Source organism: Bidens hawaiensis, unplaced genomic scaffold (assembly GCF_021521415.1).
Source record: "Bidens hawaiensis isolate Kalapana, Puna unplaced genomic scaffold, B.hawaiensis_p1.1 tig00015932_1, whole genome shotgun sequence".
Lineage (NCBI taxonomy): Eukaryota > Viridiplantae > Streptophyta > Magnoliopsida > Asterales > Asteraceae > Bidens > Bidens hawaiensis.
Genome location: NW_027492435.1, coordinates 279973 through 424151, shown reverse-complemented (window position 1 = coordinate 424151; position 144179 = coordinate 279973). Strand labels below are relative to the sequence as shown.

Below are 144179 nucleotides of genomic sequence, written 5' to 3'. Positions count from 1 at the left end.
GATGCATTAATCAACACATTCTCAAAAAAATCTATAGCTTGGTTATCATCTACCATCTGATCAAGATCAATGGTTTTTTTGTCAGGAGTTTTTATGTTGAATAATTTTGCAACTTTGTCGGACTTTTGAGTGGTGATGGGGCGGACTTTGTGTTGGAAGAATTGAAAGATACTAGGTAGGTGGTCTCGAATGGATGCTTTTGGAGCTAGCATTATACGAGGAACAATGTCATGCTGCATGACAAAATGGGTAAAATGACCCGCCCATTTTTCTCGCCGGACCGCGTGGGTGAGGGTCCTGTCACCTATTAGGGGAGACCCGAAAGTTACACAGCCAATTGGAAGTCTGGTTTTTTGTTTTCTTGTGTATTCATCAAGCATCCACAGCGTGGCAAGACTTGCTATTGCACCACCGGATGAATGTCCAGAGAATAAAATCTGTTTACCTTCGTTTACAGCTTTCTCCACCTGGTAATTAATCCACATTTAAAGTTTTAGGTCTTCATGAACCAATGAAATATAAACCAAAAATTTATATCTCAGAAACTGAAAGTCAACTGTACCTTGGCCTTGAACCTGGGATTGTTCCAAAGATCCTGAAATATTCGAAGAACTGATCTGTTGACTTTAGCAAGTTGACCCTCTCCGATACGCCGGAGAGACGGAAACATATTACAATCAACATTAGTTTCTCCAAAATGATCATCTTGGTAGAAATCGTCAACCTCCATTGATCCTTTAAATGCAATGATTAAAACCTCAACTGATGACGCAGATGAAGCAGCACCTGCACCCTGATGGTTGCTTGTCAGATAATATTGATTGCTATGAGCTTTCATGGAAAGAGTGCAAGCTGCTTTGATAAGCTCATTAGTCAGGCTTAGTTTCACTGATTCTCTCTCTGCCTCCGTTCTTTTCTCTCTGAAAATTAACACAGTTCTGTAAGTAGTAAGTTGATCAAATATGTCCCTGTTTTTGATTTACGACTACTTCATAATTTAGGAAAATATGTAATAAATGATCTTAAGGGGAAATATATAAATGCTAATACCTATAGCTTATGTTCAACACCATAGTATGAGTTCGTTTTGTCAAGTTCATAAAGAAAAATATATGAAATTAGCTTTTTGTCAGTTCATTTTCAATATACTTTTTCTATATCTTTGTATTTCGTTTCATACGTTTTGTTCTACATTTGCTATGAGCTTTCATTGAAAGAATGCAGGCTGCTTTGATAAGCTCATTAGTCAGGCTTAGTTTCACTGATTCTCTCTCTACCTCCATTGTTCTCTCTCTGAAGACCACAGTTTTGTAAGTTGAATTAGTCCATCTCTTATATTACGCTTGCTTGTTTAGTTTATATAGAAATAATATATAGAGTTAATTACACAATAGGTTGTTGTAGTTTTGATCAAGTAATGAATTTGAAGTCTTACCGCCTTCTTGCAAACATGTCTTAGTGAAAGCAGATAGACTATCTTTAACAAAACTAGTAAGGTTTAAAAGTAAAAATTTGTGGTTTCAATATTATACTAGTAAGCCTAACTTATGTTAAGTTTTCAGTTAATTTGTATGAAATGATAATTTTACCCTTAGATAACTACAGAGGCTGTTGTGTTACACTATATTTTTAATAAAAGAGTCGATAATGTAAATTACTAAAATATTAAAACCACATCACAAATCAAATTTAAACTATGTTGGTATTAATCTTATAATCTAATGGCACGAGAATAATGATTAAAACTTGGGATCTTATAGTCTCATTTAAAACCAAACTTAGAGGTTTTTCTACGGTGATCTGTTTCCTCCTTAACGGTGCTCAAATCAGTATGAACGATTGACATCACGTCTCAAGAAGGCTCACTCAAGTATTATGGGTGGTTTCAAATGTCGTTAAAAAGGAACACCCAAAAACTGGGGAACACCATTCCCAACCCTTAATCACTGCCCCACATCCTAATGGTACACACTCAATCACCTACATCACATCATTTTTGTAAGGAAAAAAACACCAAAAAAATCAAAAATATAATTTGAAAAAATTATAAAACTCAAAAAAGCAAAAAAATAAAAAAAGTAAAATATACTATAATGTTCATCTAGCATCCCCCATTCCAAAAAAGAAAAAAACACTCGGTTTCAAGTTTAGTTTAGTTTTTAGGGGGTTTAGGTTTTTTAGCTTAGGGGATAACACTGTTCATTAACATTTTACACGTAAAATAACAAATCTTATTTAACAGTTCTTTAAGATTTTATATGTAAAAATGAATATTTAATATGTAAAATAACACTTTTCATTAACAGTTATCACGTAAAACAACAAATCTTATTAACATTTTACATGTAAAAAAACATGTTTCGTTATAATTTTAATGTAAATTCAATAATTATATATATATAAGGGAAAGTGAATATGGGGTTGTTAAACATCTAAACTCAGATATGAAGCATTCAAAACTACGTCGTTTTCATTAATCTTACATTAAAACTTTCTTTTTTTTTCTTCAATCCAATGTCGCTACGAAACCAACGAAAATGAGATTAAAAATTTTGTTGAAACCTTTGTTTAATATTTTTTTTGGTTGAATCCAAAACTAAAATTGAGTATTCGTCAAAGGAATTCAACTTTTTCAAGTATGTTTTCTAGCTAATTATTGAATTGATTTCATAATATAATGTTTTAAAGAATTTACAAATTAAATATCACATCTAAAAAACAATGAGTGGGGATTTACAAAGTTCTCTAAATTATATATACAAAAATAAAATAGGACAATATTACGAGAGAAGATATACAAGGAAGATGATGTGTGAATCAAGAGAAAGAGAAGGGAAGTTAAACAAAATTATTATAATATTTTGTTTATATTCTATGCATGTTTTAAATGAATTTATTTAAAGAAATATGACATAAAAATGGATAGCTTTGGTGTAATAATTGATCAAAACGATGTAGTTTGGAACGTTTTATATTTAAGATTAGACGCTTAACAGCATCATATTCAGTATATATATATATATATATATTCAAAACCAACATATGGTTATCTCTTGGAATTTAGTGTTTATGAACATCAACAAATAATACTTTTATGTGTATACAGGACAATGCGAGTTTCAATGTGGCGATAATAATTTATTTATGCATTTTTCCTTTTACTGTTGTCTCTCCACCGTTACGTGTACAAGAACCCCCCCCCCCCCCTCTTTCAAAACCACCTAAAAAACCTAACCCTTACCCAAAGACCTAAAAACCCCTAAAAGCTAATCAAAATTCGAAGGCTAAACCGAGTTTTATGTTTATTTTTTTGTAATCTGCGATGCTACATATACATTTTGGTTTTTTTTTTGTTTTTTGGTTTTTTTCTGTTTTATATTTTTTTAATTATTTTTTTGAGGGTTTTTTTTCCTTACAAATATGATGTGATGTACGTGATCGAGAGTGTACAAAAATGATGTGAAGAAATGATCAAGAATTGGGAACCCGTATATATATATTGGATCATTTCAGAAGTTTTTTTACAGCGAGAAGTGAAGGTGTAATTCCATTAATCCCTAATTTCACTCCCTTTCTTATGTGTAGGTGCGTTTGTGTAGGTGCATATGTATGTAGGTATGTATGTTTGTATATGTGTATGTATGTTTGTATGTGTGCAGGTACATAGGTTTGAATGTGGCTCGGTACATTTATATGTTTGTAGATAGGTTTGAATGTGTAATTAAGACATAAATACAACCAACCTATATGTATGCATGGACCATCATGTGAAATTAAGGATTAATGGAGTTATACCTTCACTTCTCGTACTTCTCGCTGTAACATCACTTCTCGCAAGATACGTCCCTTATATATATATCTGGAGGGACAATTTGAGAATTGTTGAGTTTTAAAAACTTTACTCTTAACCATAAATTTAATTAAATAGGTTAGATTATGTGGTTGAGATTAAATCTGATTAAAAATTGGAGTAGAAGAGAGAATAAAGATGTACAACGATTACACTAATTTAAACATCCATTATACCTATGTAAAAAGTCGACTTGGTGGGTAAAAAATGTTTCATATACGTACGTTGAGTTATTTCAAGTTCTTAAAACTCAAATTGGTTTTTAAAAGATAAAAACTATATATATATATATATATATATATATATATTTAGGAGGGTTCATCGGGAAACTCCAAAAAAGTTTCTTAACCCATTGATCAATTCCCCACATCTTTATGGTGCACTCTCAATCACTTACAACACATTACTTTTGTAAAAAAAACCATAAAAATTTTTAATAAAAAAATAACTAAAAAAATCGAAAAAATAATTACTCTATGATGTAATTACATAATTACTCTACTTTTATATATAATTACTCTACTTAATTCTCACGTTTAGCACGTTAATTCTATATATATATATATATATATAGGGTGCAGTTACTGTACGCTAATGCTTAACGTACGGTAGGTACGCGAGACGCTCAAAGGCAAAAACCTAAAACGCTCACAAAACCTTAAACGCTCAAAAACCGTCTTTGTGAAAAAAAGTGAAAAGTTGATCGATTAACCATCCAAAACTGTTTTTTCGGTGAAGCAATGATTGATTGGATATGTATTGACGATTCTGAGATGTTTGAATGTGATTTCATGGATCGATTCGTGAAAAACGGAATTCGCGTACGTATTTGTACGATAAGCATTAGTGTATTGGATCTTTTCACTATATATATATATGGGTGAGTTCAAATGAAAACTTATCTTATAGAGAATACTTAAAAACTTATAAATAATTATTTTTAACTTTTTTATAAAAAATATACTTTATTTTTTTCATTATTCTAATATGTTGATATTGTTCCTAAAAAAACCTCGTCGGTAACATTTACGGTGTAGTGCACATATGTAATAGTATGCATTGCATATATGCAAGAGTGTTGTATTGCATAGAATACAAAACTATTGTATATATATGCAATATAAGACTAGTATAGACATCGAATACACATTAGTACGTATGTGTAATATAACATTAATGCACATCTTACATCGATTTTCATTTTATTTTTTTTTTAATATTTTTTGCATACAATACAACACTACTACACATAAGCAATACAGAAATATGAATATATGCAATTAAACACTATTGAACCTAAAAATACATAGTAATACATATTTGTAATACAACAATATCTCACAATAATAAGGACTTGTATTGTTTAGCTATAAATAAGGACTTGTATTTTTTTATTTGTGTATGTATTGATTTATAAAATCACATATACAGGGAGCTATAAATTGGATTAAAACTTGGACATGTTTGGTATTATTTATTTTAAGCTCCTTTTAACTTTGCAAAAAGTTAAAAAGGAGTTTTGAGAAGTATGTTCCCCTTCTCAATAACTCCTTTCCTCCCATTAACAAGTTTAAAAAGTTAAGAGGGGTAACAAAAGCCACCTTCCCCAAACATTTTTTTAACTTAACTAGGATTTAGGCCCGTGCTTCGCGACGGGACCATTGAACCGGAGAAAAAAACATACGTAGAAACGTTAAACCATGAACGCGTTGCGAGTTGACGCAAATTCATCGTGTATCAGTTACAACATTGAAACTAAACAAAAGAAATAAACCTTTCAGTGCCAAAATACAACAAATTATCATATGTAAAACAAAAAACCGGAACGCTATAGTTGTGAACCGATGCAAATTTTGCTAGTATCGTGGCACAAACATAAATTCGTAAACATGAATTTTTAAGGAAAAAAACATATTTTAAAGGCGCAAATGTCGAAGCGTGGATATAAAAACATACCATGATGGGATATTTTTTAATCATGATAAAACTTTCTATCATTGTAAGACCAACTATAACAAATACGAAAACAAAGTAAAAAAAATAGTTTACCCGAAAAATAAAACATGTAAAACCGACACTTAAGTTTAAAGTTTTTGTTTGTTAAATCTTTTTAATTAGTTGAAAAAAAAAGTAATTGAAGGTAATAAAACCAGGTGATAGTGTATATATCTTCATGTAATTTTTTGTAAGTTAGAATATATATAAATATAGTAGAGTTAATTAATTAAAAATTAAAATATTATTAAATTGAATAGTAAAATGAATAGTGTTTAAATATATAGTAAAGTTAATTAATAAGAAAATAAAATATTATTAAATTGAATAGTAAAATGAATAGTGTTTTTGTGAGAAAATCCCCTTTTTAATATATATACTAATAAGTTAATAAATTTATTAGTAGTTTCAAGAAGCAATCCCAATCACCCCCTAAATCAATTGTTTCCTATAACATTAATTAGCAAAGGTTTAAAGTTAATAATAAATTCAAGAATTGGTTTTATTTAAGATAGATAAACTTGAATTCAAACGTGTTGTACAAATAGAAAGTCATACCGAATCTATACGCTTGATTTGTACAATAAGTAGCAACAACTCAGTCCCGCTAAATATAGGTATAACTGGAGTTTGGAGCCAAATTCTAATACAATCAAGGAAGACACAAAGGTGATAGTTGGGTGTAGGAACAGTACCCTCTTCTGGCTTGACCACTAGATTGGTGATCGGCCCAAGAAAAAGATGTTTCCAATGTGTAATGGGAAAGCTATATGGAATAAGGAAAAGGAAGCAGCTGGCCAGAAGCTGATTGAGAATGTTAACATCAAAATTTATTCGGTAAATGGGGTTAGCAAGGATAGGATTTGGAAGAATATAAGGTACACGAACTAAGGAAGAAAATTGGCAAAGGAGAGTCGGAGCAGACTGAGAGTAGCCTGTAGAGAAGACTTTTGGGGCAATTTTCTAATGCGATTTTTTTTAATGCAGAAACCATTGCAATATTTAAAGGGTAATTGAAAGCAAACATGACCAAAAGATTAGGAGAAGGAAACAAAACATGCAGGTTGGTTACTCCACTAACCTGGCTAATGCATTATGCATGCAACATAGGAAGTAGCCAAATTAACTAAATGCAACCTGTAAAACGACTTAAACTGGCTTGACTCTTTCTTCCTTCTTATTCGGCTGGGGTTGCTACCAGGTCAGTCATAGATCGGGTCTGATGGGTCGTATCACAGGTTGCGTTCAAGGTGCCATAGAGAGGCATTTAAAAAGCGTATCCTAATTCGAGAGCCACTGGCTAAAAACAGAACATCTTTTGGTTAATTGTAAGAGCAATCACAATGGGCTACAAAACCCAAGGTTTGAATTCATGTGCCAAGTGGCAAACTTTTTTTTTTTGTCACAATTCTCCTTGTTGTGGAGGTAGAATATGGCTTTAAAGTTTGCAGGAAGTTTGTATAAGCAAACTAGGAACAACCTAATGATGTGGTCATTTCTCTCATGTACACACACATATATGATAGCTTGAGATTAGAACAAAGAATCTTTAGGGAGAGAAAGGAATATTCGTCAAACAAGCTACCGATCTTATTAGTTAGAGCTGGTAATATGGTCGGTTAACGAACAGATCTCGCTAACTAACAGTTTACAAACTAGTCCCTGTCTTTTAACAACTAATACAAACTAGTCCCTGATCTATTTAACTATTGGTAATTCTAGTATGAAACTAATACAAATGTAACAATACCCCCTTCCCATTGACTTTTTTGACCTCAAAAAACAAAAGAGGGAAAACGAATTCTAAGTTCATCCGCAAATTCCCATGTGGCTTCAGAGATTGGTAAATTCATCCAGTGGACTAAAACTTTTGCAACAGCTTTATTTCCTCGACGCACCACTTTATTACCTAAAATCGCTCGTGGTTGAAAGTGGAACCGAGGTCCTGAAGGTAGAGGATAACTTGGTTGATGACTTCCATGAGCTGACTTAAGAAGTGAGACATGAAATGTGGGGTGTATAAGAGAATCTCTTGGTAGATCCAGACGATAAGCCACTGCACCAATACGTTCCAATACTAAGAAGGGTCCATAGTAACGAGGACTCAACTTCTTATTATGATGCAGTTTAAGTGAAGATTGAACATAAGGTCGCAATTTGAGGTAAACCAAGTCCCCAACATTAAACTCCCGATCAGTTCTTTTCTTATCACATAACTGTTTCATACGATTTCGGGGCCGTTCTAAATACTGCTTTAATTGAGTAATCATGTGTTCTCTGTCTCTGTGGAGTTCTTCCACCGCTGCAATTTGTGTATCCCCTGGTATATAAGGAATATGGATTGAGGGTTTGAACCCATATAAAGCTTGATACGGAGATATGCATATGGCAGAATGCCATGATGTGTTATACCACCATTGAGCTAATGGCAACCACTTCAACCATTGCAATGGAGTGTCCATGCACAGACATCTTAGGTAAGATTCTAGACACCTATTCAACACTTCTGTTTGCCCATCAGATTGGGGATGATAGGCACTTGAGTAAGCTAAAGTAATACCCTGCAATTTCATAAAATCTCTCCAAAACTGACTGATAGAGATAGGATCTCTATAGATACAATCGAATTAGGACACCCATGAAGTTTGAAAATGTTATCCAAAAATACCTAAGCTACCATAGCTGTAGTATAAGGATGAGATAAAGGAATGAAGTGTCCATATTTAGTTAGCCGGTCTACCACTACCAAAATTGTGTCTTTACCCTGCACTTTAGGAAGACCAGAAATGAAGTCCATTGACACATCACTGAAAATGGTCAATGGTAAAGGTAGTAGCTGGAGTAACCCTGGAGATGCCAATGTCTCATATTTAGCCCTTTGACAAATGGTACATTCTTTAACAAATCTATGAACTTCTTTACTGCATCCCTTCCAAAAGAACATTTCTTAACCTTGGATAGGGTAGGAATGAACCCGGAATGGCCTCCAGATGGTGAATCATTACACCACTTGATAATGCCATTTCTGAGTATAGAATTATTGGGTACCAATATCTTGTTTTTTCTTCTTAAAATAGCACCATCCCAAGTCAAATTCTTTATAGGTTTCCCTTGCAGAATTTGATTTATAATATGTTGTAAACTCTTATCAGATTCCCACCCTTGTTTCAGTTTATCTAATAAAAGTGGTTGAATAGTACTCAATGTAAGAGAGAACAATCCCATACCTTGAACTCTAGAAAGGGCATCAGCCACACTGTTATCAGAACCCTTTTTGTACACTATTTCATAATCATACCCCATAAGTTTGGATAGCCAAGTCTGTTGTAGTGGAGTAATAATTTTCTGATCGAGTAGATGTTTGAGACTTTGTTGATCAGTCCTAATAATGAAGTGTTTCGAGATCAGGTAATGATGCCAACTTTTTACTGCCAACAGCATAGCTAAGAGCTCTTTTTCATAAACAGATAGAGCCTGTTGTCTAGTAGAGAGAGCCTTACTAATGAAAGCAATAGGATGTTTATCCTGCATAAGGACTGCTCCCAACCCTTTTGCAGAAGCATCTGTCTCTATGACAAACATTTTAGACATGTCAGGTAAGACAAGCACAGGGGGGTACTTAGAGCCTTTTTCAGTTCATCGAAAGTTCATCGAAAGCACTTTGAGCTGCAGGGTTCCAATGGAAGGCGTCTTTTTTCAGAAGTTCGGTTAAGGGTTTGGCAATAGTCCCAAAGCCCCTAATAAATCTTCTATAATACCCTGTTAAACCCAGGAAACCCCTTAGTTGTTTAAGGGTAGCAGGTGGTGGCCAATCCTGAATTGCTTTAATTTTGGTAGGATCAGTAGCAACACCATCTCCTGTGATTATATGTCCTAAGTATTCCACCTTAGATCCTCCAAAAAAAAACATTTGGATCTTTTGGCTTTTAAGGAATTTTGTCTCATAAGTTGTAGTACCCTTTCCAAGTCTATAACGTGCTGGTCCATTGTTTGGCTATAGACTAAGATGTCATCATCAAAAAAGACTAAAGTACATTTCCTCAAAACAGGTTTAAAAGTTTCATTCATCAACGACTGAAATGTTGCAGGGGCATTTGTCAGCCCAAATGGTAAAACTAGAAATTCATAGTGGCCTTGATGTGTCTTAAAGGCAGTCTTGTAGATATCATCTTCATACATTCTTATTTGGTGATATCCCGATCTTAGATCTAGTTTGGAGAAAACTGTTAAACCTCCTAATTCATCTAAGAGTTCTTCAATTAAAGGAATTGGAAATCCATCCTTAACGGTTGCATCATTTAATCTTCTATAGTCTATGCACATTCTCCAAGACCCGTCCTTTTTTTTAACCAAAACTACCGGGCTGCAAAAGAACTGGTACTGTTGCGGATAACTCCAGTATCCAATAATTCATGTGTCATTTGTTCAATGACAGTCTTTTGAGTGCTAGGATACCTATATGGCTTAAGGTTTAATGTGACATTTTCATCCTTAAGTTTGATTCTATGATCACAGCTTCTAGAATGAGGTAATCCTGTAGGCACTTCAAAGATTTCTTGGTACTGATTTAGAAGGTCATCAATGGTTTTATGAGTTCCAACATCATATATGTGAGGCTGATGTTGGAGTTGTTCAGTGCCTTCTGTTTTTAAACTGAACAATTGGCCACTAACAATTTTGTTCGGATCTTGAAACCAAACATTTAGCCTCTCCATAGAACATAAACTGACCCATTAGAAGTGGATCCTTTTAGTTCAAAGGTATGACCATTAATGGTGAATTTCATAATCAATGATTTGAAATTCCATATAATATCATTCAAGGTTTGTAACCACTGAATAACCAGTACAATGTCATACTTACTGAGTGGAATGACCATCATGTCAGCCTTAAACCAACTCCCTTGCATAACCCATTGAAAATCCTTACAGATTTTCATGCAGGGTAGTTTGGTACCATCTGCTATAGTGACTGGCATGTTCCCGACAGATTCTATGGGACAATGTAGTTTATCTACTAATTGTTCATTAACAAAGTTATGAGTTGAACCACTGTCGATAAGAATTTGCAGATGCCTTGTACCAATAGATCCTATAATTTTCATAGTGGAAAAAGAAGATATACCAGTTAATGCATGAAATGAGATATGTGGATCTTGAGTAACTTCATTAAAAAATTGTGGTTCTGTATTTTCCTGTTGAGGCTCATCTTCTTCCATTATTTCAAACAAAAACAGTTGTTTCTTGCCTCTACAATTGTGGCCAGGGGTATAACGGTCATTACAGAAAAAACATTCCCCCTTTGCCCTTTTGTCTTCCAATTCTTTGCTAGTAAGTCTGCGATTGTGATTTGGTTTATAAGAAGTAACAGGAGCTGCATTAATTGGCATAGGTAATAAAGGCATTTTCGTAGCATTGGAGCCATAGGTAGGTTTGGATTAAAAGGAATTGGTGGTTGTTTTGGCAGAATAGGTATTGAAAGTGTTCTTGGTTTGAGATATTGTGAGATTAGCTTGATTTTGTAATCTAGCTAGTTTATAGGTTTCTTTAAGAGATTTAGGATCAAGAAGTCTAATATGACATTTGATTTCAGGTTTTAGGCCCTCAATGAATAAACTGCGAGTATACTCTTCTGGTAGGGTTACCTTGTTTAGAAGGAAATCAAATTGATCACAATAGTCCTCCAATTCCCTTGTCTGTGTAAAAGCTTTGATAGCTCCCATAGCATCATCAATTATGGTTGTAGCAAATCTAGCAGTGATGGATCCTGCATAATCAGCCCAGGGTATCTGTGATAATAGTCTTCCACCTTGGGAATTAATATGTGACTGATGCTATTGCAATGCACGCCCTTCCACATGAGCCGCCGCATAACGAACTTTGAATCTTTCAGGTGTTTCATCGATTTAGAAAAAATGTTCACATCGATATAGCCACCCTTCAACATCCGATACATCGAATTTGGGGAATTCGACCTTTGAAAATCGGTTATTACTTCGGCTGCATCTAGTTTCATCAAATTCTTCCCGCTGATTGTTGTTAATCGTTTCGTTATGTCTAACTGTGTTGTTAGGGTTACCCAATTGATCCAGTTTCTTCAAGATTGACTCCATTTGAGATTTCATCGTTTCCATTTCAGAAGTTTGTTTTTCCGTCGATGCCTTGATTCCGATCAATTCCGTTAGGTTTTGATCTGTTGATGTCTCTAATCGACTGAGGGAAGCTTCGTGTTCCTTAATTGCTCGCTCTAATTCTTGAGTACGAGTGTTCGCCATTGAATTTTATCTTCAATTACTTGATTTGTTGCTGTCGTGAAATTGATCGACACCGCCGTGGAACTGATCGTCGCAGCCGCTGAACTGATTGTTGCCGCCGTGAACTGACTGTTGCCGCCGTCTTCTTCAAAAGCTCCGATGAGGATCGGAAAAGCTTTGATACCAATTATAGCTTGAGATTAGAACAAAGAATCTTTAGGGAGAGAAAGGAATATTCGTCAAACAAGCTACCGATCTTATTAGTTAGAGCTGGTAATATAGTCGGTTAACGAACAGATCTCGCTAACTAACAGTTTACAACTAACTAACCGTTTACAAACTAGTCCCTGTCTTTTAACAACTAATACAAACTAGTCCCTGATCTATTTGACTATTGGTAATTCTAGTATGAAACTAATACAAATGTAACAATATATAACATATATATATATATATATATATATATATATATATATAGCTTTAATATTTTTAATGGGGTTTGTGGAGTTTTGTTGTTGTGGAAGAAAGTGAGGTTCTTGAGAAAAGTTTGGAATATGATGTGGTAAAGACGTGTGGTTTGTATGGGTTTGTTGTTATAGATGCTCTAAGTATGTCACTTTCTTTCTAGCCGCTAGCTAGTTTCTATTAGTAATAATATCCGCCATCCTTCAACTAGAGTGTAAGCGATAATCACATTAATGATGTTTCTCACAATTGCGGATGTTGGTACATGTGCCTCTATGAGAAAGAAAATACGAAGAGAGAGGTGGTAACAAAAGGATTGTGGTTGTAGGTGCTCTTAACACAGTGTAATAGTGGACGTCATTTGTAAACTTTTACAAAAGGTTATAAAATCATTTAATTTCTATAAAAATTTTAATAATATATAAAAAAAGCTATTATAATTGTAGAAACTCATTTTGTTTTCCAAAATAATAATAATAATAATAATAAAATAAAAATAATTGTTATTATTGTTATTACTCTTATTACTATAATGACATTAGACTGCTTTATACCCCAAGCGAGTCTGTGGGGTCCTAACTGGTATCACAATCCTGAGCAGGAACACCACGCTGGGTCCTGTGGCACCGAAAGAAAATCTCCATATGAGGAGTGAGCGTTGAGCAAGAGAACCCCTCCCCACCCTTTCGGTTTAATTTGTCGTTTTTCAAAACCGTAGTAGACAGTTTGTGCCATGAATTCTTGTTAAAACAAATCGAACATAATCGTGAACCCCCTAGAAGAAGCCCTATCGTTTTTTCTGTAAACACTCTCAATCTTAATTATTTATTCACCGTCCGAGTTTAGTATCGAAGTTTCACAATAACTTTATCACGAAGGAAGTATGTATGCCAGTAATTGAGTGTTTGAAAGGAATTTAGAGTGATCATTACATTGTTCTTGTTCTTGTTCTTGTGTGTAAGTATTTTATTCATTAAGTTTAACAAAATTATCATAGTATTTTTATATTTTTACTGTTATATAGTTATAATTTTAACAAAATCATCATATTGCATGGTAGTGTTGACGTGTAAACACTGATTCATCTGTTTGTTGATAAAAGGGAAAACATGCTGTAACTGGAAATGTACGTAGCAATAATATATCAGGGAAAAGGAAACCGGGTGATACCTTCCATGTGAGTAAGGATCAGATGTCTTATCGCCAGACTTAGACTTGTACTGCTTGACATAAATTACCTGAGTTGAGAGAAAGACTTAATTTCCTTCACAACTAAACATTAAGCTCTTTCATTTACCCACTAAACTTAATATTCACTTACGTCTTTTGTTTCGTCAATTATTTCAGATCTTTTGCCAGATTTTATTTCCCTCTCTAGCAAGCTTGATGTGAATCCCAAAGATTTATTACCAAGAGATGATTTGGACATCTCTTCAATCTTGTAAATATCCTCCTGTTTGTTTATCATAAACACCAAATCCCATATAATCAAAAACTCAAATTGTTACTAACTGAGTAGTCATAACTTTCCACCATTATGCATTATGCGCCATGTAACGCCCAGTCGAGTTATAACTTTACCCATAACACCACACACACACACACACACACACACAAAACACCACCCTTCAAAGTTAAAGTTATGTACATAACTTTGAACCCATACCCTCTACCCATAACATTGGGGGGGGGGGGGTGTAAGGGAGAGTCATGGTCAAAATAATGTTAAAGTTAAGCCAGAATATAATGCTCAAGTTAATATTTTTAGTTAATCATGTATAAGATGGTAAACTGTCTCATTAAGTTGGTAACAGTAGAAAAGCAATGAAAACCCAGTTTGTAGCCTATTCATATTGTACCAACTACATGTAGGGTTTGAAGGCGTTTAGCCGGCTTTTATTTTGGGGCCAGTTTGGTTTCTAAATTGTGTTGCCCTAATTTTGTCATTATATATACCCTAGTCCCAGAATGAAACAAAAAAACCAAAACCGGGATGGGTCGAAACGGTCTGGGTCGTCGGCGGGCCGAGTCGGGTCGAACTGAATGGGAACTGACCCTGACGTCAAACCGAACACGAAGTGAAGCGGGGAGTCCAACCGAATGCGAACCGACCCGGGCCGTTGACCTGAACGTGACTGAACCGGAGCACTGCCCTAAAAGCGCTACGACCCGGAGTGCCTCCTGCATCAGGGAGCACGGGGTATTCTCGGTTTGGTTCCAAAGTGACGTTGGGTTAGGAAGACCGGTTATCCAAATGTGAAAGTCTCTCATGCGAATATTTAGTTGATTTTGGAGAGTGTTTACCCTCTGAATGAGTCGGGCCGATTGAAGTTGAAGATGAGTCAATGGCGGGGTTTTCCGTGGCAGTTTATGTGATGACCGAATTGGAGCTCTCGGGAGCTTCAATTGGCCTTTTAATTAACCACAAAAAAGGGCAACTACAACAAAGAGGATTGATAGAAGTCTAGCTTATTCTTGAGAATTGAGAACCGGAGTGATGTCTTATGCTAGAGATTACTAGAGTTACTGGATGACTAGGTTATTGTTTGCTTGGATGGCGGTCTAGAGTTTATCACAAGGCCTTCAAGTGGAAGATTGTTGGGTGTGAAGGACTTTGGGTCGGTTTTATTTAGGGGACAGTTTGGAGTCTAAATTGTGTTGCCCTGATTTTGTCACTATATATACCCTAGTCTTATAATTGGAATCTTGGTTCTATTTAAGCAAATCAGAAAATATAATTGCAGCCCATGAATGTCCCCTCGTGGGGGCCGAACCATGTTAAATTCTTATGTCGTATTTATATTATCGTTTTGTGTGTGTGCGTGTTGTCGCTTCCGCATCGCCACTTTTTGACTAATACTACATGTGTAGAATAACTTTCATGTAACAAATTGAAAAAGAGAAATATGACATATCAAACTTACCAACTGAGGACCATGGATGATACATCGAATAAATTTCAACTCGGTAAATGAAGGGTTCACCTTGTTCAACCGACCTGTCTTTCTCCATCCACTCACCTCTATAACATAAAAAGAAAGGATATCAAAAGAGTGTGTATATATATTTGCAGCTTAGATTAAAATACAAACACAGAGAAACTAGCTAGAAATAAAAGGACATACCAGCGTAGTCAACGGTATCACCAACTAAAGTCCTAAACCAATCAGGAGTCTGTCTACCAACCTCCATTAAATCAAAGAAATCACGCCGACAAAGATAGTGTGCTCCTGTGCTTAGTTTAAATCCAGACAAATCACATCCCAAAATTTTTCCCTGTTCCATGTTATTTTCCAAGGTTTCCTGATCAGAGTACACAAGGCTCACACCACATTCTTGTACCTTCAATCCATTCACCACAACAATTGATACATGAACTCTGTCTCCAGTTTTCAATGTGTTTCCAATTGGCCAATAGCTTAACCATGTACATACTTCACCGACTTTAGGTTTGCCAAAGACTATAGGGTTGTACATCAAATCAACAATACCATTGTCCGCACTGACTTAACAAAACCATGCCCAGTCATTACCAGACAATGCATACTTGAAAGTTACATCAATTCCTTTGAGTCTCTTATTTTCAGGACACGAAGGCACATCAAAGAACAAATAAGATGATTTTGATATATATTTAGGTACCAAGTTTGGATCCTTTATATCTGGCAGAGATGTGCTCATTATATCGAACTCGTACAACATCTGTACCATACAAACGAAGGGGTCAACCATTCTTTATAATTAATTAGTTATTAGATGGTAAATTAATGATGAATTTACGAGAGAAACAACGCACCTGTGTACGCTCACTTCTGCATACTGTGAGCGCATCATCACCAACAAGGTGCATCTCGTGTTTTTCATATTCTTTTAGCCATTTCATATGTCCCAAATTAGTTTCATTTAGTTCAGCTATTAGGAACAGTTTCATAAAGCCTTCAACTTCATTTAAATTTGTACAGCCATCATAGCCAAACTCTTGCAAAGTGAACCTATGTGACTTGAAAGTTATACTCTTTAGTACCTCACAGTAATATATATACAATTCAGCAAGTGTACTTGGAAGGCATAGAAGGCTTTTGAGTTTAGAGCAAAAACTCAGGTCAAGAACCCGAAGATTTTCAAGATGATCATAGGAAGGCAATGACTCAAATAGATTGTTGCCTAAATTCAAATACTGCAAATCTCGTTGAAAACTGAAACTCAAAGGAAACGAATCAGTACGTTCAAGATGGCATCCATTGAGGTATAAACGATGCAATGAAATTGGGAAAGAAAATGATTGTTGTTTTGTAACTTCCGCAGAAGTAGCAGCTGAACACATATCTATTTGTTCCCTGTTGAATAGGTTTTTACACCCTGTCATGTTCAATAATCCAAGACTTGATAGTTCTTCAATGGTTTTACAAACCTTAACCAAACTTGAACAATTCCAAAGAATTAAAGTGTCAAGATTAGGGATATTGTCAATGTTGCGGATCTCAATAAGGTTGGGTGAGTCTTTAAGATTTAGAATCTTCAAAGTCCAAATATGCTGTTGAAAAAGTAATATTAATTTTATAAAGATTAATAAGATAACAAGAAGCAACAAAAAGAGGATACTGGAGTCACTACCATATGGGGTTCAAATACTTTCAATTTGCTATAGCTCATATCTATAGCCACCAAGTTTCCCATGTATAAGTCGGACGGTATGGTTGTTGAATGGAATCCGTGCCAACATATCCATCTTAATTCATCAGAAACATTCTCATAGGATCCTTTAAGTTCTACAGAATTTAGCTTGAGCAATTTTAGTTTCTCCATGTCTTTAAAAGCAGTTGTTGTAAGTTCTGATGGCTGCAAATTTCGCATAAAAATATCTAGTAAGGTCTGATGCACGTGAACACGTTATGTATCCCTACAGTATGCACGCATAATGAAGAAGCAAATTATGTTGATGTTAAATATCATTTCATGTCCCACTTATTTAACCTTTTTAAATTGTAACAAATCCATAACATAGAGTAATAGTACTTGCAAAATTCCTTTTTAAGATGACAAAGTTCAGCAACTTTTCCATCTTCCTTTTATCTTATATCAAATATATACATAACAAGGTACAATATCAAAAACAAAAATCAATCAAAAAGTCAAAAGCCAAACTTAAGAGTTTTACTTATTCTAGCTCACCTTTAGTGCATGATCCTTTTCTAAGAATAGCGTTTGCATATCAAGTGCTAGACCTTCTATAGTTTCTGAACCCTAAAAAACAAATGAAACTACAGAAAGTTAGATTATATTGGAGGATATGTAACAATGAAAGTAGAAAACATAAAACAATATATGAAGCATCTTACTTTTCCTTTGCTCAATATCCTGTAGGAGTCTCTACTAAGCCAAACTCAACTACGCTTTGCAGGAAGTTTTGTTGATTCTTGACGGACAATGTTTTTCCCCATCTCCTGAAACAATCTGTGCATCGTAAGCTTTTTGTTAGAAGAAACTGAGAGAAGACCTTTGTCAATCAGGGTTTCGATCCCAGCCTTTGCTTCGTAATCAGGATTTAATATCTCTCCCACATAATCCATGTCTATGCCATTAAAGAAACAAGCGATATGCAAAAACAATTCTCTCTCAGTGTCATATGTCAATGACTGGTAGCGTCTTAAGAGTACATCTTGAAGTCGAGAATCAAAATCTGTTTCCCGTAACCTCATTTGACTTTCCAAATATTCGATGGAAATGCTCATGGGTAAAGATGAGCCCAAGTGCTCAAGAGCCATTGGATTTCCTTCACAGTAATTTATTGCACGTTGTACAACCGGCTCAAACCCCGCCATGGGCTTTTTAGATCTAAATGGATGATGACAAAAAAGCTCTAACGAGTCATCATCATTCAATAATTTCATGTCATACTTCTGACACTTCCAAGAAGATGATATAAACCATTTATCTGTGTAACTATAATCTTGCTTTTTGAATTAATTTTACCAGTTCCAAGTAAATTAACTAACTGTTTACTTTCAGTAACATCATCAAGAACAATGAGCGCCTCATTCTTTTCTAAGGCCAACTCAATCCTAGGCATTCCTCGGGAAACATGAGGTATTTTTCTGTTTTTCCCACATGAAATATCTTTTGAGAAGTTTTTCCTGTAGTTCAACTAAACCATTGTGTACTTCATGAAAACTCACAGATTCAAATCTTCTCCAATTTGAATTGTATATATACTTGGCCAGTGTAGATTTGCCACTTCCATCCATACCATAAATTACTAAAAATGGAAGATTGTGTTGGTCTAGCCAGGAATTGATCTCCTTTTCATGACGGGCCATTCCTACAATATTTGGTGGAAGGCGGACTTCATTAAGATCTAACATATTGTAAACTGCATCAACAAATTTGTTCAAAAAGCTTGTTTCGTACCTGCAAGAAAACCGAATGAATAAGCCCGTTGGCATTTAAAGATTATTTAATTAAGTATATTACTGAAAAATTAGATGTTAACATACTAAAAAAATTATGTAAATCAAAGCGCTTATAGTTCTTTCGAGGGTGTGCTTTTTAAAGGGGTTTTCATACAGAAATGTGAGTAGAATTTTAACATTCACTTCAATAATTACTGAAATAGAATAAGAGGCAAAGAACCATACCCGGAAACTTCTTCACCACCCAAATCGGCAACCTCGCGTAGAGCGTTCTTCCACTTGTTTACGTTTTCAGCCGTCCACTTTGACGAAGAAAGGTTGACTTGTATGGAAAAATTTCCTCTTTATCCGTGGACTCCACGCCATAGAAAATAGGTAGAACAAAATGATCACCCTTGCTCTTTCTCTCCAGGATGAGCACAAGCTCATCAAGGCATCATGTTGAAGTTGCATAATTCTTCGACTAGCTTTCCTGATCAATCATTTAGTGTACCTAATCAAAACATCAAAGGAAAGTTTGGTATAGGGTAATAGAATGAGCGATAAAATAGAATGGACGAGGTAATAGAATGGATCATTAGATATTTGGTTACCATGTATGAATGACTTGAATTATTAGTTTTTATTTTTTAGTAAACTAGAAAACGCGAGAATAAAATAAAAATTGTGGTGAGTGACGGTGGGATGGTGGTGATGGGGCGGCGAGCAGTAATGGTGGTGGTGGGTGGTAGGAGCAATTGTTGGTGGTGGCTGGTGGTGGTGTTAGTGGGCGGCGGTTTGCGGCTGGTGATGGTGGTGATGGCTGGGAGCGATGGTCGGTGGTGGTGGCGGCGACGGAGGCGGGTGTTGGTGGTGGCGGGCGGCGGAGGGCAATGGGTAGTAGTGGTGGCGGTGAGAGTGAAATGGTAGTAGTGGTGGATGTGATGTAGTGTGAAAGAGGGATAAAATGGGAAAAAAACAAGATGGGTGGATGAAATGAATTTGTCGTGTTTACAGGGAATAGACATGGTAATGGGTGATTTCATTGCATTGACCAACCATATACATTTTTTTTTCATTCCATCATAATGATCCATTCCATTCCGACTCTCATTCATGCATACCAAACGCTACCCAATAGTTTTATTCTTTGAATTTTTCTTATCAGATTTTATATTTTAATAATTCCTAAAAAAATATTTTTAGTTGAAATAATAGATGTAAATTATAAAAATGGTTCGTAAAGTATATACTAGACGAGCGTCCGCGCGATGCAGCGGGAAATAAGACTTTGGTAATCACGTAAGAGATTTTTGGTGTTCATCGTTCCGTTTGAAACCGTGGATTAAGAATTGTTATTCTAAACTCAGTTTAGTATCGAAATACAAATGAAACTGAAACCTAACCATTTTTAATGGTTAGTTTTTGTTGGGTTTTAATTTTCAACGGTTTAGTTTCAGTTTTTGATGACAAAAACTGGCTTGGCTCACGGCTTAGTTTAAAACCATTAAAACCGGACCGTAAACGTCCATACGTAAAATATTATTTTTTTAACAGAAAACAAACTATGACAATATCATACTCAAATTAAAAAGAATTAAATGCTCGTTTTTATGGTGCAATCTTTTTAAAAATATATTAAAGTATGAAAAAGTTATGACCGTTTAAAAATCGTGAGGGAATATGAGTTAAAAGTGAAATTATAAATAATATATAGTTAAAAAATGGAGAATCAAAGTTGTAACTACTCTTTAAATTTTCAAAAGTTGATTAAAGTTGAGGGGGCAATGTTGTAAATAATTTGAAGAAGAATGAAAGACACGTGAAATTTAGTTGTTAAATGACTACTTTACTCCTATGTAAGGTTGCACTATGTGTTTGAAAATTTGTAAATTACTTAAAATTAAGTGTCTTAATTTGTCAATTAATAATGCATTATATATAGTATATAGATAATGTTGTGGAAATGATACCTTCATAAGAATAAACTGAACACATAAGTTAAAAATTACCATTAGCTTTCCTAATCAATCATTCAATCTACCTAATCATAACACTAATAATTTTATTTGTTGAATTTTTCAAATAAGATTTTATATTTATTAATAATTTAAAAAAATTATTTTTTAGTTGTAATAATAGATGTAAATTATAAAAATGGTCTGTAAAGTATATATAATGTTACGGATATGATCCCTTCATATGAATAAACTAAACACCGAATACATAAATTAAAAATTACCACCAACTTTCCTAATCAATCATCAATGTACTTAATCATAATACCAATTTTTATTTGTTGAATTTTTCGTATCAGATTTTATATTTATTAGTAATTTCTAAAAACTATTCTTCAGTTCTAGAAATAGATGTGAGTTGTAAAAATGGTCCCTAGATTATATATAATGTTACGGAAATGATCCATTCATATTAATAAACTAAACACAATATACATAAATTAGATATTACCACTAGCTTTCCTACTCAATCATTCAGTTTACTTAATCATAACACCAATAGTTTATTTGTTGAATTTTTCATATGAGATTTTTATATTTACTAATAACTAGTTATTAGTACCCGCGTGTTGCGCTAGGTTTTGAGGAGGGCATTTGTCAGTTTTTCAGCTCATGCTATTAATACACATGTTTCTACAAATGAACCGACAACGAAACTAAATCAGGCGAATTGCGGCAGATCAACTACACGAACATTAAAGCAATTGAAATTTATGCAACTTACAAAAGATGAGTTGTCATAGGTTTATGTCATTGGTGTCATAGTTACCAAAGATTGGGCTCCGGGGATCAATTAACTTCACAATTACAAAAAAATAGCATTGCTTTTTCTAATTGCTTTTTCTAATTGCTATTTACCATAAAATATGCATTATCCAATAATAAAAGAGGAATGCATTCTTGCATTCCATTTCTTGTGTAACCTGTATGTCATGATTGACTTGTGATTGACTTTTCTTGTAGGTTTTTTATGCCTGTATTTCGAACAAAACTTTACAATATAAGAGAAAAGAAAATTTTTTGTACCAAAAGTAATAGCAAATTTACAATATAACAAATACAGAGTTTTGGGTCAATATAGGTAATCGATAATGGTTTAAAAGGACGCTGACATAAAATACAAATAGGAAAAAGAAACCTATTAGTTTCCATTTTTTCTTTTTCATTACAACTCGAGTGTCATTTTTAATCAATCTAAACCACCCGACATGAACTCGATTACTGAGTCTGACACAAACTCACACGAAACATGAGTACATAACGCCTGAATTACCCCAACTCCATAAGTGAACCGACCTGAAGCCAATAAAAACTCGATTAAGCAAAACACCACATACCCGAACCCGATTAAACACACAAAACTTATTTGATTCTTCAAATCCAGTCATCACAGTAGTTCTCATGCTTTTTGAGAACGCAAGACAGCTAATTCGTAATCGATTACGTTTAAAAACTACATAATTGCAAAAAGGCGTATCCAAATTTCATAATAGATTATAAACTTATAATATTATACATAATTCCATTATTTATATAGTATTTATTTTCCAGTTAAATAGTTCCAATTTATATAATATTTATTTAATTAAATAATTTCATTATCCGAATCGTTCGGAACACTAAAAAATCGATCGGAACGCTAAAAAATCGATTGAAACGCTAAATAATCGATCCAATTGCCGAATTTTACATCACCAGAAACACGATTTCATTACCGTGTTGATCGATTAAAATTCTGAATTGGATCGACGTACCAATGAATTGGTATGCAATTTCATGAGCGTTCGGTACGCTATCGTATTGCGTTTCGGCACACTCCGTTCCAATAGACCAATACTCAATTCGCACCTCATGGTGCGTATTTGGTAACTGTGGGCAAAACGTAATGGAAGGAACTTGCTGCAGTTTTGGTTCCTTGCGCATTGCGCCGGGGTTGAGCTAACAAAAAATAGACACGTGACTATAAATAAAATGCTCAGTTATGACATACATATATAGCATATATTGGCATGTCATGAGCTGTAGTACTATCATGCCGTCGCCAATTGCAACTGTAAATTCGTTTATGTTGACAGTGGCTCAGGTCCAGCATACGACTGCAAACAGATTGCCACGCCATAAACTGGAATATCATCACAAACAAAGATCGTACACAACTCGCTAATTAAACAATAGTTGGGGCAACCATGAGAAATATAAGCTACAATTAACAAAGCAAACTCTTGTGTCTGATTTTTTATGGAGACCGCTAGCCACATATAACATAAGTTTAACAAAGAGGTAGTGCCACACATTCTTATGTCCGGGGAGGCTCAGATATTACTCGTAAAGGTTGGAGCTACATTAATTATCATAATTAATGCCTCACCAAGATACAACAAAGTGGCAAACATAGGTGTTCGTGTCAAGGCTGTATACAATAGAAATTCAGATTTCCATATGATTACAGTCTATCAAAACGAACATGAAATTAGGCATAAATACAAAAGAGGATTCCAAAAAAGGGCACCGCATAGCATCATAGCCCCTGAAATTTAAAAACCACAACCGACTTTATGTAACATTGATACGATAAGCTCAATGCTCAGTCACAAATCATTGCATCACAGGCACAACTTATCTTTTTCAAATGTAGTTTGCACCTTTCAGTTTGTTTGTTGTACCATCTGAACCGAACATGGCTCTCGTAAACAACCACAATCAACCAATCCAAAGGTCAAACTTGAAAGTCAATGCAAAACAAAGTCCAACCAAAGACCCGATATCGAACAAAAAAAACATTAAACAACACAACTATCATCCATACCTTCAACAATATTAGACGGCCAACAAGAACAACAAATTCGAAGGCAACAATGGCCATTAGGCGTAAGGTAATGACATCAACAACACCTAACGACCACAGGTCCAAAATCACACTTTGACAAACTCTTAACTACACCACAGATCCATAATTAATATAAAAAACAGAAATTCACAGTCTCACCGTCTTACCTCTTTCACCGATGAACCTGGTCGTAATCGGAGGACAACACCACTCTCTTACTCCTGCCATAACCAAGATGATGATGTCGGTGACTCTGTGGTGGATGAACACACAAATGCAAGATCATCTGGGCCTTCTGATCATTTGATAGAAAGAGAGAAAACGTCATCATAACAGGTGTAAAGCAACATCACACGTGTAGAGATAACAAACAAAGGAGTAGTATACAATTGAATAAGCATGTAGTACAACACTTAAAGCCGAGAAAAGTTCAAAATTAATATATATATATATATATATAAATTTCTAAAAAATATATATTTAGTTGTAATAATAGATATAAATTATAAAAAAATGATCTGTAAAGCATATATAATGTTGTGGAAATGATACCTTCATAAGAATAAACTGAACACATAAGTTAAAAATTACCATTAGCTTTCCTAATTAAGCAGTCAATGTACCTAATCATAACACCATTACACCAATAATTTTATTTGTTGAATTTTTCATAATCAGATTTTATATTTATTAATAATTTATAAAAGTAATTTGTTTAGTTGTAATAATAAATGTAAATTATAGAAATGGTCTGTAAAGTATATATAATGTTATGGAAAAATCACTTCATATGAATTAACTGAACACCGAATAGATTTATTAAAAATTACCATTAGCTTTCCTAATTAAGCAGTCAATGTACCTAATCATAACACCATTACACCAATAATTTTATTTGTTGAATTTTTCATAATCAGATTTTATATTTATTAATAATTTATAAAAGTAATTTGTTTAGTTGTAATAATAAATGTAAATTATAGAAATGGTCCGTAAAGTATATATAATGTTATGGAAAAATCACTTCATATGAATTAACTAACACCGAATAGATTTATTAAAAATTACCACCAGCTTTCCTAATCAATCATCAATGTACCTAATCATAATCCAATAGCTTTATTTGTTGAATCTTTCGCATCTTATTTTGTATTTATTTATAGTTTCTAAAAACTGTTTTTTAGGGGTAGTAATAGATGTGATGTGAATTGTAAAAATGATCCCTAGATTATATATAATGTTACGGAAAAGATCCCTTCATATTAATAAACTAAGAACAGTATACATAAATTAAAAATTACCACTAGCTTTCCTAATCAATCATTCAGTGTACCTAATCATAACACCAATAGTTTTATTTGTTGAATTTTTCATATAATATTTTATATTTATTAATAAGTTCTAAAAAATATTTTTTAGTTGTAATAATAGATGTAAATTATAAAAATGGTCCGTAAAGTATATATAATGTTACAAAAATGATCCCTTCAATTAAATAAACTAAACACCGAATAAAAAAATTAAAAATTACCACCAGCTTCCCTAATCAATCATCAATATACCTAATCATAATATCAATAGTTTAATTTGTTGAAATTTTCTTAGGAGACTTTTTATATTTTAATAATTTCTAAAAATTATGCAAGAGAGTTGGCCTGTTAACTTCGGTGATATCCTCACACTACTAGATAAGAATATTGTTTCCAACATAAATTTCAATTTTTTACATACATTATTTCCTACACGTTTTCAACGAAATTCCTACGAGAAATGGAAACCATAAATTTGCAACATGAGCATGATTCTAAAAAGATAGCGACAAAATACAATTATGTTGGAAATGCGTAGCAACTATTCCAACAAAAAATTTGTTACACGGTTTCATTTAGCATTTTCGTTAGAAATGCGTAGAAAAAAACGAATTAAATAAATAATAATTTCGGTTGGGAAGGGCTAGCAATACAGAAATCATGTTGATTTCTGTTTGGGCTTAGTTGGGCTTGGTCATTGGACCTCTTGTAAATGCTAACTATGTAAAGCATGTTTTATTTGATAATTAGGAGAGCGGAACAAGATATCTCTCTCATACTTTCATAGTCATCACCATCAAGAGAGCAATACCGATTTGTATAATCTCATGTACCAGACGATTTAATAATATAATCGTGTACATTTGGAGTACTATTGTGTTTATCATATTTATATTGTTCTTCTATCTCGTTCTTGGATCACCACAGTGTTAGGATTCCGCACTTGTTCTAGTTGATATCATACTGTAGTGATCCATATTAGGGACTTACAATTGGTATCAGAGTCTTTGACTTATTCAGGCTCGTTATTGTGATATCAAAAGATTCAAGATCTAAGTGTTTGGTGATTTGTTTGTATTACCGGTTAAATGTTGATCGGAGAAGAGAAAAGTTCAATTGTGGGGAAATATTGGTTTTTGCTTGGGAAACAAATCAAATCCCATTAATCTCGGGAGTTTATTACAGTTAAAATCCTGCTGATTCTCTAGTTTTCGGCCTATATAATCTGTTCTCGGCTAAGTTTCCCAGTTTTCGGCCAAGATTTAATTTGCTGAACAAGTAATCATAGTTAGAATCAAGGGTTTTCGGCCATATTTGTTCGTTCTTGGTCAAAAACATGGGTTCTCGGTCAACATTTTTGTTCTCGGTCTTCAACCTTAGTTCTCGGTCAGAGTTTCAGTCAAGACTTTGAGTTCTCAGTCAAGGACTTGGGTTCTCGGTCAGTTAGTCAAGACTTTGAGTAATTTGGCGGGAAAATTTTTCTTGAACGAAATTTTTCCTGAATACTCCTTATAAGTGAGATTTCATTCTTGAAAATTTTGGTAAAAATAATTTTTTTTCGGTGATTTTTTGTGATATTTTTGGCGGGAAAATCGTAAAATATTTTGTTGAACAAAAATTTCCATAGAGACTTCTTTTGAGTGGCACATCTTTCTTGAGAATTTTGGAGAACATATTTTTCGAAAAAAATTGGCGGGAAAATCATAGTAATCACTCAATGGATTCTCCACAAACCTTCTCAATGTTTAGAAGTACTCTTAATCAGTCTACTCCCTCACTAGTAGTATCTCAGAGCATGAAGAGTTCGCCTACAGAGGTAGATTCAAATATATTAGCAAATTCCAATATGGTAAGGGAGAAGGAAATGGTCAAATGTGAAAACTACACCCTTAAGAAAAATGAGAAACTACTTAAAGAAAAGGTAGATGCACAACATAAGAACATACGTAAACTTCAATCAGATTTTAGTATAAAACGTTGTCACCACTTAGATGCCAAGAGGCGTATTGTTGAATTAACTGCCGAACTAGATGCATCTAAGAAGGAACTTGAAGAATTAACTGTTAAATTTGAAAATGCCGATTTCAACTTCAAGAAGTTTGATTTTTCAAGTGAGGTGGTTGAGAACATAATTAAGAGTCAACTAAAGTATAAAACGTAGAAAGTTGAGGGATTATGATATGAAAAGGTGTCTCCTCCTTTTAATCATAATTATACGATTATGCCTATAACTGAAGAGGAAGAGGCTAGGGAGGAGAATGAGATATGGTAAACAGGTTCAATCTGAAACTATTGGATCAGGATCCCTAGAGGAAATCAAGCCTGGTCTTCAATGTATTAACAATCTTGTTGCCTCTACTTCATGTGCTGAAAATGTTGACATTGAGAACTGTGATTAGAATGACGATCATAAAGAGGTTATGTGTGAAAATCTTTGCAAGGTTAATGAAGGTTGAAAAAGGGCTAAGAAACCTAAAAAGGTTGACAGTTCACTAGGTGTTGCTGGTGTTAAAAGGTAAACGTGTTACCATGTGGCACTCTAGGTCACATCGCCGTAAATTGTGCTCATCAGCTTTACGTACCCTATTATATGAATAATCAAGGGGTTAAATTCAGAGGAAGGTCTCGGTCTATGCTGATGAAATGGGTCTCACCTAAAACATCAACTGAAGGGAATTCCAGAGTTAAACCTTCTGATGGTGATTGGAACTCAGCAAAGAAAAATCAGAGAATGAAGGTGTGTTTCGCATGTGGGAATGTTGGGCATCTGGCAAAAGAGTGTCTATACCGTACAATGAAAATGAAGACTGTTAAGGTGAAGAGCACTCAAGGTTTCAAGGTTAACAAGACACGTTTGCACTCAAATTATTTTAAACATGGTAAAGGGCAGTTCAATTTTGCAAAATCCGACAGTGCTAAGAGTGTTGAGAGTTCTATTTCAACAAGTTCAACTCCAAAGTCTGTTCTTTCGTGTTTTAGTAAACCAAAACAGATTTGGAAAGTTAAGACTCAACAAATTGAACCTGTAAAACCATATATGCTCTTAGATGATGGTAAAGACATGAGTTGGCAAGAGGTCACATGTGTCGATGCTCAAGGGAATCCCAAGACATTCATGACTTGGGTTCGTATGTCCAAATGATCACCATACGTACAGAAACAACCACAAAATCAATGCTTATTAAATGGGTTGTTCCAGACACATGAATTTGTTGATCATGTCTGAGTAAAGATTCTGAAAGTTTTGAAAGCATCAGTCTATGGGGAAGATTGTTGGGTCACGATTTGGTTAGACTGGCGTATTTCAAAAGACCATGACATAATCAAGACAAAAGAGAAATAATCTAGTTGAGCCGAAGTATTATACAAGATGGAACTTATGGCTTGGAGCATGTAATACCGAAATCCCTATGTATCGGTTGGGAAGGGCTAGCAATACAGAAATCATGTTGATTTCTGTTTGGGCTTAGTTGGGTTTGGTCATTGAGCCTCTTGTAAATGCTAACTGTATAAAATACGTTTTATTTGATAATTAGGAGAGCAGAACTAGAGATATCTCTCATACTTTCATAGTTACCATCAAGAGAGCAATACCGATTTGTGTAATCTCATATACGAGACAATTTAATAATATAATCGTGTGCATTGGAGTATTATTATGTTTATCATATTTATATTGTTCTTCTACCTCGTTCTTGGATCACCACGGTGTTAGGATTCCGCACTAACATCGTGTTCGAGTTGATATCATACCGTAGTGATCCAGATTAGGGACTTACATTATCTTTGTTAGAAAAGTAGTTTGGTTCGTTATCTTTGTTAGAAAAGTAGTTTGGTTCATTTGTTTTTGTTAAAACGTTGGTTCGGTTCGTTTATTATTGCTAGAAAACTAGTTTAGTTTATTTATTGTTATATATAAAGGTGATTCCATTCATTTTCTTTTGGTTAGAAAATTTAGTTTAATGTAAATATAACTTTTACCTATAAGCAGTCCACGCTTATAGAATTTTGAATCTCGTCGGCTCCATTCAAATTTTAAGTAATCTTGTCTTTCCCGTTCAATTTTAGAAAATATCGCCTGCTTCGTCCATTTTTTGTGAATTTTTTTGTCATTTTCTTTAACATATATCTTTCTCTCCCTCCTCGCCTTCCTCTTCCAATTTGATCTCCGTCAATCATCTTCTTTAAAAATAAGCCTCCAACCATGTAAACTGGATTAGGCTCCGGTGGCGTTTGAACTGTTTTCAACGAGCACAAATCAAAGCCAATGGATGAATTTATCGGGCTTTGATTTGTGCTCGTCAGAAATGGTTTAAACGTTTACATGGTCAGAGGTTTTTGAAGGAAGATGATAAAGAAAGATGACAAAAATGATGAAGATGATGAAGAGTAAAGGGAAGAGAGAGAAAGACAGTGTTAAAGAAAATGACAAAACAAATTTCTCAAAAAATGGACGATATAGACGGAATTTCCTAGAATTTGACTGAAAAAGACGAGATTACTTCAAATTTGGACGGAGCCCACAAGATTCAAATCATTTTGACCTCGTTGGATAGATTCCCAATATGGCGTTTCAGAAGTGATTTGAAGGGCTATTTCTGAATTTTAAAAGAAATTGAATTATTTTAATTTTTTCTCTCTAAAAAAGTGTCACTTTGGAATTTTCCCTTTTAAAAAGTGGGTGGTGGGTGTCGTGGCCAACTGGCCTCTGAGGGACACTTGAAAGTCGAAAATTTAATACAGCCACTTGACGTGATACCTCTTGCGTATTTGGCAGTATTAGAAGACTTAGGTGCTGTTTGTTTTTGCAGACATAAACTGTCTGTAAGCTGATTTCATCTGTTTTTATGTCTGCAGCTGAAGATGTGGTCTGAAGCTCTGTAAGCTGAAAAAATAAGACTGTTTGTTTTTATAAGTTAACACTGTCTGCATAAACTGAAAATACAAACACATTAATTAATAAATTATTTATTAATTCATTAATATCACCAAGAAAGGGAAGTACAAGGAGTTCCAGAAGAAGACGATGTAGAAGAAACTCCATTGTTACTATTCGAATCACCACCGCCACAAACGTCTTCGTCGTCGCCAGAAGACGTCTCCTCCGTCTCCAACAGTGACGGCGACGTGTCCGGCGTCTCAAACGGCGTATTTCCGGCGACCCTACTCTTTCTCCCGTTTTCCTCACCGTTGTACACCGGATTCCAAATGGATGGGTGGCATGGGCGATTAATCCCATCGGGACCGGAATGGCGGGGGCTCAATCGTTTATCGCGTTCAAGGGTTCCAACGGATCGATGACGGTGAAGACGTATAATATTTGCTCCTACTCGTCAATTGTTGAAGGGAAGATTGCGTTTGAAGTGCCGGAGGCTAGTGCTGAGTTTTCCGGTGGGGTGATGAGGATTTTTGCGACGATGAAGTTGCCGGAGGCGATAACGGAGGTGAATCATATCTGGCCGGAGTTTATGGGATGCTTATTGTTGTTTTTGGATGGTTGGAGAGGAGGCAGCAGGAGAGCAGGTAGGGTGAAGATGTGTGAAACAATAATTTTTAGCTTTTTTTTTAAGATAAAAGAAGCTGATTTCAGATCTTATCTTAAAAAAAAACAAACAGTCTTCATGGGTGATGTCTGCGCGCCTGCAGAAATCACCCCTCCTGCAGATGTTTTAATCAAAAACAAACACAACCTTAGACCAATTGTCCCTTCATCCCCAACTTCAATCCTTGCATATCGAATTTCCATGGCATCCAGTTCTTCTACTGTTATGGCTTCTCCTGATGCTATTGCTAGCAGCTATGATGTCTTTCTAAGCTTTAGAGAGGCAGATACTCGACATTCTTTTACGGATCATCTATACGACAGTTTAAAGCGAGCAGGAATTTGCGCTTTTAGAGATGAAGAAGAAATCAACAGAGGTGAAGAACTGGAACCTGAAATTGAGAAAGCAATCAGAGCATCTAGAGCTTCAATAGTTATATTATCACACACTTATGCAACCTCCGCTTGGTGTCTTGATGCGCTTGTGCTCATCCTTGAGCAAAGGATGGTGTTCAGTCATTTTGTTCTGCCTATATTTTATCATGTTACTCCTACAGATATTAGGAAACATGAAGGACATTTTGCGGTTGCAAAAGATAACTGGAAGACTGCTCTCACGGAGGTTGCTAATTTGTCCGGTTTCACTCTTTCCGGGTATGGCTATTTGTTTTTGCTTTTAATTCAATCGTTATTGAATTGAGTTTTAGTTAATTTGAAAAGCAAGTTTATATATAATCAAAAATCAAAAAATTAAAGAATTTGTAGATATCATCTTATATGCCACTTCATTTTCAGGCCTGAAACAAAGACTTTAAAGAAAATTGTTGATACAATTTACAATTGGTTAGATGAGAAAGAAGTTCATGTTCCACTCTATATAACATGGATGCCTTCTCGTTATGAGGAGATCAGATCCTGGTTAGATCAGTACAATGCTGAATTTCTGGCAATTTATGGCATGGGTGGAAGTGGCAAGACGACGCTGGCCAAATATATATACAATTTACATAGGACTTTCGAATATGTGAGTTTTGTTGAAGACATTGGTAGTAGATGCAAAACATATAATGATTTACTTGAACTGCAAAAACAACTTCTTAAAGATATTGTTGGGGGGGAAAAAAGAAAAATACCTGGCATTTCTCGAGGGACACGTATGATTGAGGAAGTGTTGCAAATGAATAAGACACTCATTGTTCTTGATGACATTGTTGAACAGAGTCAGTTAGTTGCGTTACTTGGAACCGGGAAGATTAATGTACAAAGCAAGATTATAATTACAACCAGGGAAAGTACAGATAACTGGTTTGACTTTTCATATTGGAGGTGTCAAAAGTATGAAATGAGATTATTGAACGATGACGAATCATTGGAGCTTTTTAGTCGTCATGCATTTCGATCCAAAATTCGGCATGCTGATTACAAGGGTCTTTTGACATATTGTGAAGGAAATCCACTGGCTATTGAAGTTTTGGGCTCATCTATGGCCAAGCACAATGTTGACATGATTATGCCAAGTCAACTGCGGTTATTGGAAAGAGAGATGGATTCTAGAATTCAAAGTGCGCTTATAAGAAGCTATGTGTTGTTGCCAAGTAATACTGTGAAAGAGTTGTTTTTGCACATTGCTTGTTTCTTTATTGGCATAGACGTTGATTATGTTATAAAGGTTCTGGAGCCTGATTATGCAGCAAGATCTGGCATCAAAACCCTACTTGAGAAATGTCTTCTTTATGTTTCACCAAACAAAAAAGTTATGATGCATAGATTGCTTCAAGAGATGGCAAAAAACATTGTCCGACAAGAATCGACAAAATTACCTGCAGAGCGTAGTAGAGTGTGGCTTAGTAGTGGCTCGTATAAGATACTGAGGACAGGAAAAGTAAGATGCTTCATGCCAATATGTCAAGCTATCACTTTTACCCAATACCTGTTTTATCTAACTCTTTATAGTTTGTATCCATTTCATTTAGGGTTCAAAAACAGTAGAGGGATTAGCACTTGACATGACAATGCTACAGAAAGTTGATTTTGCATTCAAGGTAATACATAAAAGTAAAAATAAAAAAAACGAAGATGAAAAGGTTGAACGAGTTTTTTAAGTTAAGTTTTTTTTTCGGCAAGGTCTTTTAGCTACTAGAAAATGTTGGTCTTGTTAAATTTACAGTCATCAGAACTCAATACAGACGCCCTTCAAAATATGGAATTACTAAAATTGCTCCAGCTAAATTTTGCGGAACTTAGTGGATCCTATGAGTATGTTTCTAAAAATTTAAGATGGCTATGTTGGCATGGATTCTATTTAAGAACCATACCTTCCGACTTATATATGGGAAATTTGGTGGCTATTGATATGAGCTATAGCAAATTGGAAGTATTTGAACCCCCTATGGTAGTTAATTCAATATCCTTTTTTTTTCCTTCTTGAGATTAATTAATCATCCTTTTGAAACCGTAGGTGCTAAACACTTATAACTTATGTGGCAGGTTCTTCAGTCATTGCAGATTCTAAATCTTAAAGACTCACACAACCTATCTGACATCTGCAATATCTTCAATATCCCTTGTCTTGATACACTAATTCTTTGGAACTGTTACAGTTTAATTAATGTTTGCAAAAGCATTGGAGACCTTACAAGTCTTACATTATTGAACATGGCAGGTTTCAAAAGCCTATGCAATAGGGAGAAAATGAATCTGTTAGGAGCTTCTACTTCTGGTAGAGTTGTTACAAAACAGCCTAATTTTTCCTTCCCTTCTTCATTAAATCAGTTATTCCTTAAAGACTGCAATCTTGAATGTACAGACTCTTTGAGTTTCAGTGTTCAGCCATATTTAAAATACTTAAATTTATGCAACAGTCTATTTGAGTCATTGCCTTGCTATAATCATCTTGAAAACCTTCGGGTTCTTGACCTGAGTTTTTGCTCTAGACTCAAATGCCTTCTATCTCTCCCTAGTACCCTTGCAGAATTGTATGTATATTACTGTGAGTCACTAGAGAAAATAACTTTCCAATCACATCGATTCCCTTTACAAGAGTTTGGTTATGAAGGTTGTGTTAATTTGTATGAAATTGAAGGATATATCAAACTAATACCAATAGCTAAACTTGATGAAACTGATTTGGGACACATGAAGTGGCTAAAAGAATATGAAAATCACCAGGTGCGTCTTGTTGGTGATGATGAGCTGACAGTAGGCCGAAGTTGGCAGATCCAGGTTGGTTGTTTCTCTCTGAAATACATCATCAATTTTCAGTCTGCAAACTAAACATTTAGATATATTGAAACCTTTTGTTTGTGTGGTACAGATGTTGTACGAATTCAATATAATGAGCACATCTCTGCCACATATAAAGGATCCAAACATGACACCTAATTATACATCAAATCTTTCTTATTTGAGCTTTGAGGTGCCTTCGTGTCCCGAAAATAAGACACTGGAAGGAATTAATGTAACTTTCAACTATACAATTTCAAATGATGATTAGGCATGGTTTTGTAAAATCAGTACGACCAATGGTGGTATTGATAATTTGATGTACAGTCCTAAAGTCTTTGGCAAACCAGAATTAGGTGAAATATGTTTATGGTATGGCTATTGGCCAATTGGAAACACACTGGACACTGGGGACATGGTTAATGTCTCTATTGTGGTATTAGCAGTTTGGTGGTATAGATATAACAATATACATAGCTGTATATTCCTAAATTGAGAAAAAATATACAGCGTAATGTTAAATTGACTGATTCAGCTACACGCTCGGTGCGAAGTTCCAACAAAATTTAGAGAAAAGTGTTGGATTAGAAAAGTGTAACAAAAGCATCTAATTTACCCTCACATCCCATTGTTTAAAACATAGATATGGATTAGAGAAGTTAAACTTCTTATTTGTAAATTATTGAGTGTATTAAAAAGAAAAACTGTAAAATAATTATTTGTGAGTATGATAAAGATAACGATAGAAAATGAGATGGGGGAAGTTTTAAAAATAAACAAAATTTAGAGAAAAGTTCGTTCTTTTTCGTAAATTATATAGATAGAAAAGAAGAAAGGATTGTGCATCCATTATTAATTATTGTGATTATTCTTTGGATAATATATGACTTGGCTTAATGGGTTGGTGGTTTATTGGTAAAGCTAAAAGCCTTTTAAACACCATGAGTTAAGGAGAGGGAGGTTTGCTGTTCAAGAAAAAGAATAAAAGGAAATAAGTACAGGAGGCTTAGTCAAGGAGCGAGTCACCATTCAACTTATCATTTTGTAAAATAAATTAGAATGAAAATGCCATACAAATTAAATCTGTTAACATAGTAGCTTATGTTGAGGTTTTCTACGACAACCGTGTCGAGCTTCCATAAACTTATTATATTGTGAGGTTTTTCTTTGCACCTACCTTCATATAATTTAAATCTGTTAGCGTACTGGCTTATGTTGAATCTTCTTTATTGTCATCACACTGCTTGTTGCCGGTTTTGACAACGTGTTTGTATTTAAAATGCTAAGCAGGACAATGAACTCTACAACTGGAGAGAGCGAAAAGCCGTCTTCATCAACTTTAGCACATCAATGTTGCCTTTTTTCTTTTGCAGAAATTCAATCTGCAACCAGAAACTTTGATGCAAACCTGGTCCTTGGAAAGGGTGCATTCAGAACAGTGTATAAAGGTCTACTTTCTAGTGAAGATTCTGCTCATCTTGTTGCCGTCAAAAGGTGGGATTCAACATCCAACTTAGACGAACTTCAGTTAAGGGCGGAGATCGATACACATTCCAAATTTCACCACCGTCACTTGCTGTCTTTCGTTGGCTATTGTGATGACAACAAGGAGAAGATCCTGGTTTATAAATATATGCCGAAAGGAAGCCTTTTCAATCACCTACACAATGCTCATACTCCTTTAAGTTGGGTGACACGGCTCCAGATAGCCATTGGTGCTGCTCGAGGAATCGACTACCTTCACACTGGTGTAGGCACACACAGTGCCATACATGGTGGTGTGAACAGCACACACATTCTTTTAGATGAGATCTGGGAAGCTGTGATTTCTGATATTGGGTTGCCCAAGGTTGTCCCGACCGATCAATCGATTTCTTATGTTAGTCTCAGGGTCGTAGGCACATATAGGTATGCTGATGCAGATTTTATGGCAACTGGAAAACTGACGTTGAAATCAGATGTGTATGCATTTGGAGTTGTATTATTTGAATTGTTATCTGGAAGGGCCGCAATCGATAGCAACTACGGGAACGACATTAACTTGTAGAATGGGCTAAAAAATGTGTAAAGAAAAGAAAATTAGATAAGATGGTTGATTCTAAAATCAAGGGAACAATTTCTGCCAAATGTATAAGAGAATTTTCTCAAATTGCTGATCGTTGTGTGTGTGATGTTTCGAATGAACGGCCTACCATAAGTGAGGTGGTGGCCTCAATTGAGGCTCTACTGGAACTACAAGATGAGTCTAACCATTCTACCAAGCCATCAGGCAAAATGGGTTTCCCTTGGAATATTCTCAAATATTTTCTCCCACAGACTAAACGAAGCTCTGGTTAGTTTTGTATATAGGGTTCATAACTATTTTCCTTTGTCAAATGGTACTTACCATCTCTAAAGAGTAACTATTGTTTTCCTGACTCTAAGCTTTTATCCTTTTTTTTGTTAGACCAAAGTGGATCAATTCACAAAAGAGCCTTGAAAATAACAAACATCGGATTCATGAATGAGTAGTCAGAGAAGTAAAAATGTTCACATATTGTGAATTAACTTGCTTGGGTGAGTGGTTAATATCCCTAAATAAATCAAATAATCCATGTTTTAACCACCAGATATTTGAATTTTCTACATCTGTTGTAGGAGCTGCAGTTCGACTTCCATTAGTTACAGACTGATGATTTTAGTGAGCCCCTGCTTTACAGACCGAAGTGGATTCAGAATATAAGATTCTAACTACTAACGAGCATGACAAGTTGATACGAAGGAGAATGAATAGCTTGGTGAACTATCACTGGCATCCGCCCACCTTAAATTTGTTTTTTAGTGTTATTCCTATATTAAAATCCCGATCACCCCCTTTAAAATTTGTGTTAATTAGCACCCCTATCGCCCCCATAAAAAAATTCTAGAGTTTGTCACTGTGAAGTATCGACAGAACCAGTGCTGTGAAGTGTGCATTAACGTGCCAAGTTTTAATATTCGTCCATTTGTATCGTGTTATGGGCAAACTTATCCATCAATCCATGTGGATGACCCATTTAGGCGAACTTGATTGGTCTCCTTAATCTGATAAACTTATCCATTAATCCCAATATGGACCTGAATCTATATTGTTTTCAAAATAGTTGGGTGTCTTGTAATTTATGAAAAAACTAGGTACTTTTTAAACTAACGAAGTGTTAACTGAGACGAACCCCAACAAAGCATGGGAGTTACTATATCAAAGTAATTTTTTCTCCAATTACGCTAAGGTGTCTTCTTCTCTCCTTTTACATTTGCTATTGTTAGTAGAGTAAATTAGTAAATTACACCGAGGGCGTATATACGGCACACTCACATAATCCATATCAGCCTACCCACGTTCCTAGTTCATGCAACAACTCAACTCCATGTTCTCATGCATGTGCCACTAGTTTTAATTCTAGTTTGTTTTATTATTTAGTATTCCACGTAATTGGTCTAATTATTAGGATAGTGGGTCATTTCCTTGCTTTGCCTATAAAAGGTTGTTTTTGTTAGATTTGAAGTAATGAAAAAAAATATTAAGATAAGTTGTTTCAGTCTCTAGCTTTTTTATCTTGTTCTTAATTTAACAGTGTTTGTGTAATTGTTGAAAACGATGACACAGAAAGAAAGAAATGAAGCAGAGAAGCAAAATTTTATTTTTCACAAAATGAAAAGTTACACATACAAGAAACAAGAAAACTATATATATAGACAAGCATACACCGTGTGTATGTTATACGGCGTGCAAGTTACATGTTGTATAACATATACATCGTATATGTATATATGCTCACATCCCCTTCAAGTTGGAGGTTGAGAAGACCCCAACTTGCATAACAACGAGTGAAAATGAGAACCTAGTAAGCTCTTAGTAAAAATGTCAAGAAGTTGATCCTTTGAGTTTGTATGTACCAAAGTCATAGGCCCTCTTGCAACCTTTCACAAACAAAATGACAATCTATTTCAATATGTTTAGTCTGCTCATGAAAGACATGATTCTTTGCAATATAGATCGCAACTTGACTATCACACTTAAGTATGACAGGAGTAATGTTAGGAACATTGAACTCTTAGAGAAGTCTTGTCAACCAGGCAAGTTCAGCAGCTACCCTTCGAAGAGATCGGTACTCGGCTTCAATCGAGCTTCAAGAAACAGTTGGTTGCTTATTAGATTTCGAAGAAATCATAGAGCCCCAAAGAGATATATAAAAACAACTAACCGATCGGCGAGTATAAGTACATGATGCCTAGTCTGAATCACAGAAAGCTTGCAGATCAAAGGAAGGATTACTATTAAAAAATAAACCTTGAGATAACGTTCTTTTGGCACGTGAAAGGGTATGCAGCGCTGTTGTGACACATGCCAATTTTCATCAACGTTCGTACAAGCATACATGCGTCAAACTAATATTCTCTTATTGAATGCATCGTCATTTAATCATCATAAGTCTAGCATAAGCCCCCACATGCATTATGAGCATCTAAGTATATTTGTTTTACTCGAACACACAAACAACCTCCACAAACACGAATGTTAGTGATAACACGAATGTTAGTGATAACACAGAGAACATTAGAAAAGTCTTACCAAAAGATATAAAAAGAATATTTATATATTCATATAGATAATTTAGAATAATATTTACGTTCAAGTATACATATTTTATTTGAAAGCAATGTTTTCGTATTGTAAATTATCCGACATATCTGCCTATATATATAATTGCCTACATCTGAAGCCCTCACGTCGCTCCCCTCTTCCTGTGCCACCAGATTGCTCCATTTAAAAATAATGGCTTCTTATTGATTTATACCTTAAATTTTCGCGGGTTACGTGTATTATCCACGGGTCTCGGCAGCTAAAATGGATTATATCACATTGTCCCTTGTCATTCTTCCATGATGCTCTAAACCCTAATAGCCCCTACAAATACTAAGGGGTTGTTTGGGATTCCTTATTTTTGCTACTTATAACTTATGGGTTATAAGTTATAAGGTGTTTGAGAAAGTTTGGTATTGTGAGTGTATAAGGTATAAGTTACAACATTGTAACTTATACCTTATGCCTTAAATAAGGTATAAGGAGGTAAAATAAGGAATCTCAAACACCCCCTAACTCTACCACCGCTCCAAAAACTCTAATTAGCCCCTAGTTTTCAAGATCGTTCGATACTTTGCTGACACCAGTTTCAATTTTCCATCATATATGGCTTTTTTGCAATCGTTTCAATAGGTATGTACCTTATTAATTGGTTCGATTCTCATTCATCAAGTTCTTCATTTCTCAATATTTTGAATCTGTTAATAATATACAATTTGTCTTGATTCTGTTCTGATTGTCAATTAGGCTGCATCACACACGAAACCCTAATTCTACAATCGCTTTCTATTTTTTATTTGGTATTTTAAATTCACCCGTGTTGATATTCAATTTGAAAGACAAGTAAGTTTGTCGTCATACTGTTAAACTTTTAGCAAGTGAATTAAGAACACGAACACGAACACGAAATTTGATCAACACACGATCGACTCTTTTATTAAGAAAACGACTAACGAGAAAAACTTAATAATTAACTAACACAATGAACCTAGGGTATATATAAACCCACGGTTCCAATCCTACACTAACTCAAATACATAATTTGAATCCAAAACAAATAGGATTAAATAAAATAAGACTAACTTATCTTATAATAATAAACTAATTATTATATTAAATATTCTCCAATATTTTAGGAGTCTTCAATCTGAGTTGGTGTTGGACACGTTTAACACTCCCTCTCAACACCAACCTTCATCTATCCGTGACACACACGAAGAACCTCGACTCGAAACAACCAGCGACTCAACACAATAGGTCACGTCTTCCGACATTGGCTCAAATGTTGAATTCCAACACTCCCTCTAGATTCATACTTGTTCCTAGAGTCTTTCATAACCCGCAACACTCGTTCTCTTTGGACTTGATACTTGGACTCGTCACACGCCTTCACAAGAAGTTGCGTCTTGGTTCGTTACTCCTTAATCTACACAAGATCTAGGACATATTCAGCTCACCTCCAAACATTCTTATCACATGTCTGGATCATCTTCGGTGGTCTCCTACGAACCCACTATTCGTACAAACCGAAACCGAAACCATCGAGCCCGTTGTCTTCTATTTTGGCAGTCCCAAAACCATAACTATGTGACCATTTTTAACCAACGGTTCTAGCTCCGTAACTCATCCCTCGTTGTTGTCAACAACCTGAATCGTTGCTGCCATGTACGTTACAATTTGGTCTCGAAACCGAACCTCGAACATCTGATGTTGTTGTCTCGTTTAGACAGCCCGAAAACGCTACCACTCGGACTGTTGAGTTATCGATCCAACCCACTAAACTACATGACACACGAAGATTTATAATTACCCCGACACACGATCATGGCACAATATCATTGCTTGACACACGGAGGTTTAACCATCCCGACGCACAGAGATCTAACCATCCCGACACATGATGACGACACATCATCATTCCCCGACACACGGAGATTTAACCATCCCGACACACGGTGATGGCACATCACCACCGATACATTCAACTTGATGAACACCAAAACAAAGTTGACACGCAACCTTGTTGCACTCCGTTGTACCGGCGGACCGGAACCACCTTGGAACTCCCTGTTAACACCCGTCGATAGCCCTCACATTTGTTGTTGTCTTTCGATGTCGTGTTAACTGTCAACTATTCTCTACAGCAATCAGGTTTTTTTTGCTCCTGTCAATACAATTCTGCCTAATCTTTGATCGAAAACTCACCACAAGCGGTTTGATCGGAATCTGGACACACGATTTCTCGAAATCTTTTCTTGGGGCTCACCAAATAAATACAAAATACTACTCAAAACCTTTGCTCCTTGCTTCCTTTTACTCCACTCCACGTGAATAACTAAAAAAAAAATTAAAACAATTTTACTTTCTTTTTCTTTCTGCTCGATTGAACAAACAATCATGGGTGTTACCCTCAACTTCCGTTTGATATGCTTGGCCAACCTTTATTTCTTGAACGTATTCCTCCTTGAAAGTGGGTATCTACAACACGCAACACAAGCGCACCGACTCACGGTTTGCTCGAAGAGCTTTTCTTATTAATCGACTTGCAAAAAAGAAACCTAGATACACGGTAAACTTCTTAACATGAGCCAACCAAGATTCGCCACCACCATTTATCCCCTATAAAACAGCCACGGACATTCGGACACCCCTGTCGTCCCAAAGGGAACTTTTGCATGGCATGACAACGGTCGAACGAAACATCTCGCCGGTCTCCGTTTACTGTTGTTATGTTGTCTGGTTGCGACATAAGCCAATTTTTCACGTGTGCCCTCCACCGACGAACACACCCGCCGGTGGAGGCTGCCCCGATCTTCAAACTGCTTTCGATACGAACCCTAGGCTCTGATACCACTTGTTAAACTTTTAGCAGGTGAATAAAGAACGTGAACACGAGATTTGATCAACACACGATCTACTCTTTTATTAAGAAAACGACTAACGAGAAAAACTTATTAATTAACTAACATTAACCTAGGGTATATATAAACCCACGGTTCCAATCCTACACTAACTCAAATACATAATTTGAATCCAAAACAATCAAATCTCGTATTCGTGTTCTTAATTCACCTGCTAAAAGTTTAACACATACGACCTTCTAGGGTTATCTATTTTTCCACAATTCGTTTTGAATCGCCACTCTAATTTTGTTATTGAATGATATTTGGCCTTTTTTTCATTGTGTATGTGATCGGTTAGTTATGGATTAGCATGTTCTTCTTTTCGGCTACACTTATTGGCGATCAACAACAAATCACAAATCTAATTGTTGTTTGTGATATGATTTGTGTTAAAAACTTCTACTAATTACCTACAAATGGGTTTGGAGTTTAGAAGATAACTAGTGTTTTACTAGGCTGCAACGGATCTGTTTGGGGTTGTTTTATATTATTTGTTTCTAATATTTATATAATTTTTAGGATTTTAATTTTAATTATAGCAAGAAATTTATAATATACTTAGGATTTGATAATGAAAGAGTTTCACAAATAAATAAGATGCTATAAACCGGTTTAATAGCTATATGGGTTTGGCGAGACCCATGACCTGTTTTTTTACTATAAAATTGTTCTTAATTATAAATAATATCTTTTATAAAAGAGGGATATTAACTTTTAATATATCCCTATTTTATAAGATTTTCATATCAAATATTTGATTAGATTAATTTTTAATATAATGAAATGTTATAACTCGTTTAAGGACTATTTGTGTTTGGTGAGACCCATATCCATAAATCCGGATTAAATGCATAACAAGTCTTCATTTACGAATAAAACAATCAATCTGATGACTTGAAAGAATTTAAAGAGGTTTCGTTTATATATATTTAAGATTAAGATACTTAAGAAACTTCTGTGGTGGTGCAAGAGTAATAAAGCTACCTACATGGTGTATGAAGTTTAGCTGATTTATTAAAAGCTTGGACTTGGTTTTATTATGCTTGTCGATTGATAGGGACACAAGGCTAATAAGAACATACATGTGTGTTTAACTTGTGGGTAGGGATGACAATGGGTCGGGTCTATGTATTCCCAAACTCATACCCGGTTATTAAAGTCCGTCACAAACCCGTCGGGTTTTAATCGGGTAATTACCCATCGGGTTTTTTGGGTTTTTCCATCGGTTTTGATAAATTACCCGTCGGGTATATCCGGCTCAAAACCCGCCGGGTTTTGACAAAATATAGTTAATCGATTACAAAGATGGTTAACATGAAAATAAAATATCTCAAATAATTGACATAAATAAATTTCGACATATAATATATTTGGCATATAGTATATATATATATAATATAATAGATATATTAGATATCAGGTCGGGTAATCGGATATATTATAAATTTTGACATGTAATTGGGTCGGGTAATCAGATATATTAGAAATCCCAAACTCATCCCAAACCCGTGAAAAATTTCAAAACTAATCTCAAACCCGTCCAAACCCTAGTGGGTCAGGTATTACCCATCCAAACCCTAGTGGGTCGGGTATTACCCGTCCCATTTATATGTCAGGTTTCGGGTTTTCCAATCGGGTCGTATTTCATTGCCATCCCTACTTGTGTGCGTTTTATTTTCATGTATTCAAACGAGTAGCAAGGGTTCAATCCTTTGACCTTTGTGACATCCCGATATTCGAATGTCTAAAATATGTAATATATTAAAACGAAATTCAATCATCAAGACATTCTCCTTTATGCATGAGTTTGTTTGTATGTTATTGTGACTAGTTTTAGTGAACAAAGAATTACACTAAAATGAGAGGAATATTGGTGTATTTAGTGTCCATTCTGGTATAACTTATACCAGATTTACTTAACATAAAATAAGGAATAATAATAAGCAATGAATTAAGTTTGAAGACGTGGATTACACATTCGATCACTATTATGATTCGAGCACCATGGACCCTTACTGGTTCTAGTGGGCGTTGTCCCTTTGGCAGGGGTTTGAGGCAACACTTAAGGGCCTAGCTGCCAAGTGCTTCATAAGGTGATCCCCTTCCTCCATGCGTGTTGATCTAGACGCAAGCGAGGCACGGTGGTCACATGGTCCCATGTTACCTTGATGACGAGTATGGTCATCATTTTTATTTTATTTCTTAGTGAGCAAACGACTTTCATAATCATTACATGGCTTTTATGAATAAAATAAAAATTAAACTAAATCACAACCTCCATTCTCGAATCACATAATGTATTAGAATCAATCTCAAACCCTAAACCAACCAAAATCTATTCTCAAAGCCATATTCGACTCGTTCAAGTACTTTTCTTCATCTTAATTAAGAGTTCATCATATCCATTTGCTGTTGTTGGATTTTTCTTGTTATAACTGTTCATCCTCATTTTGTTTTCTGGTGTAACTAATTTGATAAGTCTATAGATTGTTATTGATTTTTATAGCAATTTTTAGAGGTTTACTAAATTTTATAAAACAATATTTCATAACTATATATATATTGATGATGTTTTGTTATATATTCGGGATTTATGACAATGTTAGATACGTGCGACTCGATTGCTCATGATTTTACCGAGTATTGTTGATAGATCATATGCAGATAATATTGTTTATTTAATACATTTTTCTAAGTTATCCGCTTTGACTTGAACCCATATTGAACTTGTCATAAATTGACCCGTTTTAACCCGATTAAGTTATTACAATTGTCATATTATAACATCAAGTAAGACTGTAAGAGACTTCAATAAGGATTGAATTTTAAAGGAACATGCCCGAAAAGCTCCATGCCGGCCAAATCAGCAACCTGCGTAAGAGCTGTCTTCCACTGGTTTACATTGTCATATGTCCACCTTGAACAAGGTTTGACTTGTATGTCGAAACTACCTGTTTGTTTCCTAACATCTGCGGGCTTAACGTGATAAAAAACAGGTAGAACATACTGATTGCACTCCCTCCTTTGTTCCATGATGGCCACAAGCTCATCAAGGCACCAACAGGAGGCTCCGTAATTCGTTGACAATACAACGATCGAAGCACTGGATGATTTAATTGCGATCTCGATTTCATGTTTCAGTTCTTCACCTCTGTCTATTTCTTCTTCATCTCTAAAAGTACTAATTCCTGATTGAATTAGTTTGTGGTATAGATGATCCGTAAAAGAATATCGAGTGTCTTCTCCTCTAAAGCTTAAAAAGACATCATAGCTAAAAGCTTTAGTACAAGAAGAAGCCATGACAGTAGTAGTAGAGGAGGAACTAGATGCCATTAAAATTTGATCATTGGGGAAAGATTAGTATCTCTTAGTCATTTAATATTACAAAGTAGGAAAAAAATAAAAAACAAAAACAAAAACAAACAGGTGGCATTTGAACTTTTTCAAATATACCCCACAAAGGCGACCACACGACGTACCTATCGTTTATTAATTTGTTAGAAAAAGTTGGCAGATTTTATACGTTGTATTTTTTAAAATCACTTTACTTTCTCGCCCGTCTCTCCTAGCATTCAATGAGATGTATGGGATCTTCTTACGGATCATGATTATATGGTGACGAAGCCTCCACATCGAACTACATCCACTATCTTTGCGGTGGGCGGTGATCTTGTTAAGTTGTTAGGTGTTAGCAGGTAGTGTGGTGGGCGGTGGGCGGTGGTGGTGGGTGGCGGTGGCATTGGCCGGCGGCAAAAGGTGGTGGTGGGTGGTGGTCGTTAGAGGTGGTGGAGGCCAACAAAGGTGTTGGTTGACAGTGGTATAGTGGAGAAAAATGACACGGAATGAATAGAAAACAACTGAGATGAATGGAGCGAATTTCGAATAAAAAGTGATTAGATTTTATTAATTAATTAAACACTATTTCTTTCATTCACAATGGTTAATTTCATCACGTCTCTCATTTATACATATCAAACAGCCGTAAATACAAAACAGTTGTAAATGATTAAATTCAAAAGAACTTTTCAATTGACTATGAATGAAAGTTAAAATAAGAATCTGAATTAATCGCTTGATAACTCGAGTAAACATGAAAAACAAAAATTTATTTAATTTAAAAAATATATATATGTTAATGCATTAATAATTAAAGTCTTAAATGAAAAAAAGAAAAAAAACACTTAAAAGGGTTATATATTTTCGTTTTTGTTTACATATTGCAATATAACAAACAGGGGATATCGTATTTTAATAATTTAAATATTGGTCTATTAGTCGGTATTAGTTTTAACTTAAGATATTCTCTACATTAATCCCAATTTTCACTTTATTGGTCTAAACTAAGTCTTTTCTTAACAGAAACTAACCCGGTTAATTTCAGATCAAAATTTGTCATTATTTCAAGCTGAATGAGACAAATGAAAACTGTAATTTAACTTAAAAACTCAGCACCACAATCGCCGCCACCGCCACCTCCATCTCACCGCTGTCCGCCAATGTCGACTTTGCCACCATTGTCGCTGCTGCCGCCACCGCTACCACCACCACCACTGCTATCACCGTTGTTGCCGCCACCACCACATGTTTATGAAGGGAGGGTTTGAAGATTGATTTTGGATTTTAATGATCAAACTTTGGTCGGCAATATTAATTATATAAATTTCATCACCACCACTTGTTTATGAAGGGAGGGTTTTAAAATTGATTTTGGATTTTAATAATTCAAACACCGGTCGGCAATATTAATTATTTAAATTTTATTTTTCCTTAGGTTGGGTTAGTGGTGGTGGTGGTGGCGGTGGTCGCGATGGTGATGGTCGCGGTGATGGTGGCGATGTCAGCAACGGCAGTCGCGGTGGTGGTGGCGGCTAGGGATGGCAACGGGCTGGGTTCGGGCCAAGTATTGGTAATCCCATGCCCGTTACCCGTTTGTAAAATCGTGTCACATACCCGGCCTATTACCCGTCGGGCATCGTGCATACCCGTTTGGACTTTCAAATACATTTTTTAATCATTATAATTATTTTATAACTTTTATTCATTCAACAATTATTACAAATTTAAATATAATGTACTCCACATATATAAGCGTGACAATAAATAAATAATATCATTATATTTTTTTATAATTAATATATATATATATATATATATATATGCTTCACAATCTACGAAATACAAATAATTTTTCAGGTATATGATTTGAGTATATGTCTCGGGTAAACGGGTATGTGTTTTAGGGTAATCGGGTCAGGTATCATCTAATACCATACCCGCCCCATACCCGGAAAAATTTTTAAATCTTAATTGCATACCCGACCCATACCCATCGGGTTTCGGGTATACCCGTCCCATTTGTTTCGGATTCCGGGTATACCTGTCGAGCTCGGGCTTTTTTGCCATTCCTAGTGGTGGCGGTGGCGGGCGTGTTGGTGAGTTTTTAAGTTAAATTATATTTTTCATTTGTATCCATCAACTTGGAAAAATGACATATTTTGCTCTAAACTTACCGGGTTAGTTTTCATTAAAAAAATGCTCACTGAAGACCAACATAATGAAAATTGAGATTAATATAGAGAATTTATTATGTTGGGATTAACTTTGAGATTTAGGAACTCGAAAGAAATCAACATAACAATTTTTTTCATATTTGTAATATATGTAGGTTACATGTACGTATAAAACCCCGTCAGTAATCTCGTTGGTATAGTGCAAATGTGTAATATTTTGCATTGCATATATGCAATGTATTGCATAAAATACAACACTACTTCACATATTTGATATACACTATTGTATATATGCAATATAAGACTAATACACACATCGAATACACATTAGTACGTATGTGTAACACAACATTAATGAACACATTCACTAAATCGACTTTTATTTTTTTTTATATATTTTTTGCATATAATACAATACTATTACACATATACAATACACAAATATTGCATATATAAAATTAAACACAACTGAACACAAAAAAACATAGTAATATATACACATGTGTAATACAACGTCTTTTTTTTGTTTATTTTTTTTTCGAGAGAAGAGTAACAAAATATAAGAATAATCGAAAAAACGTATATTTGAAATTAATTTATAATTAAAAATAATTATTTGGAAGTTTTTAAATTTTCTCTCTAAGGATGAGTTTTTTCTTGATCATCTCCATATATATATATATAAAAATACATGATCATATGAGAACCATTTTGAAATTGAGAACTTTGAGAACTATTTTGGACTACAAAAAATTCTTTATAAGAAAATTAAAAAATAAAAAAACAAAAAAAAAACGCTAAAATAAAAAAAGTAAAAAAGCAAAAAAAATTTATTTTTCATCCCGGTTTCAATTTTTTTTTAAATATCGGTTTAGCAAAATTTTACATATATGTATAATACGTATTTTTAATTTTATACAAGTTATTCTTTATACACATATGTATAATTAAGATAAATGATAATGTACATATGTGTACACTATGTAAACCGAGATTAAATAAAAATATTCATATGTGTATAATTAGGTTTTTTTATGAAACCGGGATGAAAAATACGATTTTTTGTTTTTTTAATTTTATTTATTTAATAAAATTTTTGTTTTTTTTGTTTTATAATTTTATTAAATAAGTTTTAAGTGGTTTATTTTTTGCTAAAATGGTTCTCAAAGTTCTCAACTTTAAAAAGTTCTTTTAAGATTCTCAACTTTAAAAAGTTCTCTTTAAAAAGTTCTTTTATATATATATATAATTATATATATATATATATAATTATTGGTAACTTTTTTTTATATCTAATTTTGTAGTTTCTTTTTTTTCATTATTCTTATATGTTGATATTGTTCTAAAAAAAACAACCTCGTCGGTAATCTCGTTGGTGTAGTGCACACGTTTAATAGTGTAAATTGCATATATGCAAGAGTGTTGCATTGCATAGAATATAATACTATTGCACATATCTAATACACACTATTGTATATATGCAATATAAGACTAATACACACATCAAACACACATTAGTACGTATTTGTAACACAATATTAATGCACATGTGCACTACATAGACTTTTATTTTTTTATATTTTTTTGCATATAATACAACATTACTACACATATACAATACACAAATATTGAATATATGCAATTAAACACTATTGAACATTAAAATACATAGTAAAACACTTGTGTAATACAACAATATCGCACAGTAATACGTATCTGCATTACAACGTCTTTTTTTTATCTTGTGAAGAGTAACAAAATTTAAGAATAATTGCGAAAACGAAAATTTGAAAACATTTTTTTAATTTTAATTAAAATAATTGTTTAGAAGTTTTTAAGTTTTCTCTTTAAGGATTAGTTTTCTTTTGATTCTCTTCCTATATATATATATATATACATATACATATACATATACATATACATATACATAAGGGAAGGTTAACGTACAAATAAAATTAACGTGCTAAACGTGAGAATCAAGTAGAGTAATTATATATATAAGTAGAGTAATTATGTAATTACTCTGTGGAGTAATTACATAATTACTCTACTTGATTCTCATGTTTAGCACGTTAATTTCATTTGTATTTGATCCAACCCCCCCCACACACACACATATATATATAGGGTGGGGTTAAAATATGAAATGGAGTGTTTCTAAGAAGTGTAAGAAGTAATCTGGTGCGTTAGATATGTTGATCTAACGGTGTATATGGAAAGTGTGTTTATTGTGCGGTGTGTTTTATTAGATCTAATGGTAAAAACACACTTCCTACACTTCTTAGGAAAAATCTACTTCTTATTATAACCTTGTTCTCTCTCTCTCTCTATATATATATATATAATTAGTTTTCCGTTCTTAAAGCGATACCATTGATTCAACCCCTTAAAGCGATACTCTGGTTTGAAAATAAATTTGTCTAAAAGTAGGCTTTATGGTGTAAAGTTAGACGAGCCAGATCGACTATAAATGGCTAGCTTGTTGGTTTGGAACGAGTTCAATCACGTCTAAATATCTTGGATTACAAGTGGGAGGTAATATGATTTGGTGGGTTCATGGGACCCGATAGTGGAGTTGTTTAGCAAACGGTTATCTATTTGGAAAGCTAAAAAATTATCCATCGTTGGTAGGGTGGCAGTACTAAAGGCGGTTCTAAATTCACTTTCGACATCGTTATATAAAGCACCAGAGGGGGTGATCGAGAAGTTGGAGAGATTTCGAAAAGTTTTCTTTTGGGGCGGCTCGGAAAAGGACGCCAAAATTAACAGGGTGGCATGGGAGTAGGTCATTGCAACCATGAACAAAGGGGGTCTCGGCCTTGGGTCACTACGGGAGACGAATTTCGCTTTGCTTACAAAATGGTGGTGGAGATTTATGAACGAAATAGATGGACTTTGGAGGAATATTATTTGGGCTATTCATCTGTTAGTTGGAAGTACATTATTAAAATTGATCACGAAATTGAGGCTCTTGGTATTGAGCTGAGTAAGGTGATTAGGAAGGAGGTAAATGATGGTGAAAATACTTTTTTGGCTTTATTTTTGGTGTGGAGGTGTCGCGTTTTATGTACGGTTCCCTCTCTTTTTCGAGCTTGAAACACATAAGGGGCGCAAAGTCTTTGAGAGGATAATGATGTGGGGGAGATATGTGGGCAATGGTCTTGGAATCAGCAGCCATATTGGGAGGAGTAGGTGGGGGAATTGAGAAATATGTTGTTGCTTTGCCAACAAGTTAGGTAGGTAGAAAGTGAGGATCATTTGGTGTGGGCTTTGGAGGAGGGTTGTGGCTTTTCGGTTAGAAGCTTGAAGGTTGGTCTTGAGGCTAGCTTAGAAATGGAGAGTAGTTAGGTGATGGAATGGAATAACTCTGCCCCCAAAAAAGTTGCTATCCATACATGGAGAGTTGAGATGGAGAGAATTCCGGTGCTTTTTTATTTGACGAATAGGGGTATACCGGTAGCATCGATGGTATGTTCGGTTTGCGAAGAAGAGGTGGAGTCGGCGGAACATGTGACGATCTCTTGCCATTTCGCTCAATCGGATTGGAGTGTCATAGAAACATGGTGTAAGGTTCCTCCATTTACGCGTTCTTTGTCAAAGATGTGTTGGAACTACATAAACACTCATCGCTATCTAGTCGAAAGGCGAAGGTGTTTCACGCGGTATGTCTTACTACGATTTGGTGTTTATGAAGGGCGAGGAATGCATTGGTGTTCGAGCGGAAGCCGATTAACTTAATTAATATAATTGGTGAAATAAAGGCTGTAAGTTATTTTAGGTGAGAAATAGGGGAAAATCTCCACGCTAACACGGACAAGGTGGTGCGGGTTTACGTTTAATATGTAAAAGGAGTTTCTTCAGGTTGCTTTTTGCACTTGTTTTAAGTGTTATGGTGGTGGCGGCTAGGGATGGCAACGGGCTGGGTTCGGGCCAAGTATTGGTAATCCCATGCCCGTTACCCGTTTGTAAAATCGTGTCACATACCCGGCCTATTACCCGTCGGGCATCGTGCATACCCGTTTGGACTTTCAAATACATTTTTTAATCATTATAATTATTTTATAACTTTTATTCATTCAACAATTATTACAAATTTAAATATAATGTACTCCACATATATAAGCGTGACAATAAATAAATAATATCATTATATTTTTTATAATTAATATATATATATATATATATATATATATATATGCTTCACAATCTACGAAATACAAATAATTTTTCAGGTATATGATTTGAGTATATGGCTCGGGTAAACGGGTATGTGTTTTAGGGTAATCGGGTCAGGTATCATCTAATACCATACCCGCCCCGTACCCGGAAAAATTTTTAAATCTTAATTGCATACCCGACCCATACCCATCGGGTTTCGGGTATACCCGTCCCATTTGTTTCGGATTCCGGGTATACCTGTCGAGCTCGGGCTTTTTTGCCATTCCTAGTGGTGGCGGTGGCGGGCGTGTTGGTGAGTTTTTAAGTTAAATTATATTTTTCATTTGTATCCATCAACTTGGAAAAATGACATATTTTGCTCTAAACTTACCGGGTTAGTTTTCATTAAAAAAATGCTCACTGAAGACCAACATAATGAAAATTGAGATTAATATAGAGAATTTATTATGTTGGGATTAACTTTGAGATTTAGGAACTCGAAAGAAATCAACATAACAATTTTTTTTATATTTGTAATATATGTAGGTTACATGTACGTATAAAACCCCGTCAGTAATCTCGTTGGTATAGTGCAAATGTGTAATATTTTGCATTGCATATATGCAATGTATTGCATAAAATACAACACTACTTCACATATTTGATATACACTATTGTATATATGCAATATAAGACTAATACACACATCGAATACACATTAGTACGTATGTGTAACACAACATTAATGAACACATTCACTAAATCGACTTTTATTTTTTTTTATATATTTTTTGCATATAATACAATACTATTACACATATACAATACACAAATATTGCATATATAAAATTAAACACAACTGAACACAAAAAAACATAGTAATATATACACATGTGTAATACAACGTCTTTTTTTTGTTTATTTTTTTTCGAGAGAAGAGTAACAAAATATAAGAATAATCGAAAAAACGTATATTTGAAATTAATTTATAATTAAAAATAATTATTTGGAAGTTTTTAAATTTTCTCTCTAAGGATGAGTTTTTTCTTGATCATCTCCATATATATATATATAAAAATACATGATCATATGAGAACCATTTTGAAATTGAGAAATTTGAGAACTATTTTGGACTACAAAAAATTCTTTATAAGAAAATTAAAAAATAAAAAAACAAAAAAAAAACGCTAAAATAAAAAAAGTAAAAAAGCAAAAAAAAATTATTTTTCATCCCGGTTTCAATTTTTTTTTAAATATCGGTTTAGCAAAATTTTACATATATGTATAATACGTATTTTTAATTTTATACAAGTTATTCTTTATACACATATGTATAATTAAGATAAATGATAATGTACATATGTGTACACTATGTAAACCGAGATTAAATAAAAATATTCATATGTGTATAATTAGGTTTTTTTATGAAACCGGGATGAAAAATACGATTTTTTGTTTTTTTTAATTTTATTTATTTAATAAAATTTTTGTTTTTTTTGTCTTATAATTTTATTAAATAAGTTTTAAGTGGTTTATTTTTTGCTAAAATGGTTCTCAAAGTTCTCAACTTTAAAAAGTTCTTTTAAGATTCTCAACTTTAAAAAGTTCTCTTTAAAAAGTTCTTTTATATATATATAATTATATATATATATATATATATAATTATTGGTAACTTTTTTTTATATCTAATTTTGTAGTTTCTTTTTTTTCATTATTCTTATATGTTGATATTGTTCTAAAAAAAACAACCTCGTCGGTAATCTCGTTGGTGTAGTGCACACGTTTAATAGTGTAAATTGCATATATGCAAGAGTGTTGCATTGCATAGAATATAATACTATTGCACATATCTAATACACACTATTGTATATATGCAATATAAGACTAATACACACATCAAACACACATTAGTACGTATTTGTAACACAATATTAATGCACATGTGCACTACATAGACTTTTATTTTTTTATATTTTTTTGCATATAATACAACATTACTACACATATACAATACACAAATATTGAATATATGCAATTAAACACTATTGAACATTAAAATACATAGTAAAACACTTGTGTAATACAACAATATCGCACAGTAATACGTATCTGCATTACAACGTCTTTTTTTTATCTTGTGAAGAGTAACAAAATTTAAGAATAATTGCGAAAACGAAAATTTGAAAACATTTTTTTAATTTTAATTAAAATAATTGTTTAGAAGTTTTTAAGTTTTCTCTTTAAGGATTAGTTTTCTTTTGATTCTCTTCCTATATATATATATATATACATATACATATACATATACATATACATATACATAAGGGAAGGTTAACGTACAAATAAAATTAACGAGCTAAACGTGAGAATCAAGTAGAGTAATTATATATACAAGTAGAGTAATTATGTAATTACTCTGTGGAGTAATTACATAATTACTCTACTTGATTCTCATGTTTAGCACGTTAATTTCATTTGTATTTGATCCAACCCCCCCCCCCCCACACACACATATATATATAGGGTGGGGTTAAAATATGAAATGGAGTGTTTCTAAGAAGTGTAAGAAGTAATCTGGTGCGTTAGATATGTTGATCTAACGGTGTATATGGAAAGTGTGTTTATTGTGCGGTGTGTTTTATTAGATCTAATGGTAAAAACACACTTCCTACACTTCTTAGGAAAAATCTACTTCTTATTATAACCTTGTTCTCTCTCTCTCTCTCTCTATATATATATATAATTAGTTTTCCGTTCTTAAAGCGATACCATTGATTCAACCCCTTAAAGCGATACTCTGGTTTGAAAATAAATTTGTCTAAAAGTAGGCTTTATGGTGTAAAGTTAGACGAGCCAGATCGACTATAAATGGCTAGCTTGTTGGTTTGGAACGAGTTCAATCACGTCTAAATATCTTGGATTACAAGTGGGAGGTAATATGATTTGGTGGGTTCATGGGACCCGATAGTGGAGTTGTTTAGCAAACGGTTATCTATTTGGAAAGCTAAAAAATTATCCATCGGTGGTAGGGTGGCAGTACTAAAGGCGGTTCTAAATTCACTTTCGACATCGTTATATAAAGCACCAGAGGGGGTGATCGAGAAGTTGGAGAGATTTCGAAAAGTTTTCTTTTGGGGCGGCTCGGAAAAGGACGCCAAAATTAACAGGGTGGCATGGGAGTAGGTCATTGCAACCATGAACAAAGGGGGTCTCGGCCTTGGGTCACTACGGGAGACGAATTTCGCTTTGCTTACAAAATGGTGGTGGAGATTTATGAACGAAATAGATGGACTTTGGAGGAATATTATTTGGGCTATTCATCTGTTAGTTGGAAGTACATTATTAAAATTGATCACGAAATTGAGGCTCTTGGTATTGAGCTGAGTAAGGTGATTAGGAAGGAGGTAAATGATGGTGAAAATACTTTTTTGGCTTTATTTTTGGTGTGGAGGTGTCGCGTTTTATGTACGGTTCCCTCTCTTTTTCGAGCTTGAAACACATAAGGGGCGCAAAGTCTTTGAGAGGATAATGATGTGGGGGAGATATGTGGGCAATGGTCTTGGAATCAGCAGCCATATTGGGAGGAGTAGGTGGGGGAATTGAGAAATATGTTGTTGCTTTGCCAACAAGTTAGGTAGGTAGAAAGTGAGGATCATTTGGTGTGGGCTTTGGAGGAGGGTTGTGGCTTTTCGGTTAGAAGCTTGAAGGTTGGTCTTGAGGCTAGCTTAGAAATGGAGAGTAGTTAGGTGATGGAATGGAATAACTCTGCCCCAAAAAAGTTGGTATCCATACATGGAGAGTTGAGATGGAGAGAATTCCGGTGCTTTTTTATTTGACGAATAGGGGTATACCGGTAGCATCGATGGTATGTTCGGTTTGCGAAGAAGAGGTGGAGTCGGCGGAACATGTGACGATCTCTTGCCATTTCGCTCAATCGGATTGGAGTGTCATAGAAACATGGTGTAAGGTTCCTCCATTTACGCGTTCTTTGTCAAAGATGTGTTGGAGCTACATAAACACTCATCGCTATCTAGTCGAAAGGCGAAGGTGTTTCACGCGGTATGTCTTACTACGATTTGGTGTTTATGAAGGGCGAGGAATGCATTGGTGTTCGAGCGGAAGCCGATTAACTTAATTAATATAATTGGTGAAATAAAGGCTGTAAGTTATTTTAGGTGAGAAATAGGGGAAAATCTCCACGCTAACACGGACAAGGTGGTGCGGGTTTACGTTTAATATGTAAAAGGAGTTTCTTCAGGTTGCTTTTTGCACTTGTTTTAAGTGTTATGGTGGTGGCGGCTAGGGATGGCAACGGGCTGGGTTCGGGCCAAGTATTGGTAATCCCATGCCCGTTACCCGTTTGTAAAATCGTGTCACATACCCGGCCTATTACCCGTCGGGCATCGTGCATACCCGTTTGGACTTTCAAATACATTTTTTAATCATTATAATTATTTTATAACTTTTATTCATTCAACAATTATTACAAGTTTAAATATAATGTACTCCACATATATAAGCGTGACAATAAATAAATAATATCATTATATTTTTTTATAATTATATATATATATATATATATATATATATATATATATATATGCTTCACAATCTACGAAATACAAATAATTTTTCAGGTATATGATTTGAGTATATGGCTCGGGTAAACGGGTATGTGTTTTAGGGTAATCGGGTCAGGTATCATCTAATACCATACCCGCCCCGTACCCGGAAAAATTTTTAAATCTTAATTGCATACCCGACCCATACCCATCGGGTTTCGGGTATACCCGTCCCATTTGTTTCGGATTCCGGGTATACCTGTCGAGCTCGGGCTTTTTTGCCATTCCTAGTGGTGGCGGTGGCGGGCGTGTTGGTGAGTTTTTAAGTTAAATTATATTTTTCATTTGTATCCATCAACTTGGAAAAATGACATATTTTGCTCTAAACTTACCGGGTTAGTTTTCATTAAAAAAATGCTCACTGAAGACCAACATAATGAAAATTGAGATTAATATAGAGAATTTATTATGTTGGGATTAACTTTGAGATTTAGGAACTCGAAAGAAATCAACATAACAATTTTTTTTATATTTGTAATATATGTAGGTTACATGTACGTATAAAACCCCGTCAGTAATCTCGTTGGTATAGTGCAAATGTGTAATATTTTGCATTGCATATATGCAATGTATTGCATAAAATACAACACTACTTCACATATTTGATATACACTATTGTATATATGCAATATAAGACTAATACACACATCGAATACACATTAGTACGTATGTGTAACACAACATTAATGAACACATTCACTAAATCGACTTTTATTTTTTTTTATATATTTTTTGCATATAATACAATACTATTACACATATACAATACACAAATATTGCATATATAAAATTAAACACAACTGAACACAAAAAAACATAGTAATATATACACATGTGTAATACAACGTCTTTTTTTTGTTTATTTTTTTTCGAGAGAAGAGTAACAAAATATAAGAATAATCGAAAAAACGTATATTTGAAATTAATTTATAATTAAAAATAATTATTTGGAAGTTTTTAAATTTTCTCTCTAAGGATGAGTTTTTTCTTGATCATCTCCATATATATATATATATAAAAATACATGATCATATGAGAACCATTTTGAAATTGAGAACTTTGAGAACTATTTTGGACTATAAAAAATTCTTTATAAGAAAATTAAAAAATAAAAAAACAAAAAAAAAACGCTAAAATAAAAAAAGTAAAAAAGCAAAAAAAAATTATTTTTCATCCCGGTTTCAATTTTTTTTTAAATATCGGTTTAGCAAAATTTTACATATATGTATAATACGTATTTTTAATTTTATACAAGTTATTCTTTATACACATATGTATAATTAAGATAAATGATAATGTACATATGTGTACACTATGTAAACCGAGATTAAATAAAAATATTCATATGTGTATAATTAGGTTTTTTTATGAAACCGGGATGAAAAATACGATTTTTTGTTTTTTTTAATTTTATTTATTTAATAAAATTTTTGTTTTTTTTGCTTTATAATTTTATTAAATAAGTTTTAAGTGGTTTATTTTTTGCTAAAATGGTTCTCAAAGTTCTCAACTTTAAAAAGTTCTTTTAAGATTCTCAACTTTAAAAAGTTCTCTTTAAAAAGTTCTTTTATATATATATAAATATATATATATATATATATAATTATTGGTAACTTTTTTTTATATCTAATTTTGTAGTTTCTTTTTTTTCATTATTCTTATATGTTGATATTGTTCTAAAAAAACAACCTCGTCGGTAATCTCGTTGGTGTAGTGCACACGTTTAATAGTGTAAATTGCATATATGCAAGAGTGTTGCATTGCATAGAATATAATACTATTGCACATATCTAATACACACTATTGTATATATGCAATATAAGACTAATACACACATCAAACACACATTAGTACGTATTTGTAACACAAGATTAATGCACATGTGCACTACATAGACTTTTATTTTTTTATATTTTTTTGCATATAATACAACATTACTACACATATACAATACACAAATATTGAATATATGCAATTAAACACTATTGAACATTAAAATACATAGTAAAACACTTGTGTAATACAACAATATCGCACAGTAATACGTATCTGCATTACAACGTCTTTTTTTTATCTTGTGAAGAGTAACAAAATTTAAGAATAATTGCGAAAACTAAAATTTGAAAACATTTTTTTAATTTTAATTAAAATAATTGTTTAGAATTTTTTAAGTTTTCTCTTTCAGGATTAGTTTTCTTTTGATCGTCTTCCTATATATATATATATACATATACATATACATATACATATACATATACATATACATATACATATACATATACATAAGGGAAGGTTAACGTACAAATAAAATTAACGTGCTAAACGTGAGAATCAAGTAGAGTAATTATATATACAAGTAGAGTAATTATGTAATTACTCTGTGGAGTAATTACATAATTACTCTACTTGATTCTCATGTTTAGCACGTTAATTTCATTTGTATTTGATCCAACCCCCCCCCCCCCACACACACACACATATATATATATAGGGTGGGGTTAAAATATGAAATGGAGTGTTTCTAAGAAGTGTAAGAAGTAATCTGGTGCGTTAGATATGTTGATCTAACGGTGTATATGGAAAGTGTGTTTATTGTGCGGTGTGTTTTATTAGATCTAATGGTAAAAACACACTTCCTACACTTCTTAGGAAAAATCTACTTCTTATTATAACCTTGTTCTCTCTCTCTCTCTATATATATATATATATAATTAGTTTTCCGTTCTTAAAGCGATACCATTGATTCAACCCCTTAAAGCGATACTCTGGTTTGAAAATAAATTTGTCTAAAAGTAGGCTTTATGGTGTAAAGTTAGACGAGCCAGATCGACTATAAATGGCTAGCTTGTTGGTTTGGAACGAGTTCATTCACGTCTAAATATCTTGGATTACAAGTGGGAGGTAATATGATTTGGTGGGTTCATGGGACCCGATAGTGGAGTTGTTTAGCAAACGGTTATCTATTTGGAAAGCTAAAAAATTATCCATCGGTGGTAGGGTGGCAGTACTAAAGGCGGTTCTAAATTCACTTTCGACATCGTTATATAAAGCACCAGAGGGGGTGATCGAGAAGTTGGAGAGAATTCGAAAAGTTTTCTTTTGGGGCTGCTCGGAAAAGGACGCCAAAATTAACAGGGTGGCATGGGAGTAGGTCATTGCACCCATGAACAAAGGGGGTCTCGGCCTTGGGTCACTACGGGAGACGAATTTCGCTTTGCTTACAAAATGGTGGTGGAGATTTATGAACGAAATAGATGGACTTTGGAGGAATATTATTTGGGCTATTCATCTGTTAGTTGGAAGTACATTATTAAAATTGATCACGAAATTGAGGCTCTTGGTATTGAGCTGAGTAAGGTGATTAGGAAGGAGGTAAATGATGGTGAAAATACTTTTTTGGCTTTATTTTTGGTGTGGAGGTGTCGCGTTTTATGTACGGTTCCCTCTCTTTTTCGAGCTTGAAACACATAAGGGGCGCAAAGTCTTTGAGAGGATAATGATGTGGGGGAGATATGTGGGCAATGGTCTTGGAATCAGCAGCCATATTGGGAGGAGTAGGTGGGGGAATTGAGAAATATGTTGTTGCTTTGCCAACAAGTTAGGTAGGTAGAAAGTGAGGATCATTTGGTGTGGGCTTTGGAGGAGGGTTGTGGCTTTTCGGTTAGAAGCTTGAAGGTTGGTCTTGAGGCTAGCTTAGAAATGGAGAGTAGTTAGGTGATGGAATGGAATAACTCTGCCCCCAAAAAAGTTGCTATCCATACATGGAGAGTTGAGATGGAGAGAATTCCGGTGCTTTTTTATTTGACGAATAGGGGTATACCGGTAGCATCGATGGTATGTTCGGTTTGCGAAGAAGAGGTGGAGTCGGCGGAACATGTGACGATCTCTTGCCATTTCGCTCAATCGGATTGGAGTGTCATAGAAACATGGTGTAAGGTTCCTCCATTTACGCGTTCTTTGTCAAAGATGTGTTGGAAATACATAAACACTCATCGCTATCTAGTCGAAAGGCGAAGGTGTTTCACGCGGTATGTCTTACTACGATTTGGTGTTTATGAAGGGCGAGGAATGCATTGGTGTTCGAGCGGAAGCCGATTAACTTAATTAATATAATTGGTGAAATAAAGGCTGTAAGTTATTTTAGGTGAGAAATAGGGGAAAATCTCCACGCTAACACGGACAAGGTGGTGCGGGTTTACGTTTAATATGTAAAAGGAGTTTCTTCAGGTTGCTTTTTGCACTTGTTTTAAGTGTTATGTTGTGAGTACCTTGCTTGTAACGTCTCCTTTTTGTAGTTATAATATTTGCTTTTGTTGATCGTTAAAAAAATAAATAAAAGAAAAATAAGTGTCTGATTTAATAATCAGTCCAAATTAAAAACATTGATGTCTTGTCATGTCAAGTAGGGGTGAGCAATTCACGGTTCTGAACTGCTAGAACCGCATAACCGGAATCCAACCGCAAGATTCGAACCGTATTATTGAATTTCGGGTCTGGTTCCGGTTCTTAAATTTAGGTGAAAACGGTTCCCGGTTCGGCTTCTGTTGGAACCGGCGGTTTCAAATATAGAACTGTTAGAACAGGCTTAGCTTTAACCTTTGAAGATTATATTTAAAATTCTATATATTTAGTAGGCTTTCCAACTTCCATGTGCTAGCGACCATCCACATTCTCACTTTATCGGCTATATACAATCCCTTAACGATAATCATATTCCATTGCCCTAAATTTGTTTTAAGATATAGTTGTTTTTTGTAGTATTTTGAGTCATTCTAATCTATTCTGAATCCCCTCCATTTAAATATAATATGTTGATCTGATAATGTTTTATTTTCCGAATTGTAGCTTTGTTTCTTGCACATTCTAATAATTATATTTTGATGTTTAATTGAAAACCGGTTCCGACAAGAACCGTTTACACAAGAACTGTTTAACTCGGTTCTGAACTGGACCGGAACTGTTCAAATACGGTCCGGTTCCGGTTCTTATATTTAGCCTTTAATGAGTCCGGTTCGGTTCCATTTCAGTACGGTTCGGTTTAGTTTTGAACCGTTGCACAGCCCTAATGTCAAGTCACCGTATCCTCAAGGAAATAACACTTTTACTTATCGCGGTTAACATTCAAATTTAATTTATTATTAGAGATTTAATATAATGAATATTTAGTTTATTTTTATACTACTTACATGTAATTTCATTTTGTGTACTTCGAGATTAACACAATTTTGTTATAGTAATTATATAATAATTTGGTTTTACTTTTTTGTTATGTGACCTAACCTGATATGACCTAGTCGAACAACCCAAAAAATTTAATACATAACAATAGATAATTTCTCTTAAAAATCCAACCCCAGTGGAAAATATTCCTGAGTCCGTCGATACAAGACGCAAAAAAATCAACAGTAGTAGAGGAGGAGGTTGAAGCCATTGGAATTGGATTGGAGGATTGAAAGTGAGAGGTGAGGTACGAATCGTCTAATTATGGTCTTTTAAGTTTTAATATTACGAGAAAGTAAATTAATAAAGTGCCTGATGGAAAATTTCAAAATACACCCACACCACACAGCGCCTGTCAAATATGATATTCAATAACTTTTTAGTAAATTACACGACGGTCCCTCTCGTTTGTCAAAATTTCAATTTTTCGTCACGAAACGTAAGAAATTAAGGATGTCACCTTACTTTTTGTAATAGTAAAAAAAGTAATTTACTAAAGAACTTATTGAATGATTATGATCTAACATACAAAAAGAATACAAATTCAACATGTTACAAGTTAAAAAACAAGAAAAAAATTAAGATCTAACCTGGAAGAAGATCACTTATCTCGTAAAATCACAGCATGCTTGGGATCAAATGGTGAAGAAGTTAAACTTTTCTAAAACACATTAAATTAACTCAAAAAAAGAAGACAAATTCAACCTGTTACAAGTTAAATATAATTAAAGATTAAGCTCTAATTGTAAAAAGATTAAAATTTCTTTATAGGGCTTTTTTTAAAGGGACATTTACATATATCCCCTTCCTAAGATCTCTTATTAGATATTTACCCAACCTTAAATATTAATTACATATTTCCGCTCCCTAAATCACATATATTACATATTTCCCTATTTCATTAAAATTTACTAATTAAATGACTATTTTACCCTTAATGAACTAATTAAAAACCTATTTACTTGTATTATCCCCTTCATAGAAAACTAGATCCAAATAGTGAACAAAAATTAAACCTTGAGTCAACAATTTCCTGCAAATTAGAAGAATTCTTATAAAAAGGGCAAGCTTCAATTTTTCTTCAAGTACGTCAGGTAGATATGAATTACAATAAAAAGCATAATACAACAACAAAAAAACATATAAAGTTAAAAATAATATGATCAAAATCAGTACTTTTGAAGTGGGTTAACATTACGAGGCAAACTAAAAGCAGATATATGTTTCAAAACTGGCCCATATACGTGGACAAGAAACGAATCGAACAAAACTCATGCCAAAATCGAACCTTTGAGGCTAAACGTTGTTGTTGTGGTCGCAGGAGGAAGCGATGAACGCGAAGACGATTGTAGGAGACGCTCGTTCGCTAAGTTCATTCTCTGATATGTTAGTGAATATGGAAACGACAATTGGTTTTCAGGGTATATTGTAAATTGGAAAAGGGTAAAATGGTAATTGTTTACTAGAAAGGGAGATATGTAATTAGATATTTAACATTGGGGATATATGTAATAAGGGAAGTTAGGGAGATGATATATGCAAAAATCTCTTTTTAAAACATTCCTCGCTATTTTGTAGCAAATGTGTCTCATATTAAGATGTTTTTTTTTTGCGAGAAACAGCTGTAACATTTGCGACATATTTTAGGATATCACAATTTCTGAAACAATTTGGGCATTTTTTGGTAGCTTCTATGAATTGAAACTTTTGAAGCTGTCTAGTGGTAGGAAGTCTTGAGTTCTGCAGTTGAGACTCAAGTTCGATTCTCATTTGTGTCACTTAGGGTGGATATTAACAATGAATGATTTGAGCTAGGCTTTGAGAGGTTGTTAATTCAGATCCCGAAACCACCTTGTTTTTTGTCCCACTGTTTGTTACGTCACGCTCATGATTGATAAATTCGGGATGGAGTTCTATCTCATTGACCGGAGGGCATGGGTCACATCAATTAAGAAGGGGACAAAGGTGGTCAATTGAGTTGAATTACCGTTGCATGTGTTATAGTCTTATTAATGCATTATTGGTCGTAAATTTAAAAAAAATGTTACAAGGCTATAGGATCTTTATTACTTAGACCCGAGCTCGTTAAATAAATGTGTTTTTAACGATGCATAAATTCGGGTTTTAGCTTGTTTCAGTTGGCTTATTTCAAGCTTTTAATAATTTGAATTTTAGTAACTTGTGAATTTGCTCGTTTACACTTTACATCCTATATCTATAACTCAATCTTTAAAAGTTTTTGTTATATCAATTTTGTAAAATTTGTAAGATAACTTCTCCATTAACTTCTCCTAAATTTGTAAGATAACAATTTTTTTTGACCCTTAACAGTTGTTTTTAGATTTATAATAACTTTCATGTTTGTTTTTGGTGACCTACAAAAAAATAATCAACAAGTCAACAATACGCATTTTTTTTTTGACATTTAACACTTCCTTTTTAGATAATAATCCATAAACTTTAAACAAAATTGTATTGAAACATCTAGTATAATTAAACTATTAAAAACATCTTGGAACGTTGAAGATGAAAAGGAAGTTTCAAATCATATTTGACACATGGCTACAATTAATTCGCTACAATGAACAGCTTCTCAATAATGAAGAAGAGGGTGAATTGTATTGAGAGTTTCCGGCGACTGAGACGAGAAAAACCGATCACCAACCTTGATCTTCAGGATCATCTCCCAAAGACGGCATTCCGTTCAATTGGGCACTTTGGATAGCAGTTTCATGCTGTTAACCTATCTCATTGGCTTTTGTTGGCCCAGCACCTCTTACTCCAAAATCCTATTTTTCGAGCCTGCGTTAGGAACCCGGTTTACTGCTCAGTTCACATAGCGAACGCCTGGGTTTTATCACTTTATGTAATGGTTTTGAAAACCATTACATAATGATGGTGTGAAATTAGCATCATAATCGGTGAAGGCGAGAATTTTGGGATGCCAGTAAATTGGATTTTCAAATTGTGAATACCTTAGGCAAGTCTGGTGAGCGTTTGGAATCCTTGCATGTTTTCGAATATTTGTTCTAACAAGTCACAAAATTTTTTACTGATTATTGGAACATATATTATCTGGTCTGTGGAATAGTGTACGAGGATCCTGGGGGGTGGCTTCAATGAGGTAAGAACAATTGAAGACGGACTATTTCTATGATCTCGTGGTGAACAATTTTAATGAGTTCATTTACAAGAGGATTATCACAAGTATAATATGGGTGGTAGGCGATTCACTTGTGTATTTCGAACAATGGATCAAAGTATAGCAAACATGATTGGTTTTTGGTGTGCTCAAATTTCTTGAATATATGGTCGTGTAGCGTTAACGGCCAAGGATTTATGACCGTTACCAATCAGATTCTTCAACACTTAGCTTCATAATTCTTGCTTGAATTTTATTGTTGAAAATGCAATCTCTGACGAAGTAGTTGTCCATAAAAGACAGGATCAAAGGGTGGATTGCTTGTGACAGAGAGAAGACGTAAGAAGATTTATAGACCAAAAAATAAATACTGACAATCTTGAGATTCAAGTAGGTTTTTTGCCTTTTTGGGTAGGGTAGGTTTCAGGAATCCTGAATAATGTTTTGTTGCAGCGAGATCGTGTTTATGAGGAAATTAAAGAGTAAATAGTAAGATACATGGTTAAGACAAGTAGTGTTTGATCTATTAACTTAAATGGGTCATTGTTCATATTTAAATAGATCGCCCCAATCTGCCTAAACGAGTCAACCAACTGGGAAACAATCCCACGAGTAATTTCAAGTACAATAGTCACAAGTTTAACCAATGGAAGTCAAGCATCTAAAACTCGTAAAATTAAGTTTACGAGTTGTTAAACATGCACTAAAATGGAACGACCCTAAAAATTTACTTTTAATTACGAATGTATGAATTCACAAAAGAAGTATTCACTTCCAAACAGTATCCGAGCATAACAATCCAAAAGGCGCTATCGATCAATACTTTACTAAAATTCCAGGACTTACAAGTTTATTAACTGCAACAAGCAATCCAGTATGCCTTATTGTCTTTCCATAACTCTCCTGGCACAAGAATGTGTTTTTTTCAAATTCGTTCACAGCAAGATCACTCATTCATCTTGCTGCTTCTAGCTGTCGTCAAGGTTCTTTTGTGAACTTGTTCCACTTTGGTCTAAGAACGTGAAAAAAATGAGGATAAAAGGAAATTGGTTAATCTGAGTACCACATGATAAAGTAAAATAGTTACAAAAACAATACAGTGCATATACAGCACTAGTGAAAAGTTTGCGTATACCTGAGCTTGGTTTAGTTTCAGGAACAAAATATTTATAAATCTTCCTAGGGAAACCCATTATGCTTGATGACTCTGCAGCACGGTTAGATTTCTGCTGCAGTTCCAGTAAATCCTCAAGTGAGGCCACTAGGTTACTCATGGTAGGCCGTTTTTTCGAAATGTTGTGCAAACAACGAGCTGCCATTTGAGCGAACTGTTCTAAATATTTTTTGGATACTGTATCCTTGATATTACGATCTACCAGCTGATCAAATTTTCTTTTATTTACACAATCTGTAGCCCAAACTGCCAAGCTACTTTGGTCCTCCTCTTTGTGTGTGTCTATTGCTAGCCTTCCAGATAGCAATTCAAATAAAACAACCCCAAAGGAGTAGACATCTGATTTCCATGTTAATCTTCCAGTAAAGAAATACTGTGGATCAAGATATCCAAATGTGTCTTTGACACTGGCTTCAACATAAGAATGTGATTTATTGGTCGGGTGGATTTTAGACAGCCCAAAATCCGAAATCATAGCTTCCCAGTTTGCATTTAAAAGAATGTTTCTACTCTTCACATCACGATGAATGATTCCATGTCCCATGCCTACACCTGTGTGAAGATAGTCCAAACCACGTGCAGCACCTATGGCTATCTTGAGCCGTATCACCCAACTTAAAGGAGTATGGGCATTGTGTAGATGATCGTAGAGGCTTCCATTGGGCATGTACTTATAAATAAGGATCACCTCGTTGTTATCATCACAATAGCCAATGAGAGGCACCAAGTGACTGTGGCACAAGGTAGAAAGCATGCTAATTTCTGCATTAAACTCAGATTCCCCTTGGTTGGACATAGAATCTAATCGTTTGATGGCTACTACATGAGCAGCACCTTTGCTAGAAATTTGACCCTTGTACACAGTTCCAAACCCACCCCTTCCAATCACCAGTTTACCATCAAAGTCCTTGGTTGCAGATTGAATTTCTTCAAGAGAATAACGGCTGAATGGATGTGCTAAAGTTGATGAAGATGGTTCTTTGCCCTCTTTGCAGATTTCATTTTCCTGCTTAGCATTTCAGATATTAAGAATTTGCTGTTAATTTAACGACTGTTTAAGGCAATTCAGCATTAGACAGTTTTAAATTATGTGAAGGTAGGTGAAAAGAAAAGCCTCACAGGGGTTTTCGCAGAAAAGGTATGACATGAGTGGAGCTAGCATTTTCATTATACCTTGAACCACGTTGTATATTTGGTTTTATATCTTGATTATTAAATCCTTTCGTAATGACATGCCAGATGTTGACTGTATTATTATTTTATAAAATAATAATACTGGATAAGATTAAATCACAAATTCAAATTGCAATGTACGTTGTGTACAAATTTTTTAAAACCAATTTGGTTAGTGGCCCACTCCTTGACCAAGCTCACTTTACTTGAAATGTATAAACCACATATCATTTCAACTGTAATCTCAATAACGATGGTGCCTTACAACATTTAGATTATGTTCGGCATGCGGGGTTGGCATGAAGAATGAAATGAATTATTGTGAGGGAATGAGAAAAAAGTGTTTGGTTGATCAATATAATAGAATCCTTTATTACAAAACGAATCCTGTTCAATCAATATAATAGAATCCTTAATATTCACTTACGTCTTTTGTTTCGTCAATTATTTCAGATCTTTTGCCAGATTTTATTTCCCCCTCTAGCAAGCTTGATGTGAATCCCAAAGATTTATTACCAAGAGATGATTTGGACATCTCTTCAATCTTGTAAATATCCTCCTGTTTGTTTATCATAAACACCAAATCCCATATAATCAAAAACTCAAATTGTTACTAACTGAGTAGTCATAACTTTCCACCATTATGCATTATGCGCCATGTAACGCCCAGTCGAGTTATAACTTTACCCATAACACCACACACACACACACACACACAAAACACCACCCTTCAAAGTTAAAGTTATGTACATAACTTTGAACCCATACCCTCTACCCATAACATTGGGGGGGGGGGGGTGTAAGGGAGAGTTATGGGCCATAACTTCACCCATAACTCTCCCACTACACATGGTCAAAATAATGTTAAAGTTAAGCCAGAATATAATGCTCAAGTTAATATTTTTAGTTAATCATGTATAAGATGGTAAACTGTCTCATTAAGTTGGTAACTGTAGAAAAGCAATGAAAACCCAGTTTGTAGCCTATTCATATTGTACCAACTACATGTAGGGTTTGAAGGCGTTTAGCCGGCTTTTATTTTGGGGCCAGTTTGGTTTCTAAATTGTGTTGCCCTAATTTTGTCATTATATATACCCTAGTCCCAGAATGAAACAAAAAAAACCAAAACCGGGATGGGTCGAAACGGTCCGGGTCGTCGGCGGGCCGAGTCGGGTCGAACTGAATGGGAACTGACCCTGACGTCAAACCGAACACGAAGTGAAGCGGGGAGTCGAACCGAATGCGAACCGACCCGGGCCGTTGACCTGAACGTGACTGAACCGGAGCACTGCCCTAAAAGCGCTACGACCCGGAGTGCCTCCTGCATCAGGGAGCACGGGGTATTCTCGGTTTGGTTCCAAAGTGACGTTGGGTTAGGAAGACCGGTTCTCCAAATGTGAAAGTCTCTCATGCGAATATTTAGTTGATTTTGGAGAGTGTTTACCCTATGAATGAGTCGGGCCGATTGAAATTGAAGATGAGTCAATGGCGGGGTTTTCCGTGGCAGTTTATGTGATGACCGAATTGGAGCTCTCGGGAGCTACAATTGGCCTTTTAATTAACCACAAAAAAGGGCAACTACAACAAAGAGGATTGATAGAAGTCTAGCTTATTCTTGAGAATTGAGAACCGGAGTGATGTCTTATGCTAGAGATATCTAGAGTTACTGGATGACTAGGTTATTGTTTGCTTGGATGGCGGTCTAGAGTTTATCACAAGGCCTTCAAGTGGAAGATTGTTGGGTGTGAAGGACTTTGGGTCGGTATTATTTAGGGGACAGTTTGGAGTCTAAATTGTGTTGCCCTGATTTTGTCACTATATATACCCTAGTCTTATAATTGGAATCTTGGTTCTATTTAAGCAAATCAGAAAATATAATTGCAGCCCATGAATGTCCCCTCGTGGGGGCCGAACCATGTTAAATTCTTATGTCGTATTTATATTATCGTTTTGTGTGCGTGCGTGTTGTCGCTTCCGCATCGCCACTTTTTGACTAATACTACATGTGTAGAATAACTTTCATGTAACAAATTGAAAAAGAGAAATATGACATATCAAACTTACCAACTGAGGACCATGGATGATACATCGAATAAATTTCAACTCGGTAAATGAAGGGTTCACCTTGTTCAACCGACCTGTCTTTCTCCATCCACTCACCTCTATAACATAAAAAGAAAGGATATCAAAAGAGTGTGTATATATATTTGCAGCTTAGATTAAAATACAAACACAGAGAAACTAGCTAGAAATAAAAGGACATACCAGCGTAGTCAACGGTATCACCAACTAAAGTCCTAAACCAATCAGGAGTCTGTCTACCAACCTCCATTAAATCAAAGAAATCACGCCGACAAAGATAGTGTGCTCCTGTGCTTAGTTTAAATCCAGACAAATCACATCCCAAAATTTTTCCCTGTTCCATGTTATTTTCCAAGGTTTCCTGATCAGAGTACACAAGGCTCACACCACATTCTTGTACCTTCAATCCATTCACCACAACAATTGATACATGAACTCTGTCTCCAGTTTTCAATGTGTTTCCAATTGGCCAATAGCTTAACCATGTACATACTTCACCGACTTTAGGTTTGCCAAAGACTATAGGGTTGTACATCAAATCAACAATACCATTGTCCGCACTGACTTTACAAAACCATGCCCAGTCATTACCAGACAATGCATACTTGAAAGTTACATCAATTCCTTTGAGTCTCTTATTTTCAGGACACGAAGGCACATCAAAGAACAAATAAGATGATTTTGATATATATTTAGGTACCAAGTTTGGATCCTTTATATCTGGCAGAGATGTGCTCATTATATCGAACTCGTACAACATCTGTACCATACAAACGAAGGGGTCAACCATTCTTTATAATTAATTAGTTATTAGATGGTAAATTAATGATGAATTTACGAGAGAAACAACGCACCTGTGTACGCTCACTTCTGCATACTGTGAGCGCATCATAACCAACAAGGTGCATCTCGTGTTTTTCATATTCTTTTAGCCATTTCATATGTCCCAAATTAGTTTCATTTAGTTCAGCTATTAGGAACAGTTTCATAAAGCCTTCAACTTCATTTAAATTTGTACAGCCATCATAGCCAAACTCTTGCAAAGTGAACCTATGTGACTTGAAAGTTATACTCTTTAGTACCTCACAGTAATATATATACAATTCAGCAAGTGTACTTGGAAGGCATAGAAGGCTTTTGAGTTTAGAGCAAAAACTCAGGTCAAGGACCCGAAGATTTTCAAGATGATCATAGGAAGGCAATGACTCAAATAGATTGTTGCCTAAATTCAAATACTGCAAATCTCGTTGAAAACTGAAACTCAAAGGAAACGAATCAGTACGTTCAAGATGGCATCCATTGAGGTATAAACGATGCAATGAAATTGGGAAAGAAAATGATTGTTGTTTTGTAACTTCCGCAGAAGTAGCAGCTGAACACATATCTATTTGTTCCCTGTTGAATAGGTTTTTACACCCTGTCATGTTCAATAATCCAAGACTTGATAGTTCTTCAATGGTTTTACAAACCTTAACCAAACTTGAACAATTCCAAAGAATTAAAGTGTCAAGATTAGGGATATTGTCAATGTTGCGGATCTCAATAAGGTTGGGTGAGTCTTTAAGATTTAGAATCTTCAAAGTACAAATATGCTGTTGAAAAAGTAATATTAATTTTATAAAGATTAATAAGATAACAAGAAGCAACAAAAAGAGGATACTGGAGTCACTACCATATGGGGTTCAAATACTTTCAATTTGCTATAGCTCATATCTATAGCCACCAAGTTTCCCATGTATAAGTCGGACGGTATGGTTGTTGAATGGAATCCGTGCCAACATATCCATCTTAATTCATCAGAAACATTCTCATAGGATCCTTTAAGTTCTACAGAATTTAGCTTGAGCAATTTTAGTTTCTCCATGTCTTTAAAAGCAGTTGTTGTAAGTTCTGATGGCTGCAAATTTCGCATAAAAATATCTAGTAAGGTCTGATGCACGTGAACACGTTATGTATCCCTACAGTATGCACGCATAATGAAGAAGCAAATTATGTTGATGTTAAATATCATTTCATGTCCCACTTATTTAACCTTTTTAAATTGTAACAAATCCATAACATAGAGTAATAGTACTTGCAAAATTCCTTTTTAAGATGACAAAGTTCAGCAACTTTTCCATCTTCCTTTTATCTTATATCAAATATATACATAACAAGGTACAATATCAAAAACAAAAATCAATCAAAAAGTCAAAAGCCAAACTTAAGAGTTTTACTTATTCTAGCTCACCTTTAGTGCATGATCCTTTTCTAAGAATAGCGTTTGCATATCAAGTGCTAGACCTTCTATAGTTTCTGAACCCTAAAAAACAAATGAAACTACAGAAAGTTAGATTATATTGGAGGATATGTAACAATGAAAGTAGAAAACATAAAACAATATATGAAGCATCTTACTTTTCCTTTGCTCAATATCCTGTAGGAGTCTCTACTAAGCCAAACTCTACTACGCTTTGCAGGAAGTTTTGTTGATTCTTGACGGACAATGTTTTTCCCCATCTACTGAAACAATCTGTGCATCGTAAGCTTTTTGTTAGAAGAAACTGAGAGAAGACCTTTGTCAATCAGGGTTTCGATCCCAGCCTTTGCTTCGTAATCAGGATTTAATATCTCTCCCACATAATCCATGTCTATGCCATTAAAGAAACAAGCGATATGCAAAAACAATTCTCTCTCAGTGTCATATGTCAATGACTGGTAGCGTCTTAAGAGTACATCTTGAAGTCGAGAATCAAAATCTGTTTCCCGTAACCTCATTTGACTTTCCAAATATTCGATGGAAATGCTCATGGGTAAAGATGAGCCCAAGTGCTCAAGAGCCATTGGATTTCCTTCACAGTAATTTATTGCACGTTGTACAACCGGCTCAAACCCCGCCATGGGCTTTTTAGATCTAAATGCATGATGACAAAAAAGCTCTAACGAGTCATCATCATTCAATAATTTCATGTCATACTTCTGACACTTCCAAGAAGATGATATAAACCATTTATCTGTGTTTTCCCTGGTTGTAACTATAATCTTGCTTTTTGAATTAATTTCACCAGTTCCAAGTAAATTAACTAACTGTTTACTTTCAGTAACATCATCAAGAACAATGAGCGCCTCATTCTTTTCTAAGGCCAACTCAATCCTAGGCATTCCTCGGGAAACATGAGGTATTTTTCTGTTTTTCCCACATGAAATATCTGTGAGAAGTTTTTCCTGTAGTTCAACTAAACCATTGTGTACTTCAAGAAAACTCACAGATTCAAATCTTCTCCAATTTGAATTGTATATATACTTGGCCAGTGTAGATTTGCCACTTCCATCCATACCGTAAATTACTAAAAATGGAAGATTGTGTTGGTCTAGCCAGGAATTGATCTCCTTTTCATGACGGGCCATTCCTACAATATTTGGTGGAAGGCGGACTTCATTAAGATCTAACATATTGTAAACTGCATCAACAAATTTGTTCAAAAAGCTTGTTTCGTACCTGCAAGAAAACCGAATGAATAAGCCCGTTGGCATTTAAAGATTCTTTAATTAAGTATATTATTGAAAAATTAGATGTTAACATACTAAAAAAATTATGAAAATCAAAGCGCTTATAGTTCTTTCGAGGGTGTGCTTTTTAAAGGGTTTTTCATACAGAAATGTGAGTAGAATTTTAACATTCATTTCAATAATTACTGAAATAGAATAAGAGGCAAAGAACCATACCCGGAAACTTCTTCACCACCCAAATCGGCAACCTCGCGTAGAGCGTTCTTCCACTTGTTTACGTTTTCAGCCGTCCACTTTGACGAAGAAAGGTTGACTTGTATGGAAAAATTTCCTCTTTGTCCGTGGGCTCCACGCCATAGAAAATAGGTAGAACAAAATGATCACCCTTGCTCTTTCTCTCCAGGATGAGCACAAGCTCATCAAGGCACCAGGAAAGTTTGGTATAGGGTAATAGAATGAGCGATAAAATGGAATGGACGAGGTAATAGAATGGATCATTAGATGTTTGGTTACCATGTATGAATGACTTGAATTATTAGTTTTTATTTTTTAGTAAACTAGAAAACGCGAGAATAAAATAAAAATTGTAGTGAGTGACGGTGGTGATGGGGCGGCGAGCAGTAATGGTGGTGGTGGGTGGTAGGAGCAATTGTTGGTGGTGACTGGTGGTGGTGTTAGTGGGCGGCGGTTTGCGGCTGGTGATGGTGGTGATGGCTGGGAGCGATGGTCGGTGGTGGTGGCGGCGACGGAGGCGGGTGTTGGTGGTGGCGGGCGGCGGAGGGCAATGTGTAGTAGTGGTGGCGGTGAGAGTGAAATGGTAGTAGTGGTGGATGCGATGTAGTGTGAAAGAGGGATAAAATGGGAAAAAAACAAGATGGGTGGATGAAATGAATTTGTCGTGTTTACAGGGAATAGACATGGTAATGGGTGATTTCATTGCATTGACCAACCATATACATTTTTTTTCATTCCATCATAATGATCCATTCCATTCCGCCTCTCATTCATGCATACCAAACGCTACCCAATAGTTTTATTCTTTGAATTTTTCTTATCAGATTTTATATTTAAATAATTCCTAAAAAAATATTTTTAGTTGAAATAATAGATGTAAATTATAAAAATGGTTCGTAAAGTATATACTAGACGAGCGTCCGCGCGATGCAGCGGGAAATACAGACTTTGGTAATCACGTAAGAGATTTTTGGTGTTCATCGTTCCGTTTGAAACCGTGGATTAAGAATTGTTATTCTAAACTCAATTTAGTATCGAAATACAAATGAAACTGAAACCTAACCATTGTTAATGGTTAGTTTTTGTTGGGTTTTAATTTTCAAAGGTTTGGTTTCAGTTTTCGATGACAAAAACTGGCTTGGCTCACGGCTTAGTTTAAAACCATTAAAACCGGATCGTAAACGTCCATACGTAAAATATTATTTTTTTAACAGAAAACAAACTATGACAATATCATACTCAAATTAAAAAGAATTAAATGCTCGTTTTTATGGTGCAATCTTTTTAAAAATATATTAAAGTATGAAAAAGTTATGACCGTTTAAAAATCGTGAGGGAATATGAGTTAAAAGTGAAATTATAAATAATATATAGTTAAAAAATGGAGAATCAAAGTTGTAACTACTCTTTAAATTTCAAAAGTTGATTAAAGTTGAGGGGGCAATGTTGTAAATAATTTGAAGAAGAATGAAAGACACTTGAAATTTAGTTGTTAAATAACTACTTTACTCCTATGTAAGGTTGCACCGTGTGTTTGAAAATTTGTAAATTACTTAAAATTAAATGTATTAATTTGTCAATTAATAATAGGGATGGCAACGGGGCGGTTTCGGGGCGGGGAATGCCAATCCCATACCCGCCCCGGTTTATAAAACTCATTACCAAAACCGTCTAAAAACCCGCGGGGACTAAACGGGGAATCCCCATCGGGGATTCGGGGAAAACCGCGGGTATTCGGGGAACCGTCTAGCATAAATGGTTTTTAAACGGGCTAAATTCCCCGTGGGGATCCCCATTTCGCTTCCTAGAACCCATGTTGCTATCATCATTTTGGGTTGGGGTTTGCGTTTGCTCTCCTGTGGTTGTGTGTGATGGACCTTCATTGCTTGTATTTGGTGAAGATTGGTTCATAAAGTTATTGCTATCGGCTTGTGAGTTATCACCCGGAGATGTTTGTGGTTGTTGTGTGTGTCCTTCCATAAATCCTACGAATAATTATGAAAATGAAAATGTTCTTAGCATCGGATATGCTACAAAAACAGCTGCAAACTACTACTCAATGGAAAACCGAAAATGAAAAACATCCAAGTAACTACAAACTTTAATACCCAAACAATAGTTCATGAGTAAACATTTATCATGATGGATATTGCAATAAGCCAATAAATAAAAACAGCTGCAAACTACTACTCAATGGAAAACTAAAAACAAAATCTAATGTTTCATTCCTACTAAATGAAGAACGATATCAAAAATCACCCAACTAAATTTGGTTTCAAACAGAAATGAGCAAACGTCAACAAACTAAACTCCAGCATTGTTCACTGAGAACCTTCAGTTCATAATGAAGGTGACAGGCCTAACAAAGCCTAACAACTATATAATAATAATAATAGTAATAATAATCCAAACTCATTTCTGTTTAGGGATGCAAAAACAGCTGCAAACTACTTCATTTCTGTTCATTCACAGGTGACAGGCCTAACAAAGCCTAACAACTATATAAACCAGCTACAAAATGCGAACAAACTGACAAAATCAAAAGAATAATAATAATAATAGTAACACATTAGAAAAGCATAACACGTACACAATATCACGTACACACGCCGGAACGGGCTGTGCGCCTGTGCAGAATGGCGATTGGCGACTGGCGAAGTGGCGAGTCGGGCGGGAGCCGGGAGGTGGGAGGACGGAGGTTGTTCAGTTGTTCTAGGGTTAGGGTAATTGGGTAAATGGCCAAATGAAATGGATTGGGTTAACTTTTAAACGGGTTACGGGTATATTGGGAAATGAATAATAAATAATATATTATATATAAATATAAAAATTATATTTAATTAAACGGGTTTTAAACGGGTATACGGGGCGGGTATATGGGGCGGGTACAGGCTATACCATACCCGCCCCGAACCCGATTAACTTAAACGGGGAAAACCCGAACCCGGACCCGTCCCCGATTAAGTGTCCCCGAACCCGCCCCGTTCGGGGCGGGTTTCGGTTTTCCCCATCGGGTTTGGGTTTTTTTGCCATCCCTAATTAATAATGCATTATATATTGTATATAGATAATGTTGTGGAAATGATACCTTCATAAGAATAAACTGAACACATAAGTTAAAAATTACCATTAGCTTTCCTAATCAATCATTCAATCTACCTAATCATAACACTAATAAATGAAGCGAACAACTTTTTTAACAAAAATAAATGAACCGAACTACCTTTTTAACAAAATTAAACGAAACAGACTTGTTAACAGAATAAACGAACCATACCACTTTTTATCAAAAATAAACGAACCAAACCAATTTTTAAACAAAATCAACAAACCGAACTATTTTTCTAATAAAAGTAAACTTAGGTCAAGAGAGTTCAAGTCAGAATGTGTTTCGGGTCGGAAGTGGTTCTTGTCAGAACAGTGGTGGTGGTTCGGTTCGTTTATTTTTGTTAAAAAATAGTTGGTTTGTTTATATTTGTTCAATAAAAGTGGTTGGGTTCGTTTATTTTTATTAGAAGAAATGGTTTGGTTCGTTATCTGTTGGGTCACGATTTGGTTAGCCTGACGCATATCATAAGACCATGACATGATCAAGACAAAAGAGAAATAATCGAGTTGAGTTGAAGTATTATACAAGATGGAACTTAGGCTTGGAGCATGTAATACCGAAATCCCTATGGATTTCGGTTGGGAAGGGCTAGCAATACAGAAATTATGTTGATTTCTGTTTGGGCTTAGTTGGGCTTGGTCATTGGACCTCTTGTAAATGCTAACTATGTAAAGCATGTTTTATTTGATAATTAGGAGAGCAGAACAAGATATCTCTCTCATACTTTCATAGTCATCACCATCAAGAGAGCAATACCGATTTGGGTAATCTCATGTACCAGACGATTTAATAATATAATCGTGTGCATTTGGAGTATTATTGTGTTTATCATATTTATATTGTTCTTCTATCTCGTTCTTGGATCACCACGGTGTTAGGATTCCGCACTAGCATCGTGTTCGAGTTGATATCATACTGTAGTGATCCATATTAGGGACTTACAATTGGTATCACAGTCTTTGACTTATTCAGGCTCGTTATTGTGATATGAAAAGATTCAAGATCTAAGTGTTTGGTGATTTGTTTGTATTACCGGTTAAATGTTGATCGGAGAAGAGAAAAGTTCAATTTTGGGGAAATATTGGTTTTTGCTTGGGAAACAAATCAAAATCCCATTAATCTCGGGAGTTTATTACAGTTAAAATCCTGCTGATTCTCTAGTTTTCGGCCTATATAATCTGTTCTCGGCTAAGTTTCCTAGTTTTCGGCCAAGATTTAATTTGCTGAACAAGTAATCATAGTTAGAATCAAGAGTTTTCGGCCATATTTGTTCGTTCTTGGTCAAAAACATGGGTTCTCGGTCAACATTTTTGTTCTCGGTCTTCAACCTTAGTTCTCGGTCAGAGTTTCAGTCAAGACTTTGAGTTCTCAGTCAAGGACTTGGGTTCTCGGTCAAAGACTTAAGTTCTCGGTCAGAGTTTCAGTCAAGACTTTGAGTAATTTGGCGGGAAAATTTTTCTTCAACGAAATTTTTCCTGAATACTCCTTATAAGTGAGATTTCATTCTTGAAAATTTTGGTAAAAATAATTTTTTTTCGGTGATTTTTTGTGATATTTTTGGCGGGAAAATTGTAAAATATTTTGTTGAACAAAAATTTTCCTAGAGACTTCTTTTGAGTGGCACATCTTTCTTGAGAATTTTGGCGAACATATTTTTCAAAAAAAATTGGCGGGAAAATCATAGTAATCACTCAATTGATTCTCCACAAACCTTCTCAATGTTTAGAAGTACTCTTAATCAGTCTACTCCCTCACTAGTAGTATCTCAGAGCATGAAGAGTTCGCCTACAAAGGTAGATTCAAATATATTAGCAAATTCCAATATGGTAAGGGAGAAGGAAGGGTCAAATGTGAAAACTACACCCTTAAGAAAAATGAAAAACTACTTAAAGAAAAGGTAGATGCACAACATAAGAACATACGTAAACTTCAATCAGATTTTAGTATAAAACGTTGTCACCACTTAGATGCCAAGAGGCGTATTGTTGAATTAACTGCCGAACTAGATGCATCTAAGAAGGAACTTGAAGAATTAACTGTTAAATTTGAAAATGCCGATTTCAACTTCAAGAAGTTTGATTTTTCAAGTGAGGTGGTTGAGAACATAATTAAGAGTCAACTAAAGTATAAAACGTAGAAAGTTGAGGGATTATGATATGAAAAGGTGTCTCCTCCTTTTAATCATAATTATACGATTATGCCTATAACTGAAGAGGAAGAGGCTAGGGAGGAGAATGAGATATGGTAAACAGGTTCAATCTGAAACTATTGGATCAGGATCCCTAGAGGAAATCAAGCCTGGTCTTCAATGTATTAACAATCTTGTTGCCTCTACTTCATGTGCTGAAAATGTTGACATTGAGAACTGTGATTAGAATGACGATCATAAAGAGGTTATGTGTGAAAATCTTTGCAAGGTTAATGAAGGTCGAAAAAGGGCTAAGAAACCTAAAAAGGTTGACAGTTCACTAGGTGTTGCTGGTGTTAAAAGGCAAATGTGTTACCATGTGGCACTCTAGGTCACATCGCCAGAAATTGTGCTCATCGGCTTTACGTACCCTATTATATGAATAATCAAGAAATTGTGCTCATCGGCTTTACATACCCTATTATATGAATAATCAAGGGGTTAAATTCAGAGGAAGGTCTCGGTCTAAGCCGATAAAATGGGTCTCACCTAAAACATCAACAGAAGGGAATTCCAGAGTTAAACCTTATGATGGTGATTGGAACTCAGCAAAGAAAAATCACAGAATGAAGGTGTGCTTCGCATGTGGGAATGGTGGGCATCTGGCAAAAGAGTGTCTATACCGTACAATGAAAATGAAAACTGTTAAGGTGAAGAGCACTCAAGGTTTCAAGGTTAACAAGACACGTTTGCACTCAAATTATTTTAAACATGGTAAAGGGCAGTTCAATTAATCCGACAGTGCTAAGAGTGTTGAGAGTTCTATTTCAACAAGTTCAACTCCAAAGTCTGTTCTTTCGTGTTTTAGTAAACCAAAACAGATTTGGAAAGTTAAGACTCAACAAATTGAACCTGTAAAACCAGATATGCTCTTAGATGATGGTAAAGACATGAGTTGGCAAGAGGTCACATGTGTCGATGCTCAAGGGAATCCCAAAACGTTCATGACTTGGGTTCGTATGTTCAAATGATCACCATACGTGCAGGAACAACCACAAAATCAATGCTTATTAAATGGGTTGTTCCAGACACATGAATTTGTTGATCATGTCTGAGTAAAGATTCTGAAAGTTTTGAAAGCATCAGTCTATGGGGAAGATTGTTGGGTTACGATTTGGTTAGACTGGCGTATATCAAAAGACCATGACATGATCAAGACAAAAGAGAAATAATCTAGTTGAGCCGAAGTATTATACAAGATGGAACTTATGGCTTGGAGCATGTAATACCGAAATCCCTTATTTCAGTTGGGAAGGGCTAGCAATACAGAAATCATGTTGATTTCTGTTTAGGCTTAATTGGGTTTGGTCATTGGGCCTCTTGTAAATGCTAACTGTATAAAACATGTTTTATTTGATAATTAGGAGAGCAGAACTAGAGATATCTCTCATACTTTCATAGTCACCATCAAGAGAGCAATACCGATTTATGTAATCTCATATACCAGACAATTTAATAATATAATCGTGTGCATTGGAGTATTATTGTGTTTATCATATTTATATTGTTCTTCTACCTCGTTCTTGGATCACCACGGTGTTAGGATTCCGCACTAACATCGTGTTCGAGTTGATATCATACCGTAGTGATCTAGATTAGGGACTTACATTATCTTTGTTAGAAAAGTAGTTTGGTTCGTTATCTTTGTTAGAAAAGTAGTTTGGTTCATTTGTTTTTGTTAAAACATTGGTTCGGTTCGTTTATTATTGCTAGAAAACTAGTTTAGTTTGTTTATTGTTATATATAAAGGTGATTCCATTCATTTTCTTTTGGTTAGAACATTTAGTTTAATGTAAATATAACTTTTACCTATAAGCAGTCCAAGCTACTATCAATGCCACACCATCGTACACGTCATTATCAACGTCATAAAAACAACGGAATTTAACACAGTTAGTGAAAAACTCACTGATGGCCAATAAGTCGAAACTTAAGATTAATGTGATGCATTTTTAAAGTTTGACTTAATGCTGGATAATGACAGGATTATTAAAATTCAATATCCTTTTAAATAAAATTAAAGTCAACAAAAAGTAGGATGATAATTTTTTTGAAACGACGACTTTTTGTATTTAGGCTACTATACACTTTAAATTTGGAGAGGCCCGCTACATTGCCTCCAACGGTTTTAATTAGGGAGAATTCCCAAAGTGGCCTTTTTTAAGAGAGAGAAAATCAAAATAACCTATTCTTTTTCTTAAATTCCGGAAATAGCTCTTCAAATCTCCATTAGGGCGCCACATTGGGAATCGATCGGAAGAGATTCACAAAATTTTGAATCTCGTCGGCTCTATTCAAATTTTAAGTAATCTTGTCTTTCCCGTTCAATTTTAGAAAATATCGCCTGCTTCGTCCATTTTTTGTGAATTTTTTTTGTCATTTTCTTTAACATATATCTTTCTCTCCCTCCTCGCCTTCCTCTTCCAATTTGATCTCCGTCAATCATCTTCTTTAAAAATAAGCCTCCAACCATGTAAACTGGATTAGGCTCCGGTGGCGTTTGAACTGTTTTCAACGAGCACAAATCAAAGCCAATGGATGAATTTATCGGGCTTTGATTTGTGCTCGTCATAAATGGTTTAAACGTTTACATGGTCAGAGGTTTTTGAAGGAAGATGATAAAGAAAGATGACAAAAATGATGAAGATGATGAAGAGAAAAGGGAAGAGAGAGAAAGATAGTGTTAAAGAAAATGACAAAACAAATTTCTCAAAAAATGGACGATATAGACGGAATTTCCTAGAATTTGACTGATGAAGTACTTCAAATTTGGACGGAGCCCACAAGATTAAAATCATTTTGACCTCGTTGGATAGATTCCCAATATGGCGTTTCAGAAGTGATTTGAAGGGCTATTTCTGAATTTTAAAAGAAATTGAATTATTTTAATTTTTTCTCTCTAAAAAAGTGTCACTTTGGAATTTTCCCTTTTAAAAAGTGGGTGGTGGGCGTCGTGGCCAACTGGCCTCTGTGGGACACTTGAAATTCGAAAATTTAATACAGCCACTTGACGTGATACCTCTTGCGTATTTGGCAGTATTAGAAGACTTAGACCAATTGTCCCTTCATCCCCAACTTCAATCCTTGCATATCGAATTTCCATGGCATCCAGTTCTTCTACTGTTATGGCTTCTCCTGATGCTATTGCTAGCAGCCATGATGTCTTTCTAAGCTTTAGAGGGGCAGATACTCGACATTCTTTTACGGATCATCTATACGACAGTTTAAAGCGAGCAGGAATTTGCGCTTTTAGAGATGAAGAAGAAATCAACAGAGGTGAAGAACTGGAACCTGAAATTGAGAAAGCAATCAGAGCATCTAGAGCTTCAATAGTTATATTATCACACACTTATGCAACCTCCGCTTGGTGTCTTGAGGCGCTTGTGCTCATCCTTGAGCAAAGGATGGTGTTCAGTCATTTTGTTCTGCCTATATTTTATCATGTTACTCCTACAGATGTTAGGAAACATGAAGGACATTTTGCGGTTGCAAAAGATAACTGGAAGACTGCTCTCACGGAGGTTGCTAATTTGTCCGGTTTCACTCTTTCCGGGTATGGCTATTTGTTTTTTGCTTTTAATTCAATCGTTATTGAATTGAGTTTTAGTTAATTTGAAAAGCAAGTTTATATATAATCAAAAATCAAAAAATTAAAGAATTTGTAGATATCATCTTATATGCCACTTCATTTTCAGGCCTGAAACAAAGACTTTAAAGAAAATTGTTGATACAATTTACAATTGGTTAGATGAGAAAGAAGTTCATGTTCCACTCTATATAACAGGGATGCCTTCTCGTTATGAGGAGATCAGATCCTGGTTAGATCAGTACAATGCTGAATATCTGGCAATTTATGGCATGGGTGGAAGTGGCAAGACGACGCTGGCCAAATATATATACAATTTACATAGGACTTTCGAATATGTGAGTTTTGTTGAAGACATTGGTAGTAGATGCAAAACATATAATGATTTACTTGAACTGCAAAAACAACTTCTTAAAGATATTGTTGGGGGGAAAAAAGAAAAATACCTGGCATTTCTCGAGGGACACGTATGATTGAGGAAGTGTTGCAAATGAATAAGACACTCATTGTTCTTGATGACATTGTTGAACAGAGTCAGTTAGTTGCGTTACTTGGAACCGGGAAGATTAATGTACAAAGCAAGATTATAATTACAACCAGGGAAAGTACAGATAACTGGTTTGACTTTTCATATTGGAGGTGTCAAAAGTATGAAATGAGATTATTGAACGATGACGAATCATTGGAGCTTTTTAGTCGTCATGCATTTCGATCCAAAATTCGGCATGCTGATTACAAGGGTCTTTTGACATATTGTGAAGGAAATCCACTGGCTATTGAAGTTTTGGGCTCATCTATGGCCAAGCACAATGTTGACATGATTATGCCAAGTCAACTGCGGTTATTGGAAAAAGAGATGGATTCTAGAATTCAAAGTGCGCTTATAAGAAGCTATGTGTTGTTGCCAAGTAACACTGTGAAAGAGTTGTTTTTGCACATTGCTTGTTTCTTTATTGGCATAGACGTTGATTATGTTATAAAGGTTCTGGAGCCTGATTATGCAGCAAGATCTGGCATCAAAACCCTACTTGAGAAATGTCTTCTTTATGTTTCACCAAACAAAAAAGTTATGATGCATAGATTGCTTCAAGAGATGGCAAAAAACATTGTCCGACAAGAATCGACAAAATTACCTGCAGAGCGTAGTAGAGTGTGGCTTAGTAGTGACTCGTATAAGATACTGAGAACAGGAAAAGTAAGATGCTTCATGCCAATATGTCAAGCTATCACTTTTACCCAATACCTGTTTTATCTAACTCTTTATAGTTTGTATCCATTTCATTTAGGGTTCAAAAACAGTAGAGGGATTAGCACTTGACATGACAATGCTACAGAAAGTTGATTTTGCATTCAAGGTAATACATAAAAGTAAAAATAAAAAAAACGAAGATGAAAAGGTTGAACGAGTTTTTTAAGTTAAGTTTTTTTTTCGGCAAGGTCTTTTAGCTACTAGAAAATGCTGGTCTTGTTAAATTTACAGTCATCAGAACTCAATACAGACGCCCTTCAAAATATGGAATTACTAAAATTGCTCCAGCTAAATTTTGCGGAACTTAGTGGATCCTATGAGTATGTTTCTGAAAATTTAAGATGGCTATGTTGGCATGGATTCTATTTAAGAACCATACCTTCCGACTTATATATGGGAAATTTGGTGGCTATTGATATGAGCTATAGCAAATTGGAAGTATTTGAACCCCCTATGTGTTGGGTTTTATACAAGTTTATCAAAGTCAAGTTAACCATATTTAACTAGAAAACGCAACGGAAGCTTAGATTTTAAATCTAGTTATGAACATACCATTATGTTAAAATCAAAACCCAATGAACAAGGATCAAAATTACAAGAACAATATGCTCACAAAATGTAAATGTACCTTCTTCTACCTTTAGAAGAATAAGTAAGATATTGAAGATGATGGTGGATGAATGGCAAGCCTCCAAAGAAGAAGACCTCAAGATAGTGATACCCCAAGCTATTTGTGACAACACCAACTTAATTGCTAGGATTTATGAACACTTAAACAAGCTCACCAAGCTCTCCCAAAATCCCCAAATGAGCCGTGGGGTGTATAGAGAGAAAAGAGTTTGAAAAATTCAAAAGTTTACTTGAGAATCCAAGAAGGGGACAAGACCCAAATGCATGTAATTTGAATGGAGATATAAAGGGATGGTCAACACAAAAGGACAAAACATTTGGTTGGACCAAAACCTCCACCCACATGGGGTGGCCGGTTTTTTTTTTTTTTTTTTTTTTTATTTTTTTTATTTTACTTTTGTTTTAACCATTAAAACATCTCCAATTTATTTTATAAAACTCATTTCATAAAATGCACATACATTTATATAATTATTTAACCAATTAAATAATTAATTTATATAAACAAATTATCCACATAATTTATTTAAATCCTCAAGTTTGTTTGTTTAGAAAACCAATTTTCTAAACAAGTAGTGTTCGGTATTCGTTTAAATGATCAAATCACTAAAAGAATACATTTGGTGTCGTCTAGCTTGTTATTGGGTATGACCCGACTTGGATCAAACACAGTTAGCCACATTAGTATAAGTATGTGTCTCGGGCATACGTAATTCCAACAATCTCCCACTTGCACGAGATACATAGAAAATTAATGCAAGTGGTGAATACCGCCTAACAACAGTTCACCACCCCTAATGTGTTTGACGAAGTGCCATTCAATAACATCATCCCTTCAAGTTCCTTACTTGATATGATTTAGGTGAATCTATCATTATATCCCTTTGTTACTAGATGTCATGTTGGATCTAAGAGACATAGGCGATCATTCTCTTTACAATTCAACTTTATCAGGCCTTAGACATCTAAACTCTCAACACATAAGAGGAACAAATTCCTTCTTGACTGTATACGCCTCTCACTATCACTTTTATACTCCACCTGAGCTCATCCTTATGTACCATCTTTTACGAATAGCGAAGGGGAGAGTCAAAGTGTAATACTTGGTGAAAATCAAGACCCAATATACATCTCAGGTCTAAGGATAATATGAAATTCTCCTTTACTCAAGATTACTAATGATCAAGTCAATCGACTCCATGTAGTAATATTGAGAGCGGGTCAGTCCAATATTTGTATCCCACAAATATCTATGAACTTTGGCAGCAAACCTATGCTCCATATTCATTTCTTATGAATATCCACCAAACCTAGTTCATAATAGTCTTGCTTCATATTTGTTCCCACAAATGTGATCGACTACGGACTTTTAGAATAAGATAACTTATTCATGGATTAAACATGCAAAATTAGAATTTAACTCAAGATTCCATAATCATATAAAAGAGTTAAATTACAAAAGTCTTTTAAACTTTAATACAAAATAGATCAAATCCAATTACTAGAATATCGAAGTCCTAAGCCACTCGCATGACGCTCATGTTTAGGTCTTTCTAGGAGCTTCGTGAATGGATCCGCAAGATTTTGATCAGTTCCAACTTTGCGAATACATATCTTTCCCTTTTCAACTTCATCCCTTATGTAGTTGAATCTCCGCTCTATGTGCCTTGTCTTTTGGTGCGAACGAGGTTCCTTGATTTGTGCAATCGCACCCTCGTTGTAACAAAAGATTTCTAGGGGGTCTTGAATGGAAGAGACCACCCCTAGATCAGTAATGAATTTCTTCAACCATGCAGCTTCTTGAGCTGCCAATGAAGCGGCGATGTATTCTGATTCTGTAGTGGACAATGCTACCACTTCCTGTTTTGAGCTCTTCCAAGAGACAGCTCCTCCATTAAGAGTGAACACATACCCAGATTGTGATCGAGAATCATCTCGATCAGTTTGGAAGCTCGCATCCGTGTAACCTTTTATAGCGAGTTCCTCCTCACCAGATCCATATATCAGAAACATATCCTTAGTTCTCCTAAGGTATTTCAATATGCTCTTAACAGCCATCCAATGACTGTCTCCTGGATTCTGTTGGTATCTGCTTGTCATGCTCAAAGCGCATGACACATCCGGTCTAGTACATATCATCGCATACATGATGGATCCTATAGCAGAAGCATATGGGATTTGTTTCATCGTCTCTTGCTCACCCTTTGAGCTTGGACATTGAGCTGAACTCAATATGGTCCCTCTTTGAATAGGTACAAAACCTTTCTTGGAGTTTTCCATCTTGAACCTTTTCAAGATCTTATCAATGTATGTACTTTGGTTCAAACCTATCAAGCGCCTTGACCTATCCCTATAGATCTTTATTCCCAAAATATAGGCAGCTTCACCAAGATCCTTGATGGAAAATCTGCTTCCAAGCCAAGTCTTAACGCTTTCCATGGTTGGAATGTCATTTCCAAATAGTAGAATGTCATCGACATACAATACTAAGAAGGTAATTATACTCCCACTAGCCTTTTTATACACACAAGCCTCATCAGCGTTCTTGATGAATCCAAAATTTTTGATTTCTTCATCAAAACGATGATTCCAAGTTCTAGATGCTTGTTTCAATCCATAGATTGATTTCTTTAACTTGCATACTTTATTAGGATGTTTTGGATTGACAAAACCTTCAGGCTGAACCATATAGACATCTTCCTCAAGATATCCATTTAGGAAAGCGGTCTTGACATCCATTTGCCAAATTTCATAATCATAATGTGCAGCTATGGCAAATAATATCCTAATAGACTTTAGCATTGCCACAGGCGAAAAAGTTTCATCATAATCAACCCCTTGAGTTTGAGTGAAACCCTTAGCTACAAGTCTTGCTTTATAAGTATCCAAGTTTCCATGCATATCAGTTTTCCTTTTGAAAACCCACTTACTTCCAACAGCTTTGGAGTTGAGTGGTGGTTCAACCAATTCCCAAACTTGGTTGTCATACATGGATTGCATCTCAACGTTCATGGCTTCAAGCCATTTGTCACAATCATTCTTGGACATTGCATCACGGTATGTGGTCGGTTCATCCGAATCTACCACGTAGCAACCTTCTACAAAAAATCCATATTTTTCAGGTGGATTGCTAATTCTACCAGATCTGCGAACGTTTTGTGTGTTTTGATCAACCACTTGATCACTTTCAACAACCTCTTGTTGAGTGCTAGTATCAACCAATTGTGTATCATCTTGTGATTCTTGATCCTCATCAAATTTCACTGTTCTACTATTAGTTCCTTCCTCAAGGAACTTAGTTTCCAAGAACTTACCCTTTCGAGCAATAATAACATTTTGCTCACTAGGATCGTAAAAGTAATATCCTATATCATCTTTAGGGTAACCAATAAAGATACACTTAGTGGATCGGACTTCTAATTTGTTTGGGGTGTATTGCTTTACATAAGCTTCACAACCCCAAACTCTTAAGAATGATAGCGATGGAGCCTTTCCATGCCATACTTCAAAAGGTGTCTTCTCCACTTTCTTGGTTGGAGCCATATTCAATATGCGAACAGCGGAAAGTAAAGCATAGCCCCAAAATGATAGAGGTAAAGTGCTTCTAGCCATCATCGATCGAACCATATCTAATAGGGTACGATTTCTCCTTTCAGACACACCATTATGTTGTGGTGTTCCAGGTGGAGTAAGTTGTGAAATAATTCCACAACTCTTAAGATGATCTTGAAAAACACCACTTAGGTATTCACCTCCTCTATCACTACGAAGTACTTTGATTGTTGTCTTAAGTTGTCTTTCTACTTCAGTTTTGAAGTCTTTGAACATTTCAAAAGCTTCATCTTTGTGTTTCATTAAGTACACATAACCATATCGACTATAATCGTCAATAAAGGTAATGAAGTATCTTTCACCATTCCTAGTCATTGGTCTAAAAGGACCACATACATCCGAATGTATGATACCCAATAATTCTTTTGACCTTTCAAAAGTTTTATTAAAGGGTTGCTTTGTCATTTTGCCTTGTAAACAAGATTCACATACATCAAATGAATCAAACTCATTGGTTTCTAGAATACCACTCTTGCGAAGAGTTTGCATGCGATTCTTGCTTATATGTCCAAGGCGACAATGCCAAAGATAGGAATCACCCAAGTCCTTCTTGAGTTTCTTGGTGTTGACATTATACATTGAACTATTATGTGACATACCACTTTGATCTATTTCATATATACCATTCATGGGTATAGCTTTAAAATAAAATATGCCATTCATCAAAACATGAATATCATAATCAATAAACTTAAGATCAAAGCCACATTGTTTTAAAAGAGACACGGAAATAATGTTTCTCCTTAACTTAGGAGCATACAAAACATTCTTCAAAATTACTTCCAAACCACTTGGAAGCTTTAACAAGTAGTCTCCTTGGGCTTGGACTTCAACTCTTGCTCCATTGCCCATAAAGAGACTAATGTCCCCTTTGTTGAGTTGTTTACTTCTTTTGAACCCCTGCAACAAATTGCAAATGTGAGTTCCACATCCGGTATCAAGTACCCATGTATTTGAAGAAATAACATTTAGTTCAATATGTATAGTAAAGATAATACCTGAGGTATGCCCCGCATCCCTCTTATCTTTTAACGCATTGAGATAGGTCGGACAATTCCTTTTCCAATGACCTATCTCTCCACACTCAAAGCATGGATCTTGCGCCGCAACCTTTTGCTTCTTTTCCTTCGGTTTGATGGGCGTGATGGCTTTCCTCTTTCCCTTTCCTTGGACGTGGCCCTTGCCCTTAGCAACACTTGCTTTGGGGTTGGAGTTATGTCCCCTTTTCCCTTCATTGATTGTTAGAACGGGTAAAACCCTTTTACCCATTCCCGCTTCGGCCGTTCTTAGCATTGCGTGAAGCTCACCAATGCTTTTGTCCCATCCATTCATGTTATAATTCATGACAAAAGTTTCAAACCTTTTGGTTAATGAGTTGAGGATCAAATCCGTAGCCAACTCATTAGATACGGGACAATTCAACCTACGAAGCTTTTCAATGTAGCTTTTCATTTTTAGGACATAAGATGAGACGCTTTGGGTTTCCTCCATACGACATGCATGAAACGCTCGAACCGTTTCGAAACGTTCCGCTCTAGCTTGTTGAAGGAACATTTCCTTCAATTGAGTTATCATGTCGTATGCCCCATGATGCTCGAAATCCTTTTGGATTTCGGGAATCATAGTCCCTAACATGAGGCAAGAGGCTTGCACCGAATCTTTGGTGTACTTGACCCAATCGTTATAAGCCTCCTCATCTTCCACGTTAGGCTCGTCGGGAATGGGATCGTCTAAGACATATGATATCTCTTCTTGTTTGAGAACTATTCTTAAGTTGCGATACCAATCCATAAAGTTATTATGGTTTAGACGATCCTTTTCAAGGATGGTTCTTAAGGATAGGTTACGGGTGTTATGGGTAGAGGTGTTTGCATTGTTAGCGGCCATCTACAAAATTTAACAAAGTTTTATTTTAGTATTATAAACAATTTAATTATTAATACCCTTTTATTCCAAATTTTAAAATAATAATTAAATTCTAGAATCCAACGATAAATCAAATTTCGGTTAGGTGACCTTTATCCCGTTATTTGATTTAACAAGGTAGTCAACCTTGACAATTGCAACCCTTTGCAACTTCTAGAGGTATGGGACCATTCGAAATCCTTATTTCGTGTTGGCATGTTTATCCCATCAACACCATTGGACCCCATGCTTAGGTGACCTTTATCACATGGTTTCCAATTCAAGTCGTCCTACTTGTAAAAACATGTAAGATTAACATACAAGTGGTTAGGTGACCTTTATCCCACAAATATGTTAATATTACCTTAAGTATATTAGTTTGCTCTAAAATGGTTAGGTGACCTTTATCCCATTTAAAGTTTCCTAATACGTTAAGTGTCTTACAAAAGGATGGTGTTAGACTTGTTTCCTTGGTAATTATGAAAAAGGGATTTTTAAGTTTTACAATATTCTAGTATGAAAAACATTATGCCATATCCTAACATGCATTTAGAAATATGGCGATTTTGAAAACCAATTTTCAAGGTTCTAGTTATAATAAAACCAATTTTATTATATGTGAGTAATCGCTTAGTTTTAATAAACCCATTTAATTAAACTAATTGACGTGATATTACCAAATATATATTAGAACCCGTTTTATGCTTGTTGTCGTTCCTATGTGACGGTTTGGATATCCTAATATCTATCAACCACACATTACATAAAGTAAAACAAACAACCAAGCATACACATGCAAAATATAGTCATAACCGAGAACCGCTAAGTTTGACCATACTTGTTAGCCGAAACAAGTATAGGTCATAGGTCACACCTAAGGGACAAAACATGACACAAGGATGGAATGTTGACTCCCACTTGATCTTGCATCCAAATGCTTCAAGTATCCTCTCCAAGTTGTTGTGTTCTTGTTGGGCTTGTTAATGGGCTCCAAACTTCCAAAAGTCTTCTTGGGCCCAAGAGTGAAATTTATGGGCCTAATGGGCTTGAATCCCATGATGGGCCGGTGAGGCCCAATAAGCCCAAAATTTTCGGCCCAAGGCCCAAATCCACCAAAACTTGCATCTTCAAAATTTTTTTTTTTTTACAAAATGTATCCTAATACATATTTTTCTAAAAAAGGAAAATGCAATTAATCTATTTATTACAAACCAATTTATGAATAAATAAATTACACAAGCCTAAGATTATGAATTATTACAACCATATTGAATAATAAACATAATCAACATACACAAACAACACATCCAAGGTCTAGGTTTCGGTTATGACACATCCAAACATACCAAATGTTCTAAGCATGCAACCTAAGCAACCAATGCCCAAAACCACCAAATAAAATCGGCCCCCCCCCCCCCCAAGAGGCTACGGCCCAAATTATTTTATATATATTTTTTTTTTATTTTCAACATCCAAATGTTAATAATGGTTTCCTAAGATCTTTGCATGCATGTCAAGATCTTACAAAACCATGGGGTAAAATCCACCAAAAATTCGGACCCCTTTTTCACCCATGAAAAACCCGAAATCTATGAACATGCAAGGAGCATAAGTCCTTGTAACCGGCTCTTGATGCCATTGTTGGGTTTTATACAAGTTTATCAAAGTCAAGTTAACCATATTTAACTAGAAAACGCAACGGAAGCTTAGATTTTAAATCTAGTTATGAACATACCATTATGTTAAAATCAAAACCCAATGAACAAGGATCAAAATTACAAGAACAATATGCTCACAAAATGTAAATGTACCTTCTTCTACCTTTAGAAGAATAAGTAAGATATTGAAGATGATGGTGGATGAATGGCAAGCCTCCAAAGAAGAAGACCTCAAGATAGTGATACCCCAAGCTATTTGTGACAACACCAACTTAATTGCTAGGATTTATGAACACTTAAACAAGCTCACCAAGCTCTCCCAAAATCCCCAAATGAGCCGTGGGGTGTATAGAGAGAAAAGAGTTTGAAAAATTCAAAAGTTTACTTGAGAATCCAAGAAGGGGACAAGACCCAAATGCATGTAATTTGAATGGAGATATAAAGGGATGGTCAACACAAAAGGACAAAACATTTGGTTGGACCAAAACCTCCACCCACATGGGGTGGCCGGTTTTTTTTTTTTTTTTTTTTTTTTTTTTTTTTATTTTACTTTTGTTTTAACCATTAAAACATCTCCAATTTATTTTATAAAACTCATTTCATAAAATGCACATACATTTATATAATTATTTAACCAATTAAATAATTAATTTATATAAACAAATTATCCACATAATTTATTTAAATCCTCAAGTTTGTTTGTTTAGAAAACCAATTTTCTAAACAAGTAGTGTTCGGTATTCGTTTAAATGATCAAATCACTAAAAGAATACATTTGGTGTCGTCTAGCTTGTTATTGGGTATGACCCGACTTGGATCAAACACAGTTAGCCACATTAGTATAAGTATGTGTCTCGGGCATACGTAATTCCAACACTATGGTAGTTAATTCAATATCCTTTTTTTTTCCTTCTTGAGATTAATTAATCATTTTTTTGAAACCGTAGGTGCTAAACACTTATAACTTATGTGGCAGGTTCTTCAGTCATTGCAGATTCTAAATATTAAAGACTCACACAACCTATCTGACATCCGCAATATCTTCAATATCCCTTGTCTTGATACATTAATTCTTTGGAACTGTTGCAGTTTAATTAATGTTTGCAAAAGCATTGGAGACCTTACAAGTCTTACGTTATTGAACATGGCAGGTTTCAAAAGCCTATGCAATAGGGAGAAAATGAATCTGTTAGGAGCTTCTACTTCTGGTAGAGTTGTTACAAAACAGCCTAATTTTTCCTTCCCTTCATTAAATCAGTTATTCCTTAAAGACTGCAATCTTGAATGTACTGACTCTTTGAGTTTCAGTGTTCAGCCATATTTAAAATACTTAAATTTATGCAACAGTCTATTTGAGTCATTGCCTTGCTATAATCATCTTGAAAACCTTCGGGTTCTTGACCTGAGTTTTTGCTCTAGACTCAAATGCCTTCTATCTCTCCCTAGTACCCTTGCAGAATTGTATATATATTACTGTGAGTCACTAGAGAAAATAACTTTCCAATCACATCGATTCCCTTTACAAGAGTTTGGTTATGAAGGTTGTGTTAATTTGTATGAAATTGAAGGATATATCAAACTAATACCAATAGCTAAACTTGATGAAACTGATTTGGGACACATGAAGTGGCTAAAAGAATATGAAAATCACCAGGTGCGTCTTGTTGGTGATGATGAGCTGACAGTAGGCCGAAGTTGGCAGATCCAGGTTGGTTGTTTCTCTCTGAAATACATCATCAATTTTCAGTCTGCAAACTAAACATTTAGATATATTGAAACCTTTTGTTTGTGTGGTACAGATGTTGTACGAATTCAATATAATGAGCACATCTCTGCCACATATAAAGGATCCAAACATGACACCTAATTATACATCAAATCTTTCTTATTTGAGCTTTGAGGTGCCTTCGTGTCCCGAAAATAAGACACTGGAAGGAATTAATGTAACTTTCAACTATACAATTTCAAATGATGATTAGGCATGGTTTTGTAAAATCAGTACGACCAATGGTGGTATTGATAATTTGATGTACAGTCCTAAAGTCTTTGGCAAACCAGAATTAGGTGAAATATGTTTATGGTATGGCTATTGGCCAATTGGAAACACACTGGACACTGGGGACATGGTTAATGTCTCTATTGTGGTGATGAGCGGAGTGGAGGTACATGAATGTGGGGTGAGCCTTGTGTATGCTGAGATGGAAAACTTAGAAAATAACATGGGATGGGAAGAAATTCTGGGAGGAGATTTCTCTGGATTTAAACTAAGCAAAGGAGCGTACTATCTTTGCCGGCGTGATTACTTGAGTTAATGGAGGTTGGTAGATTGACTTCTGATTGGTTTAGGATTTAGTTGGTGAAATACCATTGATGACACTGGTATGTCTCTCGATAATGGCAAGCTAGTTCCTTTTTTTTATTTTTTTTATTTAATTAAGCTACAAATATTTAAACTTTCACATATCTTTTCTTTATTATGTTTCAGAGGTAAGAGGATGGAGAAAGAATGGTGGACCAACACAGGTGAATGATGAATCATTTACAGAGATAAAAAGTGTTAGATGTATTATCCATGGTCCTCAATTGGTAAGTTTTCTTCGTAATATACTATTTTTTGCAAGAAGTTGCTACATAAAAAAGATGAAGGGCCAAACTAGTTGTAAATACCCTGCAAACTAGTTACAAACTTAAAGGGTTTCTCATTGCTCTCCAGTGTTACAAACTTAATGAGTCGGGTTCAATAATATGTCTATAATATTTTCTAGTTCTACAGGGTTGTGTTTGATTAGTAAAAATTTGACAGTTGCTAATATGGGTTTTTGATAAACGTACAGGAGGACATTTACATGATTGCAGAGATGTCCAAATCATCCGTTGGCGATAAAACTGTGGCATTAACATCTAGCTTTCTTGAAGGGGAAATAATTGATGAGGCAATGGAGGTAACTAAAATTAACTTTAGTGGGTAAATGAAAGAGCTTGATGTTTAGCTTTGTAGGAAATTAAGTCTCTACCTCAACTCAGGAAATGTATGTCAAGCAGTACAAGTCTGATGAGAGAGTTGGCGATCTCATATCTACTTTTGATGATATAACGATGGAGGATTCAAATTCTTACTTAGATGGAAGGTATCATCGAGTCTCTATTACCATAATTGCATGACAAACAAATGAATAAATGTTCACCTCTTAATAATGCTGCAATATGATGGATGATATTGTTTAAATTACATTCAATTAACTGGTAAAAATATAAAGATACTACCATGATTTTGTAAAATTTATTATGTAAATACTTGCACAACAAGGAATTCCAATGATGAGGTTTTTCGAGGGAAGAAAATGGCAAGACTTTAAAGATTGAGACCACGAACCATCTAGAGATCACTCCAAAACACTCTCAAACACTCATACATATTTCGTTCTACCAAGTAATGATGGTTATTCTGATACTTTAATACTAAATAGTGACGGGATATATAATCAGTGTACGAGAGTCCAAACAAGAACCGAGAGGCTCTCTAATAGGGTGATCATGGTCCCATTCAGCTTGTTTCAGAATAATTCTTGTTAGAACCATCACTACAGTTTTAGAACACGACACACCAAACTAGCTGGATTGTGGTATTAGCAGTTTGGTGGTATAGATATAACAATATACATAGCTGTATATTCCTAAATTGAGAAAAAATATACAGCGTAATGTTAAATTGACTGATTCAGCTACACGCTCGGTGCGAAGTTCCAACAAAATTTAGAGAAAAGTGTTGGATTAGAAAAGTGTAACAAAAGCATCTAATTTACCCTCACATCCCATTGTTTAAAACATAGATATGGATTAGAGAAGTTAAACTTCTTATTTGTAAATTATTGAGTGTATTAAAAAGAAAAACTGTAAAATAATTATTTGTGAGTATGATAAAGATAACGATAGAAAATGAGATGGGGGAAGCTTTAAAAATAAACAAAATTTAGAGAAAAGTTCATTCTTTTTCGTAAATTATATAGATAGAAAAGAAGAAAGGATTGTGCATCCATTATTAATTATTGTGATTATTCTTTGGATAATATATGACTTGGCTTAATGGGTTGGTGGTTTATTGGTAAAGCTAAAAGCCTTTTAAACACCATGAGTTAAGGAGAGGGAGGTTTGCTGTTCAAGAAAAAGAATAAAAGGAAATAAGTACAGGAGGCTTAGTCAAGGAGCGAGTCACCATTCAACTTATCATTTTGTAAAATAAATTAGAATGAAAATGCCATACAAATTAAATCTGTTAACATAGTAGCTTATGTTGAGGTTTTCTACGACAACCGTGTCGAGCTTCCATAAACTTATTATATTGTGAGGTTTTTCTTTGCACCTACCTTCATATAATTTAAATCTGTTAGCGTACTGGCTTATGTTGAATCTTCTTTATTGTCATCACACTGCTTGTTGCCGGTTTTGACAACGTGTTTGTATTTAAAATGCTAAGCAGGACAATGAACTCTACAACTGGAGAGAGCGAAAAGCCGTCTTCATCAACTTTAGCACATCAATGTCGCCTTTTTTCTCTTGCAGAAATTCAATCTGCAACCAGAAACTTTGATGCAAACCTGGTCCTTGGAAAGGGTGCATTCAGAACAGTGTATAAAGGTCTACTTTCTAGTGAAGATTCTGCTCATCTTGTTGCCGTCAAAAGGTGGGATTCAACATCCAACTTAGACGAACTTCAGTTTAGGGCGGAGATCGATACACATTCCAAATTTCACCACCGTCACTTGCTGTCTTTCGTTGGCTATTGTGATGACAACAAGGAGAAGATCCTGGTTTATAAATATATGCCGAAAGGAAGCCTTTTCAATCACCTACACAATGCTCATACTCCTTTAAGTTGGGTGACACGGCTCCAGATAGCCATTGGTGCTGCTCGAGGAATCGACTACCTTCACACTGGTGTAGGCACACACAGTGCCATACATGGTGGTGTGAACAGCACACACATTCTTTTAGATGAGATCTGGGAAGCTGTGATTTCTGATATTGGGTTGTCCAAGGTTGTCCCGACTGATCAATCGATTTCTTATGTTAGTCTCAGGGTCGTAGGCACATATGGGTATGCTGATGCAGATTTTATGGCAACTGGAAAACTGACGTTGAAATCAGATGTGTATGCATTTGGAGTTGTATTATTTGAATTGTTATCTGGAAGGGCCGCAATCGATAACAACTACGGGAACGACATTAACTTGGTAGAATGGGCAAAAAAATGTGTAAAGAAAAGAAAATTAGATAAGATGGTTGATTCTAAAATCAAGGGAACAATTTCTGCCAAATATATAAGAGAATTTTCTCAAATTGCTGATCGTTGTGTGTGTGATGTTTCGAATGAACGGCCTACCATAAGTGAGGTGGTGGCCTCACTTGAGGCTCTACTGGAACTACAAGATGAGTCTAACCATTCTACCAAGTCATCAGGCAAAATGGGTTTCCCTTGGAATATTCTCAAATATTTTCTCCGACAGACTAAACGAAGCTCTGGTTAGTTTTGTATATAGGGTTCATAACTATTTTCCTTTGTCAAATGGTACTTACCATCTCTAAAGAGTAACTATTGTTTTCCTGACTCTAAGCTTTTATCCTTTTTTTTGTTAGACCAAAGTGGATCAATTCACAAAAGAGCCTTGAAAATAACAAACATCGGATTCATGAATGAGTAGTCAGAGAAGTAAAAATGTTCACATATTGTGAATTAACTTGCTTGGGTGAGTGGTTAATATCCCTAAATAAATCAAATAATCCATGTGTTAACCACCAGATATTTGAATTTTCTACATCTGTTGTAGGAGCTGCAGTTCGACTTCCATTAGTTACAGACTGAAGATTTTAGTGAGCCCCTGCTTTACAGACCGAAGTGGATTCAGAATATAAGATTCTAACTACTAACGAGCATGACAAGTTGATACGAAGGAGAATTAAGAGCTTGGTGAACTATCACTGGCATCCGCCCACCTTAAATTTGTTTTTTAGTGTTATTCCTATATTAAAATCCCGATCACCCCCTTTAAAATTTGTGTTAATTAGCACCCCTATCGCCCCCATAAAAAAATTCTAGAGTTTGTCACTGTGAAGTATCGACAGAACCGGTGCTGTGAAGTGTGCATTAACGTGCCAAGTTTTAATATTCGTCCATTTGTATCGTGTTATGGGACAAACTTATCCATCAATCCATGTGGATGACCCATTTAGGCGAACTTGATTGGTCTCCTTAATCTGATAAACTTATCCATTAATCCCAATTTGGACCTGAATCAATATTGTTTTCAAAATAGTTGGGTGTCTTGTAATTTATGAAAAAACTAGGTACTTTTTAAACTAACGAAGTGTTAACTGAGACGAACCCCAACAAAGCATGGGAGTTACTATATCAAAGTAATTTTTTCTCCAATTACGCTAAGGTGTCTTTTTTCTCTCCTTTTACATTTGCTATTGTTAGTAGAGTAAATTAGTAAATTACACCGAGGGCGTATATACGGCACACTCACATAATCCATATCAGCCTACCCACGTTCCTAGTTCATGCAACAACTCAACTCCATGTTCTCATGCATGTGCCACTAGTTTTAATTCTAGTTTGTTTTATTATTTAGTATTCCACGTAATTGGTCTAATTATTAGGATAGTGGGTCATTTCCTTGCTTTGCCTATAAAAGGTTGTTTTTGTTAGATTTGAAGTAATGAAAAAAAATATTAAGATAAGTTGTTTCAGTCTCTAGCTTTTTTATCTTGTTCTTAATTTAACAGTGTTTGTGTAATTGTTGAAAACGATGACACAGAAAGAAAGAAATGAAGCAGAGAAGCAAAATTTTATTTTTCACAAAATGAAAAGTTACACATACAAGAAACAAGAAAACTATATATATAGACAAGCATACACCGTGTGTATGTTATACGGCGTGCAAGTTACATGTTGTATAACATATACATCGTATATGTATATATGCTCACATCCCCTTCAAGTTGGAGGTTGAGAAGACCCCAACTTGCATAACAACGAGTGAAAATGAGAACCTAGTAAGCTCTTAGTAAAAATGTCAAGAAGTTGATCCTTTGAGTTTGTATGTACCAAAGTCATAGGCCCTGTTGCAACCTTTCACAAACAAAATGACAATCTATTTCAATATGTTTAGTCTGCTCATGAAAGACATGATTCCTTGCAATATAGATCGCAACTTGACTATCACACTTAAGTATGACAGGAGTAATGTTAGGAACATTGAACTCTTAGAGAAGTCTTGTCAACCAGGCAAGTTCAGCAGTTACCCTTCGAAGAGATCGGTACTCGGCTTCAATAGAGCTTCAAGAAACAGTTGGTTGCTTATTAGATTTCGAAGAAATCATAGAGCCCCAAAGAGATATATAAAAACCACTAACCGATCGGCGAGTATTAGTACATGATGCCTAGTCTGAATCACAGAAAGCTTGCAGATCAAAGGAAGGATTACTATTAAAAAATAAACCTTGAGATAACGTTCTTTTGGCATGTGAAAGGGTATGCAGCGCTGTTGTGACACCTGCCAATTTTCGTCAACGTTCGTACAAGCATACATGCGTCAAACTAATATTCTCTTATTGAATGCATCGTCATTTAATCATCATAAGTCTAGCATAAGCCCCCACATGCATTATGAGCATCTAAGTATATTTGTTTTACTCGAACACACAAACAACCTCCACAAACACGAATGTTAGTGATATCACGAATGTTAGTGATAAGACAGAGAATATTAGAAAAGTCTTACCAAAAGATATAAAATAATATTTATATCTTCATACAGATAATTTAGAATAATATTTACGTTCAAGTATACATATTTTATTTGAAAGAACAATGTTTTCGTATTGTAAATTATCCGACATATCTGCCTATATATATAATTGCCTACATCTGAAGCCCTCACGTCGCTCCCCTCTTCCCGTGCCACCAGATTGCTCCATTTAAAAATAATGGCTTCTTATTGATTTATACCTTAAATTTTCGCGGGTTACGTGTATTATCCATGGGTCTCGGCAGCTAAAATGGATTATATCACATTGTCCCTTGTCATTCTTCCATGATGCTCTAAACCCTAATAGCCCCTACAAATACTAAAGGGTTGTTTGGGATTCCTTATTTTTGCTACTTATAACTTATAACTTATGGGTTATAAGTTATAAGGTGTTTGAGAAAGTTTGGTATTGTGAGTGTATAAGGTATAAGTTACAACATTGTAACTTATACCTTATGCCTTAAATAAGGTATAAGAGGTAAAATAAGGAATCTCAAACACCCCCTAACTCCACCACCGCTCCAAAAACCCTAATTAGCCCCTAGTTTTCAAGATCGTCGATACTTTGCTGACACCAGTTTCAATTTTCCATCATATATGGCTTTTTTGCAATCGTTTCAATAGGTATGTACCTTATTAATTGGTTCGATTCTCATTCATCCAGTTCTTCATTTCTCAATATTTTCAATCTGTTAATAATATACAATTTGTCTTGATTCTGTTCTGATTGTCAATTAGGCTGCATCACACACGAAACCCTAATTCTACAATCGCTTTCTATTTTTTATTTGGTATTTTAAATTCACCCGTGTTGATATTCAATTTGAAAGACAAGTAAGTTCGTCGTCATACTGTTAAACTTTTAGCAAGTGAATTAAGAACACGAACACGAAATTTGATCAACACACGATCGACTCTTTTATTAAGAAAACGACTAACGAGAAAAACTTAATAATTAACTAACACAATGAACCTAGGGTATATATAAACCCACGGTTCCAATCCTACACTAACTCAAATACATAATTTGAATCCAAAACAAATAGGATTAAATAAAATAAGACTAACTTATCTTATAATAATAAACTAATTATTATATTAAATATTCTCCAATATTTTAGGAGTCTTCGATCTGAGTTGGTGTTGGACACGTTTAACACTCCCTCTCAACACCAACCTTCATCTAACCGTGACACACACGAAGAACCTCGACTCGAAACAACCCGCGACTCAACACAATAGGTCACGTCTTCCGACATTGGCTCAAATGTTGAATTCCAACACTCCCTCTAGATTCATACTTGTTCCTAGAGTCTTTCATAACCCGCAACACTCGTTCTCTTTGGACTTGATACTTGGACTCGTCACACGCCTTCACAAGAAGTTGCGTCTTGGTTCGTTACTCCTTAATCTATACAAGATCTAGGACATATTCAGCTCACCTCCAAACATTCTTATCACATGTCTGGATCATCTTCGGTGGTCTCCTACGAACCCACTATTCGTACAAACCGAAACCGAAACCATCGAGCCCGTTGTCTTCTATTTTGGCAGTCCCAAAACCATAACTATGGCACCATTTTTAACCAACGGTTCTAGCTCCGTAACTCATCCCTCGTTGTTGTCAACAACCTGAATCGTTGCTGCCATGTACGTTAGAATTTGGTCTCGAAACCGAACCTCGAACATCTGATGTTGTTGTCTCGTTTAGACAGCCCGAAAACGCTACCACTCGGACTGTTGAGTTATCGATCCAACCCACTAAACTACATGACACACGAAGATTTATAATTACCCCGACACACGATCATGGCACAATATCATTGCTTGACACACGGAGGTTTAACCATCCCGACGCACAGAGATCTAACCATCCCGACACATGATGACGACACATCATCATTCCCAACACACGGAGATTTAACCATCCCGACACACGGTGATGGCACATCACCACCGATACATTCAACTTGATGAACACCAAAACAAAGTTGACACACAACCTTGTTGCACTCCGTTGTACCGGCGGACCGGAACCACCTTGGAACTCCATGTTAACACCCGTCGATAGCCCTCACATTTGTTGTTGTCTTTCGATGTCGTGTTAACTGTCAACTATTCTCTACAGCAATCAGGTTTTTTTTGCTCCTGTCATTACAATTCTGCCTAATCTTTGATCGAAAACTCACCACAAGCGGTTTGATCGGAATCTGGACACACCATTGATCGAAATCTTTTCTTGGGGCTCACCAAATAAATACAAAATACTACTCAAAACCTTTGCTCCTTGCTTCCTTTTACTCCAGTCCACGTGAATAACTAAAAAAAAAATTAAAACAATTTTTCTTTCTTTTTCTTTCTGCTCGATTGAACAAACAATCATGGGTGTTACCCTCAACTTCCGTTTGATATGCTTGGCCAACCTTTATTTCTTGAACGTATTCCTCCTTGAAAGTGGGTATCTACAACACGCAACACAAGCGCACCGACTCACGGTTTGCTCGAAGAGCTTTTCTTATTAATCGACTTGCAAAAAAGAAACCTAGATACACGGTAAACTTCTTAACATGAGCCAACCAAGATTCACCACCACCATTTATCCCCTATAAAACAGCCACGGACATTCGGACACCCCTGTCGTCCCAAAGGGAACTTTTGCATGGCATGACAACGGTCGAACGAAACATCTCGCCGGTCTCCGTTTACTGTTGTTATGTTTTCTGGTTGCGACATAAGCCAATTTTTCACGTGTGCCCTCCACCGACGGACACACCCGCCGGTAGAGGCTGCCCCGATCTTCAAACTGCTTTCGATACGAACCCTAGGCTCTGATACCACTTGTTAAACTTTTAGCAGGTGAATAAAGAACATGAACACGAGATTTGATCAACACACGATCGACTCTTTTATTAAGAAAACGACTAACGAGAAAAACTTATTAATTAACTAACATGAACCTAGGGTATATATAAACCCACGGTTCCAATCCTACACTAACTCAAATACATAATTTGAATCCAAAACAATCAAATCTCGTATTCGTGTTCTTAATTCACCTGCTAAAAGTTTAACACATACGACCTTCTAGGGTTATCTATTTTTCCACAATTCGTTTTGAATCGCCACTCTAATTTTGTTATTGAATGATATTTGGCCTTTTTTTATTGTGTATGTGATCGGTTAGTTATGGATTAGCATGTTCTTCTTTTCGGCTACACTTATTGGCGATCAACAACAAATCACAAATCTAATTGTTGTTTGTGATATGATTTGTGTTAAAAACTTCTACTAATTACCTACAAATGGGTTTGGAGTTTAGAAGATAACTAGTGTTTTACTAGGCTGCAACGGATCTGTTTGGGGTTGTTTTATATTATTTGTTTCTAATATTCATATATTTTTTAGGATTTTAATTTTATTTATAGCAAGAAATTTATAATATACTTAGGATTTGATAATGAAAGAGTTTCACAAATAAATAAGATGCTATAAACCGGTTTAATAGCTATATGGGTTTGGCGAGACCCATGACCTGTTTTTTACTATAAAATTGTTCTTAATTATAAATAATATCTTTTATAAAAGAGGGATATTAACTTTTAGTATATCCCTATTTTATAAGATTTTCATATCAAATATTTGATTAGATTAATTTTTAATATAATGAAATGTTATAACTCGTTTAAGGACTATTTGTGTTTGGTGAGACCCATATCCATAAATCCGGATTAAATGCATAACAAGTCTTCATTTACGAATAAAACAATCAATCTGATGACTTGAAAGAATTTAAAGAGGTTTCGTTTATATATATTTAAGATTAAGATACTTAAGAAACTTCTGTGGTGGTGCAAGAGTAATAAAGCTACCTACATGGTGTATGAAGTTTAGCTGATTTATTAAAAGCTTAGACTTGGTTTTATTATGCTTGTCGATTGATAGGGACACAAGGCTAATAAGAACATACATGTGTGTTTAACTTGTGGGTAGGGATGACAATGGGTCGGGTCTATGTATTCCCAAACTCATACCCGGTTATTAAAGTCCGTCACAAACCCGTCGGGTTTTAATCGGGTAATTACCCATCGGGTTTTTTGGGTTTTTCCATCGGGTTTTGATAAATTACCCGTCGGGTATATCCGGCTCAAAACCCGCCGGGTTTTGACAAAATATAGTTAATCGATTACAAAGATGGTTAACATGAAAATAAAATATCTCAAATAATTGACATAAATAAATTTCGACATATAATATATTTGGCATATAGTATATATATATAATATAATAGATATATTAGATATCAGGTCGGGTAATCGGAAATATTATAAATTTCGACATGTAATTGAGTCGGGTAATCAGATATATTAGAAATCCCAAACTCATCCCAAACCCGTGAAAAATTTCAAAACTAATCTCAAACCCGTCCAAACCCTAGTGGGTCAGGTATTACCCATCCAAACCCTAGTGGGTCGGGTATTACCCGTCCCATTTATATGTCAGGTTTCGGGTTTTCCAATCGGGTCGTATTTCATTGCCATCCCTACTTGTGTGCGTTTTATTTTCATGTATTCAAACGAGTAGCAAGGGTTCAATCCTTTGACCTTTGTGACATCCCGATATTCGAATGTCTAAAATATGTAATATATTAAAACGAAATTCAATCATCAAGACATTCTCCTTTATGCATGAGTTTGTTTGTATGTTATTGTGACTAGTTTTAGTGAACAAAGAATTACACTAAAATGAGAGGAATATTGGTGTATTTAGTGTCCATTCTGGTATAACTTATACCAGATTTACTTAACATAAAATAAGGAATAATAATAAGCAATGAATTAAGTTTGAAGACGTGGATTACACATTCGATCACTATTATGATTCGAGCACCATGGACCCTTACTGGTTCTAGTGGGCGTTGTCCCTTTGGCAGGGGTTTGAGGCAACACTTAAGGGCCTAGCTGCCCAGTGCTTCATAAGGTGATCCCCTTCCTCCATGCGTGTTGATCTAGACGCAAGCGAGGCACGGTGGTCACATGGTCCCATGTTACCTTGATGACGAGTATGGTCATCATTTTTATTTTATTTCTTAGTGAGCACACGACTTTCATAATCATTACATGGCTTTTATGAATAAAATAAAAATTAAACTAAATCACAACCTCCATTCTCGAATCACATAATGTATTAGAATCAATCTCAAACCCTAAACCAACCAAAATCTATTCTCAAAGCCATATTCGACTCGTTCAAGTACTTTTCTTCATCTTAATTAAGAGTTCATCATATCCATTTGCTGTTGTTGGATTTTTCTTGTTATAACTGTTCATCCTCATTTTGTTTTCTGGTGTAACTAATTTGATAAGTCTATAGATTGTTATTGATTTTTATAGCAATTTTTAGAGGTTTACTAAATTTTATAAAACAATATTTCATAACTATATATATATTGATGATGTTTTGTTATATATTCGGGATTTATGACAATGTTAGATACGTGTGACTCGATTGCTCATGATTTTACCGAGTATTGTTGATAGATCATATGCAGATAATATTGTTTATTTAATACATTTTTCTAAATTATCCGCTTTGACTTGAACCCATATTGAACTTGTCATAAATTGACCCGTTTTAACCCGATTAAGTTATTACAATTGTCATATTATAACATCAAGTAAGACTGTAAGAGACTTCAATAAGGATTGAATTTTAAAGGAACATGCCCGAAAAGCTCCATGCCGGCCAAATCAGCAACCTGCGTAAGAGCTGTCTTCCACTGGTTTACATTGTCATATGTCCACCTTGAACAAGGTTTGACTTGTATGTCGAAACTTCCTGTTTGTTTCCTAACATCTGCGGGCTTAACGTGATAAAAAACAGGTAGAACATACTGATTGCACTCCCTCCTTTGTTCCATGATGGCCACAAGCTCATCAAGGCACCAACAGGAGGCTCCGTAATTCGTTGACAATACAACGATCGAAGCACTGGATGATTTAATTGCGATCTCGATTTCATGTTTCAGTTCTTCACCTCTGTCTATTTCTTCTTCATCTCTAAAAGTACTAATTCCTGATTGAATTAGTTTGTGGTATAGATGATCCGTAAAAGAATATCGAGTGTCTTCTCCTCTAAAGCTTAAAAAGACATCATAGCTAAAAGCTTTAGTACAAGAAGAAGCCATGACAGTAGTAGTAGAGGAGGAACTAGATGCCATTAAAATTTGATCTGTGGGGAAAGAATAGTATCTCTTAGTCATTTAATATTACAAAGTAGGAAAAAAATAAAAAACAAAAACAAACAGGTGGCATTTGAACTTTTTCAAATATACACCACAAAGGCGACCACACGACGTACCTATCGTTTATTAATTTGTTAGAAAAAGTTGGCAGATTTTATACGTTGTATTTTTTTAAAATCACTTTACTTGCTCGCCCGTCTCTCCTAGCATTCAATGAGATGTATGGGATCTTCATACGGATCATGATTATATGGTGACGAAGCCTCCACATCGAACTACATCCACTATCTTTGCGGTGGGCGGTGATCTTGTTAAGTTGTTAGGTGTTAGCAGGTAGTGTGGTGGGCGGTGGGCGGTGGTGGTGGGTGGCGGTGGCATTGGCCGGCGGCAAAAGGTGGTGGTGGGTGGTGGTCGTTAGAGGTGGTGGAGGCCAACAAAGGTGTTGGTTGACAGTGGTATAGTGGAGAAAAATGACACGGAATGAATAGAAAACAACTGAGATGAATGGAGCGAATTTCGAATAATAAGTGATTAGATTTTATTAATTAATTAAACACTATTTCTTTCATTCACAATGGTTAATTTCATCACGTCTCTTATTTATACATATCAAACAGCCGTAAATACCAAACAGTTGTAAATGATTAAATTCAAAAGAACTTTTCAATTGACTATGAATGAAAGTTAAAATAAGAATCTGAATTAATCGCTTGATAACTCGAGTAAACATGAAAAACAAAAATTTATTTAATTTAAAAAATATATATATGTTAATGCATTAATAATTAAAGTCTTAAATGAAAAAAAGAAAAAAAGCACTTAAAAGGGTTATATATTTTCGTTTTTGTTTACATATTGCAATATAACAAACAGGGGATATCGAATTTTAATAATTTAAATATCGGTCTATTAGTCGGTATTAGTTTTAACTTAAGATATTCTCTACATTAATCCCAATTTTCACTTTATTGGTCTAAACTAAGTCTTTTCTTAACAGAAACTAACCCGGTTAATTTCAGATCAAAATTTGTCATTATTTCAAACTGAATGAGACAAATGAAAACTGTAATTTAACTTAAAAACTCAGCACCACAATCGCCGCCACCGCCACCTCCACCTCCATCTCACCGCTGTCCACCAATGTCGACTTCGCCACCATTATCGCTGCTGCCGCCACCGCTACCACCACCACCACTGCTATCACCTTTGTCCCCGCCACCACCACATGTTTATGAAGGGAGGGTTTGAAAATGGATTTTGGATTTTAATGATCAAACTTTGGTCGGCAATATTAATTATATAAATTTCATCACCACCACTTGTTTATGAAGGGAGGGTTTTAAAATTGATTTTCGATTTTAATAATTCAAACACCGGTCGGCAATATTAATTATTTAAATTTTATTTTTCCTTAGGTTGGGTTAGTGGTGGCGATGTCAGCAACGGCGGTCGCGGTGATGGTCGCGGTGATGGTGGCGATGTCAGCAACGGCGGTCGCGGTGGTGGTGGGGGCTAGGGATGGCAACGGGCTGGGTTTAGGCCAAGTATTGGTAATCCCATGCCCGTTACCCGTTTGTAAAATCGTGTCACATACCCGGCCTATTACCCGTGGGGCATCGTGCATACCCGTTTGGACTTTCAAATACATTTTTTAATCATTATAATTATTTTATAACTTTTATTCATTCAACAATTATTACAAATTTAAATATAATGTACTCCACATATATAAGCGTGACAATAAATAAATAATATCATTATAATTTTTTTATAATTTATATATATATATATATATATATATATATATATATATGCTTCACAATCTACGAAATACAAATAATTTTTCAGGTATATGATTCGAGTATATGGCTTGGGTAAACGGGTATGTGTTTTAGGGTAATCGGGTCAGGTATCATCTAATACCATACCCGCCCCGTACCCGGAAAAAATTTTAAATCTTAATTGCATACCCGACCCATACCCATCGGGTTTCGGGTATACCCGTCCCATTTGTTTCGGGTTCTAGGTATACCTGTCGAGCTCGGGCTTTTTTGCCATTCCTAGTGGTGGCGGTGGCGGGCGTGTTGGTGAGTTTTTAAGTTAAATTATATTTTTCATTTGTATCCATCAACTTGGAAAAATGACATATTTTGCTCTAAACTAACCGGGTTAGTTTTCATTAAAAAAATGCTCACTGAAGGCCAACATAATGAAAATTGAGATTAATATAGAGAATTTATTATGTTGGGATTAACTTTGAGATTTAGGAACTCGAAAGAACTCAACATAACAATTTTTTTCATATTTGTAATATATGTAGGTTACATGTACGTATAAAACCCCGACAGTAATCTCGTTGGTATAGTGCAAATGTGTAATATTTTGCATTGCATATATGCAATGTATTGCATAAAATACAACACTACTTCATATATTTGATATACACTATTGTATATATGCAATATAAGACTAATACACACATCGAATACATATTAGTACGTATGTGTAACACAACATTAATGAACACATTCACTAAATCGATTTTTATTTTTTTTATATATTTTTTGCATATAATACAATACTATTACACATATACAATACACAAATATTGCATATATAAAATTAAACACAACTGAACACAAAAAAACATAGTAATATGTACACATGTGTAATATAACGTCTTTTTTTTGTTTATTTTTTTCGAGAGAAGAGTAGCAAAATATAAGAATAATCGCAAAAACGTATATTTGAAATTAATTTATAATTAAAAATAATTATTTAGAAGTTTTTAAGTTTTCTCTCTAAGGATGAGTTTTTTCTTGATCATCTCCATATATATAAATATATATATATATATATATATATATATATATAAATACATGATCATATGAGAACCATTTTGAAATTGAGAACTATTTTGGACTACAAAAAATTCTTTATAAGAAAATTAAAAAATTAAAAAACAAAAATAAAACACTAAAATAAAAAAAAGTAAAAAAGCCAAAAAAATTTATTTTTCATCCCGGTTTCAATTTTTTTTTAAATATCGGTTTAGCAAAATTTTACATATATGTATAATACGTATTTTTAATTTTATACAAGTTATTCTTTATACACATATGTATAATTAAGATAAATGATAATGTACATATGTGTACACTATGTAAACCGAGATTAAATAAAAATATTCATATGTGTATAGTTAGGTTTTTTTATGAAATCGGGATGAAAAATACGATATTTTGTTTTTTTAATTTTATTTATTTAATAAAGTTTTTGTTTTTTTTTTGTTTTATAATTTTATTAAATAAGTTTTAAGTGGTTTATTTTTTGCTAAAATGGTTCTCAAAGTTCTCAACTTTAAAAAGTTCTCTTAAGATTCTCAACTTTAAAAAGTTCTCTTTAAAAAGTTCTTTTATATATATATAATTATATATATATATAATTATTGGTAACTTTTTTTTATATCTAATTTTGTAGTTTCTTTTTTTTCATTTTTCTTATATGTTGATATTGTTCTAAAAAAACAACCTCGTCGGTAATCTCGTTGGTGTAGTGCACACGTTTAATAGTGTAAATTGCATATATGCAAGAGTGTTGCATTGCATAGAATATAATACTATTGCACATATCTAATACACACTATTGTATATATGCAATATAAGACTAATACACACATCAAATACACATTAGTACGTATTTGTAACACAATATTAATGCACATGTGCACTACATAGACTTTTATTTTTTTATATTTTTTTGCATATAATACAACATTACTACACATATACAATACACAAATATTGAATATATGCAATTAAACACTATTGAACATTAAAATACATAGTAAAACACTTGTGTAATACAACAATATCGCAAGTAATACGTATCTGCATTACAACGTCTTTTTTTTATCTTGTGAAGAGTAACAAAATATAAGAATAATTGCGAAAACGAAAATTTGAAAATATTTTTTTAATTTTAATTAAAATAATTGTTTAGAAGTTTTTAAGTTTTCTCTTTAAGGATTAGTTTTCTTTTGATCCTCTTCCTACATATACATATACATATACATATACATATACATATGGGAAGGTTAACGTACAAATAAAATTAACGTGCTAAACGTGAGAATCAAGTAGAGTAATTATATATACAAGTAGAGTAATTATGTAATTACTCTGTGGAGTAATTACATAATTACTCTATTTGATTCTCATGTTTAGCACGTTAATTTCATTTGTATTTGATCCAACCCCCCCCCCCCACACACACACACATATATATATAGGGTGGGGTTAAAATATGAAGTGGAGTGTTTCTAAGAAGTGTAAGAAGTAATCTGGTGCGTTAGATATGTTGATCTAACGGTGTATATGGAAAGTGTGTTTATTGTGCGGTGTGTTTTATTAGATCTAATGGTAAAAACACACTTCCTACACTTCTTAGGAAAAATCTACTTCTTATTATAACCTTGTTCTCTCTCTCTCTCTCTATATATATATATATATATATATATAATTAGTTTTCCGTTCTTAAAGCGATACCATTGATTCAACCCCTTAAAGCGATACTCTGGTTTGAAAATAAATTTGTCTAAAAGTAGGCTTTATGGTGTAAAGTTAGACGAGCCAGATCGACTATAAATGGCTAGCTTGTTGGTTTGGAACGAGTTCATTCACGTCTAAATATCTTGGATTACAAGTGGGAGGTAATATGATTTGGTGGGTTCATGGGACCCGATAGTGGAGTTGTTTAGCAAACGGTTATCTATTTGGAAAGCTAAAAATTTATCCATCGGTGGTAGGGTGGCAGTACTAAAGGCGGTTCTAAATTCACTTTCGACATCGTTATATAAAGCACCAGAGGGGGTGATCGAGAAGTTGGAGAGAATTCGAAAAGTTTTCTTTTGGGGCGGCTCGGAAGAGGACGCCAAAATTAAAAGGGTGGCTTGGGAGTAGGTCATTGCACCCATGAACAAAGGGGGTCTCGGCCTTGGGTCACTACGGGAGACGAATCTCGCTTTGCTTACAAAATGGTGGTGGAGATTTATGAACGAAATAGATGGACTTTGGAAGAATATTATTTGGGCTATTTATCAGTTGGAAGTACATTATTAAAATTGATCACGAAATTGAGGCTCTTGGTATTGAGCTGAGTAAGGTGATTAGGAAGGAGGTAAATGATGGTGAAAATACTTTTTTGGCTTTATTTTTGGTGTGGAGGTGTCGCGTTTTATGTACGGTTCTCTCTCTTTTTCGAGCTTGAAACACATAAGGGGCGCAAAGTCTTTGAGAGGATAATGATGTGGGGGAGATATGTGGGCAATGCTCTTGGAATCAGCAGCCATATTGGGAGGAGTAGGTGGGGGAATTGAGAAATATGTTGTTGCTTTGCCAACAAGTTAGGTTGGTAGAAAGTGAGGATCATTTGGTGTGGGCTTTGGAGGAGGGTTGTGGCTTTTCGGTTAGAAGCTTGAAGGTTGGTCTTGAGGCTAGCTTAGAAATGGAGAGTAGTTAGGTGATGGAATGGAATAACTCTGCCACCAAAAAAGTTGGTATCCATACATGGAGAGTTGAGATGGAGAGAATTCCGGTGCTTTTTTATTTGACGAATAGGGGTATACCGGTAGCATCGATGGTATGTTCGGTTTGCGAAGAAGAGGTGGAGTCGGCGGAACATGTGACGATCTCTTGCCATTTCGCTCAATCGGTTTGGAGTGTCATAGAAACATGGTGTAAGGTTCCTCCATTTACGCGTTCTTTGTCAAAGATGTGTTGGAACTACATAAACACTCATCTCTATCTAGTCGAAAGGCGAAGGTGTTTCACGCGGTATGTCTTACTACGATTTGGTGTTTATGAAGGGCGAGGAATGCATTGGTGTTCGAGCGGAAGCCGATTAACTTAATTAATATAATTGGTGAAATAAAGGCTGTAAGTTATTTTGGGTGAGAAATAGGGGAAAATCTCCACGCTAACACGGACAAGGTGGTGCGGGTTTACGTTTAATATGTAAAAGGAGTTTCTTCAAGTTGCTTTTTGCACTTGTTTTAAGTGTTATGTTGTGAGTACCTTGCTTGTAACGTCTCCTTTTTGTAGTTATAATATTTGCTTTTGTTGATCGTTAAAAAAATAAATAAAAGAAAAATAAGTGTCTGATTTAATGATTAGTCCAAATTAAAAACATTGATGTCTTGTCATGTCAAGTAGGGGTGAGCAATTCACGGTTCTGAACTGCTAGAACCGCATAACCGGAATCCAACCGCAAGATCCGAACCGTATTATTGAATTTCGGGTCCGGTTCCGGTTCTTAAATTTAGGTGAAAACGGTTCCCGGTTCGGCTTCTGTTGGAACCGGCGGTTTCAAATATAGAACTGTTAGAACAGGCTTAGCTTTAACCTTTGAAGATTATATTTAAAATTCTATATATTTAGTAGGCTTTCCAACTTCCATGTGCTAGCGACCATCCACATTCTCACTTTATCGGCTATATACAATCCCTTAACGATAATCATATTCCATTGCCCTAAATTTGTTTTAAGATATAGTTGTTTTTTGTAATATTTTGAGTCATTCTAATATATTCTGAATCCCCTCCATTTAAATATAATATGTTGATATGATAATGTTTTATTTTCCGAATTGTAGCTTTGTTTCTTGCACATTCTAATAATTATATTTTGATGTTTAATTGAAAACCGGTTCCGACAAGAACCGTTTACACAAGAACTGTTTAACTCGGTTCTGAACTGGACCGGAACTGTTCAAATACGGTCCGGTTCCGGTTCTTATATTTAGCCTTTAATGAGTCCGGTTCGGTTCCATTTCAGTCCGGTTCGGTTTAGTTTTGAACCGTTGCACAGCCCTAATGTCAAGTCACCGTATCCTCAAGGAAATAACACTTTTACTTATCGCGGTTAACATTCAAATTTAATTTATTATTAGAGATTTAATATAATGAATATTTAGTTTATTTTTATACTACTTACATGTAATTTCATTTTGTGCACTTCGAGATTAACACAATTTTGTTATAGTAATTATATAATAATTTGGTTTTACTTTTTTGTTATGTGACCTAACCTGATATGACCTAGTCGAACAACCCAAAAAATTTAATACATAACAATAGATAATTTCTCTTAAAAATCCAACCCCTGTGGAAAATATTCCTGAGTCCGTCGATACAAGACGCAAAAAAATCAACAGCAGTAGAGGAGGAGGTTGAAGCCATTGGAATTGGATTGGAGGATTGAAAGTGAGAGGTGAGGTACGAATCGTCTAATTATGGTCTTTTAAGTTTTAATATTACGAGAAAGTAAATTAATAAAGTGCCTGATGGAAAATTTCAAAATACACCCACACCACACAGCGCCTGTCAAATATGATATTCAATAACTTTTTAGTAAATTACACGACGGTCCCTCTCGTATGTCAAAATTTCAATTTTTCGTCACGAAACGTAAGAAATTAAGGATGTCACCTTACTTTTTGTAATAGTAAACAAAGTAATTTACTAAAGAACTTATTGAATGATTATGATCTAACATACAAAAAGAATACAAATTCAACCTGTTACAAGTTAAAAAACAAGAAAAAAATTAAGATCTAACCTGGAAGAAGATCACTTATCTCGTAAAATCACAGCATGCTTGGGATCAAATGGTGAAGAAGTTAAACTTTTCTAAAACACATTCAATTAACTCAAAAAAAAGAAGACAAATTCAACCTGTTACAAGTTAAATATAATTAAAGATTAAGCTCTAATTGTAAAAAGATTAAAATTTCTTTATAGGGTTTTTTTAAAGGGACATTTACATATATCCCCTTCCTAAGATCTCTTATTAGATATTTACCCAACACTTAAATATTAATTACATATTTCCGCTCCCTAAATCACATATATTACATATTTCTCTATTTCATTAAAATTTACTAATTAAATGACTATTTTACCCTTAATGAACTAATTAAAAACCTATTTACTTGTATTATCCCCTTCATAGAAAACTAGATCCAAATAGTGAACAAAAATTAAACCTTGAGTCAACAATTTCCTGCAAATTAGAAGAATTCTTATAAAAAGGGCAAGCTTCAATTTTTCTTCAAGTACGTCAGCTAGATATGAATTACAATAAAAAGCATAATACAACAACAAAAAAACATATAAAGTTAAAAATAATATGATCAAAATCAGTACTTTTGAAGTGGGTTAACATTACGAGGCAAACTAAAAGCAGATATATGTTTCAAAAACTGGCCCATATACGTGGACAAGAAACGAATCGAACAAAACTCATGCCAAAATCGAACCTTTGAGGCTAAACGTTGTTGTTGTGGTTGCAGGAGGAAGCGATGAACGCCGGAGTAACTGAAGACGATTGTAGGAGACGCTCGTTCGCTAAGTTCATTCTCTGATATGTTAGTGAATATGGAAACGACAATTGGTTTTCAGGGTATATTGTAAATTGGAAAAGGGTAAAATGGTAATTGTATACTAGAAGGGGAGATATGTAATTAGATATTTAACATTGGGATATATGTAATAAGGGAAGTTAGGGAGAGGATATATGCAAAAATCTCTTTTTAAAACATTCCTCGCTATTTTGTAGCAAATGTGTCTCATATTAAGATGTTTTTTTTTTGCGAGAAACAGCTGTAACATTTGCGACATATTTTAGGATATCACCAATTTCTGAAACAATTTGGGCATTTTTGGTAGTTTCCATGAATTGAAACTTTTGAAGCTGTCTAGTGGTAGGAAGTCTTGAGTTCTGCAGTTGAGACTCAAGTTCGATTCTCATTTGTGTCACTTAGGGTGGATATTAACAATGAATGATTTGAGCTAGGCTTTGAGAGGTTGTTAATTCAGATCCCGAAACCACCTTGTTTTTTGTCCCACTGTTTGTTACGTCACGCTCATGATTGATAAATTCGGGATGGAGTTCTATCTCATTGACCGGAGGGCATGGGTCACATCAATTAAGAAGGGGACAAAGGTGGTCAATTGAGTTGAATTACTGTTGCATGTCTTATAGTCTTATTAATGCATTATTGGTCGTAAATTTATAAAAAATGTTACAAGGCTATACGATCTTTATTACTTAGACCCGAGCTTGTTAAATAAATGTGTTTTTAACGATGCATAAATTCGGGTTTTAGCTTGTTTCAGTTGGCTTATTTCAAGCTTTTAATAATTTGAATTTTAGTAACTTGTGAATTTGCTCGTTTACACTTTACATCCTATATCTATAACTCAATCTTTAAAAGTTTTTGTTATATCAATTTTGTAAAATTTGTAAGATAACTTCTCCATTAACTTCTCCTAAATTTGTAAGATAACAATTTTTTTTGACCCTTAACAGTTGTTTTTAGATTTATAATAACTTTCATGTTTGTTTTTGGTGACCTACAAAAAAATAATCAACAAGTCAACAATACGCATTTTTTTTTTGACATTTAACACTTCCTTTTTAGATAATAATCCATAAACTTTAAACAAAATTGTATTGAAACATCTAGTATAATTAAACTATTAAAAACATCTTGGAACGTTGAAGATGAAAAGGAAGTTTCAAATCATATTTGACACATGGCTACAATTAATTCGCTACAATGAACAGCTTCTCAATAATGAAGAAGAGGGTGAATTGTATTGAGAGTTTCCGGCGACTGAGACGAGAAAAACCGATCACCAACCTTGATCTTCAGGATCATCTCCCAAAGACGGCAGTCCGTTCAATTGGGCACTTTGGATAGCAGTTTCATGCTGTTAACCTATCTCATTGGCTTTTGTTGGCCCAGCACCTCTTACTCCAAAATCCTATTTTTCGAGCCTGCGTTAGGAACCCGGTTTACTGCTCAGTTCACATAGCGAACGCCTGGGTTTTATCACTTTATGTAATGGTTTTGAAAACCATTACATAATGATGGTGTGAAATTAGCATCATAATCGGTGAAGGCGAGAATTTTGGGATGCCAGTAAATTGGATTTTCAAATTGTGAATACCTTAGGCAAGTCTGGTGAGCGTTTGGAATCCTTGCATGTTTTCGAATATTTGTTCTAACAAGTCACAAATTTTTTTACTGATTATTGGAACATATATTATCTGGTCTGTGGAATAGTGTACGAGGATCCTGGGGGGTGGCTTCAATGAGGTAAGAACAATTGAAGACGGACTATTTCTATGATCTCGTGGTGAACAATTTTAATGAGTTCATTTACAAGAGGATTATCACAAGTATAATATGGGTGGTAGGCGATTCACTTGTGTATTTCGTACAATGGATCAAAGTATAGCAAACATGATTGGTTTTTGGTGTGCTCAAATTTCTTGAATATATGGTCGTGTGGCGTTAACGGCCAAGGATTTATGACCGTTACCAATCAGATTCTTCAACACTTGGCTTCATAATTCTTGCTTGAATTTTATTGTTGAAAATGCAATCTCTGACGAAGTAGTTGTCCATAAAAGACAGGATCAAAGGGTGGATTGCTTGTGACTGAGAGAAGACGTAAGAAGATTTATAGACCAAAAAATAAATACTGACAATCTTGAGATTCAAGTAGGTTTTTTGCCTTTTTGGGTAGGGTAGGTTTCAGGAATCCTGAATAATGTTTTGTTGCAGCGAGATCGTGTTTATGAGGAAATTAAGGAGTAAATAGTAAGATACATGGTTAAGACAAGTAGTGTTTGATCTATTAACTTAAATGGGTCATTGTTCATATTTAAATAGATCGCCCCAATCTGCCTAAACGAGTCAACCAACTGGGAAACAATCCCACGAGTAATTTCAAGTACAATAGTCACAAGTTTAACCAATGGAAGTCAAGCATCTAAAACTCGTAAAATTAAGTTTACGAGTTGTTAAACATGCACTAAAATGGAACGACCCTAAAAATTTACTTTAATTACGAATGTATGAATTCACAAAAGAAGTATTCACTTCCAAACAGTATCCGAGCATAACAATCCAAAAGGCGCTATCGATCAATACTTTACTCAAATTCCAGGACTTACAAGTTTATTAACTGCAACAAGCAATCCAGTATGCCTTATTGTCTTTCCATAACTCTCCTGGCACAAGAATGTGTTTTTTTCAAATTCGTTCACAGCAAGATCACTCATTCATCTTGCTGCTTCTAGCTGTCGTCAAGGTTCTTTTGTGAACTTGTTCCACTTTGGTCTAAGAACGTGAAAAAAATGAGGATAAAAGGAAATTGGTTAATCTGAGTACCACATGATAAAGTAAAATAGTTACAAAAACAATACAGTGCATATACAGCACTAGTGAAAAGTTTGTGTATACCTGAGCTTGGTTTAGTTTCAGGAACAAAATCTTTATAAATCTTCCTAGGGGGGAAACCCATTATGCTTGATGACTCTGCAGCACGGTTAGATTTCTGCTGCAGTTCCAGTAAATCCTCAAGTGAGGCCACTAGGTTACTCATGGTAGGCCGTTTTTTCGAAATGTTGTGCAAACAACGAGCTGCCATTTGAGCGAACTGTTCTAAACATTTTTTAGATACTGTATCCTTGATATTATGATCTACCAGCTGATCAAATTTTCTTTTATTTACACAATCTGTAGCCCAAACTGCCAAGCTACTTTGGTCCTCCTCTTTGTGTGTGTTTATTGCTAGCCTTCCAGATAGCAATTCAAATAAAACAACCCCAAAGGAGTAGACATCTGATTTCCATGTTAATCTTCCAGTAAAGAAATACTGTGGATCAAGATATCCAAATGTGCCTTTGACACTGGCTTCAACATAAGAACGTGATTTATTGGTCGGGTGGATTTTAGACAGCCCAAAATCCGAAATCATAGCTTCCCAGTTTGCATTTAAAAGAATGTTTCTACTCTTCACATCACGATGAATGATTCCATGTCCCATGCCTACACCTGTGTGAAGATAGTCCAAACCACGTGCAGCACCTATGGCTATCTTGAGCCGTATCACCCAACTTAAAGGAGTATGGGCATTGTGTAGATGATCGTAGAGGCTTCCATTGGGCATGTACTTATAAATAAGGATCACCTCGTTGTTATCATCACAATAGCCAATGAGAGGCACCAAGTGACTGTGGCACAAGGTAGAAAGCATGCTAATTTCTGCATTAAACTCAGATTCCCCTTGGTTGGACATAGAATCTAATCGTTTGATGGCTACTACATGAGCAGCACCTTTGCTAGAAATTTGACCCTTGTACACAGTTCCAAACCCACCCCTTCCAATCACCAGTTTACCATCAAAGTCCTTGGTTGCAGATTGAATTTCTTCAAGAGAATAACGGCGGAATGGATGTGCTAAAGTTGATGAAGATGGTTCTTTGCCCTCTTTGCAGATTTCATTTTCCTGCTTAGCATTTCAGATATTAAGAATTTGCTGTTAATTTAACGACTGTTTAAGACAATTCAGCATTAGACAGTTTTAAATTATGTGAAGGTAGGTGAAAAGAAAAGCCTCACAGGGGTTTTCGCAGAAAAGGTATGACATGAGTGGAGCTAGCATTTTCATTATACCTTGAACCACGTTGTATATTTGGTTTTATATCTTGATTATTAAATCCTTTCGTAATGACAGGCCAGATGTTGACTGTATTATTATTTTATAAAATAATAATACTGGATAAGATTAAATCACAAATTCAAATTGCAATGTACGTTGTGTACAAATTTTTTAAAACCAATTTGGTTAGTGGCCCACTACTTGACCAAGCTCACTTTACTAGAAATGTATAAACCACATATCATTTCAACTGTAATCTCAATAACGATGGTGCCTTACAACATTTAGATTATGTTCGGCATGCGGGGTTGGCATGAAGAATGAAATGAATTATTGTGAGGGAATGAGAAAAAAGTGTTTGGTTGATCAATATAATAGAATCCTTTATTACAAAACGAATCCTGTTCAATCAAAACCATTTCTTCCTATCCCTAATTTTTTTTCCATTTTATTTCTTTTCGCCCTACTCCCTCGATACCACCACTTAATTGTCACAAACGCGGCCACCACCACTCTTTTCGCCCTACTTCGTCGCCACCACAACTGTTGTCGCGGCCTAACCAGCACCACTTTCACCACAACCACTTTCAACGTTGTCGACGCCATCACCGCTACCACTGTCGCCATTGCCAATGTATAATTTTGGTAAACTTTCTTTTTTTTATGTTGGGAAATTTTGTCATTTCTACTTCATGTGTTTCTTTTTTTGCTACCAAATGACATGATGTAATAATTCATTCCATTCCTATTGATGATTAACCAAACAACACAAAGAAAATGGTAGTGATCCATTTCATTCCTTGTCTATTATTTCATTCTCACTTCATTACATTGCTATACCAAACACGCGTTCATTATAAAAATGGTGTGATTTTAAACCAGATCATTATATTGCATAGTAATTTTAACTTTTAAGGTGTAAACATAATTGAATCATCTCTTGTGATAATGAAAGAGAAAATGTGTAATATATGTTGGAACCCGACATGTAAGTAATACAACAGGACAAATCATGAAATCAGGAAAAGGAAATTGGGTGATACCTTCCAGGTGAGTAAGAATCAGATTCCTTCAACGTTATGTCATCAAAAGTAGATATATCGCCATCAAAGGATATATCGCCAACCGTCTCATCGCCAGACTTATACTGCTTGTCATTTCAAGTTTTTTAGACAACTAATTAAACATTATGCTCTTACATTTATACACGAAACTTAATCTTAAGTTACCTTCATTGCCTCATTAGTTATTTCCCCCTCAAGCAAGCTTGATGTGAATGCCAGAGTTTTATCAGCAAAAGATGATTCGGGCATGTCTTCAAACTCGTAAATGTCCTCCTGTTTGTTAAGATAAACATCTAATGCCAAGATTAGCAAAGCTCAAACTGTTACTGACAGAAACTAAATTGACATCATCTAGACATCTACAAAAGGTTATATCATATTGTAATAGTCTAGTTAATAATTTAAGTTATGTTATGTATATGATGGTAACCTGTCTCATATATTTTGGCCCTTCATCTTATTCAGGTTTATAATGCACAGTAAATTGCATGTATTTTGGCACAGTAAATTGCATGTATTTTGGCCCTTCATCTTATTCATGTAACAACATAATGAAAGACAAAAAAAAATATTTCAGATCAAACTTAAAAATACCAGTTGAGGACCATGGATGATACATCTTATAGTTTTCAACTCTGTAAATGATGGATCGTTCACCCGTTTTGGTCGACCCGTCTTTCTCCATCCTCTTATCTCTGTAAAATAAAAGGACAAGACATAAGAGACTTTCTATGTTTGAAGCTTAAATTTTTAATACACACACAGAGAATTAGCATGACTAGATACAATAACATACCAGTGTTGTCAATGGTGTCACCAACTAAGCTCCTAAACCAATCATGAGTTAATCTATCAACCTCCATCAAGTCAAAGTAATCACGCCGACAAAGATAGTAACCTCGCGTACTTAGTTCAAATCCAGACAAATCTCCTCCCAGAATTTCAATACATCCCTTGTCATTTTCCAAGGTTTCCTGATTGGAGTACACAAGGCTCACGCCACATTCAAGTACCTCCACTCCGAATATCACAACAATAGAGACATTAACTGTGTCTCCAATGTCCAATATGCTTCCAATTGGCAAATAACTTATCCACATACATACTTCACCAACTTCAGATTTACCAATGACTTTAGGGTTGTACATCCAATCGACAACACCAATGATCGTACTGATTTTACAAAACCATGCCCAGTCTTCCCCGAACATTGAATACTTAAAACCTACATTAAGTCCTTTAAGCCTCTTATTTTTGGGGCACGAAGGCACATCAAAGGACAAAGAGCCTGACTCTGATATATACTCAGGTGTCATGTTTGGATCCCTTATATCCGGCATGGTTGTGCTCATTATGTCAAATTCATACAACATCTGTGCCACACAAACGAAATAAATTAATCTATATATATATATATATATATGTTTAGTTTGCAGTCGAGTTATTAATGATGTATCTCAGGCATAAACAACGAACCTGGATATGCCTACTTCTGCCAGCTATGAGCTCATCATCACCAACAAGGCACACCTCGTGATTCTGATATTCTTGTAGCCATTTCATGTGTCCCAAATCAGTTTCATCTAGTTTAGCTATTGGTACCAATTTGAAAAAGCCTTCAACTTCATACAAATTAATGCAACCTTTATAACCAAACTCTTGCAAAGTGAATCGATGTGACTGGAAAGCTATTTTCTTTAGTAAGTCACAACCATATATATACAATTCTGCAAGTGTGTTAGGGAGATCTATAAGACATGTGAGTCGAGTGCAAAAACTCAGGTCAAGAACCCGAAGTCTTTTAAGATGATCATAGCTAGGCAATGACTCAAGTAGACTGCTGCCTAAATTCAAATACTGCAGAAATGGTTGATCTCTGAAGCTCAAAGGAAGAATATGGGTATGTGTAAGATGGCAGTCTTTGAGGAATAATCGATGCAATGAAACTGGGAAGGAAAAGGTATGTTGTTCTCTAACAACTCCACCAGACGTAGAAGCTGATGACAGGTCTATTTGTTTCCTGTTGTATAGGTTTTTACACCCTGTCGTGTTCAATAATGAAAGACTTGTAAGGCCGCCAATGGTTTTACAAACATTAACCAAACTGTAACAGTTCCAAAGAATTAAACTCTCAAGCTTCTGAATCCTGTTAATGTTACGAATTTCTCTAAGGTTGTGTGAGTCTTTTAGATTTAGAATCTTCAAACACTGAATATCCTGTTGCAAAAGTTAGACTAATTTGTTACCACCATAAAGTTTCAAACGATCATTAAATATCAAGAAGGAACAAGAAGAAGATTTCGGATTCACTACCTTTGGGGTTTCAAATACTTCCAAGTTGCTATAGCTCATATCTATAGCCACCAAATTTCCCATGTATAAGTCAGAGGGTATGGTATTTAAATGGAATCCATGCCAACATAGCCATCTTAAATTTTCAGAAACATGCTCATAGGATCCACCGAGTTCCACAAAATTTAGCTGAAGCAATTTTAGTATTTCCATCTTTTTAAAAGCGTCTGTTTTCAGGGCTGATGACTGCAAATTTGGCGTAAAAATATTTAATAAGATCTGATGCACATGAACAAGTTATGTATCCTTGCACACGTATTGAAGAATCAGACTATGCCATTGCGTAACAACAATCTATTTTTCATATGTGGCACTCAAGTGTTTCGTGTACAACATATCTAACATTTTTACTTGCAAAAAATCCATAACATATACCAAAAGAAGTTGCAAAAATCCTTTCTAATCTGAACACATTTATGCAACTTTTCCTATTTCTCTTTTACGTGATTCCTTTATGAAATGTATACACAAGTTATAATATCAAATAAAAAAAAGGAATTTAAAAGGTTAAAAACCAAATTTATATTTTACTTATTCTATCTCACCTTGAATGCAAAATCATCTCCTAGCATTTTCATATCAAGTGTTAAACCTTGCACCTTATTTGAACCCTAAAAGGAAAAGGTATTAAACGGCAAAGAATTAGTTGAAATACGAGGATGTATACATGAAATTTAAAGATGACATAAAAATACAGATATGAAACATCTTACCTTTCCTCTTCTCAATATCATATGCGAATCGTTGCTAAGCCAAACCCTACTACGCTGTGCAGGGAGATTCATTGATTCTTGACGGACTATGTGTTTCCCCATCTCTTGAAATAACCTATGAATCTTAAGAGTTTTGTTTGGAGGAACAGAAAGAAGACCTTTTTGAATCAGGGTTGAGATCCCAGATGTTGCTTGGTAGTCAGGTTCTAATATCTTTTCCGCATAATCCTTGTCTATGCCATTAAAGAAACAAGCGATATGCAAAAACAACTGTTTCACAGTATCAAATGGCAATGACTCGTAGCTTCTTAAAAGTACATCATGAAGACGAGAATCCATGTTGCTTTCAAATAACCTCATTTGACATTCCCATGTTTTCTTGGAATAACAGTCGTGCATAATAGATGAGCCAAACACTTCAAGAGTCATTGGATGTCCTTCACAGTATTTTACTGTGCGTTTTACAATCTCCTCAAGGTCCACAACTGGCTTTTTGGCTCTAAATGCATGATGACATAAAAGCTCTAACGATTCATCGTCATTCAATAATTTCATGTCATACTTTTGATATCTCCAACATGATGAAGCAAACCAGTTATCAGTGTTTTCCCTGGTTGTAACTACAATCTTGCTTTTTGAATTAATCTTACTGGTTCCTAGTAACTTAACTAACTGACTTCTATCAGTAAGATCATCAAGAACAATGAGCGCCCTATTCATTTCTAAGGCCTGCTCAATTTTAGGCGTACCTTGAGAAACACTAGGTATTTTTCTCTTTCCCCCCCCTGAAATATCTTTAAGAAGTTGTTCTTGTAGTTTTGCCAGTGTAGTTTCGCCCAGAGAAATATCTTCAAGAAAACTTGCAAATTCAAATTTTTTCCAATTTGAATTGTATATATATTTTGCGAGTGTCGTTTTTCCACTTCCACCCATACCTTGAATAACTAAGAATTCAAGATTGCACTGCTCTAGCCAGGAATTGATCTTGATCTCCTTTTCATGACTGGTCATTCCTATTATATTGTAACTTGTTTCAGGCCTGCAAGAACCCAAGAAAAATGATTAAGCTTAGGGGATAACATTTAGAAATCCTTTGAGATATTTAACAATATTATAGTAATACTGGATATTAACAAACTTAGCAAAACTATGTAAATCAAAGCCCTTGTAGTGTCTTTGGAGGGGATGCTATACCCTGAAACAACATGGCCGGCCAAATCAGCAACCTCCACCAGAGCTGTCTCCCATTTCTTTACGTTATCATCTGTCCACCTTAAAGATGGTTTGACTTTTATGTCAAAATTGCCATTTTTCTTCCTAATATCCGTGGGCTCAACGTGATAGAAAACAGGTAGAACAAAATGACCGTACTCCCTCCTCTGCTCCAGGATGAGCGCAAGCTCATCAAGACACCAACCGGAAGTTGCATAGTTCTCAGACAATACAACTATTGAAGCGCTAGACCCTTCAATTGCTTCCTTAAATTCAGATTGCAATTTTTCACCTTTCTTGATCCCTTCCTTATCCCTGAAAGTAGAGATTCCTGCGTGAATTAGTTTCTTATAGAGATGATCTGTAAACGTATCTCGAGTATCTTTCCCACAAAAGCTTAGAAAGACATCAAAGCGAAAGGCTCTATCATTAGAAGAAGCCATAAAGCACAATAAAGGAGGCAATTAATATTACATCTGATACGAGAGAACTGAAGTTGGGAGATGTACCTAATCATAATACCAATAATAGTCTTGGTCTAAATACACCAGAAAATATTTTTTTAGTTGTAATGATTGAAGTAAATTATAAAATTGGTCCGTAGAGTTTATATAATGTTACGGAAATATTCCCTTCAAATAAATAAACTACACCAAAAATAGTCAGAATACTTAATTAAAATAGCCTTCCTATTCAATGTACCTAATCATAATACCAATATTTTAATTTGTTGAAATTTTCAGATCAGACTTCATATGTATTAATAATTTCTAAAAACAATGCAAGAGTTCATATTTAATTGAAATGTTCATATCAGAATTTGTATGTATTAATATTTTCTAAAACTTGTGCAACAGGGTTGACATGTTAACACCGTTGATATCTTGTTGAGCTGTTCTATAAGTTGTTCAGCAGCTTAGGACTGGCATTGTGCGTCGTGTCAAACCCTGATGGTTTCGGACTTGATTAACATAAAAAACTGGAACGAATACCACAATAATTATAGGAATTTCCGCCTGGCGATTTGTTTTATTTGTTAGCCAATGAACCTTAAATAGGTAAACAATCCGCCGCGTTTTGGCGGTGCAGCAACGTAAACTTGGTCGGCATTGGTTAAGTTCGTTACGACACCGACACTAAATTGAAAAAAAAATAATGTAAACGCTCAAAATTGTATCGGAAAACATAAAACTTATGATCAAAATGACACAAACTTGGTTACGATGTAGCTTATGCTACAAATAATATATTTAAAATGATGTTTACGTGATCATTAAAATTCGGGCGTTGCGGTGGTGAGTCTATATGAATCCGGCCGGTATCGGATATGTTTGTTAACATATTTAATATGATGTTTACTCGATCGTTAAAAATTCGGGCACTACGACGGTGAGTTGATGTGAATTCAGCGGACGTCGAATTTGTTTATTATCGTTATGGAAATAAACCCAAATAATAAATTCTAAGTTAAAATATTTCAAACAAATCGAATAATAAAAAAAGCATAAAAAAATACAAAATCCAGATGGAAAAATATCACATGTTTATAACATGTAAACAACAGCATTAAAGGATACCAATATACCAACCATAAAAAATATCAAATGAGAAAGTAGTGAGAAAAAGAGAAAAATATGTTGCCTCATATGGGTCTCAACTAGCATCAATAAAGGATACCCAAAGACCAACGAAATAAAACAATAATCATCAACCACACTATCCTAACTATTTAAACAACAAAAGAATTTGAATGAATATCATAAGCAAACTACTAGAGTATTAAAAAAAACTTGTGATACCGACACTCCTTTATAAATAGCTTTATTATATAGTCGAAAGTAGTTATAGCTTACTGATGACGTGTGTATTCTTACCCATTCACAATCTAGAGAAGCTTAGGAGCAGCAAATATAAGCTTAGAAGCTAGGGAAGCTTATGAATAAAGAATAAACGAACATAAGCTGCCAGATGAGGAAGCTCGACGCTTACCCATCAAGATTTCTAAGTTGACCAAGAAGCTATTGTTACAGTAAAAACAGAAAAAGTGGTGACTGACATAAAACTGGTGCCTGCCATAAAGTAAAGGCAACAACATGATAAATTAGAACTAGACAAAAGTTGCATGGAAATCACATACACTCAGTCTGCACAAGCTGAAAGAAGAGCTGAAATTTTTCCTCTCAAGAAGCTTCAGCTTCTTTCATAGAAACTTCAGACTGTCTATAAAGAAACATTTCACCAAAGGCATTTTCCATTCTCATTCACTCTATTTTCTCTCTACTCTCTTCATACACATTACTCCTATCAATCTTTATATCATATCATAGATTCTCACGCCGGAGGTTGATCGTAGTAGTCCCCCATCTACAGTGAGACTAACCGGTCGTGTTTCGTTTGATTCTTAGCAGGTTAGGATTCTTTGATTAGGCACACACTCTTGAATCACATTATCATTATTGTTGGCTATCCCGTTGTAGCAACAAGTGGCGCCTAACATCGGGCTAGTGTTACTTAGAACAAGGATTCCAGTAGTTTTAGCTCCATTATTCTCAAGTATTTTTCTCTTATGGCTGAAAAGAGTAATCCTAATCAAAGAATTCCTTCGAAGATCGACCGGAAAATAACTCCTAGCCGGAGGAAAACATCGGCTGTAGTTTGCCGGAAATTAGCAGACTTATTGTCACGTCGCCACCACAACCATTCCTGTTCTAAACACCATCTTCATCGAGAAGTGGAGTTTTCTCTCCAAGGAGTGATTTCTTACTCCCCGTTGAAAAAAATAAATATGTCTCCGGATGGTGTTAAACGGAACTTCATCCAGCTCATGGACCTGATGAACAACTATGCTTAAGAAAAACGAGCCAAAGGGGTGAGAGTAAGGTTAGACTATACCGAGGAACATGAGGTTACACTCTCCCCAAAGCCCATTCCAACAAGCACGAGTACACCTTCTCCATCGAGAAGAAACACTCAAGGACTTGGAAGCTCAACGGTGAAAATAGGAACTCCACTTAGGAAAGAGTGAGCTCAGCAGCTTCACCCATAACTCCCACGGGAACGAGGGAATTCACAGCTTTTCCAAAGCTCACCTGCTACAGTACCTCCCCTAGCAAGTACATCCTTAGTAGAAGCCATATGATGTCCTCACCTGTGGCAGGGAGGAGCATGGTCGCCTCATCATGGTAGGAGCTGCATGTTCCATGCCTCAGGCTTACCTACATCCAGGTCTCATTCTACCTAACATGAGGTACCCTCAGATGGTTGCACTATGATGTCTCAATATGGCCAACCATGGTTGGGATACTCACTGTGGAAACCTCCTCAAGGCTTCATAGCCACGAGCTAGCCGCTGATAACTCAAGCTCCAAGTATTGTCACCACCAGTGTAGGTGACTTAACACACTTGGAACCTTACCAACCTGGCAACCTTACAAGCCTTCAACGTTGTCATGCTTCTCTAAATAAATAGCAAATTTTGAGTTTCAAACAAAGATCAAGATGCCAGCCAATATAAACACTTATGATGGAATGGAGGATCTCGAAGATAATATTCAAATCTTTACGGGAGCAGCTACCATAGAAAGATGGAACAACGCCGAGTGTTGTCATATGTTCATGCAGACCTTGATAGGACATGCTAGGCTTTGGTTCACTTCTCTTCTGTCAAGAAGCATAGCTTCCTTTGACGACCTTTACCAAAGCTTCTTAACCAACTTCACTCAGCAAAGAAGGTGTCCCAAGGATGTTGCCGTCCTACACCAAATCAGGAAAAAAGAGCATGAAGACCTTGGGATTTTCATTGAAAGGTATAAAAAGGAATGCTTTAACTATGTTGGTGCCTTAGAAAAGATGCGCGTTTCGAGGTACATGAACGCCATAAGGGCAAAGAAGCACGTAAGAAGGTTCCATGAAAGCATTCCCCAAACTATGAAAGAAGCCTTAGAGAGAACCGGGGCTTATTTAAGAAGGGAGAAGCTTTGGAAAACCAAAAAACGAGGAAACTTGACCATGGGAACTGGTGAAAACACCCCTCAGAAGGAATTAAGCCTCGATTTCAACACTTTGTTGAGAAGCATCCACAGAAGCACCATGAGTACAGAAGGTCAGATGATAGAAGCCATCATTTCCGTCAATATAGTTTGTAGGAGAAGGATAAGCTGATCTTCTCTATGCTAACCAAAACACCACAAGAGATATTAACAACTGAAGAAGTCAAGCATAAATTATGTCCTCTTCTCCCACTATCTAAGTCCGCAAGTAAACGTGATGCCGACAAATTTTGTGCTTTTCACATGATATTGGCCATCACACCAATGACTGCTTCCAGCTAAAGAAGCATATTGAAGATGTTGTTCTGAACAATGAGCTAGCTCACCTACTTAAGAATCCAAAAGATAATAAAGGGGGTGGAAAGAAAGTTGATGTGTGGCTAAAAGAATGTGTTTATAGTGTGTAATCTCGTGTATTTTACTTGTTTATATGTATCGAACACGAGTACTTTGAGTGGTTTTATGTTACAGGTGCTCGGAGCTTAAAGGAACTAAGTTGAAGCACTTAGGATGGCAAGGAATTGAGTTATAGGCAAAAAGGAAACAATCAGGGGTGTTTAGAAGTGATTTGTGCACATCTAAAGTAAAACGAGCATATTCGGGGCTAGAAAATGAGTTACGGAACCCATAATATATGAATTTTGGGTTTCTCGACGAGAGTAATATAAAAATGGACTAATAGGAGCCGTAAGATAGAGGCTTAAGGCCGTAGCCTATGGCTCTGGAATTGGCTACGGTGAACCGGTCGTAGGCTACGACCAGGTCTGACGAGAATTGTGTTTTGGGCTTGTTTTCCTCCATATTTAAGTTGGTATAAACCCTAAATCGAATATTCTTCATACCCTAGCCACCAAGGACGATCCTGGGGCCATTCTCCACCATCATAACACCTTTCAATCATCATAATTATCCATGTTATCATCCTTGCAACAATCAATGAAGCTATTCGAGATCAAGATGCAAGGCTCAACAGTTCATGACCATCTCCAGGAGTAGGGTTGTATTTGTAAGCAATGCTTTTTGGTATTTGAATCTTTACATTGGAACTAGAGTTGATCAATCATTCTGTTGATTAACCTTCTATGTTTGTTTATGCATTCAACAGTTTTTCTTAACTGAATGTCTTGTGAGTTTATCAGTTTATTGATTTGTGGTCATCAAATTTTAGGATTAAGTTCTTTGAGTCATTGACTTGTTTATCTTTAGCCATTAAATCATTTATATTTATCAAACCCTAAAACTGGTAATCAATTAGGTTATTATTCAACAAAGCCAATTGTTCGGATTTGATTCTGACGATCAACAAGGTCAAATATCTAGTCTTTTGATGATAGGTGTAATCAAACAAGTTTTTCAATTATATATAATAAATTGATCTAGTTTGCTTCACAATATGAAACCTGGAGTTGGTTACTTTTTCTCTAATTATTTTACAACCAAATCAACATTTAATCTGCTTGGCATCGTATGTCCTCCTAGCATAATTAGTTATTAAGTATTGAACTTGATTATCACTTTCCACTGATTCCCTGTGGATTCGACACCTTACTGGCCCTTGCTAGTAAAGGTATTTTATAAATGTTTTTATGATTGACCTTTCGACATCGATCAAAATGGCGCCGTTGCATGGGAATCAAAGCACAAAGCGCTAGTTTAGTGTTTTGTTTACTTTTAGTTTTGTTTTGTTTTCTGTCAGATTTACGCTCGATATTTGTGTATCTTATGTGTGCAGGTAACTAAGGATGACGTGGAGTTGGGTTTATGTCCCACATAAAGGATATAAGGCCGTGGAGGACGATGAATCGTACCATTCATTTCCATATCATGAACCACCTTCATACAACCCACAAAACTAATAAGAGCAAGATAATTATAATCAAAGGAACATAAACCAGCAGGGTCACAACAAGGATATTATAATTATTCACCACCTACACATGATGATCATGGTTATTATGATTCAGGAGATGCGTATGATAGTTATGGGCCCGAGAAACCAACTTTTGTAAGTTATGAAGAGGAGGATGACTACTACCACCATGAACACCCTCAACCAATATACGAGGAAGTCCCTTAATATCAAAGGAATTATCAGCAAGATCAAGAAGATTCCCCGGGTAACAAAAAAGAGTATATCAAATACGTTATGGATTTTTTGAAGCAAATGAAGACAAATCAAGAGACTCAGAATAAAAATCAAGAGAATCAGAATAAAAATCATGAAGCTCACGATAAGGCTTTAAATCAAAGGTTAGATATTCAAGAAATGTCTAATGCTGCCCAAGATAAGTCAACTTTTAGAAGAGGTAGCACAAATTAAATGAGAAAGAGAGAAGTTGGCTAGTGGTGTCGTGGTGGATGAGGGAGTGATAGAAGAGGCTCTTGATCTTACAGAGAATGAATTTGAGGTTATGGTTGTGGAGAATAATACCCCACCAATTCCTCTAGTTACCAAAGAGTCAATGAATCTGATTGGTATGTTGAGGAAGAAGGTATAGACCTTTTGGAATATATAGCTTAACGTGTGGACCAAGTTGAAGACACGATACCTTTCAAGAAGAGGAAGGTGGAGGTGAAGGAGAGTGGGCAAAGTATTAATAAATGGGCCATATTGGTTCTGTTGTCGTGTCCACCACAAGAAAGAAGGTATGGACATAACACCTCAACTGCCAAGCATACACGGTAAACTCGATGGGAAAATGCTCAGTTCGGCACTGATCAATATTTGATGTTTCGAAGATAAGAAAGACTGTCTGGGCTCTACATGTTCTCTACAGAGCTTATGTTGGAAATTTTGAAGGTAAATGTGAATTCACACCGACCCATAATTTTTTATCAAACATCTTGAACATAAAGGAGGAAGCAGAACCGAGGCGTGTCAACTACCAAGATTTTATAGGAGACTCAGTTGGTAAATGTTCCATTCGACCACCATAATTGCCAAATCTGGTAATAGTTCGGCTGAAGACCTTAACAAAAACTTAGCGCTGACCAGGAGACAACCCGAATTTTATTTTCAGTTTGTATCTTATTTTATTTTATTTTTGTAATTGTTTTACTGTTTTATTTCAATCTTACCACTGCAGCAAAATATCAAGTCCGGGGAAGCCACAAGACTAGTTGGAGTTCAGAGTTTTCGGTAAAAAAGATATGTAGTAGTTGATTCAAGTACGTGTATATTTTGTTATACTTAAAACTTTGTGGGAGTAGTTTCCTATAAACGCACACGAGACCTTACTCGTCCACCCGGGCTACCAGGGGTTTAAAGGGCTTCTTGCATATGATAAATGCGATCCTGATTCCTACGAAAGTGAGTTAGGTCTTTTAACATATTTACTCGTTTAACAAATTTAATTATGAAATTTATTTAACTCAGTTTGGTAATTAAAATTAACAGTTTTGCAAATAGTTTAAAAGACCTATTCTAACGGTTGTGAGAAGCATGCTTCTACACGTGTGAGAGTTCGCAGATACAGTTGAGTGAGTTGGGGAGACAGGTTCGTTTCGAGCAAGCACGAGTGCACACTAGTTACTAATTGCTATATCAGGTGATTTCATTTTCATAATTTTCTTTGTTTTGCTAGTTTGTTTGTTAAAAGTGTAATTGTATAAATTGTTATGACCATCACATTAAGCCCGGTTTTAAAATTAATAAAGTAAGAAGTAATTTTTAACCCCGTCCTTGTTAATGTTCTTTTAAATGCTAAAAATGTCAACCTCAAGTGTGGGGATGAGGAAAAATTGAAATTTTTGTCTTAGAGTAGCTTGATTGTGCGCAAATGCCAAAATTGTAACTTGTTAGTTGTTATTATTAATGCCAAGTAGAGGTCTTTGGTCATAGTCAGTTTTTAAGCATCTCGAAATTCTTCCCATTCAAATGTTTTTCAAAAATGGAAAATTAAAATGGACTGTTTAGATGGGATAATGAGTCATGGGGACGTTTCATATCGGCAACCTAATTGCTCTGGTACGTGTGTGAGATTTGCTTTATATAATATACACATATAATATATAGTATATACACATGTCATATGAGTGTCATTATAGAGAGTAACTAGTATGTCTATGATATCGAGAACTTGGTTGTCTCATGCATTTTGAAATCTTAATACCACCACATGTATGGAGAAATATGACTGTAGAAAATCCACTTTATATTGGCCTTAAAAAATAAAAAATAAAAAAAATAATAACAAAATAAAAAATCCCTACCCTACATTATCCTTTACAAGCCAATTGTTGTCTTTTTCCATTTTTCTTTATTCTTTTTAGGACACATTTCAAGCCATGTTTGCGTTGGCCTTTTTATTTTAACCATGTGGATGAAACCTAGTATGTTAGAGTTGTATATAAATTGTGTTTCGATCATAGTAGACAATGTTAGTATTTTAATATAAAAAAAGTTGAAAAATCAAAGAAAAGCCATTGTTGCGTTAGTATAGCTTGTAATTAAAAGTCAATGAGTGGTTAGTTTATATGGTTTACTAAATTGGGTTTCATCCACCATAATTCACTAAATAATTCATATTCCACACCCTAACCTAAGCCACAACAAAACCTTAGTTGTATTCTTTATGCAACCGGTGGATAATGGGTGGAGATATGACTTGTTTCAAAGATTATTACATTATGTTCATACTTGGAATAGAGAGCAGAGAGATACTTGCACACTTTTTGTTGGTCCAGATATTAAACCGAGAGAAGAGATATTATATTATGAGGGGTGTGAACATGTGTGCCTTATCCAGAAACAAAGTACACTTGTTTGGGCGGTTCCATAGTTTTAAATGCATCAATTAATTATTTGGTGGGTTATCAATATTGATAGGGTCAGTTCTTGGGAATTGGGTATGAGCTTATACCTCACTAGTATTAATAATGATAATTGATGAACCATCAATCGCGGTGTATGTGATGCATGAGAGTTTGCGTTAGGGCAAGCAAAGGATAAGTGTGGATATGTGATGTGTGGGTAAAAGAATGTGTTTATTGTGTGTAATCTTGTGTAGTTTACTAGTTTATATGTATCAAACATGAGTACTTTGAGTGGTTTTATATTTACAGGTGCTCGGTACTTTGAGTGGTTTTATGAAAAGGTATTTAGTTATGGGCAAAAAGGAAGCGATCGGGGGTGTTCAGAAGTGATTCCTGCGCATCAAAAGTAAATCAGGAGCTAGAAAATGAGTTACAGAACCCATAATATATGAATTTTGGGTTTATCGACGAAGAATATGAAAATGGACTAATAGAATCCGTAAGGCAGAGGCTGAACCCTAGCGTAGGCTACGACCAGGTTAGGCGGGAATTGTGTTTTGAGCTTGTTTTCTTCCATATTTAAGTTGGGATAAACCCTAAATAGAATATTCTTCATACCTAGCCACCAATGACGATTTTGGGGCCATTCTCCACCTTCATAACACCTTCCAATCATCATAATCATCCATATTATCTTCCTTGCAACAATCAATGAAGCTAGTCAAGATCAAGATGCAAGGCTAAACCGTTCGTGACCATCTCCGGGAGTAGGGTTTGGTTGTGTTTGTAAGCAAGACTTTTGGTATTTGAATCTTTACAATGGAACTAGAGTTGATTAACCTTCTATGTTTGTTTATGCATTCAATAGTTTTTTCGTAATTGAATGTTTTTTGATTTTATCGGTTTATTGATTTGTGGTCATCAACTCTTAGGATTAAGTTCTTTGAGTCATTGACCCGTTTATCTTTAGCCATTAAATAACATATACAAACCCTAAAACTGGTAATCAATTATGTTATTATTTAACTAATCCAATTGTTAGAATTAAGTTCTGACGATCACCGTCAAATATCTGGCCTTTTGATTATATGTGTAATCAAACGAGTTTTCCAAGTAGGTATAATCAATTGGTCTAGTTTTCTTCACAACGTGTCACTTTTTCTCTAATTATTTTACAACCAAATCAACATTTAATCTGCCTGACATTGTCTGTCCACCTAGCATAATTAGTTATTAAGTATTGAACATGATTAGCACTTTCCACTAATTCCCTGTGGATTCGACATCTTACTTGCCCTTGCTAGTAAAGGTATTTTGTAAATGTCTTTGATGACCTTTCGAAATCGATCAACATTTTGATGTAGATGTCGTGCTCTAATAAAAAAACAAGTATTTATAATCTTAAATACCTATAACTAGTATGAGTAAGTAAGGTCGTCTCCACTTGGAATCAGCAGAAAGTGCAAGTAAAATTCATAGTTTATTTTGATTAAATAAAGTGGACAGACAATGTCAAGCGGTTTAGAAAAGTAGTTTGTAAAACAATAATATGAAAATAACCAAACTCTAGGGTTCAGGTTTTGAAGCAAGTTGGAAAATTGATAAACTTATTTGGATAAATTCTTGTTATTATATGTAAACCAAAAGTCTTAATATTTGGCTATGCTGAATGTCAGAACTTAATCAAAACTACTGACACAACTTAATGAAAATCTAGTTGATTATCAGTTTTAAGTTTTGAAACACAAAATCAATGTTATAGTTAATGATAAACAAGTCAATGAAAAAACGAACACAATCTTAATTGTTGATGACCACAAATCTATTAACTAACAGAAGATTAGGCAATCAATTAATAGAAAACAGTTTAAGCACATAAACAAATATAAAGAGTTGATCAACCAAATAATAACCAAATCTAAATCCAAAGTTAAAGTATTGAATATCAAAAATCCAACATACAACTCGACCCTACGCCCGGAGATGGTTATGAAGTCTTCAGCCTTGCATCTCGATATTGATTCTCTTGATTATGATGTTGGAAGATGATTGCATGAGTGAATGTAGTGATTAAGAGGTATTATGGTGGTGAAAGATAGCATCCAAGACGTCCCTAAGTGATGAATAATGAAATATAATCGAGCTTAGGGTTTTTACCCCATAAATACGGAAGAAAATATCAAAAACCCGTTTTTCCAATGGGTCTGGCCGTAGCTAGGCTACCGTAGCCTATGGATGGACTGCTGTAGCCTACGCCTGGACTGTATGCTACTTCCTGTGGTTGCTGCCTTATGGCTGTACTTGGCTGTAGGCTACGAGCTCCTGGCTGCTGCTGCTCAAACTTGTCGTTTTGCGTTTTCTTCAACTCCCGATCGTCTAGTTAAGCTTTCGATCACTTCTTTACATATACTCTTGATTTCTCCATCCTCAAATTTAAGGCCCCGGTGGTGCCATACTTTAGCGTTGGATTTACTAATAAACACAGCTCTAAATATAAGAGTTAATTAAAACTTTCAAGGAATAATAAAAAAGTCAGCCATTCATTACAAACATTCAACTTGTTTTTAAAAACATAACATAAAACATCTTATTTAACATCATGACAAATCCTTCTGTAGATGCCAGCTTCTTCAGATCCTGCCATGTTTCTTCAATCAAGTGAGCTGCCTCAGTCTATTAACCAGCATGCTTACTAAAAGTCAGCTATGAAGAGTGAGTTCTAGTTAAAATATGTAACATACAATACATTCACATACTTACTCATACGCATCCGTAGATACATATTACTTAGTTAACCTGCTTTACTTTCTTTCGTATAAACATGAGTGTATGCCTTCATTCTTACTTCCTTACCTTCACTCTTTCATATTTTATCTTTCTTTATATACATAGTTATACGTTTTAAAGGGCATTTCACCCTATAACCTTCGCAGATATTATTAGGGTCCGCAACCATTTAACTTCGCAGATATTATTAGGGTATGCAACCCTTTAACCTCCGCACATATTATTAGGGTCCGCAACCCTTTAACCTTCGCAGATATTTGTAGGGTCTGCAACCCTTTAACCTTCACAGAAATTTGTAGAGTCTGCGACCCTTAACCGTCAATTCATACATACCTTCCTTCTCTTTTACATATTATTAAATACTTACATATATACTCATAATCTTTTCCACACCCCTCACATATCATACATTCATTATTTATATACATTCAAATATCATACGTACACCATACATAAACAATCATATAGCACACACTTACCACTTATGGTAAGTGTATTAACTAATCACATCGAGTATGCACACAGCCCCGAAAACATAACAAGGAAATGAAGCTAAAAACTCACCTGAACTCGGTTCCTCTCAGAGTTAAAGGTAACTCCCTTCTTTAACTGCGCACAGCTAACTGTATTATGATTACACGTATCAATTACTATCACTACCCTTATCACATTTCTAGTTTATTATAACTCTCAATGAACGGGGGTCTGGGGCAGCACCCTTCTACGGGTGGCAGCCCCTAGCGGGGTCCAAGGGGCAGAGCCCCTGGCTGGGATTAAGCTTAAATCAAAAATTTTATTTTCATTAACTGCCTCTGATTAAGCCTCATTCGTCATCCCATTCGTTATGACGAATGATTTCATTCGTTATAACGAATGGTCTGATTTGTTATTAAAGCTTCCTTCGTTATATGGTTTGATTCGTTATCGCAACATAATGAATGGGAGAGTAATTAACGAATGACCTAATTCGTTATCTTATCATAAGGAATGGGTGAGTAACGAATGACCTGATTCGTTATCTTAATCATAATGAATGGGTGAGTAACGAATGACCTAATTCGTTATCTTATCATAACGAATGGGTGAGTAACGAATGACAAAATTCGTTATCTTGATCATAACGAATGGGTGAGTAACGAATGACCTAATTCGTTCAACATAACGAATGACCATCAGATCTTATCCAAAACTTTGACTCACATGTCAAAGTCAAATTTGCCAAGAACAATCAAAACCAGATTCACGATTAAGCCTCAAATCTTGATGAAATAACATGAAAATCGTATCAATGGACTCGCAATCTCAGCGCCTATAAACCCTAACCATCCAATCATTCATACATCCTGTTTACACAGTGAGTTTGGTCATCGTCTAAACCCGATTCTTTAATCAATCAATTAATCCATCATACGGTAATGAATTCCAGTGAGATTTGTTGCGTTGGATTCGTTTTTACCATACACTAACAGATCTATGATTTCTAAACGAATCCGAACCTAAATGAACGAGTTATTGTTATAAACATACCTTAAATGAGTCGGTTTACGAACACGGTTTAGTCTTGATGTTGGTTTGGCTCGTTACGACGTCCCAGCACCAACAAGCTCGAGTTTCGGATCTTGGATCGGGATATAGGATGGTGTGTGTGTTTTGGAAGGTGTAGGCTATGGTGTAGAGATTGATAAAAATGGAAAGGTTTAGGGTTTGAGGGGTATTTTTACTCCCTTGAGCCCATGGACCTAAAGCCCATTCCATCCCTTATTCCATCTTTTAATGCCCAAGCCCACCCTCTTATAGTTTATTTATCTTAAATAAATGAAATATACAATCATCATCCCTGGCAGTACGTGCAATATTCGAAGATAATTCACGCACCGACAAGCAATCTTTCTTACCATAATAACTATCACATAAATCATGTCGAGCATACACTTACCACTTAAGGTAAGTTTATTAACTATTCACATTTAGTATGCACACAACCTCTAAAACATAACAAGGAAATGGGGTCAAAAATTCACCTGCAAGCGATTCCTTTCTGAATTTATGGTTATGCCCTACTTTAGTTGTGCACGGCTAACTGTGTATTAATCATAGTATCAAATAATTACTTCTAACTATACCATACTTATAAGTTATTGTAACTCCTAACTACGGGGGGTCCGGGGACAGCGCCCTGGCAGCGAGTTCTAGGGAAGGCAGCCCCTAGCGGGGTCCATGGGGCAGAGCCCCTCGCTAGGGTTAATTAAATAAAATCTTCATTTAATTAATAAGTCTTTACTAAAAACCTCATCCAAAAACTAAATTTCAGTTATTTAATTAAATCAAATCTTCATTTTAAACGTTACCTTTCATCATTAATTATTTACTTATCTTTAGTCCATATCTGTCATTTATGTATGTATACACCATTTATCTTTCGTTTATTTTACAAAATCATTAACAAGTCCGTATAACCATTATGGGTGTATATGTCCAATAAGCGTGTAAGTTCCTCATAGGCGTATAAGCTATTTACAACATATAAGTCATCCTTAGCATATAAGTCTATTATGGGCATATAAGTTACTACGGCACATAAGTCTTCTCCACGTATAAGTTGTCTTTAGCGTATAAGTCTATCCCAATGTACAAGTGACATCCGGCGTGTAAGTTATACATATGTGTGGCTCACACTTATACGTTTCAGATACATACACGTCCAACCTTATGCGTTGTCTACTTACATGTTTCCTACTTATAGACTGCTATACATATGTGCGGTTTATACATACACGCTACCATACATATATGGAGCATATATTTATACGATGTATAAGCACTGTTCAGGGTTCATATACTTGTTTTTGGGTATTTCTTCGATTCCGACGCCGTCTTCCACCGTTAACCACCATGGTTGATCAGGGTTTGATCGTTTATAGTCTAGGTAGCTTCAGGGTGTCCAGATCTGAGCTTAGGTGGTCCTTAAGCTCGTTTTTGGTGGATTAAACGCTCGAACAAAGCTTGATCTAGATCCAAACGATTCATACAGCATCTCGAGGTTGCGGTGTCGGGTTCTAATGTATTGGTATAGCTGAGATAAATCATTTCTAACCTTTGGTTGGTCTCGAATCGTTGAATATAGTAGAGTAGAAAGTGTTTGGCTTAAGTGTGTGTTTTTTATGGTGTAGGCTATGGTTTAGAGATGGATGGAAATGGAAAGGATTAGGGTTTAAGGGGTATTTATACTCCCTTAAGCCCATGGACCTTAGGCCCATCTTTCCTTTTTGGTACATAATTAATTACATCTAATTAGCCTACTTATCCTTCCATCTTTATTATTTTATTATTATCTCCACTAACACAAATTAATTCCTCCAACAAAATCAATATATTAAATATTATTCTAGGAAATTTCATAATGTTACATTAAACACTCCAAATTAGCTACGTTAAGCTCCGCACACATGTGAACATAAAAACACTCAAAGTACTCGTGTTCGATATATAAAACACTTAAACGCACGAGAATACACAATCATAGACACGTGTTTTTACCCACACATCACATCCCCGCTCTTAGCATGTGCTTGCCCACAAGCAAACTCTCAAGAAACACATATACCATGATCGATGGTTCATCAATTATCAGTATTAATACTAGTGAGGTATAAGGTCATACACAATTTCCAAGAACTGGCACTGTTAAGGTTGAAAGCCCACCAAATAATTTAATGATACATTTTCAAACTATGGAACCGCTCAAACGAGTGTACTTTGTTTCCGGTTAAGGCACACACGTTCATACCCCTCATTATATAACATCTCTCATCTCAGTTTAATATCTGGACCAGCAAAAAACGTGCTAGTATCTCTCTTCCCTCTATACCAAGTGTGAATACAAAGTAATAAGCTTGGAAGCAAGTCATATCTCCACCCATACCCGCCGGTGGCATAGAGAGTAGAACTAAGGATTTTTATGTGGCTTACGTTAGGGTGTGGAAGCGGATTTATTTAGTGACTTATGGCGGATGAAACCCAATTGATTCAACACACAAACAACTTATTGATTTTTATTTACAAACGCTACTGACTCAAACATTGACTCTTTTTGTGCTTTTCTTTGATTTTCCAACTTCTTTTTTATAAAATTAACATCAATATATACAAACAACTAACCCGAGACATATGTACATTGTGTACTATGCCCGAAAAATAAATTATATACAACTCTTAACATACCTGGTTTCATCCACAGGGTTAAAATAAAAGGCCAAGGCTAACACGGCTTGTAATATGGGTTAAAAAGAATAAAGAAAAATGGAAAAGGCAACAATTGGATCCTAAGGGTTAATGTAGGGTAGGGATTTTTTATTTTTATTTATTTTTTAAGACAAATATAAAGTGAGTTTTCGACAGTCCTATTTCTCTATACAGGTGGTGGTATTAAGATCTCGAAATGCATGAGACAACCAAGTTCTAGATATTGTAGACATATTGGTTAATCTCTATAATGGCACTCATATGACATGTGTCTATACTATATATTATATGTTTATTATATATAAAGCAAATCTCACACACGTACCGGAGGAATTATGTTGCCGATATGAAACATGTGTACATGTCTCCATGACTCATTATTCCCATCTAAACGGTACATTTTAATTTTCTGTTTTAGAAAAACATTTGAATGGGAAGACTTTCGAGAAGCTTAAAAACTAACCATGACGGCATGACCAAAGACCTCTACTTGGCATTAGTAATAACAATTAACAATTTACAATTCCGACATTTGTGCACAATCAAGCTACATTAAGGCAAAATTTTCAATTTTTCCATCCCCACACTTTAGATTAACATTGCCCTCAATGTAACCTATATGCCCAAAAATAGATCCAAAACATGGGATTTTCATACCAATCACAATCAATTAACAAACGAATATCTTTCCCGAGTTTCAAATATATATAGTTGCACACCACAAAATAAAACACACATAGTTTAGACATAGACACAAACACAAACACCAACCATACGACCCAAAAGTTCAAAACACCACCTGACCGCCCATAAACACAAATACAAAAACTCAGCAGAATATAAAAGATAGGGAGAGACACATAGACCAGATCAGTGAGTGCTCAATAAGAAGGTGACTGCGGATCATCAAAGATGGATCTTATGGTATCCATAACACCAAAAAAGCTAAAAGCATCCGACGAACTGCCCGCATCCCTATGGATCAAATCAGCGGATCGGCGAGTGCTCAATAATAAGGTGCCTATAGCTAGTCGACCATCCCTGAATCATCCTTAACTATCTCATGTTGTTGCTGAACCGGGGCATGTTGTGGCTGCCCCGATGAACTTCCAACTGTACCTCGTCTACCATGATGATCCCAACTCCTAGGGAGAAACACATATGGTTCTTCAATCACATTCTCCCTGTCACTGTTCTTCAATGCCCTCATTTGTGTCTGAGTATCAAAGTGTTGGACATACACATATCCCTCTGCTCGTGATCCTCATGATAGTTTCGATGAACCGCGTAACGAAAGCAGTGATGATGACGTTGACAGAGGCGGTGATGAGGCCACTGGTGGAAATAAGGCGATTGAACCACGAGGCTCGTCAAGTGAAGCAAGGAGAGTTAGGGAAGCGGATGCTGCACTAGAGGCTGAAATAGCCCTAGTCTTTAATGTTTGTTTTTTTGCAGATACCGAATTCTCTGTTCAAGAAGCCCTAAAACACGAAAATAAAGATGATGATGACATGATCAACTACTCTCCGAACTCAGACACTCCGGTTCGTGATGAGCCTGTGGTGGTTCTCCCTGCTCAATCTCAAGCTACTACTGCTGCTGCCAGTGCTGACTGGTCACAAGCTTCAAAGCGCCAAAAAAGGAAGTCTCACACCGTCAGCAACCAAGCAAGTTTGAGGGACCGATTGTATCCCTACTTCGATGACTCTCTGATTGTTTATTGCACGTGGCACCCAAGCAGTGAGACATGGGAAATTCATTGAGCCAACGATGATCTTATCTACAGGCATATCACCGGCATGCATACTCTTTCTGAGCTCTACATGAACTACTTTAGAAGAGTAATGGGCCACTATGTGACAGAGAAGAAGCTCAAGGGTTGGTTCAATAGGTTTTCGAGTAAGCAGTGGAAGAAGGATTACCCAGATTTTAAGCTTAACAAGGGTAAAGCCTTCCGCCATTCAACAGAGATTGTCCGCCCATCGGAAAGAAGAAAATGATGTGGTGATACAAGACTCACAAAGAGTGCCAAGCTATTCATCATGGCAAACCATTTCTGCGCAACTTTATTATGAGCACTTTATCTACTGGGAATTTGACAGCACTACAGGAGAGGTGGTGATTCACTACAAAGACATGCACCACCTCCGCTTCTTTGACGAACATAAGCAAAGAAGACCTTCTAAAGATGTACAACTCGCCACTTGGAATCGTTGAAGACGTCAGACGCGATAAGACTGAAGTAATATTTGAGAAACTCAATAAGTTTGTTCGCTATCTTGTTGATAACCAACTATACAATTGTGAAGACGACTTCTATTATGAAATTGATTGAAGACAAGAGCTAACGGACTAAAGCGAGGGAGATTGTATGGCCCGTTTTGTTTACTAGTCTTTTGAATTAACCCATTCTATTATTGTTATAACTTAGTTAGCTTGTCGGTTTATTTCCTTGTATGTTTGAGCCCGAGGCCTTGTAAACAAAGGCCATTGGGTCGTAACTAATGAAACATAGAATGACATGGATTCACCTATAAAAGGTGAAGCATGCACATGCTAACATGACCTTTTTGCCATATTATTATCGTATCCACTCAAAAACTCTCTCCCCACCCTCTCTAACTTTCTACTTCGGGTAATAGCAACCCCAAACAAGATCCAGATCTTGGTTCTTCACTAGTGATTTCCGCAAGCTACTGTTGAGATTGATCCAAGAACACTAGTCATGCACATGCTAACATGTCTGTTTTCCGTATTATTATCTTATCCACTCAACAACTCTCTCCTCACCCTCATGAACTTTCTACTTAGGGTAACAACAACCCCAAACAACATCCGAGATCTCGGTTCGGAGAGTGTTTTGTAAGGTGTTTTCACCCACCCAAGGGGAGCTCACCTTGGGTGGGGTCGGTTCGTTTATCAAATATTTAATCTTTGAAACCTACAACGAGATCGTTCACTATCTTTATTAAATTTATATTATTTTTTTTGGTTGTTTGATTTTACCGCACCCGTCTCAACCGATTATCCAGCGCAAAGCCATTCGTATGTCCGATCCAGCGGTTCGGGACCTACAATTGGTATCAGAGCGGGTCAAATAAATTGTTTCAACTTTGTTCTTGATATTTAGGTTCTATTTCCGCCATTACCTGAATCGAGACGTTAATTTCTTAAAGTTTTTTAACATCCGTTAAAGATTTGGAAATAATGTTTGATGTTTGGAAATAAGTGTGAAGATTTAGGGAAATAAAGATGCTCGAAGTTGTCTTGTGTGTAAATCTGGATTCACAGCCATTTGAGGTTCGTTTATGTTCAATTAAATTGCTATGCTATGTTCTTCTTGCTTAGAATCATCAAGATGAGGTCAGTTTATGTTCAATTTGATGTTTGTGTTCATCCATAATAGTTATATTTTAGTGTTGGAATTCTGTGGTTCTGGATAAATCGAAATGGGTCATTGAGGATTGATTGACGTTTGCTTACATCATATTCATCATATTGCTTTATTTTTTCCATTTAATTTTGCTTCAATTTGAAAAACTGTTGATGGCCATCGTCCGTTTCTTGTTGTTGCTTCTACTAAAGATCGATAGTTCTCACATGCTTAAGTGATTAAAAATCTATGAACTCATAAAGTGAAAACTGAGATGGGGCATGAACTAGGTTTAACATCTGAAATTTGGTTAACTCTCATGTGACAACTCTGTAATAAGTGTGAACTCTTGGTGCAACAATCTACCAGTGATGTGATAATCTTCATACCTGCACTTGGTTTTTATTTGAGCTCCGATTGAAGTTGATTTGATTGTGAAATTGAGGATTTCATAAATGTACACTTGCTGAATTCATGATCTGATTATGTTGCTGATTAATCAATTGATGTTGTGAGATTTAGAAAACGATTGATCAGATGATGGTTTAGGAGGATCTGAAAACAAAATTGACAGTTCAATGGCTGCATATAACTTGTTCTAAAAAAGGCAATTTTAGGAATGCTATAGAACATCGCTGCATATAGATTGTTGATTGCTACAACAGGCACATATGTTGAGTTTTTAATTGCTGCAGATTCAATTTTGTGCAAATGGTATTTTGGTCACTATTGGGAATTTGCCTTATATATTAAATTTGCATTTTGGTTTATGTTGAAGGTTGTTTTGGTGACAAAGTTGTTTCGGGCCACGAGGGGCAATTTGGGGATACTTGAATTAAAGTGTGCCAAAGTGTGAAATTGGTATCACAAAGTTGTAGATTGCATTATGGGTTGACCAAGAGAGTAAAATTGATTGGGTTTTCGTCATTGTTTGACCATGTTCAAAGCTTGTTATTTCTAGGCGTTCAAGAAATTGAATCCGAAAGGTAAACTTCGAACAAATTAATATGCTTTTCATTCAACCATTTAAGATCCGAGAATTGATAAAGAAGAGAGAACTTCTTCATGAATGAAATAAGGTGGGGCATACCTTGAGGGTTTGAATTGAAACGAAGAGGCTTCTGTTTATCAGGTGATTTGTGAAGCTGTGAGACATGGTTTGACAAAGTTTTGATATCACAAGTTAAGGGAGGTAATTGTAAGGCCAATTATTTGTGACTTGCGATACCAAAATGTGAAACTCGAAATATATTTATGGTCAAGTTAATAATTAAAGTTGGCAAGAAATCCGAACACGAGACGAGAGCTTCGATGCACGAGTTTAGCTTCAACGGGGGGATTCTCTGTTTATTTGTATTGTGTTAAGCTATAAATATGTCACTTGTATGCCATGTTTGTGTGTTTGTATGGTGTAAATCAGCCACCTAAGGGGAGCTCACCTTGGGTGGGGTCGGTTCGTTTAATGTATTAATTTTTTAACCAATTTCGGAGTCGTTCACTATACTTATTATCTTTATATTTTTGTTCGATCGCTTGATTTACCGCGCCCGTCTCGAACACTTATCAAGAACAAAATCCGTTGTTGTCGGATCCAGTTTCGGGACTTACAGTAGGTATATTGTAAGGCCTCGTTTTTGTTTATTAGTCTTTTATATTTACCCGTTGTATTATTGTTATAACTTAGTTAGCTTGTTGGTTTATTTTCTTTTATGTTTGGGCCGAGGCCTTGTAAACAAAGCCCATTGGGCCGTAAATAATTAAACATAACATGGCACAACTTCACCTATATAAGGTGAATCATGCACATGCTAACATACCTTTTTCCATATTATTATCTTATCCACTCAACAACTCTCTCCTCACCCTCTCTAACTTTCTACTTAGGGTAACAACAACCGCAAACAAGATCTGAGATTTGATTCCTTACTAGTGATTTCCGCTAACTAGTGTTGAGATTGATCCAAGAACACTAGTTGTGTTGTTTGATTTGTCCATAGGACCTACACATACTAGTTGTGTTGTTTGATCTGTCCAGGGCTAAGTGGAGGAGTATCATGTAAAACAATTCCCGAGTTCGAGAACGAAGCAACAAATTACACAAATAAATGATATATGTTTTTTTTATAAATATTTGTTGTTTATATTTTTTTTAAAATGTATGCTAACATACCTTTTTCCATATTATTATCTTATCCACTCAACAACTCTCTCCTCACCCTCTCTAACTTTCTACTTAGGGTAACAACAACCGCAAACAAGATCTGAGATTTGATTCCTTACTAGTGATTTCCGCTAACTAGTGTTGAGATTGATCCAAGAACACTAGTTGTGTTGTTTGATTTGTCCATAGGACCTACACATACTAGTTGTGTTGTTTGATCTGTCCAGGGCTAAGTGGAGGAGTATCATGTAAAACAATTCCCGAGTTCGAGAACGAAGCAACAAATTACACAAATAAATGATATATGTTTTTTTTATAAATATTTGTTGTTTATATTTTTTTTAAAATGTATGCGTAGAGCCATAAATTTGAACGATTATAATTTATTCCGTCTATTATTTTGGTGTTAGTTCATGCATGCCGCCATGAAGCCCGGGCTCGCCCGCTAGTCAATACTAGTACATTTATGCATGAAAGTGATATTAATATAAATACATGAAACGCATATGTATTATTCTTTGTATTAAATTAAGTTACATAACTATTGAAATGCTATAAGTTATATTAAAATATGTTCAAATATAACTGTATTTAACACATAATATTAAAGCCTAAATCATGCTCTTGATTTGAATGTACTATCTAAACATCACAAAAATAAAAAATGATGTTTTTAATCAAACATAAATTGCACCATCACAGTACGTGGGTAACATTGCTAGTTTCCTTTATCACAAATGTATGCATCTAAAAAAAAAAAGAGTGCCCATTTCCAAGCAGTATCCTATGA

General features: G+C 35.2%; 3 protein-coding genes and 5 pseudogenes across 8 annotated transcripts in view; 2 read left to right on the top strand and 6 right to left on the bottom strand.

The window, feature by feature from the left end:
• Positions 1-948, bottom strand: part of LOC143550170 (protein EDS1L-like) — a 2273-nt gene extending 1325 nt beyond the window's left edge. Inside the window, exons 1-2 of the mRNA XM_077040871.1 lie at positions 563-948; positions 1-467 (exon numbers count right to left, since the gene is read on the bottom strand). The exon at positions 1-467 is cut by the window's left edge and continues 418 nt beyond it. Of these exons, the coding sequence (XP_076896986.1) occupies positions 1-467; positions 563-838 (743 nt within the window). The 5' untranslated portion in view covers positions 839-948. The remainder of the gene's footprint in view (positions 468-562) is intronic.
• Positions 949-13869: 12921 nt separating this feature from the next.
• LOC143550182 (disease resistance protein RUN1-like) lies at positions 13870-44713 on the bottom strand (annotated as a pseudogene).
• Positions 30807-34171, top strand: LOC143550169 (disease resistance protein RUN1-like). Its single transcript, XM_077040870.1, has 6 exons — positions 30807-31303; positions 31445-32531; positions 32623-32691; positions 32817-33041; positions 33137-33871; positions 33963-34171. The coding sequence occupies exons 1-6, from the start codon at positions 30852-30854 to the stop codon at positions 34140-34142; spliced, it is 2748 nt and encodes a 915-aa protein (XP_076896985.1). The 5' UTR covers positions 30807-30851; the 3' UTR covers positions 34143-34171.
• Positions 44714-64862: 20149 nt separating the features above from the next.
• On the bottom strand, positions 64863-104153 carry LOC143550181 (disease resistance protein RPS6-like; annotated as a pseudogene).
• On the top strand, positions 80535-95643 carry LOC143550165 (disease resistance protein Roq1-like; annotated as a pseudogene). The gene is made up of 10 exons (XR_013138279.1): positions 80535-81031; positions 81174-82259; positions 82351-82419; positions 82545-82775; positions 91095-91826; positions 91918-92497; positions 92604-92704; positions 92953-93060; positions 93143-93246; positions 94596-95643. The product of XR_013138279.1 is annotated as a disease resistance protein Roq1-like (transcript).
• Positions 104154-115138: 10985 nt separating the features above from the next.
• LOC143550190 (disease resistance protein Roq1-like) lies at positions 115139-121828 on the bottom strand. Of its 5 annotated transcripts, XR_013138282.1 has the most exons (10): positions 120811-121828; positions 120643-120708; positions 120059-120283; positions 119222-119962; positions 118542-119118; positions 118340-118440; positions 117911-118018; positions 117725-117828; positions 116357-116528; positions 115139-115357 (listed from the first exon to the last, which is right to left on the bottom strand). XR_013138282.1 is itself a non-coding variant. In XM_077040882.1 (9 exons), exons 1-9 carry the CDS (start codon positions 121819-121821, stop codon positions 116480-116482), a joined length of 2982 nt encoding a protein of 993 aa, XP_076896997.1. In that variant the 5' UTR covers positions 121822-121828; the 3' UTR covers positions 115550-116479. The 5 variants fall into 5 exon arrangements, 4 of the variants coding, with proteins under 4 accessions (XP_076896997.1, XP_076896998.1, XP_076897000.1 ...); XM_077040882.1 differs by lacking the exon at positions 115139-115357 and having other exon boundaries at positions 115550-116528; XM_077040883.1 differs by lacking the exon at positions 115139-115357 and having other exon boundaries at positions 115550-116528; positions 117725-117810.
• On the bottom strand, positions 115396-116318 carry LOC143550180 (receptor-like protein kinase ANXUR1 pseudogene; annotated as a pseudogene).
• A 64-nt stretch (positions 121829-121892) lies between the features above and the next one.
• On the bottom strand, positions 121893-122465 carry LOC143550179 (toll/interleukin-1 receptor-like protein pseudogene; annotated as a pseudogene).
• Between the last annotated feature and the right edge of the window lie 21714 nt (positions 122466-144179).

What these genes read in the sequence shown, in the direction of transcription:
- LOC143550169 (XM_077040870.1), top strand. Translation starts at nt 30,852, where the DNA reads ATGGCATCCAGTTCTTCTACTGTTATGGCTTCTCCTGATGCTATTGCT. An exon ending in AGATACTGAGGACAGGAAAA is followed by an intron (nt 32,532 to 32,622) that starts GTAAGATGCTTC and finishes CATTTCATTTAG; the next exon opens with GGTTCAAAAACAGTAGAGGG. An exon ending in AAGTTGATTTTGCATTCAAG is followed by an intron (nt 32,692 to 32,816) that starts GTAATACATAAA and finishes TTAAATTTACAG; the next exon opens with TCATCAGAACTCAATACAGA.
- LOC143550190 (XM_077040882.1), bottom strand. Translation starts at nt 121,821, where the DNA reads ATGACCAGTCATGAAAAGGAGATCAAGATCAATTCCTGGCTAGAGCAG. An exon ending in TGATATTGAGAAGAGGAAAG is followed by an intron (nt 120,709 to 120,810) that starts GTAAGATGTTTC and finishes TTTTCCTTTTAG; the next exon opens with GGTTCAAATAAGGTGCAAGG. An exon ending in GAGATGATTTTGCATTCAAG is followed by an intron (nt 120,284 to 120,642) that starts GTGAGATAGAAT and finishes CCAAATTTGCAG; the next exon opens with TCATCAGCCCTGAAAACAGA.